Source organism: Clarias gariepinus, chromosome 3 (assembly GCF_024256425.1).
Source record: "Clarias gariepinus isolate MV-2021 ecotype Netherlands chromosome 3, CGAR_prim_01v2, whole genome shotgun sequence".
NCBI lineage: Eukaryota > Metazoa > Chordata > Actinopteri > Siluriformes > Clariidae > Clarias > Clarias gariepinus.
In genome coordinates, this window is record NC_071102.1 from 35,992,119 (window position 1) to 36,136,297 (window position 144,179).

At 39.7% G+C, this 144,179-nt stretch overlaps 8 protein-coding genes and 3 non-coding genes across 16 annotated transcripts in view; 8 read left to right on the forward strand and 3 right to left on the reverse strand.

Annotated features, from left to right (window-relative positions):
• Positions 1-2,943: 2,943 nt before the first annotated feature.
• On the reverse strand, positions 2,944-7,519 carry seh1l (SEH1-like (S. cerevisiae)). Its single transcript, XM_053491402.1, has 9 exons — positions 7,267-7,519; positions 6,192-6,242; positions 5,941-6,087; positions 5,635-5,846; positions 5,302-5,400; positions 5,038-5,178; positions 4,752-4,909; positions 4,427-4,574; positions 2,944-3,296 (listed from the first exon to the last, which is right to left on the reverse strand). Exons 1-9 carry the CDS (start codon positions 7,375-7,377, stop codon positions 3,269-3,271), a joined length of 1,095 nt encoding a protein of 364 aa, XP_053347377.1. The 5' UTR covers positions 7,378-7,519; the 3' UTR covers positions 2,944-3,268.
• A 777-nt stretch (positions 7,520-8,296) lies between these two features.
• On the forward strand, positions 8,297-26,240 carry ptpn2b (protein tyrosine phosphatase non-receptor type 2b). Of its 2 annotated transcripts, none has more exons than XM_053492419.1 (10): positions 8,297-8,554; positions 9,856-9,946; positions 10,123-10,223; positions 13,721-13,819; positions 17,370-17,507; positions 17,591-17,800; positions 17,886-18,047; positions 20,843-21,030; positions 21,133-21,237; positions 22,136-23,982. In XM_053492419.1, exons 1-10 carry the CDS (start codon positions 8,498-8,500, stop codon positions 22,158-22,160), a joined length of 1,176 nt encoding a protein of 391 aa, XP_053348394.1. In that variant the 5' UTR covers positions 8,297-8,497; the 3' UTR covers positions 22,161-23,982. The 2 variants fall into 2 exon arrangements, with proteins under 2 accessions (XP_053348394.1, XP_053348393.1); XM_053492418.1 differs by lacking the exon at positions 22,136-23,982 and adding an exon at positions 25,671-26,240 and having other exon boundaries at positions 8,298-8,554.
• A 1,046-nt stretch (positions 26,241-27,286) lies between these two features.
• Positions 27,287-35,745, reverse strand: psmg2 (proteasome (prosome, macropain) assembly chaperone 2). The gene is made up of 8 exons (XM_053492761.1): positions 35,654-35,745; positions 35,467-35,533; positions 29,403-29,574; positions 29,197-29,255; positions 28,944-29,062; positions 28,573-28,749; positions 27,909-28,029; positions 27,287-27,718 (listed from the first exon to the last, which is right to left on the reverse strand). Exons 2-8 carry the CDS (start codon positions 35,521-35,523, stop codon positions 27,638-27,640), a joined length of 786 nt encoding a protein of 261 aa, XP_053348736.1. The 5' UTR covers positions 35,524-35,533; positions 35,654-35,745; the 3' UTR covers positions 27,287-27,637.
• A 7,661-nt stretch (positions 35,746-43,406) lies between these two features.
• On the forward strand, positions 43,407-62,178 carry ncaldb (neurocalcin delta b). 2 transcript variants are annotated; one of them, XM_053492592.1, is made up of 5 exons: positions 43,407-43,597; positions 46,308-46,427; positions 56,844-57,243; positions 59,401-59,506; positions 60,195-62,178. In XM_053492592.1, the coding sequence occupies exons 2-5, from the start codon at positions 46,333-46,335 to the stop codon at positions 60,287-60,289; spliced, it is 696 nt and encodes a 231-aa protein (XP_053348567.1). In that variant the 5' UTR covers positions 43,407-43,597; positions 46,308-46,332; the 3' UTR covers positions 60,290-62,178. The 2 variants fall into 2 exon arrangements, with proteins under 2 accessions (XP_053348567.1, XP_053348569.1); XM_053492594.1 differs by lacking the exon at positions 46,308-46,427 and having other exon boundaries at positions 43,410-43,597.
• Positions 62,179-65,026: 2,848 nt separating this feature from the next.
• On the reverse strand, positions 65,027-90,730 carry grhl2b (grainyhead-like transcription factor 2b). Of its 3 annotated transcripts, none has more exons than XM_053492508.1 (16): positions 90,605-90,730; positions 83,660-83,783; positions 82,107-82,174; positions 80,946-81,270; positions 80,114-80,169; positions 79,598-79,754; positions 78,854-78,965; positions 74,022-74,116; positions 69,024-69,182; positions 68,761-68,818; positions 68,328-68,467; positions 68,103-68,140; positions 67,620-67,711; positions 67,340-67,425; positions 67,186-67,250; positions 65,027-66,910 (listed from the first exon to the last, which is right to left on the reverse strand). In XM_053492508.1, the coding sequence occupies exons 1-16, from the start codon at positions 90,715-90,717 to the stop codon at positions 66,796-66,798; spliced, it is 1,803 nt and encodes a 600-aa protein (XP_053348483.1). In that variant the 5' UTR covers positions 90,718-90,730; the 3' UTR covers positions 65,027-66,795. The 3 variants fall into 3 exon arrangements, with proteins under 3 accessions (XP_053348483.1, XP_053348482.1, XP_053348481.1); XM_053492507.1 differs by having other exon boundaries at positions 83,660-83,843; XM_053492506.1 differs by having other exon boundaries at positions 83,660-83,846.
• A 16,619-nt stretch (positions 90,731-107,349) lies between these two features.
• On the forward strand, positions 107,350-113,162 carry znf706 (zinc finger protein 706). 2 transcript variants are annotated; one of them, XM_053491451.1, is made up of 3 exons: positions 107,350-107,485; positions 110,262-110,402; positions 112,244-113,162. In XM_053491451.1, exons 2-3 carry the CDS (start codon positions 110,268-110,270, stop codon positions 112,337-112,339), a joined length of 231 nt encoding a protein of 76 aa, XP_053347426.1. In that variant the 5' UTR covers positions 107,350-107,485; positions 110,262-110,267; the 3' UTR covers positions 112,340-113,162. The 2 variants fall into 2 exon arrangements, with proteins under 2 accessions (XP_053347426.1, XP_053347427.1); XM_053491452.1 differs by having other exon boundaries at positions 107,382-107,485; positions 110,267-110,402.
• Positions 113,163-118,603: 5,441 nt separating this feature from the next.
• On the forward strand, positions 118,604-126,392 carry ywhaz (tyrosine 3-monooxygenase/tryptophan 5-monooxygenase activation protein, zeta polypeptide). Its single transcript, XM_053492500.1, has 6 exons — positions 118,604-118,705; positions 119,775-120,083; positions 120,683-120,806; positions 122,775-122,938; positions 124,593-124,688; positions 125,556-126,392. The coding sequence occupies exons 2-6, from the start codon at positions 119,787-119,789 to the stop codon at positions 125,607-125,609; spliced, it is 735 nt and encodes a 244-aa protein (XP_053348475.1). The 5' UTR covers positions 118,604-118,705; positions 119,775-119,786; the 3' UTR covers positions 125,610-126,392.
• Positions 126,393-135,644: 9,252 nt separating this feature from the next.
• The window catches only part of pabpc1b (poly A binding protein, cytoplasmic 1 b), a 9,136-nt gene continuing 601 nt past the window's right edge, over positions 135,645-144,179 (forward strand). Inside the window, exons 1-14 of the mRNA XM_053492129.1 lie at positions 135,645-136,347; positions 137,624-137,817; positions 137,906-138,021; positions 138,232-138,371; positions 138,721-138,815; positions 140,799-140,936; positions 141,173-141,268; positions 141,401-141,673; positions 141,843-141,933; positions 142,173-142,283; positions 142,545-142,693; positions 142,776-142,860; positions 142,975-143,105; positions 144,133-144,179. The exon at positions 144,133-144,179 is cut by the window's right edge and continues 55 nt beyond it. Of these exons, the coding sequence (XP_053348104.1) occupies positions 136,155-136,347; positions 137,624-137,817; positions 137,906-138,021; positions 138,232-138,371; positions 138,721-138,815; positions 140,799-140,936; positions 141,173-141,268; positions 141,401-141,673; positions 141,843-141,933; positions 142,173-142,283; positions 142,545-142,693; positions 142,776-142,860; positions 142,975-143,105; positions 144,133-144,179 (1,859 nt within the window). The 5' untranslated portion in view covers positions 135,645-136,154. The remainder of the gene's footprint in view (positions 136,348-137,623; positions 137,818-137,905; positions 138,022-138,231; positions 138,372-138,720; positions 138,816-140,798; positions 140,937-141,172; positions 141,269-141,400; positions 141,674-141,842; positions 141,934-142,172; positions 142,284-142,544; positions 142,694-142,775; positions 142,861-142,974; positions 143,106-144,132) is intronic.
• LOC128519695 (small nucleolar RNA SNORA5) lies at positions 138,420-138,554 on the forward strand. Its single transcript, XR_008357872.1, has one exon. It is a non-coding gene; the product is annotated as a small nucleolar RNA SNORA5 (small nucleolar RNA).
• Positions 140,972-141,106, forward strand: LOC128519694 (small nucleolar RNA SNORA5). Its single transcript, XR_008357871.1, has one exon. It is a non-coding gene; the product is annotated as a small nucleolar RNA SNORA5 (small nucleolar RNA).
• On the forward strand, positions 143,155-143,254 carry LOC128519698 (small nucleolar RNA SNORD67). Its single transcript, XR_008357874.1, has one exon. It is a non-coding gene; the product is annotated as a small nucleolar RNA SNORD67 (small nucleolar RNA).

The window sequence follows — 144,179 nt, forward strand, 5'->3', positions numbered from 1 at the left end:
TCACTCATCTCTTCTTCAAATTCATCAACCTGTATATTAGATCCTGTACCGACACATTTTCTTAAACAGATGGTACCGGCAATAATAGAACCCCTGTTGAGAATAATTAATTCTTCACTCAGCATTGGATATGTTCCAAAATCTTTTAAATTAGCAGTTATCAAACCAATAATTAAGAAACCTGACCTCGACCCCTGTCAGCTGTCCAGTTACAGACCAATATCAAACCTCCCCTTTATCTCTAAGATTCTGGAAAAGATAGTAGCGGAGCAGCTATGCTCATATATACATAGAAATGGCATACATGAACTGTATCAGTCAGGATTTAGGCCTCATCACAGTACAGAGACAGCGCTCGTTAAAGTAGTAAATGACATTCTATTGGCCTCTGATCAGGGTTGTGTAACTATGCTTGTATTACTTGACCTCAGTGCAGCTTTTGACACTGTTGATCACGCTATTCTTCTTCACAGATTAGAAAATGTAGTGGGAATTAAGGGTACAGCCCTCTCCTGGCTCAGATCCTATCTGACCCATCGTTATCAGTATGTAGACTTAAATGGTGATTATTCTGCATGTTCTCTAGTGGAGTTTGGCGTTCCGCAGGGTTCAGTTTTAGGTCCACTGCTTTTTTCCCTTTACATGCTTCCTCTGGGCAACATAATCCGTAAGCATGGTATTAGTTTTCATTGTTATGCTGACGATACACAGTTATATGTCTCAGCAAAACCTGATGAGAAAAAACAGCTTACTAAAATTGAGCAATGTGTGCAGGACATAAGAAATTGGATGCTAATTAACTTCCTTCTGCTAAATCCGGATAAGACAGAAGTACTAGTCATAGGACCGCATACAGCTAGGAGTAAAATTTTAGATCACACCGTAACTTTAGATAGCCTTTCTGTTCCATCAAATGCAACAGTGAAAGACCTCGGTGTGATTATTGATTCCAGCCTTTCATTTGAAGCACATGTAGATAATATTACCAGGATAGCATTCTTTCACCTCAGAAATATTGCCAGAATAAGAAATTTATTGTCGCTAAACAATGCAGAAAAACTAGTTCATGCTTTTATCACCTCTAGGTTGGACTATTGTAATGCCTTACTGTCTGGTTGTTCAGCTAGATGCATAAATAAGCTTCAGCTTGTCCAGAATGCAGCAGCGAGAGTCCTCACCAGAACCAGAAGATATGAGCACATCACCCCTATCTTATCTTCACTCCATTGGCTCCCTGTGAAATTTCGCATTGATTTTAAAATACTACTCTTGACATATAAAGCATTAAATGGTCTCGCGCCGCAGTACCTGAGCGAACTGCTAGTGTCTTACGATCCGCCACGCCTACTTCGATCAAAGGATGCAGGCTGCCTGTCAGTACCGCGTATTATGAAAAATACAGCTGGGGGCAGAGCTTTTTCTTACAAAGCCCCAAAGTTATGGAATAGTCTTCCAAATAGTGTTCGGGACTCAGACACAGTCTCAGTGTTTAAGTCCAGGCTAAAAACCTATTTATTTAGCCAAGCATTTTTATAAATAGATTTGCCATAGGTAAAGGAGCAGATCTGGGGGACTCATGGACGTAGAGTATTATGGTGAACTGGTATGTTTGGATGCTGTCTTCCTCACTCTCATTGATCACTCAGGTTTGCTGACGGTGAGGTGATTGTTTGCTTTACATGTCAGGAAGCCCTCATGTTTGTGTTTCCTTCTGGCTCTCCCTTTTAGTTATGCTGTCATAGTTAGTCCTGCCGGAGTCTCTGCTTGCACTCTACAGTTAATATACATTCACATTATACATTGTGTGACTGTGACCATACCTAACTGCCATCTCTCCTCTTCTTCTCTTCCCCCCCCCCTCTTTCTTTTTCCTCTCTCCTCCTTTCACTCTTTCTCTCTCTCTCTGTCGAGCTACACATGTCGTTCCTGAGCTGCCAGTGATCCAGACTCCCTCTGCCCTCCGGACCTGTCTGACCCATCCTGGTGCCCCGCTTCTGGCTGAAGATCTCGTCACATGGATGCCCCGTGTGTCTCTCTGGGATGCGTCTGGTGTCTGGGAATGATTCTCTCTACCTAGAAAATGGTTCTGGCCTTGACTGGTGTTGGCAACTGTTTCTCTGGGGACTTGACAGTTCGATAGTTCATGACTGGAACTTCTTACAAGTCTACCTGGGTCTTCAATAACTACCTGGACTCCATATTAACATCAATTAACATCAGCTATTATAGCTGAACTGCCTCCCACCCTACACACTGTATAAATGCAGATCATTTACTGCTTTCTGTTTCACCCAAATGAGGATGGGTTCCCTGTTGAGTCTGGTTCCTCTCAAGGTTTCTTCCCATTACCATCTCAGGGAGTTTTTCCTTGCCACTGTCGCCCTCGGCTTGCTCACCAGGGACAAACTGACCATTTTGATTCATACAAATTCACATTTCATACAAACTTAAATAATTATTTTGACTATGTAAAGCTGCTTTGCGGCAATGAAAATTGCTAAAAGCGCTATACAAATAAAATTGAATTGAATTGAATAGAATATTATTTGGGTGTTTTGGAGGAGTGAGTCCGGAAACGTTTTCCTTCACCAGCATCACGTAGTGACCTGACCACTGTTCTGCAAGAAGAATGGCGCAAAATCCCTCTGGTGACTGTGCAGGACTTGTATCTGTCAGTTCCAAGACCAATTGATGCTGTATTGGCCGCTAAAGGAGGCCCTACACCATACTAAATACTAAAACCAGGCGTTTCAGTTTCATTGTACAACCCCTGTGTGTATATATATATATATATATATATACACACACACAGTATATATATATATATATATAATTATTTATTTTTTAAGGTACCATGACATTTACTTGTCATTTAAATAATTTTCATCCTTAAAAATTATTTAATTAATTCTTCATTATAAGTTGAATGAAGAGATTGAAACCTTTATTTATTGCATTATTTATTTATGTTTTGCACATTTTTTACTAAATTGTAAATTTTTTGTTGGTTACCACAAGTTTTGTTTTTCTTAAGAAAAATTAACAAACAAAATGAACAAGACAAATTATTGTATATATATATTTTTTTTTAACATAAAAACATGACAGGCGGTAAGGGTGTGTATTTATGGTCCATTATTCACACTCAGGAATCACCTCTTTTGTATTAGTAGGATGAGGAGGTGTGACTGAAGGGGAATGAAGACTTCTGTCTCTCTGTGTGTGTGTGTGTGTGTGTGTGTGTCATGCAGCAAACAGCCAATCTCCATTAGCCTGGCATCAGTTGAGTCTTTTTTCTGTTAAAACAAGACAAACACATACACATTAAAGATGGCATGACAGGTTAAAGACACACACACACACACACACACTTCATGAGTCGCTCAGGTTACTGCGAGTCAGCCTTGACTCATCTCCTTCATTCAGGAAGAGTTTAAAGCATGAAGCGTGTTGAGCATAGTGTTTAGTAATAGGTTTCTCCCTGTGTGAGACACACCAGCACATCCCAAATGACCCAATGATGCTTATGAATATGTAGGAGCAAAAACAATGTCTGTACGGATGTCTACAAAATATCTAGAAAATTTTGACACCAAAACAGGTACAACTCTAATTTTATATAGCAAATGAAACAAACAGCAGGACAGCATTGACCAGAAGGACCAGTGTAGAAAACTGGATCTAAAAAAATGCCTTTATAGCTGGAGTTATGGAGCAGGAACTAATGATTAGGTTGATCTGGTGCCAAAGTTTGCTTGATATTTTGCAGACATTCTCACAGACATCATTTTGCTCCTGAATATTCATGAGCATCATTGGCTCATCTGTGTTGTGGTTGTGTGTCACACAGGAATAAACCTATTACAGTACAGTTCCGTTCTGAGAGCTTGTTCATAAGTCTAACAAACACTGTCTAGGACTAGAATACTACAGTAACACAGCTGGCTGGGTATATTACTGTAGAGTCTTCTTTAGAATCGTGCCAAGGGTTAAACGATTCATGTTAAAACAACGAGCAATGTCTGACATTTTCTCACCTTTCACCGTTCCATTCTCTCAATCATTATTACTTTTGTCTCCATCATTATCACGTGGCGCTTCTTAGCAGTAAAAGTTTTATAGCCGCTGCTTTTATGCTTGCTTCCAGACATCGTGGGTTTGTACTGCACTTGCAAAGGGTGCACGCTGCACGCACGTGACAATGTACACTAGACATTACACCCTTGAACATGCACGGATGCCTGTTTGTATTTTTGGAAGTTCGTAACTTAAATGTTCGTAACTCGCATGTTCATATGTAGGAGACTTTCTGTACTGATACTGTGCTCGACGCACTTCACGCTTAAATGTTAGCATGCATCACTTTCAGCATACAAACACACACTTCAGAGACGTAATGCCGATTGGGCTTGAAGCCGGGTCGTACCTGCCAGCTCCTGCTGCTCCTACTCCACTGGTCTGAGCTCCCGAAGGCACGGCAGCGTTCAGACCTGCCACTGAGATGGAGGAGCCGTTCACCGGGCTTCCGTCACCCCGCAGGATCCCTGTACACTTCCAGTTATCCATGTAGTTAGCTAAATCAAACAGGAGTATGGACACAGTACTAGTATTAGTCAATAGATAACATCCAGATGTTTAGCTACTGCACTACCCTAGCAAGCCCAAATGTTTTTGTAATATGCAGGCTAGTTAGCATTACAGCCAGTGTTAAATGCCATTTAAGCGTCTGATTATTGTTTATGACCTCTGACCTTTCCAGAGTCGGACGCAGCCGTCGTCCCCTGACGAGGCAAGCAGTGTGCTGGTAATGTTCCAGCTCACACGCCACACCTGAGAGTTGTGACTGTCGAACTGAGCCATCAGCTGCACCTCGAACTTGGTGGAGCCCGAACTTGTGGAGCTCTCTCTCCTGGGCGGACGCAAACAATTACACACTACGTTAAAGGTTAAAATCACACCTTACAGGTTTCTGACATTCTACAATGGTAAAGTTTGTGTCCCTGCATGGGTATGAGCAGACTCTCTCTTTGCACTCACCGCAGAGGAACCAGCTTGAAGATGCGCACATCTTTAGTTGCTATGGCCAGGACATGGAAGGACCTCCCGAGGTTCGGGGCGAAGGCGATGTCATGGACCGGATCAGTGACGGTCATCAGGGTTTCTGCTTTGGCATACTTCCTGTTCGGAGGAGGAACGACATGAAGATCATGAAGGCTGAAGATGAACGAGACCGAGCTCCTCCTGTGACTCTGTCAGACGATTTCAGGAGTTCTTAAACTAGAAAGAAGAATCGTTTCTCACCTAGTATTTTCGTTGTACTCGTAGATCTGCACTTTGCCGGTGTAGGTCACGTTGCTGTCGTCGCTGCCGACTGCGATCATAGGAGAGTGCGCACGCGAGCTGGAATGTCACCACACACGCGATAAGAAGAATTAAGGATTTGTGGTAAACACATTTTGGAAAGATATATGGGCAACGTGAAGGGGATTTTTGTTTGTTTTTTTAGCTCCACCCACAAGTACTTCTTGCAAAGTATTCATCACATGCTGGTTTTTTCAAATCATACTTTGATGATTGGAAAAAAATGACAAGAGATGTGTTTATCCTATAAATCTGTAACTAACACACACACACCTCGAGGGGTTCCAGGAGATGCAGGAGCAGGAGAGTTTGCAGGAGATCTCATGCTGGAGGCTCCACTGGCTCAGGTTCATCACATCTGGAGCTTCATAGATGCGCACGACACCGTCGGCTGAGCAGGTGGCCAGGACCAGACCCATATGCTTTGGCGCGAACTTCACGTCCGTCACTGACGTCCTGCTGTCCACCAGCGTTGTCCTCTTTATCTACACACACACAAAATATAATCATAATTAAATAATTTAATTTGTGTGTGTGTGTGTGTGTGTGTGTGGTTGGGTGTGAATAACTCTGGCTGACCCAGTGACTGAGGCCACGCTGTTTATCGTTCGACTCGCCAACAATCTCCTCCCACACGGCGGCGGTGCGGTCGAACGAACAGGACGCGAGAACCTGGCCGAACTCAGGGTGAGCCCACGTCACACGCCACACGGATCCACTATGAGTCTGAAATTATCACAGACATACAATTTTAAGACATCCATATCACATAAATAACCATCCCTTCCATGTTCATCTGGTGTAATAAGACAGGGGAACCCATTGCTAACCTTCCAGCTCGCCGTGCAGTGCCACTCGCCGCTCTCGCTCTTGTCCCAAACCTTACATCAAAACAATCACATGGTACGTTTAACACCAACAGTAACGCCACATGTTTACTCAAACTGGTTTACAGAATGAATGTAGTAAGACAGCAATGTTAGTAAGAGACACGGTCACTTTGAATACAGAAACCTTAACCTTGTTGATTAAACCCACGTAACTTAGTATTTAAATGTAATAACAAGCCCTAGTCATGTGACCAAGTACAGAAAGTCCCCGAGTTCTGCTGCCCACGTGTAAAGGCAGCACGGGAAGACGTTGGGAGAGGGACAACGCTACATGGTGTTTACTGCGCGCTTGAATGGACCCCATTTTGTCTCAGAGCTGTATTGGACCGTGAACTCTGTCTCCTTGAGGATTTTTTTAAATTAGGATTATTCACCATCAGGAAAACTTCACAGGACAGACATTTTCTATCATCGTGCTCCCAACTGATTGATCGAAACCAGTGAGGTCGATTAATTTTTCTCATTTATATATGTAAAAAATATTCACAATTACATGTGAATTGGTATCTGGTGCATTGCAGCACCTATTTCTTGTACAATACATGAGCTACTATTGTGATTGATTGAAGGACTGTAGTCTGTTCGTGTCTGCGGAAATCCGTAACTCGGGGACTACCTGTACTTAAATATTATCCTAAACCCTAGTCACGTGACTAAGGATTTACACGTTCGTAATTAACAGTCACGTGACTATTCACTAACCATTAGCACGCGCTTAAGTCACGTGATTTAATTCCTTTGCAAGCTCTAGTAAATTACAGTTTTTTAGATTTATATTAAATGTATACATTTTTGTCAGCAGAATCACAAAAATAGACATAAATGCCCTGATGAAGCTGGTCAACGCGCTTACAAGAGAACTCCATGCGAGTTGAGATAACGGTGATCTAAAATCATTAATAAATAAATAATTTGAGGGCTGTGTTTTAATCTGCAGTGCAGTTCTGATTCTTTATTATACCTCCTATAAACTATGTACCGACTGTACGATACAGAATAATAAAGAATTTAGTACCTTGACGCTCTGGTCGCTGGAGCAGGTCGCCATCCTGCGGCCGTGGAAATCATAAGAAACATCATGTATCAGATCTTTATGATCAGCCGCGATGCTTTTCGCCACAAACATCCTTAATTTTTAAACCTAGAAATGAACTAAAATTAGCCTAGCCTGGAAGCTAATTCAGGTAAACCGGACAAAAACAGGTATATCTGAGGTAACTTTTAAAGGGCGCGTGAATTCAACTGAACTCAAGGCGCCATTTTGCACTTCTGCGGTTTAATCCAAAACTACCCTCCATTAAAAAGATAGTGCACTATGTAGTGGAGTAAGATACTGCACTGTACACCCAGGGTAGTGTAGTGTACAAGTGAAGGGAGCGTGAGGTGATTTAGAGTTCATCTTGTTTCTGTGGCAGTCGAATTGGAAACGTTAAAGTGTTCCTATTGCCACCTATTGGTGTGGCGGCGCAATACCAGGATGCTTTAGCTTGACAAGTAGGGCCTGTAGAGGGCGCTCGCAACATGAAATACACCTTATAAATCAGTGATAACGCTGTTTACACGACTACTGTTAATAATAATAATAATAATAATAATAATAACGTATTGAATTATATATAAATATTACACATTTATCCTGTCAGATGCAGTTATTCGATTCCTATTTTAAAAAATGTACGAAAACAAAGTAACAAATGTATATAAATATACCAACTAATTACATAGCTTGTAAATATAAAAACTAACTAAACATTACTAATGTTTAATACATTTTTGTGTCTGGAATCAGCGGAACTCGCTAATGTTAGGTTAAAAATTAAAATAAACCATGTTCAGCTGTAAATTATAAAATTTTTTTAACGTTGTTTAAGTTTATGTTATTTAACATTTCAGTTTGTTGTCTTTCGTAAGCAGCCCGAAGGACCGCTGCTGCTATTGCGCATGCGCATTCTCTTGTTGTACCACACTTGCGCATGTGCACTGACGATCATCGCGCGCTGATCTACAAATCATTTTATCCAGGAAGTGCATCGCGTTATTATATGCAGATTTGCGCTAAAGTCTGCGTTAGTCAAAACTCCAACGCCGTCGCTTTTTTTCACCACAGATGTCAACTTGGATACGGCTTGTTTTCCACCAAACCCCCCATGGCTGTAACAACGAGTCCGCACTTTATAGAGTAATGCTTATTTTTTACTAAAATCCGATCGAGATAACTGACAGACGTCCTCTGAAAGGAAGAGAAAATGGAGCGCGACTTTAAGGACATGGACTCAGAAGGCCGGTGGCAGAACCTCTACCTGGTGAGTTAGCCGGCTAGGCTAGCTAGTTAGCCTGCTGTAAAACTGTTTGCCAAAACGTCATAAAGCTTTGCTGTTTTGTACTGAGTTGGTTTTGAAGCCTTTTTAACCCATATGTGTTGTATTAGTACTCGCAGCTTAGCCACGGCTTCACTTCTCTCCTTAACCTGACAGTTAGAGCTTTGGAACGGTGTCGAAGTGTACAGTGTACGGGGATCTGCGCATGTGCAAAGACTAATGAGTCCCTATTTGAAAAGGAGTCGATTCCGTCAGTCGACTCCTTGTCCAACTTTTGAACCGAATTGTCTTTGAGCATTTTTTAAATGATAATTTAATTCATTTATTGTGTAGTCTTGCAGTGTCGATTTTACGGCTAGATGGATATGAATCTTTGTAATTAAGCGCATTGGTGTGTGTTCAACAACGAATAAATATTGCTTTGAAAATTATTACAAAATAATTAAAAAAAATGTTTTTGTTTTTAAATTATAAAGAAGAGGATCTCTTGAAACAACTTTAGCTACAGAAGAAACATCACTGGGCAAAACATCGCGAATTATTACCAGGGATTCAAATGAGTCGTTTGGTAGTCGACTCCTGTTGCTGAGATGATTCGAGTGGTCTGATTCATTAAAAAGATTCGAAATACGCGTGCCTCTCAAACTCTGCTCTAAAAAGTCAGTTTATCAAGTTTATCATCTCCAGCACTGATGATAATGATGATTGTAATGATGAAGATTGTAGATATACACACTGACAATGAAATGAAACAGTTAATTTTAGCTTGTTTTTTTTAATCATTCAAAATGAAAGTGTGCAGTTTTAGTTCCTTAAAGCTGTGTGTGTGTGTGTGTGTGTGTGTGTGGTGAACTCATTATCCCCAGTTCCTGCATTGCTGAATCAGTGGAGAAACTAAAAACAATAGGGACACTTGTTGGTACATGCCGCTTCCTGGAAGTGCTGTTAGAGCTTTCTGGGAAAGGCGTCCCTCTGAGCATCTGTGTGGGACGCAGTGCTGATCGTCAGGACTCTCTCTTTCGCTTTCTCGCGCTCTCTTTTCTTTCTCTCCTCTGTCTCCCTCCCTGTCCCTCTCTTCTCTCTCTACCCCCCCCCCCCATCCATCTCCGTCTCTCCTCTGCATGTCACTTGTTATATTATAATTATAGTTATAGTTATCGCTGCCCTAAAGGATCTGAAATGACTCACAGGAGCACTCGGTTAAAGCCGACGGATGAGTGTAACAATGTAACAAACCATGATGATGAAGGTGTGTGAAATGAACCTGTTCTTCTGTTTTTCCCAAGGAAATCCGTAACCAGTCTCAGGAATGTCCTTATAAAGTGGCAAAGTATCCAGAGAACCGCAACCGTAACAGATACAGGGATGTCAGCCCATGTGAGTGCGCGCACACACACACACACACACACACTCACACAGTCATATACACAGCCATACACTCTCGCTCACATCCCTCATGTCTGGTTTTTATTAATTAAACAGCAGCATGTTCTGAGATGTTGTTTTTATCCACTTACAGCTACACTGTCGTGGTGTGTGTGTTTGTGTTTTAGTCGATCACAGCCGGGTCAAGCTTGGGACCTCGGACAATGACTACATCAACGCCAGCCTGGTGCCTGTAGAGGAAGCGCAGAGAAGCTACATACTGACTCAGGTTACTGCACGCGCGCACACACACACACACACACACACACACACACACACACACACACACACACAGATAGATAGATATTTTTATTGATCCTGAATGAAATTCCAGGCGCACACACATGCACACAAATTAATAAGGACATCCAATTTGAGGAGTTAAGGCTGTTGGAGAAGGTTTGCATTCTCTGTGTTTAACAATGACATAATCACAATAATCTAAAGAGGTTTCTGTATTACATAACAGACACAAAAAAACCCTCATATCTGATCTGAAATTTGTTAAATAATATTTTCCCAATAAAAGTTTTTTTTAGTAAAATATAAGAAATAATCTACAGAATTCCGAAATTTTAAATAATGAATAAATAAATAAATAAATAAATGAGGGTGTAAGCATGCACACCCAAGACAGAGAGCGTGTGTGAGAGCGTGAGAGTAAGCGCACATGAGTTCCTGAATGTGCATGTGTGCGAGTCTGCATGTGTGTGTGTGTAAGGTGAACCTGTAGGAGGTGTAAGGCGCCAGTCAGACCACAGATTTGCATGGTGCTGTTTGTGCTTCATGCAGATTTCTCTCTCCAGGTCAGGTTCAGTCCCAATGTGTCTGAATGTTTACTCTCTCTCTCTGACAGACAGTGTAGGTCACACTCGTTTCAATGAATGTTACACTTCTATTGTATGGAGTGATATTTTTCAAAAGGAATTGCAAACTGCATTTGCAATTGTTTTTCCCATATGTGGATGCATAAAGTGTAACATAATTCAAATGCATTTGCAAAATTTGCATTACTGTGTGCTTTTTCATCTTCGCGAACGAACACTGACTACCAAATTTTAAATAAAAAAGCAAAGTCCATTTGCAGTTGCATTTCCCATGTCTTACAAGTCATGAGCCTGCCATATTTAAATAGCAAAATTTATGACCACGTTTGCTTTTTCACTTTCTCTGCGTATGTAGTCTGCCAAAACTCAAACGCTAATCCATTTACAATTGCATTTCCAACGCGTTACACAGAAACCTGTCAATCAGCATCAGGGGCGGGTCTATACTGTGAGACAGGATTGTATGGGGAGTGACATCACTCGCAGTTGACGACTAAGAGGGGGGAAATTTGAGCGATGGAGGTGAACCGAGATTATCACATCTGTTTATCAAGAAATAAACACACAAAATTGACAAATCTGAGTAGACAGAGAAGCTATTACTAATAAATATATTATAGATCTTCTCCTGTTACAGCCTGCTGGAGCTAAATCTGTCAGAAACGATGCTTACCGACCATCTAAAAAGTGCATGACCAGAACCCAACCGTTTATTTTCAGAAGAATACACAAGATTACAGAGAAATACCTCACAGGACATCAAACATATTACACTGTTAGGCTACAGTATGGATTATTTGTTTGTTTATTAGTTCGTTGAATTGATTATTAATTATTTTATAAAAATAAATGATTACACAGACAATTCTTGTGCCAAAAAACAGATAATTTGTTAAATAGGAGTCGGGGTGTTTTTTATTATTTAAAAAAATAATAATAATTGTAAAGGTATGTATGAAAATGAATGCACTTTGATACAGTCTATTATAAGTTGGAAAAAATGACAAATCAACAAAATTTCAAAGGTAAAACCAACTGTACCAACCATCCTTGCTAAAAACTACTAATGGTTATAGTTATTAGCAAGGATATAGTACAGTTGGTTTTACCTTTGAAATTTCTATAGCAAAAAAGTTATTGAATTTTGTTGATTTGTCATTTGTCTATCTGACCATTTTGATTCATACACATTCAAATTCCATACAAACTTAAATAATTCTTTTGATTGTGTAAAGCTGCTTTGGGACAATGCCAATTGTTAAAAGCGCTATACAAATAAAATTGAATTGAACCATTCCCTTCGCAATATTCAGTTTAATAATGTTTTTATTTAAATAAATAAATAAAAATTACAATAGCTTTTTTGTTATGTGGATTACACATGTAAAACCAGTTGAACCATAATTCACTCTCACTGCAAATAACTACAACCATTTCTTTTTCTCTTTCAGTTTGATTTAATTTTACTTTTCTTTGCAAAAAAATAATTAAAAAATTTTACATTTTGATTATTTTATCAAACTGAATATTGCAAAGAGAATAGTTGTAGTTATTAGCAAGGATAGAGTGGATTATAGTACAGTACAATTATAATAATTTTTTTTTTTAATAATAAAAAACACCCTGACTCTCATTTAACACATTATCTGTTTTATTGGCACAATAATTGTCTGTGTAATCATTTATTTTTAAATGTACATAAAAATAATTATTAATCAGTTAAACAAACAAGTGAATAAACTAATAATCCATACTGTGTTATGCGCTAATATGCGTATTTTATATTGCTTATTTTATAATAATCATTTCATGTAATTTTTATTTAGTGTAAACATTTTTGTATTACATGACAAACCCCTGCAAAATAAATGTGCCACAAAATAAACATTATATGTGGAATTTGTATTAATAGTCTTGACGGCTGTCACGTGACTAGGGTTAATTATAATAGTAATATTATATTATTATATGTGTTATGCATTTTAGCTCATAACACCGTGCTTCTGAAAGATTAAGTTTCAGCAGGCTGTAACAGGAGAATTTGTAATTTTTGTGTGCTTATTTCTTAATAAACAGATGAGATAATCTTGAATGTGTGGCGAATGTCCAATATAAAACCAACTTTACTGCGGTTCACCTCCATTGCTTAAATTCCCCTCTCTTGGTCGTCAACTGCGAGTGACGTCACGCCCCCCAGTATAGACCCGCCCCTGACGCTGATTGACAGGTTTCAGTGTAACGCGTTGGAAATGCAATTGCAAATGGATTAGCGATTGCGTTTGAGTTTCGGCAGGCTACATACGCGACGCAGAGAAAGTGAAAAAGCAAACGTGGTCATTGATTTTGCTATTTAAATATGACCGGTTCATGACTTTTAAGACATGGGAAATGCAACTGCAAATGGACTTTGCTTTTTTAATTGAAATTTGACAGTGTTCGTTTGCGAAGGCGAAAAACTGCATTTGAATTATGTCACACTTTTTGCATCCACATATGGGAAACACAATTGCAAATGCAGGTTGCAATTCCTTTTGAAAAATGTCCGGGATATCACTCCATACAATTGAAATGTGTTCTGTATAATACATACAATTGTCCACTGGGGATTGCACTACGATTACTAACACTAAAAACCAGAACACACACAATGTGAAGAGCTCCAGGTGGGAAAACGTGACCCATTTCTAAACCACGTGTGTATTTGTGTGTGAAAATGAGCCTGACTTTGACACATCACCATGACAACATGGGACGGGGAGGGGGACCCGCCAGCAGTGCTGCCTCTGCATTAGACAGACAGGAAATAAATTTAGGAAACGACAGCAGACATGGGGGGGGGGGGTTTATATGTGATGTAATGATGATTAAGATGATAAAGAGGAGTGTTTTTGCTCTACAGGGCCCTCTCAGAAACACTTGCGGTCATTTCTGGCTGATGATCTGGGAACAGAAAACCAAAGCCGTCATCATGCTGAACAGAGTGATTGAGAAAGACTCTGTAAGTCCCGTGCACACACCAACACACACACACACACACACAAACACTTGTCTGGAATAATCCCTAAAGGTTATAGCGATAACTAAAGCAAACCTCTACTTGGAATAATAATAGCCAAAACAGTTTATCCGTGGTGATGGTGTTGAATTGTTGGGTTGATCGGTTGCCATGGCGATAAGTGGCCGTTTAGTTTATTTATTTATTTATTTTTTCCATATTGTCTGCCTTCCTGCGTTCTCAGCTACAGCAGGAAATAAGATGGGTGTGGGAGGTAAGGGGTTCAAGTTTCTGGTCTCACTAACTTTTGCTTTGTGCCAGATTTATGTCAACGTTCTGAACCTCACACATTTGAGCACACAAACACACACACTCACACTAGATCAGGGATCAGCGCTGTTATACAGACATGGTGAGTTTCAGAGTTAGAGTTATTACATATAGTAAAATATCATCATTAACATTTATGATCTGTGTGTGTAGAGCAAATATATAGACTTCATTACACACTGGTGTTTGTGAGAGATTCACTCTGCACACAGTAAAAACAAACAAACACACAGGCTCTGAGCGAGTGTGAAAGGTGTGGGTAATAATATACCTATCTAGCGGATGTCTTGAGCATGGGTGTGTTTTCACACCTCTCACACTTTACACCTCACCGCTAAGGTGTTAAAGCCCCGCTCGTCTCCCTCTGCTCGTCTCAGACTCCGTCCACACGAAGCCGGTGCGTTCCCTATCCGATCATTTTTTCCCGTAAACACGGCGCCGTCTCAAGAAATATCTGCGTACACACGAAACCACTGAAAACGGTGTAGTATATATGCCAGACCAGTATGGGGCGCTGTAATTCTGCCATAGAGATACACTATACACGGAGAAGAAGACTTTGAGCATGCGCATAACCTTGCGCGCTGTATACGAACCAAGATTGTGTTGTCCATTATCGCTTGTTGCTCATAACAGTTGCATAAAAGCAATAGATTTTGCTGTAATAAAGCTAGCAGGCTTTGTAGCAACACGAACACAATCATGTAGTCTGCCATTATTGTTGTTGCTGTTACGTGTGACGCAGCCGACACGTGATGTGATGACATCATCGTTTCACAAAATATACGGATTGGCCGTACACACGAAGACGCAAGGGTGTCGTTTTCAGATTTATCCACTTTGGGACCCGGTTTCAAAAAATAGCGGTTTACAGCGAAACGCGTCTCTGTGTGGACAGGCCCTCAGACTGGGGACATTTTCACATCATGTCCTGATGTGTATGTCCACCTCAACCCAGACATGGACTAATGTTTAGACGCGATGTCTGTCTTCTCCATAGTCTTTGTGTGAGCATGTAGCACTCACCAATCTCATCCTCTGTTCTACACAGCCATAGCTAATGCAGTAGGAAGCAATCGTTTCTGGGCAAGTTACAAATCAATCGTGACTAATGTGAAAGTGTCCCGTCATCTCCAGCTCCTTTAGAAAGCGAAAGAGAAACCCCAGGGTGTAAGCAGATTAGAACTCTGTGCACGCTCACAAGCTCCTGTTTAGCATGTTTGAGTTCTGTATAGTAATAATTTAGAAAACATAGTAGTGAAAGAAACGTAAAACTGAAAGAAAACTCGTTTAGTGTATGTTTTTATTTTTATTTTTTTTTATCGTAATTATTTCCACAGCTTTGACTTGTCAGGCTTTCTTTTAAGCTGAAATGATTTGTATGTTTGTATGTTTACGCATTTATTTTGGAGCAAATATGACCAGCGATTCTGAATTATTCTGTAATAGTTAGGCAATTGGTTAATCAGTCAGTTAGTAGATTAATTAGTTAATATCTTATTAGTTAACAAGATTACTTAAAATTTTGAGTGGTGTTCGAGTCAAAGCGAGACTTTTGAATTTGCAGGATAACAGAACTCTCTTTATTTCACTATATAATCCCCTGCTACATTAATGCACTTATCCCAGTGTTTCATTAGCGCTTGGATGCCATTAAGGTGGAAAGTTTTCTCAGTACGCCGGAGCCATGATCAGACCGCCTGCTGAAGTCTAAAATGCTGGCCTCCCAGGAACTAACGTCCCAAACATGTGGAAATAGCGTGGAGCGGGGTCAGAACTGAACGGTGGATGCGGCGATAACTCTCAGCCGAGTTCCTGTAATGTGCAAGTAGTGCTGGTGAATGATTGTGTGTACGAGTTATCTGTTGATTTTTAAGGATCAGTTGTTCCGTTCACTGAATGTTCAACGGAAACGACTGCAGTGGACTCCGAGCCACCTCGGCTGGGTGTCATCCGTGGATGTACGTCCATCTTTAAAACATTTGCACAATTAAAGTGTTTAACTGCAGCTAAGAGTCTCATCGCTGCAGTGTGCTTGAAGTCTTTGTGTAAAGGTCACACACTTTTATGCTTTTATTCACCAGCAATTTCATCACGGTTTAACTTGAACACCTTTCAGACATTGGTGACTTGCATGTTGAAGATCTTAATAACAACTTAACATTCCTCTTTACCACTTTTTAATATTTAACTTTAAAAAAGATTTTTTAAATGTTTTCCTATAATAGATTTATTTTATTATATCTTTTTAGGGAGAGGTTATACAAGAAGGACTTTTTTTTAAACAAAAGAATTTTTAAAAATGCTTAAATACAAACAAAATAAAAATTCAGATTTCTTATAATGTATTGTTGTTGAAATATATATATATATATATATATATATATATATATTCATGCAGTGTGTCATGTAGCTGTATGTGAACATAAACTATCTGCAAAGTTGTGACGTCGACAGTGTCAATGAAGTTTTTGTCTATTAAAAAAAAAAAGTCGGCTCACATTCACCTAAACGAGTCGTTAGCAATTCGAATCTTTTTCTGTTACGGATCCATATCACTAAGTAACATACTTGCATAATGTCTGCCCACGTTCTACGTCGCGAACAACTTGCCTGCCCACAAAGTACAATTTCCACGGTAGATCATGTCAGGAAGACGCTGTATCCACTGAGAAACATCCTGCTCCAGTCGTGCTTGCGAACAGTTTCTTGTCAATGTGCCACTTTAACCGTTTCATCGTCAGACTCCGGCTCGAATTGATAGGGTAAAATCGAGGCCTTTTTTTTCTATGTATTGACGGGTCTCCAGAGCTGTCATTCAGGTATGGTAATGGATGTTTCGTTTTCCGACACCTGCTGTAGTGGTAAACCAATCATAAAGGACCGCGCCATCCAAATCACAGCAGTGAGGGCTCACGGAAAGAAGGGGTTTAGACAGACTGAATCTTTGAACTGCTTCACACGAGTCATTAACGAATCATTTAGTAATGGGGACATTTAGTAAAACGAATTAATTAGTAAATCTATCTTTGGAGAAAACTAAAGTGTTTTTTGACCTTGCATACATGTAAACCTGTTTTAAGAGACTCATAAAGCAATATTAACAACCTTTAAAATGGCATAATAGGGGCACTTTAACAGATATTTTACACACACACACACACAAGGACAATGTTGAATTTGTTTCTTCTTGAGTAAGAGTTGGTGTGATGTCACCCGGCAGGAGAAGTGTGCCCAGTACTGGCCCACGGCGGAGGAACAGGAGATGACATTTCGGGACACGCGCTTTGTGGTGAAGCTGCTATCAGAGGACATCAAGTCTTACTACACCACACGCTTACTGGAGCTGCAGAACGCCAACGTGAGCTTCTCAGACAGTCCTCCAGTCAGTGTTTAATAATTAATATCAGTTAATGTATGTTAATGAGTGAGTGTGTGTTTTAGACAGGAGAAAAGAGAGAAATCTACCACTTTCATTACACCACATGGCCCGACTTTGGCGTCCCGGATTCCCCAGCGTCCTTCCTCAACTTCCTGTTTAAGGTGCGTGAGTCCGGATCGTTGGGGGCGGAGCACGGACCGGCGGTGGTGCACTGCAGCGCAGGAATTGGCCGATCCGGAACCTTCTCCCTCGTCGACACCTGTCTCGTACTGGTGAGAAGTGTGTTTGTGTTTGTTTGTGTGTGTGTGTGTGTGTGTTGTTGTTGTTGTTATAAACATGACTGTCTTGTCCCCACAGATGGACAAGAGGAAAGATCCGTCATCTGTGGACATTAAGAAGGTGCTGCTAGACATGAGGAGGTACAGGATGGGTCTGATTCAGACTCCGGACCAGCTCCGCTTCTCCTACATGGCCGTGCTGGAGGGGGCCAAGTGCATCATGGGGGATTCATCAGTACAGGTAGAGCAGAAAAGAGATTAACAGACAGACAAACAGACAGGTAAGGGTAACAGAGGACAGGGAAAAGCACAAACTGGCATAAAATTGCAGAAAGACATATAGATGGACAAAGGTGCAGGTGGGCAGACAGACAGGGAAGACAAACTAGAGTGCAGATAGACAGGTGGAAGTGTGGGCGGGCAGATAAAAAATCCACAGTTGTGTAGACAGACAGAAATGGATATAAAATAGAAATAGATGCAAGTAGAAGTACAGACAGACAGGCTGAAGGGCAAGCGAGGAGACACAGACGTACAGGTAGACAGTAAAACAAAGAAGCATGAACAGAGAAGCACAGACAGTGAGACAGAAGTACAGAAAAACAGTGAGATGGAAGGACAGACAGACAGACAGTGAGACGGAAGGAAGGACAGACAGTGAGACGCAAGGACAGACAGACAGTGAGACGGAAGGACGGGCAGACAGACAGTGAGACGGAAGGACGGGCAGACAGACAGTGAGACGGAAGGACGGACAGACAGAACGTGAGACGGAAGGACGGACAGACAGAACGTGAGACGGAAGGACGGACAGACAGACCGTGAGACGGAAGGACGGACGGACAGACCGTGAGACGGAAGGACGGACGGACAGACCGTGAGACGGAAGGACGGACGGACAGACCGTGAGACGGAAGGACGGACGGACAGACAGTGAGACGGAAGGACGGACAGACTGTGAGACGGACGGACGGACGGACAGACCGTGAGACGGAAGGACGGACAGACAGACAGTGAGACGGAAGGACGGACGGACAGACAGACAGTGAGACGGAAGGTAGGACGGACAGACAGACAGTGAGACGGAAGGTAGGACGGACAGACAGACAGTGAGACGGAAGGTAGGACGGACAGACAGACAGTGAGACGGAAGGTAGGACAGACAGACAGTGAGACGGAAGGTAGGACGGACAGACAGTGAGACGGAAGGACGGACGGACAGACAGTGAGACGGAAGGACGGACAGACAGTGAGACGGAGAGAAGGATAGACGGTGAGACGGAAGGAAGGACGGACAAACCGTGAGACGGAAGGACGGACGAACAGACCGTGAGACGGAAGGACGGACGGACAGACCGTGAGACGGAAGGAAGGACAGACAGTGAGACGGAGAGAAGGATAGACGGTGAGACGGAAGGAAGGACGGACAAACCGTGAGACGGAAGGACGGACGAACAGACCGTGAGACGGAAGGACGGACGGACAGACCGTGAGACGGACGGACAGACCGTGAGACGGACGGACGGACAGACCGTGAGACGGACGGACGGACAGACCGTGAGACGGAAGGACGGACGGACAGACCGTGAGACGGAAGGACGGACGGACAGACCGTGAGACGGAAGGACGGACAGACAGACAGTGGGAAGGACAAACAGACAGTCTGACGGAAGGACAGACAGACAGTGAGACGGAAGGACGGACGGACAGACAGACAGTGAGACGGAAGGTAGGACGGACAGACAGACAGTGAGACGGAAGGTAGGACGGACAGACAGACAGTGAGACGGAAGGTAGGACGGACAGACAGACAGTGAGACGGAAGGTAGGACAGACAGACAGTGAGACGGAAGGTAGGACAGACAGACAGTGAGACGGAAGGACGGACAGACAGACAGTGAGACGGAAGGACGGACAGACAGTGAGACGGAAGGAAGGACAGACAGTGAGACGGAGAGAAGGATAGACGGTGAGACGGAAGGAAGGACGGACAAACCGTGAGACGGAAGGACGGACGAACAGACCGTGAGACGGAAGGACGGACGGACAGACCGTGAGACGGAAGGAAGGACAGACAGTGAGACGGAGAGAAGGATAGACGGTGAGACGGAAGGAAGGACGGACAAACCGTGAGACGGAAGGACGGACGAACAGACCGTGAGACGGAAGGACGGACGGACAGACCGTGAGACGGACGGACAGACCGTGAGACGGACGGACGGACAGACCGTGAGACGGACGGACGGACAGACCGTGAGACGGAAGGACGGACGGACAGACCGTGAGACGGAAGGACGGACGGACAGACAGTGGGAAGGACAAACAGACAGTCTGACGGAAGGACAGACAGACAGTGAGACGGAGAGAAGGATAGACGGTGAGACGGAGAGACGGAAGGACGGTGAGACGGAAGGACGGACAGACGGTGAGACGGAAGGACGGACAGACGGTGAGACGGAAGGAAGGACAGACGGTGAGACGGAAGGAAGGACAGACGGTGAGACGGAAGGAAGGACAGACGGTGAGACGGAAGGAAGGACAGACAGACAGACGGTGAGACGGAAGGAAGGACAGACAGACAGACGGTGAGACGGAAGGAAGGACAGACAGACAGACGGTGAGACGGAAGGAAGGACAGACAGACAGACGGTGAGACGGAAGGAAGGACAGACAGACGGTGAGACGGAAGGAAGGACAGACAGACGGTGAGACGGAAGGAAGGACGGACAGACGGTGAGACGAAAGGACGGACGGACAGGCGGTGAGACGAAAGGACGGACGGACAGACGGTGAGACGAAAGGACGGACGGACAGACGGTGAGACGGAAGGACGGACGGACAGACGGTGAGACGGAAGGAAGGAAGGACAGACAGACAGACGGTGAGACGGAAGGAAGGACAGACAGACAGACGGTGAGACGGAAGGAAGGACAGACAGACAGACAGTGAGACGGAAGGAAGGACAGACAGTCAGAAGCTCAGTCAGACAGACGGGTTGATGGATAGACAGACAGTTCATCTGTGTGTTTGTTTCAGAAACAGTGGCAGGAGCTCTCCAGAGAGGATCAGGTCTGTATCCCCGAGTCTCCATCACCACCAAAGTGTCCCTTGGAGCGCTACAACGGCACCCGGAAGCCCCGAGCGGACGACGCAGAAGAGGCGGAGGGAGAGAGGAAAACGACAAAAGATGAAAGAGAAGCGGACGGAGACACGTGCACAGCGAAGTAAGCGGCTGTCCTTCTGTTCACATCGTCTCCCACGGTGGACATGTTGGTTTGGCTTCTATTCTGACACGTCTTAACACCTGTCCACTTCTTGTGTTTCAGCGCACGCAAAAGACAGAGAGACGAGAAGATCACCACATCCACACAGAAAACTCCTCAGAAGCAGCCGAAGCCCAGGACAAACGAGACAGAGAAGAAGAGGAAAAGGTGATGCTCGTAATACATACAGGGACTTGCTTAAGTATCGGCACCAAACACACATTGATAGAGCACTATATATGTTGCTTTATTTAAACGTGAGGTCATTAATTATGGAGGTTAATTACGTTATCGTTTTGGTTGTAAATTTAATGAAGTTTCAGTTCATTTGTATAATCAAGATTTTACATTGTAAATCATTCATCACCCCCTACTGGGCTTGTTATGAACTGTCATAATGAATTTGCTTAAAATGATAGTTAATTCCAACACGACGCTGAACAAGTACGTGAAAAACTGTTCAGGTCTGAAATCACAACTTGATGAAGAGATTTGCTGCTGTTTGCATAAACATGAATCTTTCTCATTACCAGGTTCACCTTAAATATAAACACAGGAATGTCGAGAAAAAGTCATTGAGGTTTGGAAGTAGTTTAGCTCAATACTCTCGAATAATCACGCAGAACATCATGTAGTTCTAGTCCCTGGGTTTGTCAGCTGGGAAACATCTTGTGTGAATACATGAAATAGAGTGAAGACCTCTTTCTAAAGAACTGCTACTCGGATCTGTTTTGTTGATATTGAGTATTCTACAATGTTAGTCATCATCTAGTCTTTTATTTCACGGTGAAAGAAAGTGAGGGAGGATGAAGTTAATTGATGTGAAGGTAAAGCAAAAGTCCAGCGCCTTTCTAACTGACGTGGTTTAATCCAGCAGCAGTAGTGTGATGTGACACGTGTGTCTGTGTGTATAGTTTAGCTTCTCACTCTAGTCCAATTCAGTAGGTGCATATCATTACGAGTCAGGTGTAAACTGGGAACGTTCTGCTGAAGCGTTTAGAGGTTTCCATCCTCCTGTTTTTTCACGCTGTTACAGGACTGACCATGTTGCACCTCTTTCATACAGCCTGGGCTGCATCTGCTGTACGTGACAAAGCGAACCCTGACCCCTGGCCTTCTCCCACCCGAAGCCGAGACAGCGCCAGCCTGGGCTCTCCCGGGCCTCCGTGCACACACACGCACCCTCCCCCAGGCTGGACGTGAGGAAATACAGTAGAACACGTTGTGTTGTGCTGCTCGATGCTAATTCCCTTAACGCTAATCATGGCTTTGAGCTTGGAGTGGTAAGATGCAGCATGGTGTGAGGTTAAAGAGCAACTCCAGCACACACACACCTTCTGTCTCAATGTTTTGTTTGGGGTTTTTTTGTGCTAGGAGAACACACACCATATTGTTCTAGAGGGGTGTGTTCTGGTCATGTTCAAAAGAAGGGGTGAGGTTGGGGATTTGGTTACAGCTCTAGAGGCTTAGTGTCATTTATATGGTGTGTTTGTGTGTATACACACTTAGGGTTCAGAGTGTGTGTGCTTTAAGTATGCGATAGTAAAATCAGAAATCTGACAAGATATCGTGTGTAAAATCACACACACGAAGACACACAAGAAGGATAAGAACACTTATTCAACCCTGACTGTGTGTGTGTGTGAGTGTCGTGAACCTGAATCCCAAAATGTCAGGTTTATGTCTGTCAGATAAACACTAGTCTGTCATAACAGAGTGTGAGGGGAAATTAGCACCTAGTTACCCATAGTGACATTGTAGGTCACCTGCAGTTTTGTGATGACATAAAATAATGGTGTGAAACATGGAGTTGCTTTTTAACAGTTATTGATCAGCTTTCTCTGAACACAAAACAAACATTAGTGAGAGAGGGAGGACAGGGTAGTGTGTTGACAGTGTGTGTGTTATGTGTCTAATCAAACGTGTGGCGTTGCACTTTCACTACTGACCCCTCCAAGGATGATCGCATGCCTGTGTTACTAGCTTAAATAATATTTTTTATTATATGTTTTTGTTTAATTTTGAAGTTTTGAACCATCATGTGAATGGTACACACACGGCTGCCACAGGTTTGGTGATCACATGATTGCGCCTTACACAGTTAATGATATCACACCAGCTGTTTCAGGTTATCATAAGTGGAACATTTATGTTAAGCTCTGAAATATAAGTAGTTCATTAAGAAGTCAATAAAATACTAGTTAATCAGTGTCATACTCGACTGCGGGATCGTGCTGTTGTACTGAATATCAGCTTGATATTAATTGTTCATGATATTCAGCACAACTTAAACCTCGAGTGTGATATTGCCTTTTATGCAATTTTTAGTTCCACAAACACCATTTATTATCAACAGATTATGATTTGTTTCTTTATTTAACTTAAGTTATTCTGCTTCACCAACATGCATCTTTTCGTACTTGATAAAACTCACTAACTGCGACTGCTGAACCGACAGTTAGCGACGGCAGTGAGAGTAATTAGTGGAGATGAGCGTAATTTCAAGGTCTTATAGATACTATGTACACAAAAGGTGAGGAGAATAAAATATGGAAGTGGGGGAGAGTCCTGAGAAACGTACATTTACTTTACAATAAATTTTTTTTCTGCTTTAGAGTACAGTGAAGCCTCAGTATACGAATTTAATCTGTTCTGGAGGCGAGTTCTTTCTTACGCCGAAATTTCGTCTTGCAAACCGCATTTTTCCATAGGAACTAATCTAAATGCAAATGATCTGTTGCGGCCACCCAAAAATATTACAAGGCCGTCAGGTGACCATGTTTAAAGGAAAAGCACACACACCATTGTTTATACGCATATACAGTTTCTTGATTTTTTTTTTTTTTTTTTTATATATACTAGTAAATAGTCATATTTTTTGTACTGCAGTGTCTGGTTTGGGTTTGGTATATTGAGTGTGTGTGTGTGTGGTGTTTTTTTTTTTTTTTTTTGGTTTGTTTTGTTTTTTGGCTACTGAAAGTGTGCAAAACTGAAAGTACGCACGACCAACTTGATCGCCCGCATGCCGAAACCGCTTTGCATGGCGGAGCAAAATTTAGCCAAAATCTTGGTTTGTAATAAAAATATCCTCAAGCCAGGGCGGGGCGTTCGTACGGCAAGGGTCCGCTGTATTGACTCTGTTAATTTCCTGGTTGCTGGGGCTGAATCCCAATTAGGGTTAAATGAAAAGCTATTATGTTATGTAGGGTGTACAGTCCCTTGTACCACACACCAAGTTGTGCCCTTGATTAAGGGTTAGGGGAAAAAAAAAAGCGATTTGGGATTCAGCCTTGTGAGCTTTTGTAGCTCACATTAGACATAAATGAAACAACACAGAAGCGATTCAGAACAACTTAGAACTGATTACTAAAAGGAGATAACGTGTTTAAGATGACATGACATTATCATGTGACTGGTTGTGAATGTGGGTTTTGTCGGGGAGCTGCTTTCCCCTCGGTACAGCGGACCGTACAGACCTACCTTGACCCACACTGCGACTGACAGTTAGTGAAATTAACCACTGTAAAACACCTTGGACCTAAAGTGATACATACAGTTAAACGTCCCAGTGCTGTTACTGTCTATTATTGGCACTCGTAGCACCTCTCGTCCAGTCAGATTGTTCAGTCAGAGCTGACTGTTGAATAAAAATAATTATATTTTCTGTCTATCGGACACAAATACCCGGGATTGTAAAGGAAGCTCTCAAGTGGTGAGTTTGTGACTTGTAGAATGTAGAAGGAGGTTTGTGACTTGTAGGAATGTAGAAGGAGGTTTTACACCCAGGAAGGGAAATGACGCTCGTCCTGCACACTGAACGGAATGTTAAAGTGCTTATGGATCATAGTGTATGAATATAAAACACATCAGTTATTGATCCAGGGTGTGTGTAAAAATAAAAAAGAGAAATAGAGAGAATAGAGCACTTGAGGTACAGGAAAATAGCTGTTTATGTTTTTGTTTCATTAATATGTTTTATTCATCACTTATTGGGGTTGCCTCCATTTTTGCTTATAATAGCACTGTGTGTGTGTATGTTTACGAGCAAGAGCATTACTGTCCTTTTGTATCCTACAGACGGAAGTACAGTGTATGGATGGACTTTATGGGCGTGGTTATAAAAATGATTGACCGGATCGAGCACTCGTTTCCTGAACACCTTTTTCTCAGCCACATCTTATACACTTTAAAAAAAAATAAAATGCTTTGCTCATGTTGTACCTCTCTCAACAGTGTGTGTGTGTGTGTGTGTGTTTTAATTAGAATGTGTTCAGTTAAAGCTTCTGTAGCTGATTCTGGATCTAAGAGCCAAGTTTGCTGTGTGCTTTTTGTAACTATGAGGCTAATGTTGCTAACAAGTTCTGGAAGTGTGTCTCTTCTAGATTAGCACGGTTTCCATAAACAGACTAAATTCCCAAAGCTGAATCCCTTCTCCACTCCAGCGTCACATACTCTGGCAGAGAATGTGATGTGAAGGCGGAACACTGCACCACTGTGTGCTATACGCTTCCATTATCTGTTAGCCACATCAGCCTCAAAACGGCAAAAAACATGTCCCATCGAGAATAAAACTAAAGCTTTGATACGGTTTCTGTTTGCAGAGCGCGAACGACCAGCGACACCTAACAACGCCTCGGCAACCACGGCAGGACTCTCCAGCCCATAATACTCCTCTACACTGTTTACAGCATAGACTCTGAGGAGCGTGTGTGTCCTCATACCAACACACACAGACACCAGCAGTGCAGCGCTGGCTTTGATTTTAGTCTCAGTACTATCTGACATTTTGTTGTTCCATTATTTTTAATATTATTATTATTATTATTTTGCAAAAGCTGATGCTAGAGTTCTATGCATCACTGATTTATATCTTCTGATTTTTTTAGGGTTTTTTTTCTGACCGCCATGTTATTTCTGAAATACTCTATTTTTATATCAGAGACGACTTCGAAGATTCACTCGCATCCGAGATCTGCTTCGCTTTTAAATAAAAGGTACAAGTATTTTTGATAAGACGACACGTTCAATCAGGAGGAAGAACGACAAAAAGTAGGGGGAAAAAAAGTCTTAAGTTTTCTTTGTAGTAAAAGAACAGAATGTTGCATTGTCTAGTTTGTGGATTTGTCAGTTTGCGATCATATGTTCTATTAAAACTCCATTTTTGTAAAGAATCAACGTGTCTGTGTCACTCATTAGGGTGTTGTCAGGTTTTGGAAGCACGTTTCCGCTCACAATACTCCAGTGTATCCCACCATTTATCATACTGAAATAGGGGCGGGGTCATGGGTTTATGGGCATATAATTGACAGGTGGTCAGTATAAACACGAGATAGCGTCCCGGCTCAAGGACTTTGTAAAAGACGTAGAAAGACTCGCTCTCAGGCTTTGGTGAGGGAACGGGTTAAGTTGAAGAGACAGCTGGAGGAGCATGAAATGTTCCTGATGATTTAAAAGTAAAACAGGAAACAAGATGACGATCCAGATGCAGTTGAGCAGAGAGAAAGAGAGATCAGGCAACTGAACTCATTAGAGCTGTAGTGAAGGAAAGGGTTGAGATAATGGAAAAGCTTTTGGAAAAGAAGGAAAGAACGGAGTTTCAGCTTAAGCCTGAGACAAATGAAGATGATGGAGAAGAAGAAACACGATGAGGGATTCAAGTTTGCGTAAGGGGACCAAGAAGAGTGAAAAGCTGATTGTGAAAACTAAATAATGTCATATGGAGGAGCCTGAAAGATTTTTAGAACTTAACTTGAGAAGGAAGCTGAAGTGTTTCCCCCTGCAGTGGTTCTCTTGAAAAGAAGCTCAGGTTTCAGAGTCGATGTTGTAACAGCTGGACGATAAATACCAGACTGGCTTTTACTACTGCTGCATCACACCACGATCAGCCATAACATTAAAACCACCTGACTAATACTGCGAGTGCCCCCTTGTGCCTCTAAAACAGCCCGACCCTATCGAGTCTGGACTCCTTTCAAGGTGTGTGTGGTATCGGTCACCAAGCCGTCAGCAGCAGATCCTTTCAAGGTCCACACTTGTTTCTCTAGCACATCCCACAGATGCTTGATCGGCTTGACTTCTGAAGAATTTGGAGGCGGAGTCAACACCTCAAACTCTTTGTCATGTTCCTCAACTTGTTGCTGAACAATTTGCGTCAGGGTGCATTATCCTGACACCAGGAAACTTCCTCTAGCATGAAAAAAAAAAAAAACTACGGACATTTCTAAAAAGGTTCAGCGTTTAATGAGAATCAGACATTTCACAGGAATAAACATTTGAAAGAAAATGTAAATTTGGCAAAATTTTACAGATATGGTTGTATTTAATTGTTTCACCAATGTCAAGACAAGGTGTGTATGTGTGCATTTGTGTGTGTGCCAAGAGTGCAGAATGAAATCCACACCACTTCCTGTGAGCTGGTTTATGGGACATGTGTGATGAGCCAGCTTCCTGAATGAAATGAAGAGACGGTGGTGTTTGAAAAATTGTCAATATTACAGTGTGTGAGTGATGAGCAACACACACAGACCATATTTTCCTGATGTTTTAGCGTCCTGTGCCTCACTGGACTTCAGAAGATCATGGGAGGAACACCGCTTCCAAACAGCAGCCTCCAGGAGGATGGGATTTTCCAGGGGACAGATCCCTGAGCCTGAGACACCAACCAGAATTTTTCCTCCATCATCATAATTATTGTAACCAGCATCACTATCTTTAATAACCCAACACACAAGCTAAGGAATCAGCATTAGCAATTAAATTTGCAATAGACAAGCAGCTCATAATTGATTAACTGCAACATAATATAGTACTAACACACACAAACACAGTGCATCACTGACCGGTTTGTCCAGCAGGTGGAGCCAGTCATTTAGGTGATTGACAAGTGTAAACGCATCAGGAACGTTGTCTCCCTCAGAGCAGAACAGCAGCAGCGCGGCCATGGACATGTCCTCACTGCAGCTAAACGCCACACACAAACACAGTTTCATTTTTTCAATCGCAACTTTGTCAATATTTAACTTCAAGTACACATAGAATTACGGGATGATAAACAGAGAAAGACCGAGACAAAACACAGAGATTGAGAGAAAGAGGCAGGTAGACAGACACGGAGACAGTCCGAGAGAGATGGACACAGAGCCAGACTGAGAGACAACCCAAAGACAAAGTACAGACTTAGACAAACAAACAGATTAAGAGACAGACAAAAGGACAAAAAAATGTCAGGAGGACATGATTCTTTAGAGACAGAGCAGCTGCTGAATCTAACAACACTAGCTAGTTTTGTCTCTGGATCCAGGCCTCTGTCACGCCGTATGGACACAGAAACAAAGGTAAAGAAAGACAGATGGACCTGCAGCTAGATAAACAGATGGACAGAAAGAGTGGTGAGAAAGAAAGACACAAAGGACGGAGGAATAAACAGGAAGACAATAAAAGCTGTAAATGAGTCAATCTCAGCTGGGAGTAAAGTGCTGCGTCTCCGCTCACGGATCTCAGTACCAGTCGTTATAGAGCGCTTTGGTCACGCCTCCTCCAGGGACGTAAAGACGCCGTCTGTCTGAGTCTGTAACTCCCGGGAAAGCACTCACTCTCTCCATCTCTCTCCATCCCAGGCTCTGCAGTGTCCCCTCCGTGTCCCCCTGCAGAGCCGGAGTAAGCAGGTATCTCAGAGGGGAGCTGCGTCACCACGGCAACCAGGGGGGAAAAAAACACATCATTAAAGGCAGCTCACGATCACTTCTTCACCTCTCTTTACTTAAGATGAATATTTAAAGGTATACGTAGAGTACAAGTCTGTCCTCACACACAAACACACACTTTACACGCATTACTGATTAAGACGTCTGATTAAACCAGACGCCGATCTGTACCCGAGGAGCTGCTGGTCATCTCGCTGGTGGCCGTGGCAGCTGGACAGCAGCACCGTCCTGGCGAATCCACTGGACTTAATCCAGGACACCAGCGTTTTACGGAAATATTTCATCTTGGTCTGTAACGCAACGGTTAAAATAAATTAGTTTTAGAGACGAAGACACCTGTGTACATTATAGCAGCTATATAAGCCATGTTTTAATCTGTGAGTGAGCTGTTACCATGGAAATGATAAGGAGTTATCAGACTGACCTGTATGATGGGTGTTCGAATCTGCAGCACAGCCAGCCGGACATCACTGCGGCAGTAAACTACAGAAGAGCAGAACTTTCATGTGAACATCATTTAATACTTAACGTTAAGCAAGAGAGACCTACCGTCTCTTACCATCAAATACACACCCGATATGTGTCTTTGTGTGATACACTGCGCACTGTGTGTGAGTGATCTAATCTGACCTTCAGCGTTAGTGCTGAGCAAAGCCGCTTCCTCCTCTCCCCGGCTGTATGGGTTGTTCCCCGCCATGGGGATCAAACAGTCCGAATGGAAGTGTCCAACTCTCGCCATGTCCAGTGTGGAGATGATCAGATCTGCAGCCAGCTGTCCCACGTTCCCCACCGACACAGCCGGCTGGAAAACCGTCACACCACCATCAGTCACTGCACCGTCACCACCATTACATCACCATCAGTCACACCCTCACCACCATTACATCACCATCAGTCACACCCTCACCACCATTACTCCACCAGTCACGCCCTCACCACCATTACTCCACCAGTCACGCCCTCACCACCATTACTCCACCAGTCACGCCCTCACCACCATTACATCACCATTACTCCACCAGTCACCACCATTACTCCACCAGTCACACCATCACCACCATTACTCCACCAGTCACACCCCCACCACCATTACTCCACCAGTCACACCCTTACCATCATTACCCCACTAGTCACATCATCACCACCATTACATCACCATTACTCTACCATCACCACCATTACCCCACTAGTCACGCCCTCACCACCATTACCCCACTAGTCACACCATCACCACCATTACTCCACCAGTCACACCATCACCACCATTACATTATCATTACTCCACCATCACCACCATTACATCCTCATTACTCCACCAGTCACACCATCACCACTATTAACCCACGAGTCACACTCTCATCACCATTACTCCACCAGTCACACCATCACCACCATTACTCCACCATTACTCCACCATCACATCACCATTACTCCACCAGTCACACCATCACATCACCATTACTCCACCAGTCACACCATCACATCACCATTACTCCACCAGTCACACTATCACATCACCATTACTCCACCAGTCACACCATCACATCACCATTACTCCACCAGTCACACCATCACATCACCATTACTCCACCAGTCACACCATCACATCACCATTACTCCACCAGTCACACCATTACCACCATTACATCACCATTACTCCACCAGTCACACCATCACGTCACCATTACTCCACCAGTCACACCATTACCACCATTACTCCACCAGTCACACCATTACCACCATTACATCACCATTACTCCACCAGTCACACCATTACTCCACCAGTCACACCATTACTCCACCAGTCACACCATCACATCACCATTACTCCACCAGTCACACCATTACTCCACCAGTCACACCATCACCTCACCATTACTCCACCAGTCACACCATTACCACCATTACTCCACCAGTCACACCATTACCACCATTACTCCACCAGTCACACCATCACATCACCATTACTCCACCAGTCACACCATTACCACCATTACATCACCATTACTCCACCAGTCACACCATCCTGTCACCATTACTCCACCAGTCACACCATTACCACCATTACTCCACCAGTCACACCATTACCACCATTACATCACCATTACTCCACCAGTCACACCATTACTCCACCAGTCACACCATCACGTCACCATTACTCCACCAGTCACACCATTACCACCATTACTCCACCAGTCACACCATTACATCACCATTACTCCACCAGTCACACCATTTCCACCATTACTCCACCAGTCACACCATTACATCACCATTACTCCACCAGTCACACCATTACCACCATTACATCACCATTACCCCACCATCACCACACCATTACCCCACCATCACCACACCATTACCCCACCATCACACCACCATCAGTCACTGCACCGTCACCACCATTACATCACCATCAGTCACACCCTCACCACCATTACATCACCATCAGTCACACCCTCACCACCATTACTCCACCAGTCACGCCCTCACCACCATTACTCCACCAGTCACGCCCTCACCACCATTACTCCACCAGTCACGCCCTCACCACCATTACATCACCATTACTCCACCAGTCACCACCATTACTCCACCAGTCACACCATCACCACCATTACTCCACCAGTCACACCCCCACCACCATTACTCCACCAGTCACACCCTTACCATCATTACCCCACTAGTCACATCATCACCACCATTACATCACCATTACTCTACCATCACCACCATTACCCCACTAGTCACGCCCTCACCACCATTACCCCACTAGTCACACCATCACCACCATTACTCCACCAGTCACACCATCACCACCATTACATTATCATTACTCCACCATCACCACCATTACATCCTCATTACTCCACCAGTCACACCATCACCACTATTAACCCACGAGTCACACTCTCATCACCATTACTCCACCAGTCACACCATCACCACCATTACTCCACCATTACTCCACCATCACATCACCATTACTCCACCAGTCACACCATCACATCACCATTACTCCACCAGTCACACCATCACATCACCATTACTCCACCAGTCACACCATCACATCACCATTACTCCACCAGTCACACCATCACATCACCATTACTCCACCAGTCACACCATCACATCACCATTACTCCACCAGTCACACCATCACATCACCATTACTCCACCAGTCACACCATTACCACCATTACATCACCATTACTCCACCAGTCACACCATCACGTCACCATTACTCCACCAGTCACACCATTACCACCATTACTCCACCAGTCACACCATTACCACCATTACATCACCATTACTCCACCAGTCACACCATTACTCCACCAGTCACACCATTACTCCACCAGTCACACCATCACATCACCATTACTCCACCAGTCACACCATTACTCCACCAGTCACACCATCACCTCACCATTACTCCACCAGTCACACCATTACCACCATTACTCCACCAGTCACACCATTACCACCATTACTCCACCAGTCACACCATCACATCACCATTACTCCACCAGTCACACCATTACCACCATTACATCACCATTACTCCACCAGTCACACCATCCTGTCACCATTACTCCACCAGTCACACCATTACCACCATTACTCCACCAGTCACACCATTACCACCATTACATCACCATTACTCCACCAGTCACACCATTACTCCACCAGTCACACCATCACGTCACCATTACTCCACCAGTCACACCATTACCACCATTACTCCACCAGTCACACCATTACATCACCATTACTCCACCAGTCACACCATTTCCACCATTACTCCACCAGTCACACCATTACATCACCATTACTCCACCAGTCACACCATTACCACCATTACATCACCATTACCCCACCATCACCACACCATTACCCCACCATCACCACACCATTACCCCACCATCACACCACCATCAGTCACTGCACCGTCACCACCATTACATCACCATCAGTCACACCCTCACCACCATTACATCACCATCAGTCACACCCTCACCACCATTACTCCACCAGTCACGCCCTCACCACCATTACTCCACCAGTCACGCCCTCACCACCATTACTCCACCAGTCACGCCCTCACCACCATTACATCACCATTACTCCACCAGTCACCACCATTACTCCACCAGTCACACCATCACCACCATTACTCCACCAGTCACACCCCCACCACCATTACTCCACCAGTCACACCCTTACCATCATTACCCCACTAGTCACATCATCACCACCATTACATCACCATTACTCTACCATCACCACCATTACCCCACTAGTCACGCCCTCACCACCATTACCCCACTAGTCACACCATCACCACCATTACTCCACCAGTCACACCATCACCACCATTACATTATCATTACTCCACCATCACCACCATTACATCCTCATTACTCCACCAGTCACACCATCACCACTATTAACCCACGAGTCACACTCTCATCACCATTACTCCACCAGTCACACCATCACCACCATTACTCCACCATTACTCCACCATCACATCACCATTACTCCACCAGTCACACCATCACATCACCATTACTCCACCAGTCACACCATCACATCACCATTACTCCACCAGTCACACAATCACATCACCATAACTCCACCAGTCACACCATCACATCACCATTACTCCACCAGTCACACCATCACATCACCATTACTCCACCAGTCACACCATCACATCACCATTACTCCACCAGTCACACCATTACCACCATTACATCACCATTACTCCACCAGTCACACCATCACGTCACCATTACTCCACCAGTCACACCATTACCACCATTACTCCACCAGTCACACCATTACCACCATTACATCACCATTACTCCACCAGTCACACCATTACTCCACCAGTCACACCATTACTCCACCAGTCACACCATCACATCACCATTACTCCACCAGTCACACCATTACTCCACCAGTCACACCATCACCTCACCATTACTCCACCAGTCACACCATTACCACCATTACTCCACCAGTCACACCATTACCACCATTACTCCACCAGTCACACCATCACATCACCATTACTCCACCAGTCACACCATTACCACCATTACATCACCATTACTCCACCAGTCACACCATCCTGTCACCATTACTCCACCAGTCACACCATTACCACCATTACTCCACCAGTCACACCATTACCACCATTACATCACCATTACTCCACCAGTCACACCATTACTCCACCAGTCACACCATCACGTCACCATTACTCCACCAGTCACACCATTACCACCATTACTCCACCAGTCACACCATTACATCACCATTACTCCACCAGTCACACCATTTCCACCATTACTCCACCAGTCACACCATTACATCACCATTACTCCACCAGTCACACCATTACCACCATTACATCACCATTACCCCACCATCACCACACCATTACCCCACCATCACCACACCATTACCCCACCATCACCACACCATTACCCCACCATCACCACCATTACATCACCATTACCCCACCATCACCACCATTACATCACCATTACTATATTTACATTCTATTGACGATAGTCAGCTATATGGACGATACAGATGTCGCCATTAAAAACCCACGTTTCAAGAAAAGGAATCCCGTGACTTGCCACGGCTGCGCACGGCAAGCTGTGAAAATGCCCTTCATTACCTGTAGGGGGCAGTCGTGTTTCAGTCTGAAGTATTGTGTGTCTACTGAAGCCGAAAATGTGTTCTCTCTCCTAGTCACCCATTGACAGCAAGCGACAGAGCTCATAAACATGTCGAGCTCAAACTGTAAATACTGATAAGTATTAATTCTTCATTTTCTTCTCTCCTTCAATGATGATACTTCTTCGACGGCGCTTTCTTCATTCAGTATAATTATTAGTAGTAGTACTGCTCCGAATTTATTATTGTGATTTTTCCTTATTATTATTGTAACGCACCTGCGCGTGTGTGCAAAAAAACTACAATGAGGTATGATATGTTAGCCTAAAACAATTGTTTTATTGTGTTTATGCGCCTCTAAATATACACTAAACAATAAACACTGCCTTGTGCAAAGTGAAAGTGAGTTGCGCGTGCAACTTTTTGATCAAAAGGCTGATAAACGCGTGCGCAGATATGAGCAGATTTATCGATAAAACAACAGACATGAAATGAAAAAAATAACCACAAAAATATGTACTACTCTCTGAATACAACGCGACAGCACGCAGAATCCCTGGGCTTTGACTACTATCGTGTATCGGCGATCTTACAGGCTGACGATAGGACGATATGACAATGGGCATTATCGCGCAACCCTACCATTACCCCACCATTACCCAACCATCACCACCATCACATCACCATTACTCCACCATCACCACCATCACATCACCATTACTCCACCAGTCACACCATTACATCACCATCACCCCACCATTACCCAACCATCATCACCATCACATCACCATTACCCAACCATCACCACCATCACATCACCATTACTCCACCAGTCACACCATTACATCACCATCACCCCACCAGTCACACCATTACATCACCATCACCCCACCAGTCACACCCTCACCACCATTACATCACATTACTCCACCAGTCACACCATTACATCACTATTACTCCACCAGTCACACCATTACATCACTATTACTCCACTCACCGTGATTAATGTAAAGCCTTTAAAACACGGAGGTCGCTCTCCCGACGGCACGAACATGGCGGTTTATCTCTCTAGCTCTCTCTCTCTCTAACTCTAACTCTCTCTCTAACTCTAACTCTAACTCTCTCTCTCTCTAACTCTCTCTCTCTCTAACTCTAACTCTAACTCTCTCTCTCTCTAACTCTAACTCTCTCTCTCTCTCTCTCTCTAACTCTAACTCTCTCTCTCTCTTTACTTTTCAGTAACAAACCTCAGAGCAGATACACAGAATCTATTGCAGCTCGCGCGTTTTAGTTTCACATTTAAACCCGGAAGCACTGGTTCTCACAAGACCCACAGAAGGACCCTTACTGGTCAGCCTGCCTTATTATAAATATTGATAAAGAAAAAAAATATTTATATAAGATAAATAAATGTACATATTATAATAGGTGATGCACCTATTTGGTCTATATTGGACTATATGTTTTATTTAATGATTGTAGAAAATGAGTGTAAACGTTAAGGTTACGGATCGATTTAAATTTAGGACCGGCAGAGGGCGCTGTGCTCCAGGAAAACGAACCAGGTTACAAAATAAAAGTCCCCGCTTCATATCAAATTCTTTTCATTTAAATAACGAGTTAAATATAAACATTATTATTACTGCAACAAATAATGGAACAAATTAAGTATTAAGCAAATTACATGTCACACTCAGTCATGTGACCTGACATGTTCTTTTTTTTACTTTGTTTATTTTTGCTTGTATGTACGCATGTATGTATGTATTTATGCATGTTCTGTATGTATGTATGTATGTACTGTATGTGTGTATATTTGTTTGTTTGTTTGTGTATTTGTTTGTTTGTTTGTGGAACCTTGTGCCACAGATTACTGTTTATACATGTTTGTTTATGTATTTTTTGTGTGTGTACCTGTTTTGTTTAAGTAAATATCTGCTTTGGTGTTTAGTTATGTGTTAAGTCGTGTTTGTTTGGGAACTTACCTGTTCATGTAGGCATGTATGTGTATGTTTGTTTACATGTTTATTTGTTTAGGTATGTGATTGTTTGCTTGTTTACATGTTTATTTGTATATATTTTGTTTTTATCCTTTGTTTGTTTGTTTGTGTGACTTTTGGTGTAGGTATGTGTTTGTGTCATCATTGGGTTATTTGCTAATTTGTGTTTGTTTAGTTGTTTTACTGTTTATGTTTGTATGAACGTGTGCACTTGTTTCTTGTTTGTTTGGTATACCTAATACTATTGGTGTGTTTTCTAAAGATATATGCATCCTGTGTGTGTGTGTGTGTGTGTGTGTGTGTGGGTGGATGTGTGTGTACCTCTGTGTGTATGTCTGTGTGTGTGTGTGTGTGTGTGTGTGTGTGTGTGTGTGTGTTAGATAAGCTCTTTGAGCTCATTATTTTATATATTTGTTTCTATTTTTTTTACTCATCCCCTCTTTAAAGGCACACAAAAAATATGTTCAAAGCTGTGAGTCATCCAGTGCAGTTATTGTTATTTCAGAGCGTGTACGCCCACACACACACACACACACACATGTACACGGACTCCATTAATTCTGCTGAGTTGGTCAAATGTTGCATGTGTCTGCTGCCTTCTGACCCTGATGTCATGAAAGAAGAGACTCTTAAAAATGTTGTTCTGCGGATTCTGTGTGTGTGTCAGGGATAAGACAGTGGGTAAAAAACTAATTTATGTGGATGTTTTTGCGTGTTTTGTTTTGTTTTTGGGTAGAGCATGTCCAGACTCGCTCTCATCACCATCCCTAAAACGTGGTGTGTGTGTGTCTGTGTGTGTGTCTGTGTGTGTGAAAGAAAAAGAGTGAGAGAGAGAGACATTTCCTGTCAAGATCTGGAAGGTTTCTTAATCATTCTTATACACTATAATATAAATATAAATATACACCAAACTTTCACATACATCAGCTCACAGACATCCATCACCAGGAGAGCAAGGTAGCATAAATAAGTGCACTCTCAAAGGGCGGGGCAGGCTGATGCATATAGAAGCGGGTTGATAGAGCGTTTATCCAAAGCGATGCAAGACGTTTTATTATCAGATATGAGCACAAACATCAGTAAATTCGTTCTTGCATGAAGAATCACTGACACGCCTCACCAGACACTATAGATTTTCATTCTGTTGTCTGAGCTAAAGCTTAAACCGGTTTAACTTCACAAAGACCAAGCTAGATAGTTTCCCACAGAAATCAGGAGCCCTGAGGACCAAAGACCTGATGAGAATTCCTGCTCTGATTTGTAGAGACTGAATGATAAGGTTTTCCCTCTATTGGTTACATGATAGTGTATGTAGGTTTTAATTTGCTCCTGAAATCCAAATCAGTATTTCAAATGACAAAAAAACACAATCATTTTCAATTTTGTGCTGCAAATTTTTCATTGTGTTAAGTTGTGTCTCCCAGCTGGGGCGTGTCTCACTCTACATCAGGACGTCACTAGTGTCGCGAATTCCCTTTTTCCAACTGCATAAAGTGTATTTGTGTTAAAATGGGTGGAGCTTGTGCGAGTTATTGTACTATTCCAAGGAACTCGTTAAAGGGATAGAACATATTTATATTTATTCTGGCTGCAATCATTATTCAGGTGTGTATACTGTAAGTACATCGGAACACAAGTACAATTTAAGTAATTGTGGCCAAATTCCATAACCCATATTCAGTGACATATACTGTAAAGCTTCTGAAGTCCCACTGAAATAAACAAATTGAAATTAAGGTTTATTTAGTCCAAATTGAACAATGCTTCCAAGGCTAATCAGAGCTAATGTATAACTACCACATACCATATTTACAAAGCATCTTAAGCCTAAAAGTTTTAAGCCTAAAAGTTGCTCCTAGTGAGCTCCTAGTATAAGAAAATTCCTAGGATTATGACATTTTCTTAAGAATTTCCCCTTAAACATCTTTTGTTTGAAAACATCTTAGCCCTAAGAACAGCTCCTAAGGTTAAAATTAAGAGTAGAGCGGAGGACTTTTAAGAGGCATAAGAGTTTATATAGCGGAGGACAAAATGGCGGAAAGAGAAATATTCTTCAAACATTGAAAGTAAAGCTAAAAGTAAACTTTGCTCTTCTGTCCAATTTGGTTTTCTTTGGTTTTCTTTTACTTCCTTCCATCTCTCTTGGATTGTTGGTACATACCATCCTAAAGTGCAACTTAAACAGACTGTCCTGCAATCATGTAAATTGGTAAAATCTGAGCCATTTTGCTCCCATCAATCTGAAATGGATTATTCTAAAAAGTAATAAAATCAGTATAGTAAATAAATGTAAGAACTTTAGTATAATAACTTCTGTAAGAAAATTGGTTGCTTTAAAAGTAGACACATTTTCAACATTTGGTTGTTTTAATTATCTTTAAGATATTTAGTCTATATTGATGTTTAGTCTATATTGATTGACATATTGTCATAGAATATCATATACTGTATTCTATTCTCACAAAAAGTGCATTTCAAGACCTTATCAGAAGTCAGAGGTTATTTTTCATCAACCAATCACAGTCCTTGAATTGCTGCATCATCCCTAGCAACAGGGTCAACCACACCCCCTCACTAATATAAAATGTTTTGTACGTTCCTTACTCAGAGTTGCTCTGAAAAGTTTCCTAAATGACTTTTAGTCTAGGACTCCCAGCTAGGACTTATAGATAGGATCTCTCTGAGAGAATTTCAAGAAGCTTTGTAAATACGGGCCCAGGACTGCACAAGGGTTGGGGCTCCCATTAATTACATTGCCCCATTCCAGGTGACAGACTTCACGCTCTGTATGCAGAGCAAAGTAAGGATTTAAGTAATCAGTATCAACAATGACCTGCAGTAATCACCACAGTAATGATTTGAAACAGACTTGGAAAAAACAAAACTATACCTTTAATTCCATCATTAACCATCAATAAAACTCAGTAATATAATTGTATTTAGTGCACAGACGTGTTCGCTGATGAAGGCTCTGTCTCTGGCTCTAACTCGACTCTGACTGGGGGGGAAGGGGGGTGGTTGGGGTGTTTCCCCATTGCTTTTTATTCTAAAGCATCAGCACTGGCTCCATTAAATTAGCCACATTAAGCAAAGTTCATGTTTTTTGCTGCAGATCACTACACTACACCTGTACCCATTTAAAAGTTTTTTAAGTTTAGTCTCCAGTGTATGTTAGTCACCAGAAACTCAGACTTCAGATTCCATTTGGATGAAAAAACTTATAATGAATAGTTATTAAGTGAATGTGGACTTTTAATCTGTGATTTCACACAGCCGTGAGAGGATTCACTGTCTACATCATCAGACGCGTGTTCTCTCTCTCAGGGAGACCCGGAATGTCCTCACCGCTGAGCTGCTAAGAGGCGCTAACGATTATGTTCTGGTTTTGAATAGCTTCAATCTGTCCACACACACACACACACACACACACACACACAGTCTAATCCTTTAAAGAGTTCTGAGAGCTCCTGGCTCAAGGCCGCACCTCGACTAATCGCCCTGTGCTCATGTCTGTGTTCCTGATTTAATTTTTTTATTTTAGACACATGATAGATAGCGTTAGGTCTCGATAGATTACCAAGAGTAAGCTAATCTATGCTAATGCTAGCTCTATCTTTTAGATGTGGTTAGATCTGAGTACAATTCCAGATTTGTGTTTCAATAATAAACAAGGAAATGTCCAAATTGAATTTATTCAAGTGTTTAGAATTATTACATAACCCTAACCCTTATTCTCCTAACTATTAGCTAATGTTAGAATAAATTAGCATTGGGACTGTAGCTTTGGAAATGTATTTTTTGTGAACTCTCCATTTCTGTAGAATCTCTGTCATATATAATCATGTGGAGCACAGAGTGTTGTTCGGGAACACATCAGATAAATGAGTAAATAAATAAATAAATTCAGTGATGATGAACTGCGGCGGTCTGCGTTCCGTCACGGAAACGTCTGCGGCATTTATTTGATTCATTTGCATTTACACTTTCCCCACTGTCATGCAAACTATCCACCATCAGCATATATATGTGTGTGTGTGTGTGTGTATGTGTGTTTGTGTAAGATTCTGAAGAAAATCTGCATTTCCCTTATTCTGTGCTAGTTATAACATAATTATGAAGTTATAAAAATAACAGTGTAAAGCCCTAAAAGTGATGCAGTAATAGACAAAATAACTCAGGCTGGTGAGCCAGACTTGTGGGTGGTTTATGTTAGTCAGGGTTGAAATAAGCCCTCATTTAATTGTGAAACGCAGAAATGTTTATTTTAGATGATTTTTTTTATTTGTCTTTAATTTAGTTATATAATTGCCTGTTCATTTTCTTTGTTTTTGTTTGTTTATGGTTTTATTTATTTATATTTATTAAAGGTTGTTTGTTTGTTTATCTGCTTTTATGTTTTTATTCATTTACTTGTATTTATTGAAGGTTTTTTTTATTTATTTGCTTTTATTACTTTACATATTTGTTTATAGTTATTTAAAGTTATTGAGTTAACTTTTTATTTGTTTGCTTGTTTGTTTGTTTATATTTTTTATTTACTTTTTATTCACTTTTATGTATTCATGTATTTGTTTATTTATTTATTCATATGTTTATTTGTATTCAATTAGTTACTTTTATTTTAGGTTATTTATTTGTTTGTTTGCTTGCATTTAGTTAGTTAGTTAGTTAGTTAGTTACATAGTTACATAAATAGTAACTTTACCTTTAGCTTTGAATAAACAAAATAATAAACAAGATTTAATTGATGGGCATTTATAATATTAAAAAATGTGAATTACAGAGACAGATTTTAATGAGTTATTTATTACTCTGTTACACACTAAAATAATCAACGAAAGAGAAGAAAAAAGGCCTTAAACCTGGGTGTATACTCTATACTTCCTGTTTATAATATTGTGCATGTGTGTGTGTGTGTGTGTGTGTGTGTGAGAGAGAGAGAGATAAAGAGATAAGGATTATTAATAAAAAAGTTTTTTTTAAATTGTTTTTTAATCATCTGCATAAATGCACTATATCTCGAACTCCTCACGTTACTTGTCACACACACACACACACAGACACACCCTATTACTATATCTCATGTATCTCTCTGCTTAAGTCTTACCTTATATCTTTACCCAGTTACAGGGTTTTTTTCGTCGTTATTCTTTCTTCTTCATTCTTGTCTCTTAAACACAGCCTTGTGTTTGTAACCTTTTCTTGGCTGAGAAGGAACACACAACTGTAAGCACTGAACACTTCTGGATGTCAGTTCCATAGACTGGATCAATATATCACTCTGTCGATAAATCATAAAAACACTATCTAAAGTATGTACACACTTAACTCAGTGATGAAGTACAGTGGTTTATCCAGGATAAGTAATGATGATTAAGTGACGCTGGAAAAGATTATATAACACTAATGTTTCATATCAGTGGTTCATATTTACAGGTTAAACTTTATTTCTTTGCTCTTCTCACTCTGCTGGTGGTGCTGACTTTGCAGATCTGACACGGTAGGTAAATGGAGGCTGAGCGCTACCTGAGATAAGCTCTTAACCTTTTCCTGGGAGCAAATCAAGCAAAGGACAAATAGACATGGAGCGCTGAGTGTTTGCTCTTACCTCTGACTAAAATAGCCAGCTGCCGTGTGCCTGGTCTGCGCTGGACGGACAGTTAGGTAAGAGAGAGCTAAAGCTCAGCTTATCTAACGGCAGGGGCTTATGGATGTGCCTGGACCTGCTGCGCTTTTCTACTCACTGAAGCCATGGCAAGAGTGTGACGATATACCGGTATGACGATTTTCCCCGAAAAAGGGTTTACACATGAAAAAGATCTTTACAACAAGATGTGATATTACAGGTACAGCCACACATCCAGTTTGTCTGTAACGGCTCATCAGAGCAGGCCTGGTCGACGTTTCACACGCACAAGCACTGCTGTTTCATTTGCGTGTAAGGTTTAACAGATAAGTTTATACTGCCTCCAAGTGTGTAGGACGTCCACGCTTTTTTTTTTTTTTTGAGCGGTCTCATCGTGTCCCTGTAAGCTGTTTTTCAGTTGGTTTTTTTTAGGGTTTTTTAAATTGTTTTCAAGTTTTTGTTGTGTTTTCCACACACCCTGGTCTGATTTCATCACATCACCGATTGATTTTGTTCCCACAGCCATATCGTATTAAGCGCTGCATATCCCTGTGCATGCAAAAAATTATGCAAAACACCAGCGTCAGGATCGTATCACACGCCACTGCGTTCACGTCAAGGTCGTGCACTGGTCCGGTGCTGAAGGGTGTCGATGTGTCTGGGGGGGGGGTGATGGGTACTGACACCTATCCTCACACACACACACACACACACACACACTCATTCTATCCACCTGACTCCATGAAGGAGATCAGACACACACAAACACACACACACTTGTGATTTAACACTAATGACATGAGGCTTTGGTGATTTTAATCTGCTTAAATAAAACATGGCTTCCAATGTGAGAGAAATCCTGCTCTTTCCCCTTCCCACAGCCATCTTTAGCGGCTAATCGTGCTAATGCTAGCTCCCATGCTACTATTGTACCTGGTTTGATTTGAACGTAAAGCATCTACAGTGGGAACGGTTGCGTATTTAGACTATTTCCCATAGTGTTGTTGTGCGCTTTGGGGCTGTTTAGTTTACAAACTAGGCACAAAAGAGATGTTTTATGTTAAATATTATGTTTTTTTTTTTATTGACTGACAGGACAAGCAAACTGACAGGAAGTGCGCGCGCCGAAAGAGATCGGCACGCGCCGTGCATGCTGAGTGCCGGTTGCCGGGGCAACGGCGTTGCGGCTCTGATAGGTTCTTTTCAGCCGGGCCACGTGACCCGCGGCTTTGACGTCACTGAGGTTTTCGGAGCTCAGAGCCGGAGCCGAGCGCGCGCCCTGACAGTCTGCGGAGTTTGGAGTGGTGGCTGTCTGTCTCTCTCTCTCCCTCTCTCTCTCTCATTCTCTCTGTCTGTCTGTCTGTCTCTCTCTCTGTTCTCTCTCTCTCTCTTTCTTGTTCTCTCACACACACACGCGTGCGTGTGTGTTCTGTCATCGCGTTTCCAGGTTATGGACGTCTAAAAGATCAGAAAACACCAGCTGTCCATCTATATTTCCTGCGGTGAGTTTTTGTCTCTCACCTACACACCACTCTCTCTCTCTCTCTCTCTCTCTCTCTCTCTCATACACACACACTGCCTGGGTCTTTGTGCAAGACAAAAAAAAAAAAACAGATATGAATCAATAAAAACTAAAAATGATACGGAAACTTCATTGCATCACATAACATCTTTAGGCACGCTATTCAGTGCACTACACTGGACCTGAAATACCAGCGTCATGTTCACTGCTTAGTGCACTCACTACACCTGCTTAATGCACTCTATCAGTAGATCTGCTTCTGGCTCTCAGCTCTCTCTTTACTGTATAAGTGCATTAAGTGGGCGTCTATAGTGAGCTGGAGTGGTGTCAGGTCTGTGCTCACTACTCAGAAGGTTTAGGATAACATGTTCTGTGCGTCTTCATAAATCAGTTTACAGGAGTATATAAGGCTAAAATAACCACTCCCAAAGACATGTTTAGTCCACTGACACTAATGCAGGGGATCATAACTGAGCTGCATCTCTCTGCGTAAATGAAAAATACAGATTGGATTGGATGATGTGGGTTGGAAGGTGTGGATTGAATGATGTGAATTGGACTGTGTACTGGTGTGGATTGGAGGATGTGAATTTGGATGGTGTGGATTGGATGATGTTGATTGGACAGTGTGGACTGGACTGTGTAATGGTGTGGATTCGATGGTATAGATTGGATGAAGTGGATTGGATGGTGTGGATTTGGATGATGTGGATTGGACTGTGTAATGGTGTGGATTGAAGGATTTGAATTTGGATGGTGTGGATTGGACAGTGTGGACTGGCTGTGAAATGGTCTGAATTGGATGGTATAGATTGGATGGTATAGATTGGATGGTGTGGATTTGCATGATGTGGATTGAATGATGTGAATTTGGATGGTGTGGATTGGACAGCGTGGAGTGGAGGGTATGGATTTAGATGATGTGGATTGGACATTGTGGTTTGGACAGTGTTATTTGGTTGATGTGGATTGGATGATGTGAATTGGACTGTGTAGTTTGGACAGACGGGATGGTGTGAATAGTGCGGAGTGGGTTATGTGGTTTGGACAGTGTTGATTGGACGTTGTGGATCTGAGTGATTTGTGTCTATTTGTAAATCACTCCTGAAATAACTCACAAACATTCATAAACGACTCCACCTGTGATTCATTTTCATCAGTCAATGACTTGCCAAGGAATCACAATATGCTTGTAGTTGACTTCTGAAATGATTCCCCTTTTTTTTTTTGGAGGATTTTTTGGGCGACTCCTTAAATCAATCACACTCGTTTGTTAAAGACTCTTTCAGTAATTCAGGTATATTCTAAAATAATAATTATATAAATTTGAAAATGACTCTTCAAGTGACTGAGCTTCATTATTATTTGACTCGTCAGGTGCTGCGTTTGCATTTGTAAGCAATACTTTTCAGGTAATTTTTTAAATACTCCTCCCATGATTCAGTCAAAATTTTTGTATGCTGCTCTTGGAGTGAGTCAGGAACATTTGTATAAGACTCCTCCAGTTTATTATTTACATTAATAATTGACTCCTTGAGGGATTTACTGTGTATGTGCTTGTACACTTCAAGTGACTCATGTTATTTTTTAAACAGCTTCTTCAAATGCTGCGCTTGCGATTGTAATCAACACCTCGAGAAATTCAAGTAATTTGGTTATGATACTTGATCCCCGTAACTTCATCCTCCATCTGTAAGAGATTTAAACGATTCACTTATTATCACTTATTGATTATTGTTTGTAAGCAACTGATTCACGTGTGTTTGTAAACGACTCCTTTGGTGATTCAACGTGGATCACTTAAAGAGACACACACACATTATAAGTGAAGCACAATTCGTTTACAAATGAATATCGATAAATGACTCAGAAATATAAGTAAATCACCAGAGGAGTCATTTACAAACACATGTGAATCAGTTGCTTACAAACAGAGTCAATAAGTGAATCGTTTAAGTTTATTGAAAGGAGAGATTGAAATGATTTGTTATTTTGTAATGAAGGGGGATTGGATGGTGTTGATTGGATGATGTGGATTGGACTCTCAATTCGACTCTCAAGTGATTCGTATCTATTTGTAGGTGACTCCTCAGATGACTTAGACATTTATAAATAACTCATCTAGTAATTCATTTACATCAGTCAATGACTTCCCAATGACTCTACACATGCTTGTACTAGACTCCTCAAGTGTTTCGCTTTCATTTTTAAATGTCTCCTTAGCGGATGCACTTATTTATTAATGACTCTTCAATGATTCCACTGATTCAATTTGTAAGTGATTTGGTAAATACCCAACGCTTACATTCGTAAATGACTCCTAACACTTACTGTATAACACGTGATCATAATAGAACTGTAGGTGAATTACATGGATGTCCAAACCACACCTTGTGGGATTTACATTTGTAAGCGATTCCTCAAGCAATTCAAATTATTCTGTTACTTTTGTAAAAGAATCCGAGGCTGATTTGCATAGATTTGTGTACATGAGTCATTTATGTTTCTTCAAGAGGTTGAAACGAATCACTTAACCTTTGTAAATGATTTCCAAAGTGTTTTGAGTAAATTTCTGGTGCTATATTTTATCTACTTGTCTAATTCATGTCAGGTCAATTTTTTCTTCTCGTCTCGTCCCGCAGAGTGAGACACACTCATGCTGTGTTCGGTGTTTCTTTTCTGCATAACAGGTTCTGTTTAAATTCACTGGAACAGATGATCACTCATCATCACGGCTCGGCTTACAGGAAGTCTCTCAGCCCTGGTCTGTCGTTTCATCACTCTCCTCTTAATTGTGGCACAGGCAAAAGGTTTAATATCCCACACACACGCACACTCGTGGGGATTGGAGCAAGCCCAGCTTCCGCGCTTTGCCGTTAAAGTGGTGGTGGGTAGGGGAGTGGTGGTGAAAGATAAAGATGATAAAAGAGATAGCGAGGTGAGCGGGTGAAGGCGCGAGGGCGTGGTCAAGGCTGCACCAGTTCCTCGTTTGTAATACAGCTGCTAGAAACGTGGAAAGAGTGCTCGGTGTGGTGTGTGTGTACACACACTGCGTACACTGTTTGTGTGTCAAACATAACCGGCTGCAAATGAATAATGGAGAGAAGAAGGACAAAAGAAAATATCAGTGGCTTTATTATTTTTTTATGGAAAAATAATCACAATCCTTTTATTTAGTTCGTTTATGGCGTGGAACCATCGAGAATCTAGCATACGGGCGTTTCAGCCAAAGTCCACAATGGTTATATTTACACATAAATAGAATTTGTGTGGAGAAAGAAAAGAGAGAGAGAGAATGAGAGAGAGAGAGATTAAGAGAGATGCTGTTCTGGTTTTTCTTTCTCGGAGAGAGTGAAAGGACGAGGGGAAAAACCTAAAGAGAGTTAGTACAAGATAAGAGAGAAGAAGTTGTAAAAGATAAACATTAAACTTCATATAACATTAAACAGCACTTTACAGCATTGCTGTGTGTGTGTGTGTGTGTGTGTGTGTGTGTGTGTGTGTGTGTGTGTGTGTGTGTGAAATGAACACAACAGGTGACAGATAGGAAGTCAGTTAACACAGTTGCATAAAAGATTGTGTATAAGGGAAGTGTGTGTGTGTGTGTGTGCGTGTGTGCGCGCATCTGTGTGTGTATGTGGTGCAAGATTAAAGCCTCACATCCTGCACAACTTGTTAACAATAAACTCACAATACGATAAACATATTCTACAGAAACCTCACTGTACCCGGGAGTTCAGCTGTACACACACACTCACACACGCACACATGCACACACAGAGGTTACAGGCGGCTCGCTTTTCCCAGAGTGTGTGTTAATTTTAGCTCCTGGTGGATGCTCAGGCTCTGAGCTTTTGGATTTTAGCTCAGTCTCTAAAATAGCCATGTCTGATTTATTTGTGTGTGTGTGTGTGTGTGTGTGTGAGAGAATGAGAGTAAAAATAGATGATGCTGAAACTCAGTGACTCAAATCTGAAAATATTTTTCATTAATTTATGTATAAAAAAGAACATTTTAGGCAGAACACGGTGCACATCTGAGTCAGGTGTTAACAACGAGTGTTATAATACACGATATGCTGTGTTTAGTGTGTGTGTCGTTAGGAATTCATTAACAATAAGTTTATATATCTGAACATCTCCCTCTGTTCTTATTTTTATTTTTTGTTGTAGTTTCTGTTTTATTTTACACATTTTAAACATTACATCAGACTTGTCACCTGTAAGACAATGTTAGCTGAAGAGTATTAATCATGAAAATAACTGTGATTATTAAAGTGGATGAGATTTACTTTAGTTATCACCATCGACTCGAATAAACAATTCGCTCCAATAATAAGGTTCCACTAGTCTATTCACGATTAACTCGTGTAAGCACAGTCGACTTGAATAATAACTATCAACTCGAAATAATCTCTATGAACACTCGAATATTCAACTTGTCCAGACATGATCAATTGAAATAGATATGATTGCCATGAATTGATCATAAACAACTCGTGATTAGATTGAATAATTATGAACATCTCGTATAAATACATGCCATCCAAATCAAGTCCTACAATCATAATCAATTCAAATAGTTGTGATCAATTCGAGTAAGTCATGCTCAACTTGAGTGAACAACTCAATTAATCACGAACAACCCTTATAGTTATGATCACTTTGAAAAATCGCGAACATCTCATATAATAATGAGTAACTCATATATTCATGATCAACTCATATAATCACAATTGACTCGAATAATCACGACTAATTAGAACTACTTGTATGATCACGATCAAGTCAAATAATCTCGAACGGCGCATGCGGAAGCGATCGACTCAAATAATCACGATCACTTCTGAAAGATCACAATCAAGTCTTTTAACTCCAATCAAATTTTAACTCCAATCACAATCAGCTCGAATAATCATAAACAGCTCGAATGATCTGGATCGACTCGCACAATCCCAATCATCGTCAGGTAAGTCACGTCCAACTCATATAAAAAATGGACAACTCAAATAATCACAATCAACTCATAAAATTAAGGTTCATTTGAATAAACCAGGTTGACTCATGCATTCTCAATCATCACAAATAACTTCCGATCAACTCGCTTATGTGTGGTCGGCATGAATAAATCACAGTTGACTCCAATAATCAAAAGGACTGGTTACGGAATGAGGAACAGCTCGTTTGTTTTAGTCCTGCCCCTGTACTATACTGAGTACTGTATGTGTGTCGGGGGGGCACACGCTATGCTGTAGTTGAACCGATGTCAGTGGAAGTTACACAAGTAATCCTGTAATCGCTGTGGATACAGCAGGTACGGCTCTAAACAGAGGTGAAGAAAACACTCAGGGTTAATCCATCATTAGAGCAGAGTCACAGGCAGGAGGCTGAAACATGAGACATGGAAAAAAACAGTACAATGGTGTAGATTAGGATGAGAACAGGACAGATGGGAAGGGTCGTGTCTCACATTACATCTTCTAAAATAATTTGTTAGTACTAAAGGTTGGTCACTGATCAGGGGTGGAAATTCACCGAGGCAGAAGGTAAAGAAGTCAAACAGCTGCATGTATATCTAGCTGAATATCCTGATACGTTGTGCTCCACTACACCACACATTCCCAAACGGAGCAAGGCTGCTACCCAGTGTGAGACGAGAAAAACCTCGCGGGCCGACCCAAACCTTTAATCACGGCTCTGATCTACACAATGGACGAAGATAATTGAACATGTCAATTTTTGAATCTAATGACAAAATTGAAATTGAAAACTTTTTCTGTATTCCTCAAAAACCACCTTAAGCGCACTACATTCAATTTTTCCGAGGTATCGCTGTCATCACAATACATATCGCACTTTTTATAGCACTCAAATCGGAGGTCAGGGCCAGGGGTAGCTCAGTGGTTAAGGCATTGGACTACGGTTTGGAAGATCCCAGGTTCAAACCCGACAACCACCAAGTTGCCACTGTTGGGTCCTTAAGCAAGGCCCTTAACCCTCAACTGCTCAGATGTGTAATGAGATAAAAATGTAAGTCGCTCTGGATAAGAGCGTCTGCCAAATGCCTAAATGTAAATGTAAATCGAAAGCTGCAAAGCCTCCTAAGTCACAAAAGGTGTAAGTGTATTGTAGGGTACAAGTTTATCTTGTCAACACAAGGCTCACCTTCTGATCACAAAGCCAATTAACTGTGTTAATGTGAATGATATTTACTCCTGCTGTTTCTGTGCTAAAACCTGGCATGCTTTAAATATGTGTAGATAAAAGTATATGTGCTCATGAGATAAAAAAAAAATGACCTTATTATATAAAAGATTTAGATGAATGACTTCATAGAAAGCAGTTGCTTTGATGTTAAAATTTTGATCTTGTGCTTTAAAATTTTTAAAAATGTATTTTGTATTTTATTTTAAAATATATATTAGATTTACTATAATAATAATAATATATTTTATATTTTAGTTATGTATTTTTTTGTAATATAGTGATATTAATAACAATATTATTATATTATAACTATATATCGTGGGCACTTTAGTTTTTCTTTATTTTTGTTTTAAATAAAGGTGAGTTACCAGACCTATATGCTGTTATATCATCACAACAACATCCTTAGGTATTGTGATATGGTGATATGATATTTCTGTCACATCACCCACCCAGAGCGTCGGCCGATCTCATGCTTGTTTCTGGAACGTGCTGAGGTTGGAGATGAACGTGGAGGAAAAAACTCCCACAAGACATCAGATCCTCCTCTGAGGAGTTTCCACACCACACTGCTGTTTTGCTTTCACAATCAATCATTTCAGCTCCTCTGTGTGAGCGCGCTTAAAGAAGCAGTCTAACTTTAGTACCTTAGTCCTTCACTGGAGCTGGAAGTGTCGTGTGTATCCTGGTAACTGTGGTGCAGTTTCATGCAACAAAGCGAACAGATGATTGAAATAAACAAAAAGATGACAAGTCTAATTATAGTTTCTGGTTAGAAATAAAGCAGTTGTTTGGCAAGCCCTGTTATGGAGTGATCTACTGTAGAACAAAATCAAGAACAAATCTCTATTATAAGACAAAAAACGAATGTATATTTGTATTGGATTTTGAATATCAGTACTATCTGAGATTAGCTTCTAGCATGCTAACTTGCTAACAGCCTATGGATTGGAGACGTATCAGAATATTTGTTTAAGACTCCCTTGATTTATTTACATTAGTTTTTGACTTCTTGACGAATTTATAGGGTCTTGTAAATGACTCAGGTTCACTTGTGAATGACTTAGCTGCTGATTCTTGTACATTATTTTGCAAGTGATTCATTCATTGACTCAATTTGCAGGCGACTCCTCAAGTGACTTGTGAACATTTTTATGAGCCTGTTCCAGTGATTCACTTCCATTTGTAATTGATTCGGTAGATTAAAGAATTCTCCTGTATAATTTGTATAAGACTCCTCGGTAATAAGATTTCCCTGGTGATTCATTTGCATTAGTTATTGATTCCTTCAGGGATTTACTGTGTATTGGCTTGTTATTGACTCAGCTTTATTTTTAAGTGACTTCTTACTTTCTGACTCCTATACTCCTATGTTACTTTGCAAATTACTCAAATGATTCTTCTGACTTAAATGTAACCTGTAGAAGACTCCTCATGAACATTTGACTCCTCTGATGATTCACTTTCGTTTGTAAGTGACTCAGTAGATATCTACTGTCGCCACTTTTGAAACGACTCCTTATGTGACTCTTTTCAAAGTGACTCAGGTTTATCTTTAAATGACTCCTTAGATGTTGATTCTTGCAAGACCTAGAGACATATTACGGGACAGATCAGTGTGTGTAAAAACAATTCTTACACCCCTCCTCCAAATCACAGCCATGTCCCAAAGTCTAGCTGCGATTGCTTTTCAGTGTGGCAAGACTGCATCATGGTGAAATCGCATTTACTTCTAATATGATGCAGCACTGAATTCTTTAAAAATACATAAAAATATGAGACACTGGTTAAGTAGGACTACAGAGGTCGACAGAAAAAGGAAGCATTGACCAAATATGGAAAAGGAGGGAAAAGTGCAGGATCAAAGCTTTCACAAGAACATAAAATCAGATGTGAATTTCTCTCTCTCACCTCATCCTGTCCTTCAGATTAGCATGAGGATAAGCCGTGCCTACAGGATAAAAATAAAAGCACATGTGCGTTACATAATGAGCAAAGACGAAGGGACTAATCTTAGCCCGTGTTAACTGTATACTAAACACCTGGGTAAGACCCCTGGATCATGTGACCCTCTGAACTGACATGTAGTGTTAATAGCGTTGTAAATGATTATCTGTTTACAGTCTAAACTGGAATATATCTCTGACTTAGGAACTCAAAAACTACCTGTGTGATTATTTATGCAAGTGGCGAGCACGAGGTTGTGAGTTCGAGTTCCAGGAGATTAATACTGATAATCCTACACAAATGATTCATTTATTAAACAACTGTTTTTTTGATGAACAGAAAAAAAATAGAAGAAATGAAAGAAAGAGAGGAGAAGATTAGACAAACACAGAGATGATTTAAGTATAGGAAAAGAGGAGTGGAATAAAAAAAAAGAGTATGAAAAGTCCAGATGTGCGCGTAAGAGAAATACAGATGTGGACGGAATAAAAAGAAAAACAGAAGCGTGAGGAGGGGAAAACAGAGTAAGATGGAGAAAAAGAGAGAGAGAGAGAACAAAAAACCCCATAAAGAAATGAAAATAAAACGAGACAGAAAATAAAAACATGGAAAACGGTGTAAATGGAATAAATAAAACGAAGCACGTAGATGTCAGTAATGTCTTGTGACGCCAGTGTGCAGGTGGAAACGGTGTTCCGTTATTCGAGGCGAGATGAGAAATAAATAGCGACGGAAAGGTTTTTTTTGTTTGTGATGATGATGACACAGCGCTGTCTGGCCGTCTCTCTCTAAACGTAAACACGACCACACACTTTAACCTTCCATTTACACTCTGATTGATAAACAGAAGCCACAGTGGGCGCCCCCCCCCTGCCTCTGAGACCCCGCCCAGGGGAGGAGCTAACCCTGGTGAAGTGTAAGAACAACAGTCGCTACTGTGTATTGGGATGTTTGTAACGTAGTCGTATCACCTTCTTCCTCTCTTCTGGAGTTTTCACACTGATGTAGCTGATAACAATCTGAGATGATCAAAACATCATCTGCTCTTAGAGCTTAGTGTTACGAGACAGAAATATACAGATGTAGGAAAATATTTATTTGACTTTAAAGAGATGTGTGGCCCTGATCGTGACTGAAAATGTACTTTAATTTAATTACATTTTAATAGAAAAATCTTTTTTTTATTTTTATTTATTGTGTTTTTTTTTTTTTTTTGATTGTGTATTCTGTACAGGGACTTGTCAAAATATCTCCAAAACCATGCCTCAGGGTTTTTTTGTCATTTTTTATGGACAAATATACAGAGAAATAGACAGACAAATGGACTAAGAAATAGAGAGATGGATAGACAAAAAGGTGGACAGATCAAGGGGCAGGCAGGGAAGGACAGAAAAGAAAGGAAAGAAAGACAGCAAGATGAACAGACAGATGGATAGACATGTTGCAAGATTGACAGACAGACAGGTAGCAAAATGGACAGACAGACAGAGGGATGGACAGACTGACAGAAGGATGGACAGACAGACAGAAGGATGGACAGACAGACAGAGGGATGGACAGACAGACAGAGGGATGGACAGACAGAGACAGGTGTTTGACTAGGTTTGAATCATTAAATGCATCAGTGCACCACAGTTCCATCCAGGTGTTTCCAGCAGTTGAGTAGGTCTCTAATTGTGAGGTCCAGTGAGATGACAGTGAGGACAGGGTGATTGCTCCACAGCAGCTGATCTGTCCATTGGTGTGGCGGGGGCAAAGGAGACGAATGCGGGACACGTGGTGAGAAAAAGAAGCAGCAGAAACACAAGCAGGTTCAGGCCTGTACCGCCGCTCACGCCTGAAACACAGCGCCGGGATCCGAGCGACACGAGCAGCACACAGAACCCAAAAGACTTTACAGAGAGAGCATCACACTGAACTCTCTCTCTCTCTCTCTCTCTCCCTATGTCTCACTCACTCTGTCTCTCCCACTCCTACCTGTAGTTTAGTTCTGATAAAGCACTATAAGATGAATAATTCATCTAACAGGACTGTCCTCATCTCTCCAGCAGACTGAGATGTTGATGTGATGAGATCGACTCATAGTTTCATCTGTTCTTTTTTTTTTTTTACACAGCTGTGAGACCAGGAAAGGCTCCAAGTGTGTGTCTCACCGTAGAGGCGTTAAAATGTCCACTCGAACATCTGAACATACTGTATATAGTACAAGAAACATTTACAGCATCCGTCGGTGGTTTTCAGCCGCACCATCACATGTGTGTCCAGGTGACGTGTGGCCCAACGTTACACAACCATGACATCTGCAGGGAGCTAACGAAGGTGCTAAGAGCCTTAGAGTTAATTTGAGATATGACCTTTGGCCTGAGGATCAGAACCCGGCTTTAGGAAGGAGAACTTCTGGGGACGTGAGGCTGAGCGAGGGGGGATCAGGGATGATGTCATCACTGTAAGAGAGCACGAGGAGGGATATGAGAGTGCAGAGAGAGAGAGAGAAAGAGGGACGGAGACAGTCTGGTAGGATAAGGCTGGATCGTTAAGTGGAGTTCAGAGTGAGACAGAAAGAGATGCATGTGTGTGTCCATGATTCTGTAAATTAATGTATTTATTCGGGGAAGTGTTAACAAATTTCACTCTTCCTCTTTATTAATTATAGGCTTTTTATTTATTTTTTAAATCCATCGCCGTGGCAACATCATGCAAATGCGGCCGATCCATTAAGCAATTAAAGTGTCTGGTGTTACATCTCCACAGCGGAAAGAAAGGAAAAAAATAAACAGGACGGATGCAACTAACACACACATACACACACACAATACAATGCTCTGGTCTGTTCTCGAAATGAACATCTTTAATCAAATATTTGGAGTACTCTATATATTCTTTCAGTGAAGGTGATCACAGAAACACATGCACACTGCTGCTCCCTGACTCTTACGTGAACGCCGGTGTGTGTGTGTATATATATACACACATAAATGCAAATATTAATCGTTCTATATAAGCGTGATGAGCAGAAAAGCAGCTCAGAGCATGAGGAAGTCACAAAAACACCTCTACAAACTTCTTCACGCTATATTTCACTCCATCTTGTTCTTGTTCCAGAGTGTTTCCTAAACAAGTGCTTAGGATGTGTGCACAAACATCCAGATTGAAAGAAAGTGTCATTTATGACATCATAAATCTGTTCCTCTGTGATGTAACATGAATAACGGCACTCCAGTGACCAAGCAGACCGAGAGAGAGAGAGAGAGAGAGAAGGTAAGGGATAATGTGGATGATAGAAAGATAAAAAGTGACAGAAAAAATAAAACATGTGGAAGAGAGAGAGAGAGAGAGAGAGACAGATGGAGAACTTTCTGTTTACAGGATGCAATATTTCTTTTCTAATTTTCTTTCTTTTTTCAGTCTTTTGCTTTCTCTGTCTCTCTCTCTCTCTCTCTCTCTTACACACACACTGAGCTTGTGTTCAGGCTGAGAGGAACAGGTTGCGGTGTGTGTGTGTGTGTGTGTGTGTGTGTGTGTGTGTGTGTGTGTGTGTGTGTGTGTGAAAGCCAATTTGCATCAGGAAATGATGCTGCTGCAAATGCTTGTATGTACAAACACACTGTGTGTGTGTGTGTGTGTGTGTGTGTGTGTGTGTGTGTGTGTGTGTGTGTGTGCGTAAGAGAGCAATGGAAAATTCGGTTGATGAGAGGTGAGGGTGGAACGGAGGAAGAGCGCATGAGGCGCAGCATCGGTTTATCACACCGCTGTTCACACCGACATCCTGCACCGCACACACACACACACACACACACACACACACACACACCTAATGGCTTGTTAAAGACCTACATATAGTTTTTCCTCCTCTTTAATCCTGTAACTAGGACATTTGTTGACTGTTAATGTGTTTATTTTATCAAAATAAAGTTTGCGTAACATTCTATAATTCTGTAAAAAAAATCTTTTTAAAAATAAATAAATAAATGAATAAATAATATGTAAATGAGTGACTAAATTACATTCACAAAATCAAATAAACAAATGTTTTTGGTTTTGTCATCACAGTCTCCGGACATGTTTGTGTGTCTGTAAGCACCGGACTTCCAGTAGCATCAATCAGTTAAAGAGTGAGGTAATGTTTGTTAATGAGGGGCGTGGCTTATGTACACTAGGAGTGATGGATAGGTCATTGTCTGATCTTTAAAAGTCATATCCGTGCATCTTGTTGATGACACATATACACGCACACACAGATTAAACACTAACATCTGGTTTTGTTTGTTTACTTAATAATGAGTAATGAATAAATAATGGATTTAATTTGACTGTTTGAAAAGAATCATCAAGGTTTGTCTGTTTGATGTGGAAGTTAGTGATGAAAGTAATTTTTTTTTTCTCTATGTTTAATTAAACATTTTGGTGTTAGGTGTAGTGTGAGAATTTGGGTGTTTGCTGGTAAATTGCTGGTATTAGGAGGGAAAAGAGAAATACTGATGTTTGGTGTTTGATGAAGAATGCTGATCTTTGATGAGGCTTGGGAATGTTGGTGTTTGGGGAATGTTAATGCTTGATGTTGAAGAACTGTTGTTTGGTGAGGAATACTGTTGTGTGATAGTGTTTAATAAAGAACATTGTTCTTGGATGGATGAGATAAAAGTGTTGGCTGTAATGCCTGTCAGTATTGGTGATTGATGGCGTTTATTGAAGAACGTCAATAAAGCAGGAATTATACTGTTTAAGAACTGTGAATGTTGGTGAGGAATACCAGTGATTGATGGTGTTTAATGTAGCATAATGGTGTTTGATTGTTTTAATTTTTTGTTGTTTAATGGTGTTTACCTAAAAGTTGGAGAATATTAATGCTTGATTTTGAGGAATTTTGGCTTTTGTTAGTAAATGCTGGTGTTCCGAGAGGAATACTGGTGTTTAATGATAAATTTTGGTGTTTGATGGTAATATTTTTGTTTTTTATCTAGTGCACATTTTCAAACATTACTTCCCTTAATTGTTAGCACTGATAGAAGTAACAAGTAACCTATAAACATTTGTCCAGTATTGATCTCTTCCTCTCTCTCTCTCTCTCTGCAGCTTAAACAGAATACGCATCGTAATGGGGAAGCAGAACAGCAAGCTCCGTCCCGAAGTGATCCAGGACCTGCTGGACAGCACAGATTTCACAGAGGAAGAGATTCAGGAGTGGTATAAGGGCTTCCTGCGGGACTGTCCCAGCGGCGCTCTCACCATGGAAGAGTTCAAGAAGATCTACGGCAACTTCTTCCCGTACGGAGACGCCTCCAAATTTGCAGAGCACGTCTTCCGAACCTTCGACGCCAACGGGGACGGAACGATAGACTTCCGAGAGTTCATCATCGCGCTGAGCATCACGTCGCGTGGCCAGCTGGATCAGAAACTCAAGTGGGCTTTCAGCATGTACGACCTGGACGGCAACGGCTACATCAGCAAGGCTGAGATGCTGGAGATCGTACAGGTCTGTGTGAAAACCTGATCTTTGGGGAGACGCTAACACGTGATGCTAATAAAGAGCTCTGGAGAATTATTTTTTTTGTTTGTTTTCCAGCAGACAGAGAGATAGTGGGGCGGCTTCATTTCGCACGGGAGCGAGTTTAGGGTTTAGCCAATTAACACGTGCAGAATCGATGAGTCAGATGCGGGAAGGAAAAGCAACACTGCAGCAGCTCTGAAAATAATAGCTCGACACTAATGGACCAATTATCCTCTGCATCCAGAGCGAAAGCACAAACAGCTTGTGTTCATCATCTCTGTCATGCTCGCTGTCACTCTGTGTACACCACTCGGCCAAACACCTCACATCAAAGCACAGCAACAGGAAGTGCGCTGTGGTCTCATGAAATTACACAACAAAAAACAAAAAATTATCCAGAGAAACTGGATAAAAGATGCTTTTACTTTAAAACAAACACCAAATAAGAAACATATTTAAAAACTAAATCCTTTATCACCTTTCAAAAGCACTAACATTTTGTATCAAACACCAACAATTCCTTTAAATGTTATCACACTTTTATTCCTATTTATATTAGTGATAAATATTACAATAATAAATGAATTGTATTAAGTAGTATTACTTAATGCAATTTACTCAGTATGTTGGTATGCATTCACCAACAAACACCAGCAACCACCATCAGAACAAAAACTACCTTAAATGGCAAAAATGATTTTAGATCCTGACCACCACAAACATTTTTGTCATAAAAATAAAAGCAACACCAAATATCACCAAACGCATTCATCATTAAAACAAAATGCTTTTGTGTTTAACATCAAATGCAACAAATACCAACATTTACATCCACCACTACACTCAATACTCACTAATAAACACCTACACTCCAGCATTCACTAATAAACACCAACATTCACTACTAAACACCATCACCCAGTGTGTTCAACACCTGCATTCTTGAATATAAACACCAACATTCTATATTAAACACCAACATACTGTAATAAACACCAGCATTCACACACTACAATATTTTATAAGAAATATTTAACCTTTGAATCATCATGAAAAAACAGCAAATACATAAACTCTGCGCACATTCCCCATCACTTTTGTGTACAGTTTGGTGTTTACCAATGCATTTTAATGAGTATTGATGCAAATGTTGGTGTGTGATTGGCGATATTGCTAAATGCTGGTGTTTATGGTATATGGTTGATTGATGGTGGTTGCTGGTATGTGCTGGTGTTTAATGTAGGATAAATATTTTTAAAGGAGATTGTTGGTGTTTGTTAGTGTTTTTTAAAATGCTGATGAAACTTGCTGATGGACAGTGAAAGGAAGAAAGCAGGTGTTTAGTGGAGAATATGGGATGTGTGGAGAATAAAGAGCGCTAGTGGGTGGTGTTTAATTTAAACCGTTTGTGTTTTAGCATTTGCATTAAAATATGGAATTTGATAATGTTCAAGAAATTACATTTTAGATGGTGGTTTGATTGTAAAATATTGTTTTTATGTTGTTTATTAGGTAGTGTTTATGTTTAACATTTATATTAAAATTGTGGAGTTTGGTAAGGTTTGAGAATGCTGGTGTTTGGTGGTGTTTAATGAAGAATGTTGACATTTAAGGAGTATTTCTGTTTGATGTTTAAGAGCGCTGGTGTTTGTATAATGTTGGTGTTTGATGGTACGGCCCATAATCGAAACTATTGGTATGTGATAGTTTTTGACTGCGTAAGATGGTGGGGCTTGGTGTTAGGAGTATCAGTGTTTTGGTGTTTGGTGGAGAATGATGGTATATGATGAGGTGAACTGTGTGTTAGTGTGCAGCTCAGTGTAGTATTTGTGGCTGAGAAAATAATGGTGTTTATGGGTTGTCTGTTTGTTATTGATTTTGCACTCTTATTGAAACGTCACCGCAGCTATGGACTCTGACACATGAGAGCAGGTTTACGAGAGGGAAATGCAAACACCCTGAGCTAGTTAAACACCTCCCTTATATTTGTCAGCCAGATTACTGACCCAGGTAACAAGCCCTGCAACTTGGTTTTACTGATGCAGTTTTATTCCACAACGCAGCTGATTTCACAGTGTATAATACGGTATTTATGCATTTAGACGTATGTATTTATCGATCTCTCCTTCATCTTTTTTTCAGGCGATATATAGGATGGTGTCGTCGGTAATGAAGATGCCGGAGGACGAATCCACACCTGAGAAGCGAACAGAGAAAATCTTCCGCCAGATGGACACAAACCGTGATGGTGAGGCTGCACACACTAGCCCAACTAGCATGTCCCCTGTGGGTGTGGTCTGTCCAGGTTATTTATTTATTAAATGTTTTTTCGCTGTATACTACATATCGCTACATATAACGCATAAGTATGTGCACCCCTGAGCATCACACCCAATGTTGCTTGTTGAACGTCCAGTTACAATACACTCAAGTCTTCTCTTCTTAGAAGGCTTCCCACTAGATTTTGGAGTGTTTCTGCGGAAATTGTGTTTATTCACACGTTCTAGAACACCCTGTGTGCTGAGTGCTGATGTGAGATCAGTTAAGGAGGCTTGAGTTCCAGTTCAGTTCTCTGTGCAGCACACTCGAGTTCTTTCATGGGTGTGATGATTAGGGTGTACTTACTTTTGACCACATAGTTAAGCCTCCATAAATTAGTGATGGTCTGTCAGTTACATATTGTAGGATTTAATTGTTATAGTTCAAATATTTTTTGTTTGTCTTTGTGCTATGCAGCATGACCTCATGCACACTTATATTGAAACATAATGTAGCTCCACCCACTAACTAAAAGTAGCTCCACCCGCCTACTAAAAAAGCCAGTTTTCTGTTATCGATAGTGAACCTTGTGTTGATACTTTTGCCAATAACAATTATTATTATTTTTTAAGAAGGTCCTAATTTTAAAAGTTTCCATTATTTTATGTCTTTTTCAGGTAAACTGTCTCTGGAGGAATTCGTGGAAGGAGCAAAGAACGACCCGTCTATCGTGCGGCTCTTGCAGTGCGACCCAAGCAGTGTCGGACAGTAAAACATGCGCCCCCTGCTGCACCGTGTTCAACACTGCAGCACTCTTCTTCTCCTTTTAAACTAAACACACAGATTTACACAAAGCTCAGCATGAGAGAGGGAAATGCCCACTGACCAGGAGCTGTGTGCTTAGAAAAGCACTTATACACACACACATAAAAATATATACAGTACATATATATATCCACGCACATACACACACACATGGACTCACGTGGACTTGTGTAAATCCCTCTGTTCGGTGCATACGCGCTGATACAGGAAACAGCACCTTCATACATGAAGTGCCGGAGTGAAATGTATATGTTGTGTAATATAGATACGGAGTTATGGAATTATGGTGGTACAGACCGATCCAGAATTGAACTAGTCATGATGAAGTGACATCAAATGTCACGATGTGAAATATGAAGGGACGTGTATTAACGTGTTTGTGTTCTGTAAAAACGTGTGATCTTAAAGAGGAACTGCTTTATGAGACGAGGTCTGATCAAAAAATTCCTTTTCCACAAACACTCTGCGTGTCGTTGTTACTGTTATATAGAAGGCGAGGGACGCCTCGAGCGATGGCACACTTAGCTAATCTAGCCGATTCACTAACATTAGCCATTAACATTAGCCTTACCGCTTTAGCAGTATTTATTAAGATCTTATTAAGCATCATAAAGGTATGTTTCATTACACTGAAGCTGATTATTTATCTATGACAATGTTTCCCGGAGTGTTTTGAGTGTTTTATTCCTCTGCCACCACAGCAATTTGACTCCGAATACATGAATCTTTAATTTGCTAACAATTAAAAAGTCAGTACTTTTTACTGTTAAAAAAAGCTTCACTGGAGACTGCTTCTATAAACCTAAAAAGACCACATTACAGAAAACTTGGCAAGCTTTTACTATAGAACTGATAACCTGCCATGATAGCATTGATCAGCGTGTTTGCTAACTACCAGGCTAGTTCGAACCCGGGACGTGAATCTGAGTGCTACACTCTCAGGACCTTTCTACTTTTATTCTATTTCACGTTTGGCCCTTTACAGAGTCTTTGATCCAGGTTGAAATAAATATATGTAACGACGATACGTTTGTCTTGTTTTGGAATAAGGTTAGCCTAGCATGTGAACAAGTCTTCTAATAATGTTTCTGGTACGCTATGCTAAACATAATATATTATACTGTGTATTATACAGCCTTGTTTTCTCAATCAGACCTTGTTTTGTCATCTTTAACACCATTGTGAGTGCGTGATGTGAGATTTCTCGGTACAACTAGGAAGTCGATGTGACAGTCTGCAGGTTAAGTACTGTATGTTTCATGCTTCTATATCTACGTCACTTAATTACCATTAATGAGCTGCAGGCGTGTTCTGGCATAAGTTTTTTTTTCTTTCTCTTATACAATGCCATGTAGCAAAAAGCAAGCTTCACTTTTCCTCTAGCATCACTAAGATTATTACCTAGCTACAATTATGGTTACAATTAAGCTTACGATTAAGCTACAATTAAACATGCGATCCTGCGACCTATCATATAACCAACCGCCGTATAGGCACACGCCTGCTTAGCTTAGCATCAAATTCATCAAAATTGATGTTCAGAATCCAACCGTGAACATGTACATTAAAGTAATAGAAAGAAAAAAATATATTTATATTTAAAAGCAGGAAATATTTATTCTTTTTATTTGTACTGCTGGCGCCCTTGTCGCACTACGATATTTGTTAAATTGACCGTTATTTTTTTGTTTGTTTGTTTATTGGATGTGAATTATGTATCAGATGTTGTTTACTGTCCACTGTAATTAATGTGAGACTTCATTCAGTATGAAGAAAGATATTAAAAAAACATTTTATGCACAATACGGTTTTATAAACATTCCAAATGAACTATAACCATATTGAATTTTACTGGCTGCATGTTTCGTTCTTTTGCTGCTTTATTAGCGACTTATGCATTATATATTATTATATAGCATTATATATATAATATAAATACAAAATTGCACAAAGATTGACCACAACTAGCATGATAAAATTGATTTTTTTTTACTTTTCAAACTAAAATGCTAGCAATTTTACAGTATGTTTTCATGTACATTAACATTTAGCGAGTAAAAAAAAATTGAGTATGACTTGGCAACCTACTAGGCTGATTTAGCAACACTTTGCCAGGATGCTTAAAAAAAAACACATGCACAACACGCGTTCTCCAGGACACGCCTACATCACTGCTGAGACATGTAAAGAAGTACATTATGTCATTTATTAAACAGTCTGAGATTTTTTATTGAGACAGGATGTTTTACTTTTAGATATTATTAAGGAGCTTTGACAAACAGAGGGCGCTAGTGTGCACTATGTTAATAAAAATTTGGAGTAATTAAATGTTTTTTTTGTAACAGTTGTTACATGTTAGATGTTATTGAGGATGATCTGTAACATTTAAGTGAGATGTTTTTGCAATAGAGCTGTGTTATGCACTGAAATGCCCCCCTGCCATGGATTGCCCCCCCCCACATAATCGCTATCAAATATTATATTAGAACATAAATTCATAGGTTAATGGTTTACAAATTACGGGCAATCTATGGCAGGGGGGCATTTCAGCGCATAACACGTGTTACAAAATAAAAACACTTAGATGTGTCAGTTTATCTCGATGTGTCAAGCGACGTACGAAGAACGGACCCCTGATAGGGAAAAACAAAACAATACCAAAAACAACAAATACACCAGGGGACGTAACACAGTTGTCTGAAAGTTTTAACTCTTTCAGAAAGCTTTAATTTCCTCATCACTAACCATCCCCAGGTTAATGCTAAGCTATTAAAAAACCAACCACTAGAACGGTATGCTTACATTACAGTTGCTAATGGATAAACCACTAGTCAGAATTGCTAGCAAGTTAGCAATTAACTATTTTAATGGCCAGCTAGCTAACATTATACTATAGTGTGTAAAATGATAGCAAAATCACTAGCAAGTTGGCTATGAGACATAATAATACACACTAGTTAACATTGGACACGTTATCATAATTTGCGAACCAGTAGTAACATTAAAGCATGCTTGCTAACATTAGGGTTACTATAATTTTGTGAAAACCAGTCATAATTTTGCTAGTATGCTAACTGACATTAGGCTCATCAAGACTAGCTGTTAATGTGTAAAGCGGTCGCAAAGTTTATTAGCATTCCACCTAACATTATGATAACTCTTTAAACAGCAACTAAGGTTGCAAACTACTTAACATTTAGCTACTATATTGTATAAGCCAGGAGTAAATCTTGCTAGCATGCAAGCTAATAATAAGCCAAATATGATATTGTGGAAACCAGAAATAAATTCTTCTAGCATTTTAGCAAAATTAGGATCCTGTTATAATGTGTAAATCAGGAGAAATTTTTTGCCAGCGTGCTAGCTAACAATGGGCTAAATATTATATTGTTTAAACCAGTAAACAAGGTGGCCAGCAAACTACTTACTCTATGATAAGTATCTCTATGATATTGTATCTGTGAGATGTAAATCTTGTTAGCATTTTAGCAGACATTAAGCTAACTATTAAACTAGTAAACAAGGTTGTTAGAAAGCTAATTAATGTTAGACTAGCTGTCATAGTGTGTAAACCATAATTACATTGTCTAGCATTCTAGCTAATTATTATACTGTGTAAAAAACACACTTTGCTTGCATGCTATCTAACATTAAGCTAATTATTTTATTGTGTAAAACAGCAATAAAAATTTACTAGCATGCTAACTAACATTAGTCTATTCCATTGTGTGAACCAGTAATAAGCTAATTAGCAAGCTAACATTAGGTTCGTGAGGTTCTTAGTACTGAAACTGATGGTCTGTACGCTCACTAACAAATCTTAGGATAGTATTGTTTTGCACCATTAAAACCAGTAAAATGGGTTGCTAATAAGTATTAGCCCACACTCTTTTAGATCAGTTGAAACTGTGTTCAAAGTAACAGCCCAAATAAAATGGACACAAATATGAAACTCTATTATTCACTTACTTTGATGTAAAACAGTGTTAAGGGAAGATAGTGAGGGGTTTAACTCTGAATGAGATTGTCTGTCACTATGAGATAATTTTACATCTATTTTCATTCAATGGGCGTCACCCACATTGGGAATGAACCTGGTGTTGGTGGCATGCTGAAGTGTGTGTCATACTCCTGAGCTTCATGGAGTCAAGCTGACCCAAAAACAAACCAGAAAGCAACGATATATATATATGAAGACCAAGAGACACATGGTACAACTTCCTCAAGACTGGGTCAATCCGGAAAGAAGTGTCAGGGCTAAGGGTGGCAGTTGATGAGAATCAGGTGTGTTAATTAATCTAATGGGCCAGGCTTTGAGCTTACCAGTGGCTCCATCTGGTGGAAGGAACCCAGACCTGAAGACCTCACACATCTTAATAGTTCTCAAACACAGAACACGTATCAACACTGAATAAAATCTGAATTTCTGATTTTTAATTCACCACTTCCACATTACATGGTGTTGATGATTACAGACATCCCACCCCTCCCTTAAGATCCGTGAGCCTTCTGTGTGTTGAAAGCCGTTTCAGATTCCTGCGTATATGATATCCTGGAAATCAACCCCAGCCACTAAAATTATTTACTCCAAAAGTATTATCACCAAAAAAATTTTCTGACTAAGTGAATGTTAAAGGGGCATGCACATTTCCTAGTGGGCGGACTCCGGGGGAGTTGGGATATCTGCGATTGTGCCTGTATATCTTCAAAAAGATTGACACACATGACACGTTAGACATGTTTCATGGCACAGAAGATGTATTTACAAAAAATATATATATGCTGAGGAGATGAACATCTGCATTAGTGCTAAATTCTTCTAGCATGAAAGACACAACAGGAAATGCTTGGATGTACAAACAAATACACAAAAACATTTAAAACTACAGTAAAGGCACGCTTTTGTACTCTTATAACAAGTGTGGCATTGGTGCCTGACACACATCTTTCACTTCAACGAGTGCATTGACAACAAACAAAGAAAAACTATGTGGATTACAGCTACATCTGAAATCCAAATGTAAAAATTCATTACACAAACATATGAACAAATACAAAAACTGTACATGGCACAAAATAATTATTACAAATATATATTAATGAAGCTCATCAGACTATAGTGTAGTGTATGTGGATGAGGTGAGAGTAAATGTGATCCTCAGGTCAGCAACATTACCACTATTTTTTTTGTTTGTTTGTTTAATATTATTAATTTTCTGAAACAACACAAGTCCTCTCCGAACATCATGATACATTATAGATACATATATTTATTTTTATATCCTGCAGAATTTTTTCACATTATGATCTTTATTTAAGTTAAAAATACTTAAAATACTTAAGGGGGATATTTTGGGGAATTATATTTCCAAACAATAAAATAATAATAATAACAATAATAATTATAATATTAATAATTATAATAATATGCCCTATGGGGCATTCGAGTCAAACCAGGATTTTTGATTGTGCAGAATAACAGAACACAGTTCTGAGAGTAAAAACTCCCTTTCTTTCCCTACATAATTCCCTGCTACACTAGTGCACTTATTCTAGTGTTTCACTAGTGCTTGGATACCATCCAGGTAGAAATTATTTATCATCGGATTGCCTGTGTGATTCACATCTAAGGCGCTGGCCTCCCAAAAACTCCTTTAATGCCCTGAACATGTGGAGATGGCTTGGAGCGAAGTCAGGACTGTATGGACGATGCAGCAAGTGGTGTTGGTGAATGATCGCATGTACACTTCCCACAGACTGATGCGTCTATACTTCAAGTTTGCACTGTCGATTTTCATGAATCAGGCGTTCCACTTCTTGAATGTTCACAGAAACGACTTTAGTGGGCTCCGAGCCACTGGACGTCATTCATGGACGTACAGCCTTCCTTAAAAGATTCACACCATTAAAATTTTTTACTGTGGCTAAGAGTCTCACCATACTGCCTGCTTTCACCAGACATTTCATCACAAGTCCCAGTTTGACTCGAATGTCCCTTATCCAGCTATTTTAGCTGGAAATGAGGCTGTTCATTTGAAATGTATAAGACTACATTTGGACATTTTATGAAATGATACATCACCATAAGAAAATATCAACGTATTTATGATTTATAGAATATAAATGTTCATAAACGTCTGATTTTCTCACCTCCTGAATTTAAGTTTGTAACAAACATTTATAAAGTAGCGTCACATTATTACTGACAGGAGAACGTCCTGCTTGGCTGCTGATTTGAGTTAGGTCTGGAATCACATAACTCGTGTCTGAGTCGACTCTTCATGTTTTGTGTAGAAGGACAACTTTAGAAGAAGCCACTTCGTTTAAACCTGGTTTGTAATCGTACATGGACGTTTCGGCGGCGCAGACACTGAACGCAGCAGCACTGCTTCCTCCATGGCGCTGGCAAGAGAGCGTCTTACGAATAAAGCGTTTTGTGTTCTGACAGAAAAACTAAATTTCTGTCAAAGTGATCTTGAAGGCATCGGCGTAGCTGTCGATGCTCAGAATGAAGGTGTCCTCATTGGAGTAATGCTCGATGATGTTGTCGTCCATGTTCACCAGGATTCTGTAACACAACAACGCACACAAAGTGAAATGTGAAGAAGCAGAGTGACTTGCTGATGTTGATTGTTTTCCTTTGACTGACACTGGAGACTCCTTCCACAACCATCTTCTAACTTATTTCACCATATCAATAATTAAACACTTGTTGTTAACACAGAAACTCTAACACTGTATTATAACGAGCACATTAATATAAACCTGCACTACTATCAGAGCTGTTGTTAAAGAGAATTAATCAACGCAGGATTCAGCAGCAGTAATGAATGAATCTCTCACCCTTTCTTGCTCTTTTTGTAGATTTTAGCGATCCTTTCCACAGGCACGCTGTATTTCTCTGAGATCTGTGTAGGTTTACAGGAATTGTTTAGTTACTCAGATCTGAGGATAGGCAGAAAACAAAAGAGCTCCACCTGGAGGAAGCGTTACTCACTGCGTCCATGAGGCCTCGGAGCGTCGGGGAACGTAGCATAAGGGCATCAAATACCTCGTCACACTCTTTTCGGACGTACAGAAGCACTGAAAACACACACATGCATACCCACATAATTAGTTGGAAGAAAAGATTGCGATAAAATCGCAAAAAATGCAAAAAACAGGAATATAAATATATATTTTATATAAATTTTGTTATGTATAATTAAATGTTACATAATCATATTTCAATTTCTATTAATATGATCATGTGATCAGGTTGTAATGATTTATCTTACCTCTTTTCTGTGGTTCCTCTCTGAGCTGTTTATGAGGCGAAGGGCAGCTATCATCCTCTGCTGACCAGAACATCCTCTTTACTAACACACTCCTTAAAAACACACACATGGTCAGTCCCTCTATTAACAAATCAATTGTTGTTTCGCACTAAATAAAACACTGTATAATAAAGCTTATGATTAAATATTTACAGAGCCAATCGGCTCCATAACTATTGGCACCCTGTCTAAAATTAAAAGAAAGAATGTAATATAAAACGTATCACATAAATTGAGCGATCATTGAAGCCTACACATACACTAATGTTGGCCTTCCTTAAATCAGACCATGGAGCTTCAGTAAGGTTTAAATCCAGACAGTGAGGTATTTATTGCAAAACACTCATTCTACAGGTGAGATTTCAACCCCTGGTAGAGGCAACCTGAAATATCCTGGCAAAAATGCCAATATTTTAAACTTTGCCTGCATGAGGCTGTACTTACCCTTCTCTTTCAACCTCTTCAGTGTTGAAGGCGAAAACCTGCAAGACATTACAACATTATTGTTTCTATAGCAACAGCTTGATCACATTGACCTGGTGGGGGGGAGGGGGCTTCCAGGTAAACACACATTCAAAACATTCATGTGATTCCTATAGAAGGAGTCTCCTGTGTCAGTGCTTTGTAACAGTCAGGGGTGAAGGCATGACCATGTGTTTGTTCTTGTACCTGTGCGGCTCTCTGCAGATTTCCGAAGTGGACGTCGGGGATGAAGAGGACGGGCTGAGCGTCCAGATCCGTCATTGTCCTGAACAGGGTGGCGTCACCCTTTTTGGGCAGAGTGATCGCTCCAGCACCTGCTTCTTTCCCTAATGATGGAGATCAGATCATAACATAATCAGCGACATCATCAACATCAACAGGGAAACAAATACAATTACAACTTTTTAAACTATTCTTCCTTATAATTATTCTTACCTTATGATTTCAAATTCAATATTCAAATACTTAAAGTTATACGTAATTTAAAAAAAGATTATTATATAATAATAATAATAATATAATATAATATTGATATTAATAAACAACAAATAATAAACAATAAAACAGTATACAGATTGTATGTTATTAAAAAGGATTAAATTAATATGTGACATCCGACCTTTAGACTTCTTGCGGTTCTGCTTTCTCTCTTCATCTCGGATCTTCCTCTCTGCTCCCTGTTTCAGACACACACACACACACACACACAAAGTAAGTTAACACTTACTTTCCTGACTAAAGTGCTGCTGTTTTAAACACGGCCACCAGAGGGCACCAGCTCTTTGTGAACCTCAATCACACTGCATTCTCCCTCATTCCCAGTGTACACAATATTAAAGCTAACTAAGACCTCTGTGTGTGTGTGTGTGTGTGTGTGTTAACCTTATCACAGAAAACTTTGATCTGGCAGTAAGCTCTGTGCAGTGGTTTGTTGCTGCGGTTGTTATAGCTGTACGTATCGATCTGGATCATCAGCGGCAGACCCTTCACTCCCTTCTGAGATGAGAAGTCTGTACTCAGGCAGTTCACTGTGATAAAGATCTGAAACACACACACACAAACACACACACATTTAGTTAACCCTTATCCATCTTACATATTCTACATTACCTAAACAGTGTGAGTGTGTGAGTAAAACTTTTCCATGCAGAGTATAGTGGAGCTGTGGTTAGAGCCTGACTAGGACATTTCACTGGACTACTTGTCAGCAGGGGATTAAATATAGTGACATCAGCGTCCAGGACTTTTTAGAGATCTCAGCGTGCTCAAAAAGCGCGCAGGTTGCCCGGTGCGCCCGGGTGACGATGGCACAGGTGCTTGGACCCGCTCATCGTTGCTGGATTTACTATTGTTTTTCAGGTTGAACTATTACTGTATGTCACGGACCAAAACATTGGACAAACAAGTTAGCAAACGGCAATATTTGAGTCTGTTAGAATGGGGGTCAGTGATCATGGAAGGAAGCATTTAGTGGCATTTTTAAGGAGGACTGGACTGGGAAGTCAGCTTTAAGTCAGCTGGAAAGTCAGCTTTACTAGCTACTATATGCTAGCAAGTGACCAACCACGAAGCACAAGTCACCTACAGGCTGGCTACTCAGAGTAGTAGTAGTCAAACCATATCTCCCAGTTTAGTATTTCCCCAGCTATGTATATTCCCAGTGCTCTATGTTCTGGGTCTCATTTTATCTAAAGTCCTATATTTCAAAAAACTAAGTGCTATATTTCCATAACTGTATTCACTTTATCCATAAAAGCCTACAGTCCCTTAAACCTGTATTCCTGTACGTTTACTGTCAGCTTTAATGACCTTCAAACTGTGACGACATTAGGAGTTCATCCATAAATTTCCTGACTTAAATAACAATTCATATTTACTACTGAATCAGTAAACCCCAGCAGTCGTTTCCATGGTTACCTTCAGCCGGCAAATGCAATATGTAACCTGCGACGCATGATTAACCAAGAGCTGACGAGACAGGCGGCTTTCACAAAAACCCAAGCTGAACTCTGTCGTTACTCTCACACACACACACACACACACACACACACACACATCACTGTGTGAAAAACTGAACATGCGTAATTTGCGTAAAACAGCCAGAAGAAGGGCGTCTTTTCTGTAAAAGCTCCACCTGCACAGGCAAAGCAGGTGTGTCTCAACATGTCTGTTTATTGCCAACCGCTCAGAACATGTGCGTGCACACACACACACACACACACACACACACACACACACACACTCATTTACTCACGTACACATTTCTATCCATGCTTATGATGACCAGGGTTGCATTAGTGGATTTTATGTTACACACCTGTGCTGTACCTGGTTCCCGTGAGGTTCCTGTCCTACATCTGTCCTGTTCCTGTCCTCTACCTGTGCAGTTCCTATGCTGTTTCTGCATGGTTCCAATACTGTACCAGTTATGTATCAGTACTTTACCTTGCCTGTACCTGTGAGGTTCCTGTGCTCTACCTGTGCTCTCAGCGCCCAATCCATCAAACTGAATTCATTAATATGTATGAACCTGGTTAGTAATTAACCGTTTGTAATTTAATAAAGCATGAAAGCAGCTGGAGTCTAACTTCTGTAAGTGAGGTATTACAGCCTGCACACTTTTATCACCTGAGCACCTGAATAACACACACTCACACTCATGTCATGATACCTGAGAAAAATCTGCAACATATCACATCTTTTAACATATTTAGGTAAGAGAAAGAGAGAGAGAGAAAGAGAGAGAGAGAGAGAGAAAGAGAGAGACTGAGGGATGGATTACGAATCTCACTCTATCCACAACACACACTAAACGTAATACACTATACATGTGGTAAACATACTACATTAATAAACACACATAGGTTTGTTTTATAACTATGCGCGCGCGCACACACACACACACACACACACACACACATCATTTCCACTTCACAGATCACACCTGAGGAATGTCGACCCCGTAATGAAGTGAAGGGCTTTTAACTCCAGCCTCAGGGGCAAAAGGTCATCTCAGGGCACGAGATGTTTATTGTTACGTCTCGAGACAATTCCTAATGTTCCTGCCTTAGCACAGGCTTCTATATTAGTTAATATAACTGTATGTGTGAAAAATTTGTCACTGAGTAAACATTATACACATTGACAGGTGTCGTGAGTAATGTTGATTATCTCATTACGGTGGCACCTGTCACGGGGTGGGATACGTATATTAGACATTAAGTGACCAACGTGTCTCTGAAGTTGACGTGCTGGAGGTATAAGGATCTGAGTGACTTTAACCAAGACCGAACGATGTCTAGATGACTGGGCCAAAGCCGACCATGTCCAAAACTGCAGCTCTTGGGGGATCTTCCCAGTCTGCAGTGGTCAGGACCTAGCAAAAATAGGAAGGAGAACCGGTGAACCAGTGACAGGGTAATGTGCTGCCAGGGGTTACTGATGCACGTGGGGAGTGAAGATTGGCCTGTGTAGTCCGCTCAGGGAGGCCTTGCTGACCCATATTCTCCATCAAAAGCTCCTACAATAGTCACATGAGCATCAGACCTGGATCACAGAGCAATGGAAGAAGGTGGCCTGTTCTGATGAATCATGATTTTTTTTTTGCTTACATCATCTGGTTGGCTGGGTGTGTACTGTATGTGTTTGTGTGTTGCTTTCCTGGGGAGGGGATGGCACCAGGATGCAATATAAAGAAGGCGGGCCGGTGGGGTGGGGGGGGGCTCTTTCAGTGTGATGCTCTGGGAGATGTTCTGATGGGAAACTTAACTTGGGTCCTGCCATTTATGTGAATGTTAAATTGACACTGACTGAGTTACACCCCTTCAGGACAACAGTGTTCCATGGTATGGCTGATCGGTGTGTATCAGTGTGTGTGTGTGTGTGTTTGTTTTAGACTTAGCAGTATGCGGATACTGGTATTTAACACTGCTGTTTTGTCAAACAGTCAGGGTGGGGACAAGGGGATGATGACATAAGGCCTAACGTCTTACACTCTCTCTCACCTTACATCTCTCTCTCTCTCTCTCTCTCTCTTTCACACACACACACACACACACACAGAATATGATGTACAGTGTGACATTAGAGCTACACAGTGTTTTTGTCCCTCATCACCATCCTGTCTGTGCTTGTCCATGCTGATGTTCCTCCTTTTCTTTAAGATTCCTCATATTACACACACACACACTCACACATACGGTGGGAAATGGGTCAAGTGTGTGTATACTCATCTCATACACACACACACACACACACACACACACCTGCCCTGCCCTCTTATTGTGGCCTTTTCGGTGATAAATCTGAGCTCAAACACACGCACACACACACACACACACAGAGCTAATATTGACCTTTACATCTACAAACACACACTTCAACACATTAGTAGTCTCTCTCTCTCTCTCTAAGCTTAGTCAGAGTCACACTGAAGTAAGTTTGCTCTAACGGCAATTAATTAAAGATTATGATTTTCATTTCAACATCATACTTTTTATCCATTTAAAGCTACAGTGGAATTTTAGAGAAATAAACTCCTGTTGTCTAATAGCCTACAGTATAGCAGCTATAAGCACTCGTCCCCTCACCAGCAGCTCTTGAAACACAGTATAAACTCCTGTGTCCTAAGGACGAGTGAACACTCACAGTTCCAGCTTCACCTCTGACTGCTGACTGTGTATCAGCGCTGACACTGGAGACTCCTTCCATAAATAAACACCTTAAAGAAAAACTTAACTTTCGACTTTCAGAAAAACTACCGTTAGATCAAGACACTGAGCCGAAACTGTACACACGATCTGTAGTTAAGAGTCCTAGCTAGCTTTTCATTTTTAGTCAAATAACGCAAATGCCTGGAGATTACCGAGTGAAGATTTATTAGTAATTAGTTATCAGTTTTAAAAAAAGACACAAATATTTAAAAAAAAGAAAATGCGAATTTAAAAAAACGACTTTTAAAAAAGTAATTATTTGAAAATGATAAAAAATTATTTGAAAATTCTACTTTTAAAAAATCCTACGTGGGAAAAAACTGTCAGAATTTCAACTGGAAAAAATGCCCAAAAATACTATTGGAAATATTAGTGAACTAAACACTACTCAAAAATGCTATTGTAAAGAAATACTAAAATATTACTAAAAAAATGCTAACAGTAAAAAATATATACTTTTAAAAATAAAACAATAAAAAGGTCTACTGAAAAAAGTCAAAAATACAAAAATGCTTCTAAAAAATATTAGTGGAAAAAACACCAGAAAATACTATGGGAAAATACTTATAACTACTACTAAAAACATAAAACATACTACAGGGTAAAATACTTAAAAATAGACCTGCAGAAAAAACACTAAATAATTCTACTGAAAAAAAGACAGTGAAGAATACAAAAAAGCTACTGGAAAAAAATACCCAAAAGTACTAATAGAAAGAATGCTTAAAAAATATTATGGTACATATGCTACTGGAAAAACACTACTCGAAAATATTTTTTGATGTAAAAAAACGTTGTGTAAAAAATGCAAAAATAACATGATCTTAACTAACAATACGGGAAAAAATTCTTGAATGTATACTGAAGTTAAAACCTACTTTAAAATACTTCTGGAAAAAGCTAACTGACAAAATACTGCTGAATACACGATAGAAGATTTTTTGTTCTGGTGGTGACCTGACGTTAATCAGTACACTTTAACGAGGATTGAGTGTTGCTAGTCGATGTTCTGCGTTTTATATTTACTCACAAATCTCAGATCAGCTCGGACTGTGCTTTTGCAAGAACCAAGGCAAAGCTTCTTAAGTACCTTTGTGTGACCCGCCTAGTGGTAAAAAGCAAAGCAACCGAGTGGAGGATCATGGGTAATTTGCTGTACGTTGTGTACCTTAGCCTCCTCGTTGACATCCCACGTGAAAGAAACGGCGTTGTAGGCAATCTCCTCGATGTTCCCAATCGTGTTGAAGCTCTCCTTGTAATCCGCTGTGAAAAAATAAAAAAAACACAATAAACCATCAGCGTGACATTTACACACACAGTCATGGTAGCACAAATGGGGCGCTAGACTACATTACCCATCATCCCCAGCGGGTAACATGTCACTGATCGTTTCCCACTCTGCCTTAGTATGTTGTATTTAGTATGATGATTTAAGTTCCCTTTTTATTTGTCAAACTGTTGTGTGCAGTGTGTGTTGTCTGTGTCATTGCTTAAGCTATAGTCTGTAAGTGTTTGCTTCACTCACATCTGCTTTAGCGCACCAGCCAGGACAAATAAAAAAAAAAGAAATAGAAAATATATATTTTAATAATGTGACAATAATACGAAGTACAAAAATAAGAAAAAAAATCACCAGTTTTAAATTATTTTTAGAATTGTTTTTTTTTTAAGTACTTGTTTTATATAAATATCTTGTACTGAAAGAAATGCATGGATTAATATGTGCAATTTAATGCCAGAATTTCCACTCAAGTATAGTATAGTATGGATGCTAATGTTACACTCATGTACATTTACAAATTTGATCATATGTAAAAGCTACCCAAGGCTTGCATATTTTTTAACTGTAAAAAAAATGGAAATGCATAATGCGATATAATTTATCACAATATTGATATCACTGTATCGCCCAGCCCTAATGTAGTGTCTAAAAATTAGAGAGATTGTAAGAAGTAATAACTAAAATGAACTCAACATAAAAAACATTGTTATAGAATTTACATTTTAGATTTGCATAATATTCCTGAAAGTTTTTTGCGTAAAAGTGTAAAACGGATGCAAAGCTCAAATCAGATTATTGAACTCAATTAAGGGCTGCTTAGCCTCTCCAATAAACAGGCATGCTTCCACCCCTGATAAACCTTATCTGCGTCAGTAAACACAGCGATTATGACTTCAAAGTTTCGGCTTGGGAGAGTTAAAGCTTATCTGTGTTTAATAACCAGCTCATACACACTCGGCCGGAGCCTCACTGTCTGAGTTTGGCTAGCATACGGCTAACACGCTCGGACATTTCCACTACCCTTTATTTACAAATGATCCACTTGTACGTATCATACTATCAGCTTTCTAAAATCCTTTCTACAAGTTCATTAGGCAAAAGTAATTAGCATAAAAAAACATTTTTTATTATTCATAATTATTTAGGTTTATTCAGACTGATTTCAAACAAAACCATACAGTACACTAAAAGACAATACATCTCAAACCGTGTGCTAAAAACCTCTGTTTATCTTGACTTCTTTAGATCGTCACTGCAATCCTCGCTAGCAAATGGCTAAATGCTCATCTGTTAAAGCGCACCAAATCATGCCTTTCAAATCAGTCCTATTTAATTACACATAGTGCTGTAGATTTGTGTAAAAACATACATTTAGTTTCTGCTAGTTTCCACTAAAATCAAATTATTGCTAACATGAACTTAATAATGTAGCATGTAGCCACATTTTTATTAAATGTCTAGTTGATATATTTATATATTTAAGTTAAGCTCTGTAATTTTTTCTTTCTGATTTTTTTACTTCTAATTTATCTCGTAGCTGATGATGTTCAACTCCTCAGCTTTTAAACATGCGATGATGTGGAGTATCCTACAAATCCCTAAAGTTGCTTTAATAAACCTGCTAATATAAGTAGCTTTACTATCACTATTATTATCATCAGAAGTGATAGTAGAAGATGCCATTATGTATTGAAGAATTTAAATAATAAAAAATCTTAACTGCAGAATGATGTATAAGGTAAACATGCTATAAATAAACACACACACACTGTGCTAACATTTAAATGTTAAATTATTTATCAATTTTTTTCTCTTAAATTAATAATAACAGTATTGAAGAGGATATGATAAATTCCAAGTTTCATCCTAGCCGGGTTTTATGTGAGACTTATTCCCTTCCCCCTTTCCCTCCCTCACACACCCCATCTTTGTCCGTTAGCTCGTCCTCCTTTGATAAATAGATCCATTCAAATACAGGATCCTGTGACATGGCCTCGGGCCTGAGGAACAATCAGCTTCAACTGCTATTCAAATCTCAACCGGCCCAGGTGTCGGCTTTCAGCCAGTGTCACTTCAACTTCCACTTCTGTCTGTTTCCAGTGGGAGTCTCTGTTCTCCGCCTCCTGCACCTCCACCTTCACCTCCTTATCCATCTCACCTCCACTCCTTTCAACATGAATCCCTAACTTCCTCCACCCTGACTCCTTCCTGTGTGAGTGAGTCCCTAACCTTCTCTACCTCATCAACCTCTACTCCATGTCTGAGTCCCTAACCTCCTCCACCTCCACCACCTCAACCACCTCTTCCACTGTGAGTCTTTAACCTCCACATTCTCCACCTCCACGTCCTTTTTCTTTAACAAGAATCCGTAATCACCATCTCCACTTCCACTATGAATCCAATAACCACCATCTTCATCTCCACTCCACTCTTTCCAGCCTAAGTTCCTAGCCATCTTCCTTTCCATCTCTTCTCCTCCATCTCTTCCACTATGATCATTGTACTTCCTCCAGCTTGAGTCTTTAAACACTTTTGTCTCTAGCTTTACCTCCATCTTTATCTCTATCTCCAGCTCTACCTCTATATTCACCTCTATCTTCACCTCCATCTGAACTTCAGGATTTCTGTCTTAAAATAATGTTCTATCATTAACTCATTCCTCCACCATCTGCTTCTCTCTGCTTACTTTTAGGCAATAATTACGCCCTGAGAACTCGACCTGCGGGTAACCAAACGTGGCCACTGCCTTTTAAAACCTGACATTTACACAAAAAGTGCTTTTTCATTTAAATGTTTTTTTAATCTGTTGAAATTGTAATTACAAACGTATTATATCAATGGAATTATTACTCTTATTGGATGCAGTTTGACTCACTTTTAGAACTAAGAAGCTAAATTTAATGGCTGTCCTGATTCCTTACTGGTGTAGTATCGCACCATTCATTCATCACAGAGGGAGCGATCTATTAGTATTCACTTAATTAGTAGTCATTAGGAGATGCTGTGTCTTTTTATTAGGCTCATTGTAGTGCTCTGATTGTTTGCAAAAATACACACACTATTACAATGAACAAAAGATTTGGTAGAATTTTAAAGTGGGTTGGGTGGGGGGATGTTAGCTTGTATTTTTCAGCATTTTTCTAAAACTCTTTTGTGTGTTTTGACTCTGAAGCCCCTTGGGGCCTGAAGGAAATTGGTTCCTCTTGATTTGCCACCGTGGTTAAACACACACTCACTTTAACGGAGGTATATTCTTTATTTATTTTGCCTTTAATGCCCAGTTTAGGATTGCTTATTCCTATGCTAAATGTTAACATTGTGCATTTTATTTTTGGCCCGCATCACAGTGACAAGTAATGATATTTTCACTAAGCCACAAACATAATTTTTTTTTTAGATTTAGATTTTCTCTGAAGTTTTCTTGCTAAATTCATTCAGTTTTTCATGTGACATGCCTCAGCCTGTATATGTGTGTGTTTTAGTGTAACAGAGAGAGACAGAAAAGAAAAACGAACAAGGGATGAAAATTTAGGGCTTGTTTGAACAGAGAGAGGAATGTCCCGCAGTGTGTGTGGAGTCATACGAGCGTACGACTGGTTCAACCTGAGCAGCATTTATGCTAACGCCCAGTCCGGGATCCTGAACACACATTAACCCGGGAGTTAGCCTCATGCGCAGGAAAATTCCTGGGATAAGAGGTATAACCACGGGGCATGTTTGTCCCACCATCAGAGCTACAGTTAATCAAAATAAATTGAAACAAGATTTACATTATATTTTCTTAGCATAATGTTTTATCATAATTCGCAATAACAAATTATAACTGCACAAGCTATCCATAGCTAATCCTATTCGATAATATTTTCAAAAAGTACTGAACTACTAGCTCGATAAACTCTCATAGTGAAGCTAGTCTGCTAGTTACACAGTTTATAGACAGTTTATACCTGATTCTGTAAAGTTGCTAGCAACTAGCTAATAATGCTTAAATATAAATTTTAGCACTTCTAAAATAGTAAAATAAGTAAAAATAGAATACTAGTAAAATTAAATATATTCAAATAAATAATATTTTTTACAAATTATTTTAAAGTTAGCATTCTCCATTATTATGCTTTAGCTAGCATGATTAATAGCAAGCTACCACTGTCTAGATAGCTATTTATGCTACTAAATTAACAACCCATCAGTCAAAGTCTGTCTAGCTATAGTACAACTTAATATCTTATTTTATAGAGCTTCAGACATTTCTAGCCTTTTTCTCTGCAGCACATAATTTGCTAACATTTTTCTACACAATCCCCTGGTGGCTAACTTTAGTGAAGTTTTTAACATATTTAATGTAAGTATTTTTTTAAATATATAAATAATTTTTATTAAGGCTTTTTTTGCATTATAGCAATGTGGATAAAAAAATAAAGCTAGAAATTTATCTAATTATTATTATTATTATTATTATTATTATATGTTGAGAATTAACTGCTAACATACCTAAAAAAATATTGCTATATAAATACAATAAAAGCTATCTAACAGAGCCCTCTATATATAACACTAGCTGACTAGCAGTTACAATTCTCTAGTACACATAGCACTACCCAGCTAGTTAACAAATTATTTTGTTAATTTTTGTAATCCTATATAAATAATTTACATTTAACTCCAGTTATGTGAAAAAAAACTAAATAAATAAACAAAAACATATTTTATAACATTACCGATGTCAAGGACCCGCTGCTTAGCCGTATGCTGGCGAGAGTGCCAGTATCTCCAGTATTTCAACTGTTCATCTCGGTTCTTGTCTTCACTAAACACCACCATGATGACACTCTAAAGGGAAGAAGGGATGATGGGTTTGTAATAGAAAGAGAGAAAAGAAAATGGTAGTGTTAATATGAACAAGTTAATCTACAAACAGGAGGAGGAGTTTAAAAATATAGTAGCTTATACAGTTGTTTTAGCTGAACAACTGTACTGTATTATGTAAATCTTGGAAAAAATTTTACCAAGCAAACCAATGCTATGCTAGCTGTTATATAATGCAATCAAAACCAGTTATAAGTTGCTAGCAGGCTAAGTAACACTAACCTTACAATTAGAGAAAGTAATTGAAACCTAGCCAATCTACTTATTATTCTGTTTATAATTAAGTTATTATATTGTGTAATTAACATTTTAGCAACAATGTAGTTTTCTGTTAAACTGTAGGCTTAGACTAAATATTATGTAGTCTAATTAGCATAAATATATAAAGGTTTCAACAAAAATTTAATTCTCGAAAGTATGTGATCATGTCCGTGATTTACTAATCACAAAACTGTCGTTTTCTTGTTCTTTGACTTCAGCCTATGTAAATGTTGCGCATGTATTGGCACCCCTGTTTTAGCCTTTTCCTCTACACCAAAGCTCAGTTAATAATCCCCACGTTGATAATGATAATCATGGATGGTCCTGTTCCTCACCCGCACTTTGCTGATGGGGTGTCTCAGGCGTTTGTTGCTGCTCGTCTCGTTTAGTGTCACAGCGTAAAACTGTCCCTTATTTAGGTAACTCATTGGCCCCTCACCCTGTTTCTGTCTCAGGGACTTTGTGGCGTCCAAAGAGTACTGGAATGTGTCTCTGTCCAAAAGAAACCAGTGTTTTATTTCATGAACAAACATTTTATTATTTTTTATTTGAATCAAAGAAATACATATAGGGAAAACCCTTCTTTCGGAGAAAGCTATGAAATAAATGCAAAATAGCTAAATAAATCAACACAAATAAGGAAATAGTAACATATGCTATTAAGTCAACCATTTCCTGGAGTGAGTCACTGTTGGGTTTTAACATTTGTCTTTAAAAACAACAAACACAATAGGGAATACAGTAACCACTCAGGGACAGTCTATAATAGCCGCCTGCTAGCTAAACCCGACTACAATGTCTTGCTTTAAATCGCTTACTAACTGATATAATATCAGTCAATCAATACTCACATGCTTGACTGGTCGAAGATAAAGTCGCTGGCTCCGAGAGATGAGGGACGATATTTCTGCAGAACATTGTAAGAAAGGTGTTTAATAAATCTGTTTATTGTTAAGAAAAATCATTGCATAGTGGAACTCTTATTGACAGGGAAGCATTAGACCCCTTAAAGATATATTTTGACCATTTAAAATAAGTCCATGGTCAAATTAATAAATTATAGAAAGAGGTAAACTTATTTAGAAAACACTATTAATTTCTTAAAAAGTAAATATATTCTTCACTTGAGAAATTTGACAATTAAAAAAATATATATAGTACATACTTTTTAAAAAATATTCACATGATCTTTATCCTTTATGATTTATACTCTTTAACTTCTAAAAAATAGAATAAATTCTAGGAAAAAGGAAAAAGAAACAAACTCTGAAAAGCTAACTTAAACTTAAAAATTTTAAAAAAAGAAGTACTTAAGTTATGTTATAAAAAGTAAATGAAGAAAAATAAAAAGTATAAGGAAGCAAACATTAATGATCAAAATCAAATAAAAAAATTAATTTAAAAGGCAACTTCTAACATTGTGATAAAAAACTATGTGAGTAAACTAGGAAAAGATGATTAGGTAATTTTTTTTTAAAAAAGGATGAATAAATTCTTATAAAGACAAAGAGAGAGAGTAAAGATCAGCTCTCTGAGTAAAGCCCTGTGAGAATCTTTATGAGAATGTCATAGTGTGTAATATTGTGTAAAGTCGATGTGACAGGGTGTGATGTTTAATTGAAAGGAACATAAAGTGTGTGATACTGATGTGTGTTCCAGAAGTGAATTCCCTGCATGTGTCACCTCGGCACCGTCATCCTTGTCATCATACGTGCTGTCAGGGCTGCTGCGTTGTCCGTCCTTTCCGTACGCAGCGTGATCGCCACTGAGCGTGTGTGTGTTCTGTTCATATGCAACCCTCGCCTGCTCCTCGCCCTCATTACGGTACTGAAGGGTGGAGTTCATGAAAACAGGGGCATACGCCTCAGCCTTTACTGTGGCAACACTGTGGCTGCTCTCGGTAAAACCTTCCCGCTTGGAGTCGTGAGACTCAGTGCTGAGAGACAGATTCACTGGAACCGACTTCAGGACTTGAACGTGATTATCTACTACTGGGGGGTCAGACACACTGCCGCAGCCAACAGAAACACACACACAAACACACACACAAACATATATATAAAAATAATATAAACTCCAGATTTATGGAATAAAATTATTTATTAAATTTATTGCCAGTATAAAACTTATTAAACATATTATCTAAATATTTGTTTTTTCTAATTTTATTATTAGAATAAAATGTGCTAGGAAATTTATTACCAGAATAAAAGTTTCTATTAAATCGATTACCAGAATAAAATAAGCTAATAAATTGAGTATTACAAATTTATAGAAAATTGTGAATCATTCCTAAACAAAAGCCATTAAATTCTTAAAACAAACACTGCTACAAACATTTATTCAATTTCATATAAATTTAAGATTTTTTACAACTGGTTTTTCTCAGTAATTCTTCTAATATTAAAATCTTATAGATCAATTCCACTGGGAAAAAAAAAATTATTTCTAAAACCTATTATATAGAAAGGAATTTTAGTTATCTAATACATTTTAAACTAAAATATATTTAATTCAATCCTGTTAAAAGAGTGCAAATGGGGCAAACTTAAGTAAATTCTTTGTAAATAAAATAAATGTAAATAAAATCATATATACCATATATAAACTCTAAACTTTAAAATAACTAAATTAAAATAGAGCAAGTAAATTTTAAAAATAAATTCTAAAAAAATATTTTATGTAAAACCTCATGAACTTTCTAAAAACATGTTCACGACATGAAGCTCATTTATAAGAACAAACATGGAACTTTTCATACTGTACAGTTCCAGTTTAGTATGAGAGCGACTGCAGTGTGTATGAGCTGTAACTCATGTCATTGATGTATTTCTCCACATTCACCTCTTCTCCTGTTCTTCCACCGCTTCCAGAACTTTAGTAATGGGTAGCACTCTCTTCTCCTTAGGAACCTGCATCAGAGATCAAACAGAAAAATCAGAAAGGAGATCATGGCATAGTGGGAAATCTCTCTAAGCAAAGGATGACTAAACTTGGGTAAATGGGTGTGCTGTATGCGTATCATGGAGCTGGCTTCTCCAGAACAATAAGCTAAACTGGTAGCTATAACTGTTAACGGTTTCAGGACTCGTTAGCTGTGTTTCAGCAACCATGAGATCCGAAATTTTGGTCCAAATCTGTCTCTGGTAGTTTGGACGTACGGGAGATGTGAATGTGTGTGTTGTAAATAAACTCATCTCAGTAAACACTTGCAGCTTGGGTGTCTGTGTGTGCGTGTGTTAGATGTTTATTTTGTTTATGAGCAGATTCTTGGAGTAGATTAGACACTGGGCAGGAAGTAGAACAGAACATGAGGAAGTGTGTGGTGCATAATGAGTTTCCTGAATTAAACTGACTTTTAGACTGTTTTAAATATTCATGTTGTTCCTTTTTTAATATGACAATAATGTCTCAAAATGTCACAAAATAAACAAAGCTGTAATAAAAAACTGAGACACAAGGTGGTGTGATGCATAATTACTGTAAACACACAGACACTGATTAATTTCCTCTAACAGCGCATTGCTCGGTGTTTTATTCCTCTTATACCACAGATACATGAGGATAAGAAAATGTTTTACTTTTATTTTTATTACAGAGTTTTTTCTTCCATATCTACAATTAATATTCTGGAGTTTCCATAAAACAAGTTAGTTCCTGTTCTTACTTATGGTAATAAAGTTTATGAAAAACACAATTCACTTTACTTTAAGAAAGCTTTGCAACAATTTTTTAAATGTAAAAAATAACAGTTTATATTTTTTAAGGTCAGCAACTTGAAAATTTTCTTTTAAAATGTTCTAAAATTGTCACTTTTGAAATTGTGCAATTAATTGTATGTCTTAATTCTAGAAACAATTCTGCAGTTCGATTAATTTCTAATCACAAACTCTAGAATGCAAAATTAATTAAAAAAATTAAACAAACATCAAAGTAAGCAATTTGTTAAAAATGAATAATTTATTTTAAAAAGTAAGTAATACTGAATTCAGTTACCAAACTTTTTTTAAAAGGTGAGAAAGTCAATCGTAAAAACAAAAAAAAAAAGTTGGATTAAAACTCAGTAAACTCTTAAATTTGAGTAGAACATAAATTCTAAGCAAAGCAGTTTAAAACAAAACAAAAATAAACAGTCTTAATTTTTCTATTTTATTGTTACAATTTTTTATGTTTAATTTGAATTTTTCAAATAACAGAATTATGTTCTTGTCTTTTTCTGTAAATTACAGTAGGATACAGCCAGAGTTCTTACAGAATGAGCACTAGTCCAGAAATGCTGCTTACTTTCTGTAGGGAGCCTCCTCAGGCTGATCTCATCTGATCATGATGGAAGTGCATAATCATGGTGATCACGTTAACGTGTGTGTGTGTGTGTGTGTGTGTGTGTGTATCCTGACCTTGTAATACTCATACAGCAGGCCCAGAGCGGCGGCGCTGTCCTCGTCTCCATTGATGCTCATCATAGCTTTAGTAGCAGCGGTGAGCGGGTTCTCCAGGTACGACCTCCACGCCTCATCCTCACTAGTGTACGAGCGACGGTTGTAAAGAGGATCATTAGGGACCACCACCACCAGCCTCTTACTGCTACACAGACACACACATTACAGTCTAACAGACTCTTACTGTAGTACATTGGAGTAAAAATCACTAATGCTGTCAAAGAGGTGATGAACTTGAGTCTTAAAAATGCCAATTAATTAAACCAAAGCAATTAAACCCTAATAATCTGTTATAAAAAAGAACGTTTTATAAATGATTAAATTATAAAACTAGTTAATTAAACTTGGGTAAATTATTTATTTAAAAAGGAACGAATAAGCAAAACATGAAAAATGTTTCAAAAAGGGAATATTTTTTAAATAACTGTTCCAAGAAATACATCAGTTGTAAAAACACAAACGGTTAAAAAAAAAAGACGCCTGAAAGATTTTTTACAAAACAAATCTACAAAATATAAGCAAATTTAAGAAATCTTCATCAAAACCAAGGTCAGTCTCATGTTTTAAAAAAGCATAATGTTTTTAATAGATAGATAGATAGATAGATAGATAGATTTAAAGGTGATAAAATTAATTTAAGTTTTAAAAAGAGTAAATTATAAAGCTTGAAAATTATACAAGCCAAAATAAAGATTTTTTTTTAAATCAGTGCTCTATGATGTAGGTCATTTTTCAAAATTTATACAGCAACAAAAAAAATTACCACGTTTCTAAATTCTATAAAAAGCTAGGTAAGTAATTCAAAGTTTAAGAACTTTAAAAAAGTGGGAAAAACCCAAAGTGGGTAATTTGTTTAAAAAGAAATAGTCATGTGAGAAGTGAGTAAATGTAACAAAAACAAATAGTACACTCTATACAAAGTGTTAAAAATAAACCGTAAAACATGAGTGACTTCTGGAGGGGATCTAGATTTAAAATTTATTTCTAAAAACTACAAACAGAAAAGTTACAATAAAAAAGTGACTGAACTCTAAAAAATGTTAAGCATGAAAAAAATCTAAAAAGGGCTGAAAAAAATATTTTCCAAAAGATCAGATGAGTCGTTCTCTAAATCTAAATCTGTGTACATTCTTTACAAACATGGGAACAGAGAAAATGAGAGTAAAGTTAATTAAACATGAGGATGTGTGACAATATCATGATCAGTTGTGCTGCACGCTTGTTTATTCCACAGTGTCTTCAGGTCAGAAAAGCATTTCATACAAGAAGATGGATGTGTCAAGCTCGTTAACACCTGTCCCTGCCCACCTCCACCAATCACCTGCTACTACCTGTTTATAGCCCCACCCCCTTTATATGATGGACAGAATGCAGATAGAATGGAACATTGTACTGCTCTGAAATACAACAAACAAATAGTAAATGCATAAATAAACATACGTATTCGCTTCTTGTATAGGTACACACACACTCACACACACACACACACACATACAGAAACCATATCTAATCCATCTTTATGTAAATGGAGGGAAAAACTAAACCTATTTAGCTTCCTTACTTCTGTTTTTGCAGTGTATGTCTGTGTTTGTGTGTGTGTGTGTTTGTGTGTGTGTGTGTCTGTGCACATGTACTTAGGTGTTTAATTCTCATTAATATGCTTATCTTATCTGAACCACACTCGCCTTTGATATCACAGCATTTAAACAGCGACAATACACACTACTTAATAATTGTATACATACAGATAGTGTGTGTGTGTGTGTGTGTGTGTGTGTGTGTGTGTGTGTGAGAGAGGTTTTGATTGTAATGTATCATAACACTGATATCACATCACAACAACATTAAGTAAGGGTTCTTATTGTTCAAAACAGGAGTAACCCTGTGCGTTATTGTTCTACGTGGATATGAAAGTGTATGTTTGTGTGTCTCTGAACAAGTTTAGGTTTTGTCTCACTGACGTATAATCTGAGAGTTCGTTTGTTTGTTGTTAATTTGAGGCATTATGTGAGGAGATGGAAGACGGGTGCAGAGGAACTTTCCCCTGAATCCCTGTGGCGTTAGTCGAGATCACAGTGGCTCTGAGACACGTCTGATCTCCAGCAAGATCACTGCAAAGCTTTTTAAAAGCCTGATAATGACACTTAAATCAAAATATAAACACTGTGCCTGGGGTACATAGGAATTTATATATAAGTCATTCACAAGACTTTTATATCATGACATTTATATTCATGATCGTCCCAACGTCTCCTGTTACAAGGTCCCTCTCTGGTCCCGTAGTTTCTGGTCCTCTGGTAGCCCTGCTCTGTGCATTTTAGTGTTTTAGTGCTTTAATTATAGTTTTCTTATACCTGATTTCAATAATTAGTTAATTAACAGCCTAATTAGCTAATTAACAAACCACAATCCTGGGAGACATACGTCCTGTCAAGTTGTCTGCGATGCTGTACATGGCTCACACTGACACTTTTAGATCAATCACATTCCACTTTCCTCTGCATTTACACTAGCTGAGGCGCTGCAGTGGATTACTTTAACACACGCCACACATAGGAGGTGTTTAATAGTCATTTTGTCATTTGCTGTCTTTGCCCTTTTATGGAGATGGGCGTGGCTAAATGAACGCTATGAAGACATGTGACTCATTTATCACCATGCGCGTATCACAAGTAAAACCTTTCATTTCTGTGTTCATTACAAACTCTTTAAAAGTTTTGTGTTTATTTTGATGACATTCTGCTTATTATCAGTCTCACATCAAAAGAGTTATAAATTAACTTCATTAATTATTAATTAACTAACGCTGCATGGTCTTGCTAATGTATTTGTTCGTTTTTTTTACCGCTGAGGTTTGGGGGTTGTTACTCTAACTACCACTGTGAATAATTTGTTACGGATTTTTTGTATTATGATTTTTTAAATAAATATAAAAAAGCCAGTTCGTTTAACTTTAGTCTCATCAAACTGGCAACATTTATCGAATCCACTGATAAAAATTAAGATAATAAAGAATGAATTATTAATTATTATTAGCACACACATATATTGGAACAAAATGAATTGAATGTCCACATGCTTTCAGGTAGAGAGTCAGCCTGTGGGTATTGACTTTGCTTGAACTAATCAGATCTTGAAATCCAGCTAAGTCCCTCCCGTAGTGTTTCACTCCACTGAACCAAAAATGTGAAAAACATAAAGCATTGTTAGTTTTGTTTCTAAACATCGAATTTTTTCTGACCACCGAAAACCATTTTCCAAAGGGTTCTGCTTAGAACCATCCCTGACAGGGAAACACTCTGCTTTAGAACCTTTAAACGCCCTTAAATAGAGGAACAAACAAAAAAGTTTCTAAAAGTCTTGTATTATACCCGCACCGAACAAACAAGGTTAACACAAAGTCAGAATGGTTTATAAAGTTCCCCAGCGCTTTAGATGTGGGCATATAACCCATAAACACACTCCGCATGAGGGCATACGGGCCATTAGTCAACAAACAATCAAGAACCATCAGCTCAATTCACCCCAGAAGCATCTGATAAGAAACTAAGAACAGCCAGTAGAGTACAAGAGTAAACCATTAATAGAAGGAAGAAGCAAAATGTCACTTCACTGAGCTCTAAAAACGTTCTTCCATTCACCGCAGGTCTGTTCAGACTCTGAGAAGTGTCAATTCCCTCACTTGTTCCTAAAGAGTTCTTCACATGTTCCTCTAGAGGGACTCATGACTCTATAAAGAACCCTATCAAAAACATTTTTTTCTGAAAGTTAAGAACAATTCAAGTACAGCTAAACAACTAATTTCTTTTTAAAACCTAAAACTGGTCAGGAGTATAGCATTGGGCTCTTGGTAGTTATCAGTAAGAAATGGTTCTTAGGGGATTCTTAGTAGTTAGAGACGGTTCTGAGGGGGTTCTTTTAGGTTTCATTGAGTAAGTACGAGTTATGTTTGGAAGGTTTGCAGGAGAACCCCGGAGTGTAGGGATCTTTAATAGAAACCTTCTCCCAAACGTTATGGTATTAGTTTGTCATGCAAAGCCATGTACTCTTTGCTGCAAAGGGGTTCTTATGGAACTTTTGCAGTCATGTGACTATGATGACGTCTCTCAGCAGTGGACAATAGAAGCGGCGTTCCCCGACATCAGGCTACTATGTATTTTCATTGATAATTCCGTTCGGCAAAAAAATTATAAGAGAAAGATTACCTGATGATTACATCGTCACCTACCGGATTACCTGGTAAAAATTGCTGTGGATTATTTCCATAGTAGACTTTATAATTGGGCTTATAGAAAATGGATGAACATGGTGATAAAGGTAATAATTTGCAGAAGTTTGGTATGTTATAAAATTATAATGTGATTATCTCAGACACTGTACAAATATGTGATGTGGTGGCATTTGCTAGCATTAGCATTGGCTCATTCAATGGTTCTGTTAGATGATGCTATGGAATATGCTGTGAAGTGAAGCTTCATAAAATGTTCTGCAGATAACATTAACTAATTCTGACATCTCAAGATTTCTAACTAATAGTTAACTAACTGCCCTGGTGTTGAATCACAAATAACTATTAGCTAGTAGTTAGTGCGCTACGTAGGGTGTACGATCCCTTGCTCCACACACCAAATAGTGCCCATGATCACAGGTTAGAAAGGGGATTGGGATTCAGCCTTGTTTTAAAAGTTAGCTAGTTAGCTCATGTTACAATGACACAGACGGTTTAGAGGCAACTCATAACGACTCAGAAGCAATTACTAAGGGGACAGTATGTTGTTAAAGATGATCTAACTGTATCATGTGTTTTCTTGCTGAAAGTGCTTCTGTGATTGGCATTGTTTGCAGGATTTGGTGCTGGCATCTTTTAAGTAATGTCCTTTTTGCCATTCAGAAATGGGCAGGAACAAAACTCCGTGTTTTATACAGTACCTTTAAAGTTTGCACCAAATTGCTAGTTTAAAGAAGGCGTACAGATGATGAAGTTATATATATAAAAAGCATAAAACTAAACCATGTTTTTAAGTGTTTTTAAGGAATCTGGAGTAATTAAGTGTTATAAATTTTATATTTCTGTTCTGACAAAGAACCACTTCACCATAGGGTTCCACTCAGAACCAAAGGAAACAGCCAGAGAACATGTAAAGGTGCGTTTCCAGCCATAAACATGTTATTGGAGCATTCCTTAAAAAATTTCTTAGATAATTAAGGTTCTACTTGGAACCTTTCGTGTTAGAGAAGCATTGTGTATGTACGTTTCTGCACAGAACCTTTGATGAAAGCTTCCCCCAAATTAAAGGACAACCAAGCAAGCTTGAAGAACTCTCATTGAGCTACATAGTTAAGGGTTCCTTGCTCTATAACAGGTTCCACTAAGATCCTTTCACTTTTAAGTGTCTGTTAGATATTCTGTAAAGTTTTATGTAACTCTCTGCTTAAAAGTTTGGTTCAAACGTTTATTAGCTGAATATACAAAAGCAAAAGACAACAAAACAAGTTTTTCTAGTCAGTCGTTATTAAAGTTACAACTGTTACCAAGCATTGACACTGGAGACTCCTTCCATAATCTTTACATAAGCTTTCCTTCTGTTGAACAATATCATAGTAGAACGAGTGCATTATTGTAAACCTATAGAGCTGCTGTTAGAGAGAATTAATCAACACTGTCTGAACAATCAGGATCTCAGCAGCACTGTAGTGTAACGTAATTATCATTTATCATTCTCCATAAACAACAAGAACTTTATATAAATAAATAAACAAAGAGCTTCATTATAAATAATCTCCAGATCCACCGAGTCTCGTTTCCAGCCAGTTAAATCATTAGCGTTTTTCATTTATCCGGCTACATTCTCTTTATTAACACAAATGAACCCCGAGAGCTTTTTAATGCTGAGAGTAAATAAGATTTTGAGGTTCGGGGTGTGATCAGAGGCAGCGTGGACGTGCTGCTCAATGCAGCAAAGTGATTTCTGATCATATTATGGACAGACATTTAAGATATAATATTATAATAATAATAAAAAAGTGAGAGTATAAACAATATTCGTCTTATAAAATTTAATCATCTGATGAAGTGATTTAGAAAAGGAAATATAAAAAACGTTTAAAAGTGTATAAAAGTGTTTATTGATGGATTATTATAATTTGTGAATGTTTCTGCAGGTGAACGCAATCAGAGTGGATTTTTTTTTTTTTTTTGCAATTCATGTTCAAGGCTCGAAATATTGGTATTTTAAAAGAGGGACAGAAACAAATGAAATGCAAAATACTACAATTTAGGTTGATTATGTGGTTTAAAGCATCATAATAGTAGTAATAATAATAACAACGATTAGTATTTTTATTATTAATAATAATAATAATAATAATAATAATAAATACAGTCAGGATTTGTGCACACAGTTAGAAGTCTCTTGCTCTGCCTAACCCGCGAAAACTTCACGGAAATGTTTGAGACAAATAAAAATAGAACGACACAATCCGGCTCCAGTGGGACACACACGGACTGTCTCCGTCCGTCCGCCTTTCTTTCTTTCTGCACTTCTTTTTGTTTTTTGTCTTTTTTTACTTGCACCGATCGCCAAAACAAAAAATGGCGGAGTGTTTGAAACTTTCCCAAGTTTGTTCTCTCTGGGAAAAAAATGGGAGACGAAAACAACAACAGAAAAACAAAAACAAAACAAAACCGACCGTTGATTTAAGTATTTTCCCGGATTAAGGGACACTCATTTTCCTTCTGCATCAATGGAGAAAAGAGAGACAGGAAAATACCGACACACATACACACATAAACCGAGCGCATGTGTGTGTGTGTGTGTGTGAACAGGAGCTGAAAAGTAAAAGTCGGGGTAAAAAGCGGGAATGCGCGCGCGGACTGAAGCGGCTCGAACCCGCGGCACTTACTTGTCTGTGTCCTGTGACATGATAATGTTTTTGGCCTCCTCGGCGATAATTCCTGGAGAAACTGGACTTTCAGGTCGGTGCAGACTCTCTCTCACCCATACACACACACACATACACACACACACATTCACAGAGAGAGAGAGAGAGAAAGGAGCACAAACCTGAGCTACAGGTAAATCCTGCCCTGCCTACCTTACAGCTCTCTCTCACTCACTCACTCACTCACACACACACACACACACACACACACAGATATATAATTATTATAAAATTCATAATATATATATAATTATATAATTCATATTCATATTTATGAATCAAATAATCTCTTTTTTTATATAATTGATATTCAAATATTCAAACCAGCTCAGATTCTGCGCTCCCATTGGTCAAGGTGTGTAAATTGCTCAAGTTCTGATTGGGCGGACGCAGCACAGGTAAGTCCCACCTCCACCTGGGGGTGTGTGTAACAACCCTGTAAAGAAATCAGAGGCTATTTTTAGCTTTGTTTTCTCACAAGTTTGTAGAGTCGGAGAGGGAAAAATACACGGAAAATGATTTTAATCTGTCTCACATTAGCAGAGCTGAGAGAAATTCAACATACAGTACAGAGCCAGGTTTTTCTTTCATTAATAATCCATCAATATGTGATTCCTAAACCAGAGAGTGTTATTATTGATGATGGTGGTAGTAACGATCTTAGAATTATCATAAGGAATTTTTTTAGTTCATTGTTTTCGAATGTTTTTTAGGATTTAAGTTGAATCACTTTTTTTCAACAGTGACAAAACAAGTCATGACAATGGAGACTCCTTCCTCAAACACTACATTAGCTTACGTTCTGTTTCGTTTAAACCTGCACTACCTTCAGAGCTGCTTTTTTAATCAACTTCTCCAATCAGGAAAGATTTGAGATTTAGATGCTACTCTGGGGTTTACCAGATTTGTTCTTTTCTTTTGTTCCTTTTTAGAATTCGCTAACTTTTTTTTTTTAGAATTAGTTATTTACATCTTCACCATTTAAGAGCTTTCTAGTCTTTTAAACATTTTAATTATGATTAATTATAAAAAATTAAGCAAAGCCCATAAAATTCTTCCCATGTGTAAGAATTTTACATTTATTTAATTTTAATTTTTTTTATGGACAGTTGTGGTAAATATTAATATCTATTTATAATAAGTGATTTTTTACAGAAAAGCCAGCATGGTGGCATAGTGGTTAGCACTGTGGCCTCACTCCTCCAGAGTCGAGGGTTCGATTCTCGCCTCGAATCTGGGGTACAGAGTTTGGGTTTCCTCCGGTACTCCTGTTTTCTCCCACAGTCCAAAGACATGAAGAATTAGACTACTTGCTGTTTCCAAATTGCCCGTAGTGTGTGTGTGCATGTGACCTTTAACGGATTGGCACCCTGTCCAGGATGTACCCGCCTCATGCCTGAACTCATGCCTGAAGTCTCCTGGGAAGACTATAGAGAATGAGTAAATAAAAAAAAAGTTCTGCAGATTTTCCTGTTAGCTCTCAACTCCTGTCTCTGATTAACAACTTTAAAAAGAATTTAAAGTAAGATGTCCTGCATCACTCAGTGGGAAACCAGTCTGATGAGCCAGATCTAAAGGACCGTGTGACATCACAGAGTTTATTCCGTTAGTGTTTGTGCAACTCATCGTGATGTGACATGCCCTCGAATTATCAATCCGTGTTACTTCCCAGAAACTGGAAAGAGTCAAGTGCCATCCTCCCACGGCTCAGAGCTGAGATCAGGCATCAACACGCTGCCAGACGTGACCAGTGAGAAGAACGCAGTGCATTCCACACGACATGACCTACACCTCTGGGTTTTACTGATACACACCACACCAATGTTACACTGAACTGAAAAACAAGAAGAAGAATGACTAGCTCGTCTCAGAGAGAACTGAAGGGGCAATCGTTTTTTTATTATTATTCCCACTTGTACAAACAACATGTAAAATATTTCAATATCAAAATCCTGATTAAAGTTGTAACCTAAGGACAGGAGGCTCATCTGATCTTCATGATCCTGGGGGTGGGGCTATGTGAACATGGGCGGGGTTACATACTAAACCATTAAAAAGCTAATCTCTTTACTAATCTCATCTAACATTGATTCAGCTTGGAGCTCGGTTTGTGTGTGTGTGTGTGTGTGTGTGTGTGTGTATGTGCGTGTGTATGTTAGCACATTAGAACTTCCGATTATCACTGGACCTTCGTGTCCCCAGCTCTAACACTCATTTGTGTTTGTGTGTGTGTGTCCTCACTACACAATCATCAGAGTGTAAACACACAGCTGCATTGTGAGCTGCAGGCTGAGAGTCGACACCCTCAGCATCTAAACAAACACCTTTGTCTTCAAGCATCTGAGACAAAGAATTTGGTCAGTGGAGGAGATAATCAGATTTACTGAGATCAGATAAACATCTTAGCATCCTGACCTCACACACACACACACACACACACACACACACACACACACACACACACACACGCACACAGTATAATTAGTTGGATGTTGTAGATGTGATACACAGTGAAGACTTTATTATCTGACTTCTGAGATATTGTTGCAGTTGTGTGTGCCGTTTCATTACCAGATAAAGATTACTTTGATCTCCATTTTTGTGTGTTTTTAAATTTATTTTCTATATTTTTAACGCTGTGTTTAAATATTTTATGTGTTAATTTTCGAATATACAGTGGTGTGAAAAACTATTTGCCCCCTTCCTGATTTCTTATTCTTTTGCATGTTTGTCACACTTAAATGTTTCTGCTCATCAAAAACCGTTAACTATTAGTCAAAGATAACATAATTGAACACAAAATGCAGTTTGTAAATGAAGATTATGTTATTAAGGGAGAAAAAAAACTCCAAATCTACATGGCCCTGTGTGAAAAAGTAATTGCCCCCCCTTGTTAAAAAATAACTTAACTGTGGTTTATCACAGTTAAAAGTTCAATTTCTGTAGTCACCCCCAGGCCTGATTACTGCCACACCTGTTTCAATCAAAAAATCAATTAAATAGGAGCTACCTGACACAGAGAAGTAGACCAAAAGCACCTCAAAAGCTAGACATCATGCCAAGATCCAAAAAAATTCAGGAACAAATGAGAACAAAAGTAATTGAGATCTATCAGTCTGGTAAAGGTTATAAAGCCATTTCTAAAGCTTTGGGACTCCAGCGAACCACAGTGAGAGCCATCATCCACAAATGGCAAAAACATGGAACAGTGGTGAACCTTCCCAGGAGTGGCCAGCCGACCAAAATTACCCCAAGAGCGCAGAGACAACTCATCCGAGAGGCCACAAAAGACCCCAGGACAACATCTAAAGAACTGCAGGCCTCACTTGCCTCAATTAAGGTCAGTGTTCACGACTCCACCAAAAGAAAGAGACTGGGCAAAAACGGCCTGCATGGCAGATTTCCAAGGCGCAAACCACTTAAGCAAAAAGAACATCAAGGCTCGTCTCAATTTTGCTAAAAAACATCTCAATGATTGCCAAGACTTTTGGGAAAATACCTTGTGGACCGACGAGACAAAAGTTTAACTTTTTGGAAGGTGCGTGTCCCGTTACATCTGGCGTAAAAGTAACACAGCATTTCAGAAAAAGAACACCATACCAACAGTAAAATATGGGGGTGGTAGTGTGATGGTCTGGGGTTGTTTTGCTGCTTCAGGACCTGGATGGCTTGCTGTGATAGATGGAACCATGAATTCTACTGTCTACCAAAAAATCCTGAAGGAGAATGTCAGCCCATCTGTTCGTCAACTCAAGCTGAAGCGATCTTGGGTGCTGCAGCAGGACAATGACCCAAAACACACCAGCAAATCCACCTCTGAATGGCTGAAGAAAAACAAAATAAAGACTTTGGAGTGGCCCAGTCAAAGTCCTGACCTGAATCCTATTGAGATGTTGTGGCATGACCTTAAAAAGGCGGTTCATGCTAGAAAACCCTCAAATAAAGCTGAATTACAACAATTCTGCAAAGATGAGTGGGCCAAAATTCCTCCAGAGCTCTGTAAAAGACTCGTTGCAAGTTATCGCAAACACTTGATTGCAGTTATTGCTGCTAAGGGTGGCCCAATCAGTTATTAGGTTCAGGGGGCAATTACTTTTTCACACAGGGCCATGTAAGTTTGGATTTTTTTTCTCCCTAAATAATAAAAACCATCATTTAAAAACTGCATTTTGTGTTTACTTGTGTTATCTTTGACTAATAGTTAAATGTGTTTGATGATCAGAAACATTTAAGTGTGACAAAAATGCAAAAGAATAAGAAATCAGGAAGGGGGCAAATAGTTTTTCACACCACTGTATATTTCATTTAAAACTACATGTTTCGATTTCAAAGATTAAAGAGAAGCAGTTAAATTAATCCAGTTATCGCTCTCTCTCACACACACACACACACACACACACTAGAAAGGTTCTTTACAAGGGGGATGGAATAATGAAAGGCTCTTAGGCATCCTAGGAGTTCCACACACTGGAGCATGAAGAAGAAGATGATGATGATGATGAAGAAAAAAAAAGACGATGATGAGGAAGAAGAAAATGATGATGATGATGATGAAAAAGCCGCAAAACAATATAAAGAAAATTGTGAAGATGAAGATTATGGTAATGATGAAGATGAAGAAGAAGATAATGAAAAACATAAAACTTATAATGAAAAAACATGAAGAAAATGATGATGATGATGATAATGTAGACAATAATAATGAAAAACATGAACAGTATGAGGGTGATGATGAAGTTGATAGTGATGATAAAGATGAAGAAGAAAATGATATTGATGATGCAGATGAAAATGATGATGATGAAGGTGCCACATCTCCCTTCGAGTAAAAGGGGGCGTGGCAGTTTGTGCATACCTATACAAAGCACTTGTCTTTTAAAAGTTCTACCTGGATTCCTAAAGGTTTTCAGGAAGCAGACGGAGAAGGATGAGCAGTAAATCAGAGCGAGTGTGTGTGTGTGTGTGTGTGTGTATAATGCATCCGCTCAGTTATGACACACACTCCAAGGGGGAAAGCCTTGTGTAGGTAAAAGTATCAGAGGTTATTATAGGGTCATTGTGCACTTAATGGTTCTGCTTGGATCACTGCCAGGTTCTGGACATAAGGAGGGAAATACTGAACAAAAATGTGGAATAGTTTTGTACTGCAGCAGCACACTCACTCACTACACACACTGCTGGAGATTGAGTTCTTCAGGGGTTCGGTATATCATTAAGGGTCTCACAGCTTACTAAATGGTCCTGCTTGGACCCCTGCCAGATTCCAGATATTAAGATAGAATCAGTGACCATTAGTTTGGAGTGTGTTTGATGTTCTCATTACACACATTCTTAAAAAAAGAGGTTCTTCACGGCTTCAGTGGAGAACTACAGCTTCTTTTACACTGACAGGTTCTCAATAGTAAGAAGAAAAAAAGGAGCTATTTTGGCATTTATTCCCCAGTCCTATCCTGCCAGTGTGTCATTTAAGGTTCAGAGTTTCCTAAAAAGAGGTCTACATTGAACTCTAAGAAGATCTGGATATTAAAAATAACGACCACTAATTTGTAGCTTGAACTGGAGACATGTCAAGGTAAAACATAAACTCTTGTAAAAAAAAAAAAAAAAAAAAAAAAGAAATCTTACGGGTAAGTGGAAAGTGAAACACTTTGTTGTAGAACCCTTGTGGGTCATCACTCTAGCCCCTGTCAGGAGAACCCATGGAGAACCCATGCTTATTAGGAACGTACAGTGACACTATTTAGAACTTTTTAAAGGATGGTCTGTGGTTCTGAGTTAAGGTTCTCAATTAACTCAGATGATATGTAATCTCAGTGCTGGAGATATGACAGGATGTTAAATGTAGGAATCTCATTAGCTTCTCTCCTCCACTTTGATCTCCAGGTCCGATCTGTCTATAGAACACTGTTTGAATAAGTTTAGCTCTCAGGATGATTCTGTACAAAGCGTATGTTGATATTTTTCCCCAGAGCCACATTTATCCATTATGTGTGAGCTTTCTCTGTCTGTGTGTGCTTTCTGTGTGTGTGTACAATAGGGTTTAATAATGCTAACTAAAGAGCTTTTACAGAACACACCTGCACTTTTTAGTGCTTTGTGTAGATGTGGTTGCTGAATAAATACAGGTGGGGTGTGTGAGCGCACTGTCAGGGCCTGTCGGATTAGCCCTAATGCAGCGCGGCCGCAGCCTTTAGCAAGAAGCTCATGCACAAACCCAGCCGAGTCATTTGATCCTCAGTCTTCATATTCATGCATAGTTCATGCATTCAGTCATATTCATGCATAGTTAATATCACTCTACTTCATACGTCGTTAATATCGCTCTACTGTAGCGGGAACATCATGGCGAAGTAGAAAGCATTAAATCTGAACCGAAGGTGTGTTTATAGGAAATACTTCACCGTATGGATGTTTTAAAGGAGCCTGAACAGATGTGCGTCATCATCCGAAAGCTATTAAATCGAAACAATGCAGCTTTTACGTTTGTTTGTTCAACAAGCCGAGGCTCCCGCGCTGCAACAATTTCTTCTCTTACAGAGCTTTTTATACCGCGACTTTGTTTCGGTCGATTCTGATTGGTCAGGAAAGTGCTGGTTAATTTTCCATAACAGCAGCTCTGAGAGTAGTGCAGCAGGTCGTCGCAGCTATAGTCATGCTTATATTCTGTATTAAATGTAACTATATATAAGTGGATAAAACATACATCATTATTTAAAAAAATAAAATAAATAAAACTTCATAATCATGGATAAAGTGCCATAGTCCACTGTTACTTTATGACAAGAAATGAGCGGGATAAACATACCAAAGGCAGAAAGAAGGCGGAGCCAAGTCTAATTAGAACAATAAACCCCGCCCACTTGTAGCCAATCTCTAATGTGAATTGTTTCATTCTGATTTAAAGTGAACTCGTCTCCACACATTTAGACCTGCGTTTGTACTTTGACACCCTGACCTCAGTGTTTCATGCTTTAACTCTCTCTGAGCCTTTGAGAGGTAAAAGACCTGACAGGTATGGACATGACACATGTGCTTGTGTATGTGTGTGTAGCTGCCATGTCCACACATTGCATTCCTTTATAACAGTGCAGAGGTGGAGAGGTGCTGCATGCCTGAGATTTCTGAGAGGAGAGGGAAGGAAGCCTGTCAGGACCTGCCTGGCCTGATCCTGCGTACCTGTTGGACAGGTAAAGCCCGCCGCTGGGGGAATGAGCCATGTAGAACTGGAATTCAGGGATGAGGTGCTTATCTAGGGATTTAAAGGAATAGATAGTTATTTTTGCACAAAACACTGATAAAGACCAGACTTTACAGAAGAGTGAAAGTCTTTTCTTTGATATTAGGAAGCCGGGGTCATGGCACAGGGTTCAGCCATGATACACCGTCCCCTGGAGCACAGAGGGTTTAGGCTCTTACTCAAGTCCCGAACAGTGACAGCTTGGTGGTGCTGGAGCTTGAAACCCTGACCTTCTGATAATTAACTCAGAGCCTTAACTGTATAAGCCATCACTGCCCAAAGTTAGGGTGGAGCACAAATGCAGCCTCCGCTACTAGAACTGATGGAGCCACCTTCTTCATTATGGTATATTACCTGCCAGGTGTCTAGAAGATTGAAATCAGTAGATTGAAATTTAAACAAACTTACAGTATGTAGCGAATACTATAGGGAATTAAGCAATTAATCAGGAAATGAAATGTCCATAAAGTCTTCTTCTTATGGCTAAGGTAGCTTATCTTCACAGCAGTAGATATTTCACTTTATTAGCTAGCCAGGTTTAATAACAAGCTGGCTAACATTCCCGATTAACGTAAGGCTCGCTAACATACATCACTAGCCATGATAACCAGGAAGTTACCTAACATTATGCTAACTATTATAGTATGATGACTAAAGCATACGATACATTTTATGATGCACTATATGTAATATTTAATTCAATTCAATTTTATTTGTATAGCGCTTTTACCAATTTTCATTGTCGCAAAGCAGCTTTACACAATCAAAAGAATTATTTAAGGTTGTATGGAATGTGAATGTGCATGAACCAAAATGGTCAGATAGTCCCTGATGAGCAAGCCGAGGGCGACAGTGGCAAGCAAAAACTCCCTGAGATGGCAATAGGAAGAAACCTTGAGAGAACCCAGACTCAACAGGGAACCCATCCTCATTTGGCTGAAACAGAGAGCAGGAATTGATCTGCATTCATTCCAGGTAGTTATTGGAGACTCAGGTAGACTCGTAGGAAATTCCAGTCCTGAACTATCGAGCGACTGCAGCCAAGTCAAGTCCTCAGAGAAACAGCTGTCAACATCAGTCGAGGCCAGAACCATCTTCATGGTAGAGTGAAACCGTCCCCAGATACCAGACGCATCCCAAAGCAACACACGGGCATCCATGTGCCGAGATCTCCAACCAGAAGCGGGGCACCAGGATGAGTCAGACAGGTCCGGAAGGCAGAGAGAGTCTGGATTACTGGCAGCTCAGGAACGACATGTGTAGCTCGAGAGAGAGAGAGAGAGGGAAAAAGAGAGAGGGAGAGAGAGGACAGCAGATGAATAGAGATAACAGTGAGGTATGGTCACAGTCACATAATGTATAAAGTGAATGTATATTTAGTGTTGAGTGCAAGCAGGGACTCCGGCAGGACTAACTATAACAGCATAACTAAAAGGAAGAGCCAGAAGGAAACACAGGCATGAGGGCTCCCTGAGATGTAAAGCAACCAATCACCTCACTGTCAACAAACCTGAGTGATCAATGAGAGTGGGGAAGACAGCATCTAAACATACCAGCTCACCATAATACTCTACGTCCATGAGTCCCCCAGATCTGCTCCTTAACCTAAGGCGAATCTATTTACAAAAATATCATGTACTATATTTCAGTATATGATATTACATATATAATAGTATATATGCAGTATATACTATTATATATGTATATGCAGTATATATAATGCATATGTATATATAATGCCGTATACTGTATTGTACAATATATACACTATATATCGCTATCCTATTTATTATACGTTAACTATATTATGCATTATCAATCCGATTGAATGAAAGGCAAAGAGTGATAATGGACGGTAACAGCACTGTCACGTTTAACTATATGTTACATCCCAGGTGTTCTATAGTTGTTAATTACATGAACTGTCGTTTGCAGCATGGGTGAAAGCAGGTCTGTATGGTCTACATCTAGACATGTGGCAGACGCCCTAATCCAAAGCAACTTACAGTTTTATCTTATTACATAGTTGAGCAATTGAGGGTTAAGGGCTGTGCTTAACAGTGGCAACTTGGTGGTTGTGGGGTTTGAACGTGGGATGTTTTGAACCATAGTCAAATGCCTTAAGCACTGAGCTACCACTACCCTACTAAGTCTGCAGTACTGTGAAGAGAGCAGCTGCCTGCCAAAACCCACATTCAAAACCAGTCACAGAAGCACTTTCAGCAAGAACAGACTATCTTATCTAATTTATGTGCTAACTATACACTTTTTCATTTGCTATACTACTATCCTGAATGTATCATTCTATTGTAGCGTTTTTCACCGCTAGAAAGAAACTTGGAAAGACGAGTGAGCTTGCTTGTTGCCCAATGCAAATGGCTGGGAGTACTTTATTTAGCACACAGTTATACAACAGCATGAGCAGCACATTCACATGATAACCATCAATTCGATTCAGCCTACACATGAACCAGAGCACATTCAACAGGTCACACACACCTAACACACACACATGTGTGTAACATGGGCAAAGCCACTAACCCAAACACCTTTCCCCAACAGGGTGATCACACAGCAACCCCTCCCGCAAAGCATGATGGTCGCCAGCCGAAACCCCATCTACACCACACTGCCTCCACCCAAGCTGTAACCGTCCCCAGTCACCATGATGAACTCAGTCTCTGAGGCGTTCGGTGGTCGGCGCTGGCGTTGTGAACGCCGGAGTCCTTTTGCGAGGAAGTGAGTAGCGCAACCATTTCCCTGAGGTGAACCGGCCTCCACAGAGTTCGATGTTTCACTGGCGTGGGGCTGATAGGGAGCGAGACAGTCTCGGTGGAGCACGACCACTCGCGCCCGCCCCGCCTACCGCACCCGGTAGACAACTTGCTGCTTAGGCGAGAGCCCCCTTTTCCTTCCGGGGGATACACCCAAACCTGCTCTCCAATAGCAAAATCTCTCTGCTTAACACCGGCGTTGGCCAAGTGTTTACGCGCCAACTCGTAAAAACACGGAACAGTTTGTCTTTTAAAGAACAAAAATAATCCAACCCAGGCTTCGTGGTTAAATCCGGTTGGGGAGGTGGTCCGAACACAAGGTCCACGGGAGTGCGCAACTCACGGCCGAACATTAAAAAAACTGGCATCAGCTGTGAGGACTCCTACACTGGTAAGCATGGCGAGTTGTGTGGTGGCGTCCGATTGAACCGTTCCATGAGGCCTTCACTTTGCGGATGAAGGGGCGTGGTGCGGGTCTTTTTCACCCCGTGGCGCTCGTACACCGCCGCAAACACCTCCGCCTCGAAGTTGCGCCCCTGATCACTGTGTAACTGCTCCGGGGTGCCGAATCGGCTGAACACCTCATCCACCAGCACTCGAGCCGTGGTGGAAGCGCTCTGGTCAGGAACAGCAAAAGCCTTCAGTTCGCTATCAGTATGACAGCCCGGCCAGTAGAAGCGAGTGCGCAAACGCCGCAAAGTTTTAGTTACTCCGAAGTGTCCCGAACCTGCATGCCCATGAACCATCCCCAGCACACATGCCTGCAAAGTCCGCGGTACCAGCAGCTGAAAACATTTGCCAGCGCCGCATGACCGTTCCCAGTGGCGGTAGAGTAAACCTTCCCGCAACGCTAGGCGGGTAAACTGTGAGTGGAGAGCTTTTACCCCTAGCCCCAGATGAGTGACCACGGTATAATCCGGTCTCAGGCCTGCTTTAACGCAACCTAGTACCTGCTGCAGAGCCGGATCCTTCTTCTGCTCGGCAATTAGCTGATCACGGTCCAGCTATGGCACAGGCGAAACGACTACAGACGATGGTCTAGACGACACAGTAAGTCGGCTGCATGCTGGCTCGGACGGCTGAATACCGACGGGGGATCCGAAGGACTGCGCAGGGAGAATGTTCTGAGTCAAGGGTTTCGGAGAGTGTTCGACGTGGCAACCACCCACGCGCTCCTAAACCCGCTCGCAGTACCGAGCACATTTAACAGGTCCCACACACCTAACACACACACAACATGGCCGAAGCCACTAACCCAAACACCCTTCCCCAACAGGGTGAACACACAGCAACCCCTCCCGCAAGGCATGATGGTCACCAGTCGACCCCGCCTACGCCACAGTATTATAGCCCGTAAGGCACGGTGTAATACTCTATATGATGTTCTAAACTATACAGTACATAAGGTACTATACTACACTCATTATCATACAATTTAATACAATAAGCATATGATGTGATGGTGTGTGATATAAGATTACATGGTTTTTACATTTGCTTGTAAAAGCAGCAGGAAGTAAGTCATGGATCATCTGATTAACTTCCTCATGCTCTGGAATGTATTTCTCACTGTGAGCGGTTTTATATGTCACATTTAGAATAGCGTGTGCGTATTACCGTACAGTCCTTTCAGGGAATTAGTGAGTAACAAGCTAAACAAGACGGAGCTGAGGAGGTGAAGCTGATCAATCCAGTCAAGCAGGTCCGACTGTAATCTGCAGGATTTACACACACTGTGTGACTCTGTAATACCAGGAATACTTTAATGTGAACATATTACACACACACACGCAAAAAATAACTGTGTGTGTGTAGGAGTGTGTGTATGCAACAAATAACTGTGTGTAGGTGTGTTTGTGTGTGTGTTTACACACACAGTTATTTATGCCCTCTGGACTGTTGTTTAATGTGTGTATGTGTGTGTGGTGTGTGTGTGTGTTTGCGTGCTCACATGCTCTACGACACGCCTTGACATGCAAACACACCTTCTCATTCAAGCCGCTCTCCTCCTCGGACAAACAGACTAAAATCACTCCATGTGCAGTTTCATACAGTTTAGCTGCACCCATAGGTTAGCTTTCTTTTCCTCTCAAAAGTATTGGCGCCCTTTACATGGTTAAAATGATTTAAAAGCCAAAGGCAATTTTTCTTTTAATTAACCATACGGGTAATTCACATCTTTTGATGTTAGAATGTTGTTTTATGTTGTACGTTTTTCTGTATAAACTGTGGTTGCAAAAGTATTGGCACCCCTAAACATTTATTATTTGTTGATACTATCTGGCTGGCTGGCTGGTTGGCTGGCTGGCTTGCTGCTCCAATAAATCGATATGAACATCATGTTAGCTCTGAATTTACTTGCTGGATCTCAACATTAATAAGAGGAATGTTCCTAAGAAGGAATGCAAAACAAGAGGATCCATTTTACTGTTAGCAGGTGAGCTGACTGGACAAGAAGGAAAAAGGTACAAGGTGTCTTAAGCATAGGTCTCGTGCTGCCACTTTTTTTTCCATGTAAGAATAGACACATAATCTGGTTGACATTCATATACATTTTTCTCACCCATTCTCGACTGCACTTATCTTGTGCAATGTATCACGGGAGTCTGAGGGGGGGTACACCCTGGTACCAGTTCATCACCGAGCACACACACTCACCATGGGTATGTCTTGGAGGAAAACCGCCTAACATAGGGAGAACATGCAAACTTCTCACAGACCTGAAGTGGGAATCAAACCCTGAACCTGGAGGTGCAACACCACAGTGCTAACCGCTACTCCACCGTGCACCTGTATTAATGCTTTATTCATTAAACAGATGCTCTTTTTGTCTCGCTCTCTTTCACTCTCCCTCTGTCTCACTATCTTTCCCTTTATTTCTCTTTCATTCTCTCTTTCTCTCTCTCTCCCCCTGTCTCTGTGTCTCTCGGCCCCGCCTTACATTGTAGCAGGAAATGTTAGCGTTGTGAGAAACGTGGTGAACTTGGTGTTGTGTTTCGTTTCTCTGCGTATCATAAAAGAAAAAACAAATCCACACGCTGCATTGTTACGCCTTTAATCTGTCTCCAGAGAAGTGATCAAAAAGCTGTTTAGGTCACACACCCACTACACACAAACACCCCCCCCCACACACACACACACGGACAAGTGTGGTTCAGTCTTACACCTGCTTCTTTTTGTTTCTTTCATTGTTGTGTATTGTGTATGTGTTTGTGTGTGTGTGTGTTTGATTATTTAATGTCATCTGTCATTATCAGGCATTGTGTATTTGATTAATTAGGGTGTATTGTTAGTTGTAGCATGTGTGTTTGTGTGTGTGTGTTAACCACTATTAGGCCATGTCTCACTTGTGTTGGTCTCAGGTGTAAAAAAAACCTTTTTGTTTTTGGCTGTGTATGTGTGTGTGTGTGTGCTGAAAGCCACTGCTGACAAAAAAAACACAAAGTCATCTCACATTTGCCAAAAAACATCTTAATTATCCCGAAGTATTAAAGTATTAATTATACTTTTAGGCCAATATTCCGTGGACTAATGAAAAAAAATCAAAATTAAAATAACGTTTCATAAAAAGAACATCATACCAACAGTCAAACATGGTGGTGGTAGTGTGATTATCTGGGACTGCTTTCTAGCTTCAGGACCTGGACGACTTGCCATAATTGATAGAAACATGAATTCTGCTCTCTACCAGAAAATCCCGAAGGAGAATGTCCGCGCATCAATTTGCGACCTCAAACTCAAGCGCACTTGGGTTATGCAGCAAGACAATCGAGTTTTGGAGCAGGCTAGTCAATGTCCAGACTGAGAGGTTGTGGAATGACCTTAAACAGATAGTTTATGCTCGAAACCACTCAGTTCTGCAAAGAAGATTGGGCCAAAATTCCTCTACAGCGATTTGAAAGACTCATTACTAGTACAAATGCTTGATTGCACAACAAGTCCTTGGGTTGAGGGTTACTTTTTCCACAAAGGACCAGATAGGGTTGGACAACTTTTTTTCCCATAATAAATGAAATAATTAAAAATAATTTATTAACTGCATTTTGTATTTACTCAGGTTATCGTTGTGTAATATACATTTTTTTTTGATGATCTGAATCATTCAATTGTGACAAATATTTAAAAAAAGGAAAAACAATCAGGAAGGGGGAAAATACTTTCAAATACTTTGAAAGTATATACACATATAATAACAATTTTATTCCTTGTTATTAAGTTATTTGTTTTATTTATTACACTGGTAATGCTGTGATTGTGTGTGTGTGTGTGTGTGTGTGTGTGTGTGTGTGTGTGCGCGCGCGCATGCGCGTGTGAAAGAGAGCGAGAGAGACAGCACGCAAGAAGTTTGGACAAAGGTTCAAAGCATCACAACGTCATCTAGTGGTGGAGAACAGCACACACACACACACACACACACACACATACTGTACACACGTTTAATTCAATGTTTCATAGCAGGAGTATTGTAATAATTAGTATTGGTAATATTAGTAGTGTTAGTCGCAGTAGTACAGTCAGTCTGGGATAGCAGTATGGCAATACTTTTTAGCTTTTATTTTGCTTTCACTGATATCAAGCACTTTTTCCTCAACTACACACTGGGTGCATTAGTTAATTAGCAACAAGCCAAAATACTTAACTAGCAAAAGGCCAAAATGCTTACTAATAGCACTAGTTGGAGCCTTTTACTAGTTAACTAGTGAGCTTCGAAAAGCTTTACAAGTTAATTAGTAAGGCCAAAATCACCAATGTTTGACTTGCCAAATATTAATGATAGTATTAAATTGAAATTCAAATTTTATTTGTCTCATACACAGTCATACACAGTACGATATGCAGTGAAATGCTTACACGATCGACAGTGACCTTAAAAAGAGAATTAAAGCTTATAATAAGAAATAAATATGAATAAAAGTAATACAGTAGAAAATAATAAAATAAAAGTAGTAAAATAAATTTAACTAGGGTAAAAATAAAAGTAAAATAGAAATAGAAATATACTGTACAGTCGAACATTTAAAAAAATTTGAAATTTGGTGGAAGAAATATGGTGTGCAAATATGCATAAAAAATTTCTTATTAAGGTGCTTTATTAAAGTGTCTTTGTGCAATGGTCCAGAACGTAAACATAAACATGTAAGTGTAGATGTGCATGAATGTGTCCATAGTGTCCATTGATGTTAAAAGATTGTATTAGTTCTGTATTAGTAGCAGTAGTAGTTGTATTAGTAGTGATACTGTAAATCTAGTAGTAGTAGTAGTAGGGGTATAGTAGTAATAATAGCAGCACTAGTAGTAGTTCTTACATCTTATTGTTTCACAGCTACTCAGATCTCACTTATGGAAATAGATAATTTGCACATTGTATAATAATAATTAACATCGGTGTCAGACTAATGACCTCCTAACAAGAAAATCATAAGTGTAGATAAAGCAGGAGGAATTTCAAATTCAAATTCAAATTTTATGTCACATACACAGTCATACACAGTACGAAATGTAGTGAAATGCTTATACGACTGCCAGTGACCTTAAAAAATGAAAGCTTATAATAAGAAATAAATATGAATAAATGAAATACGATAGAAAAATTAAATAGAAAAATTAAATTGAACTAGGAAAAATAGAACTAAAAATAGAAATATGCTGTACTATAAAAATAGAAATATACTGTACAAATAGAAATATACTGTACTGTACAAGAACATTTAAGAAATTGAGAAATCTTGATATTTTGGAAGAAAAAAAATTTCATTGCAATAATAATGGTAATAGTAGATGGTAATGCTAGAAGAATTAGTACCATTACTAATTACCATTCATTCAATTCAGTTTTATTAAAATTTATTGAGTTCAGATTTAACACTTTTAACAATGTTCATTGTCACAAAGCAGCTTTATAGAATCAAAAAGAAATTTATGCAAATGACAGATGAAAGAAAATATTTATTAATCAAAATGATCAGATCATCCCTGATGAGCAAGCCGAGGGCGACGGTGTCAGGGAGAAACTACCTGAGATGGCAATAGTAAGAAACCTAGCGGAACCAGACTCAACACACTAGTGATATTAGATGGCAGGGATTGATCTACAGTCATACTGAGTGTTAGGCAGCTAGAAGTTCGGTATAACATGAGAGGTGTTTAAAAGTTTATTAGTAGTCCACTTTCATTATTGGGTACTCAGGAGTCCTGAGCTATTAAGGTACTGCAGTCACAAGTCATCAGAGAACAGCTGTCTGCAAGACGGCAGCCAAGAGTAGACCTAGCCGAAATAGTGGTGAAGGGGAGGAGGAGGAGCATAGCAGTAATAGGTGTAGTAGTAATAGTAGCATGGGTATAATAGTACTACAGTAGAGTAAGGGACTGTGTAGTGTAGGGGCACTTAGTGTGTATCTCAGTGAAGTGAGTGAGTGTGTAGGGGAAGTGAGTGAGTGTGTAGGGGAAGTGAGTGAGTGTGTAGGGAAAGTGAGTGAGTGTGTAGAGTAAGTGTTGGTGTGTCTATAAAGTAAGTGTGTATGTAAAGTGAGTGTGTAGAGTAAGTGTTTAGGATGTGTAAAAAGAAGTGTGTAAGTGCGTACAGTAAGTGTGTGTGAGTGAGTGTGTATAGTAAGTATAAGAATCAGTGAGTGTGTAGAATCAGTGTGTGTGTGTGTGTGTGTGTATAGTTGGTTGTGTGCGCGCGTGCGTGTGTGTGTAAAGTGTGTAGAGTAAGTGAGCAGACTGTGATTTGGAACGCGCCCCGGGCAGATCTCCGCTCGCGCGCGCGCGTGTGAGAGTAACACAGCTGTAAACTTCTCCCTGCGCGTTGAGTCGCCGCTCCGTGTATCAGTAAGTCAGGACTGCGTGTTTAGATTAAACGTTATAAACTGATTGTAACTTTATATTCGCTTCTATTACACGGATTACGGCTTTTCTAATTACTCGAACGTCAACGAAATGTTTTACTTTAACACGCGAGCTCGGTGTTCCCTCGCTCGCGAAGCGGCTAACGCTAAGTAAGCTAGCTAACAGCTGTCAGGAACAAATCTCGGTCTTTAATGAGGCTGTGATATTTTTACAGAGAAGATGTGATTAAACGTGTTTTTTGGTAAAACGTTAGAAAGTTCTCTAAAGCATAGGTGTGTTTTTCATAGCGAATATGGATTAGTCGGGGCATGGTGGTGTTATTGTTACGCTCTCTAATTTTCCTAACCGTTTTCGGTAAGGATCTTTGCAATTGGTCAGTTGGTCTAACAGACAACCGGGATGGTGTATCATTAGCCAATCATCATTTCAGACGGTGTTTTTGCTAGCCAATCAGAGGCGAGAAGGCGGGGTTTGCCGCAGTACGGGTGGAACACGGTGTGTGCTGTGTAGGAAATGTTATGTATAGGAAAAATTATATTTCATGGAGGATCATCAGAAAGTGTTTGCGCGAAATTTGAAGGATTTAATGTGTCTAGTTATATTAATTATTCAGTAAAAACTGATTTCTCTCTCAATTCATTTCTATCAAATAAAACTGTAAAGTTGGCGTGTATGTTCATGGAATATATTTTGGGGGGGACGTAATAGAACACATCAAGATGGTCTTTGGAATTTTTGTCTGTTTGTTTGTTTGTGCACGCATCATGTAAAAACTACTGAATGAATTTTAATGGGGTTTTATGGGTGTATTTGGCTGAGCTCAAGGTAACATATAGGCTTTGTTTCATTACAATCGGCCCATGGGCAGAGAAGATGTGCTACTTTGATATTAAAATTGAAAATGCCTTTAGTTGAAGAAAAATTTGTGTACTTTTAATCCCACAGATGGTGCTGGATAAAAAAAAAAAATCATTAGTGCAGCTCAAAATTCAACAGATGGCATTGTATTTTTTTTTTTAACCCACTTATGAATGTTGAAATCCACTTAATAAACGCAATCTTGCGCTTTTACTCCAAATTCTCTATAGGAAGAAATAAATACAACGTTCAGACATGAGCTTTACTTAATTGACTTGGCTTGCAAAAATCAGATCTATAAAATTTGCTTTGTGACTAGGCCTAAAATGCACATTTTTATGGAATTCGCTTTGTGACTTCGTTGTGATATCGTTAACTGGAAATCTTCGTGTTACTATACCTACTTTATTATTTGACTATTTGGCTTGCAAATATGGATTTTGAGTACCTATTTCCGTTTGTGATTTGGCTGTTTCTTTGTGTAAGACAGTGTCTTCAAGAAACTGATCAAGTCCTTCTCAGGATTATAGAAAGGGTAAAAAATGAGGGCGATCCAATCCCCTCTTTAAGATTGTGAGACTTTTTTTATTGTTTGAAAGGGAGAGAATAGATGAAATGCGGCAGACGGAGAATGCAGAACAGCGCCAAGCTCTCTTAGAGGCCGATTGACTTTACTCTTTTGATCAATAAGAACTCCTTGGATCAATAAGGTAAAGAGTGGATTTGCTTATGCCCCTAGGATCATAGGATTCATGGATTGTTCAGCCAGTTCATTGCCGTGTTTTTAATCATCAAAGAAGTGGCAGAGCTGCGAGTGCTGAGCCCGACATTTTTAAAGAACACGTTTTTAGAAGAGTATACACAGTGCATCCAAATAATGCAGGATGCTGTTACTTGCCCTTGCTTTCAGGAAAACTCTTGGCATCACGAAATGGCTATTTTAGCAATCAACACTGATATATTAGCAGGTGTTGACGAAGAAAATATAGAATATTAATATAAACATGTTGGAGAGTCTTTATAAAAATTCAGCGTCAGTGTAATGCATCTGTAACGTCTGCATGAAGACTACACACTGTATTTGACACCGTATTGAAATTTTTGCATTAAATAAGAGAAACAGGTTTAAGATTATGGACCCGACATCACATCAAAACGTTTAAAATACTGCATTATAAAATCTGTTCATTTTACAGTTAAAAACAGGTGGGGAAACTACACAAATGCTCTACTTGATTATTAACATGATAATGGAACAAGTAGATGATGCTATAGACTATCCAGTTGAATTTTTTTATTCACTAAGCGCGCCTGTACTTCCATCACACAAAATTGATTTTAAAAAGCAGGTCACCAATAATTCTGCTGTAATATTTAAGCCCACCAAAGCTATGCAACAGTACCCGACTTAAAGCGACGCCTCTTCAATGAAACCTAATGTTTTTATACCCAGAATTCCATTTATCCTTAATAACTTTCCATTCTTTTTTAAAAAGTTATGCCGTGGAAAGGCCAGACGCTACGTGTGGACGACTTCTCTTAGGGTGGATAAAACCAATAGAACTTGTTTGTGGTAAATAAGGTGCTCATGAGATTTTACCAGAGTTCCAGAGTTTGTTTCATAAATAATCGCCCACAGTGTGTCAGCTCTCCTGCAAGGGCAGAGAGCAAGGGACCACGCCCGTCACCCTCTCGCCCTGCAGTCCTGGAATCTAAGCCTGATCGGGCAGGTTCTTAGTACCACTGTTTCACAGAGGACGTGATACAACTGCTCAAACAAGTGTGGCGAGGGAAACCCAGGGCGTCACCTGCTACCTGAATATATCACAGTATAAACACACAATGAGGCTATACATATATCAGACCTCTTTCTCTCTCCCTTTTTTCCCCCTTCTCTCAGAGCAGCATGGCTCGAGGACACCAGAAGATCCAATCCCAACAGAAGAACGCCAAGAAGCAGGCCGAGGCCAAGAAGTCGAAGGGCCACGACCAGAAGACGGCGGCAAAGGCTGCACTTGTGTACACGTGTGGAGTTTGCAGGGTGGGTTACAACACGTACAGACGAACGCACACAAAACGAGAGGTAGAGAGATGTATAAATTGACAGAGAGAGTGAGTCTGAGACTGAGCATGCTGAGGCGAGTGTGAGGATGGAGAGAGCTTACAGTCGCAGTATAAACAGGCACGGAATGGGTCTCTGGGGTCACTGTAGTTGCACCTTTACCTCGGGTTCGAGACGAGATCTGTGTGTGTGACACTCTACAACCTCAAAAACACCTAGGAGCCTAGTATAAACAGAGAGAGTAAGATGCGTTGTGATTACAGGTTACAGGAAGTCAGTCAGGGGGGCGGGACTTTAACTCTGCGATTGTAATCCTGATGTGTGTGTGTGTGTCTGTCAAAAGGGGATGTGAGAGGTTTTTAAACCTAAGGCACGGAGAGTAACAGGACACTCAGCCTCAGTGCTCACTGAGCCTCTAAAACAGCACACAGTGACTGGAGGCACAAGGTGTGTTTGGCTGAGGCAGCTAGATAGGTGTGGTGTGTAAGGAGAGTGGTAAAAACTACACAACCTGAGGTTTATAATATTTTTTTGTAAAGTAAAGGAATTGAACTGGGGGGAAAAAAATTTAAGTTTCCCTTGTGTAAATTAGTTTGGGCAGATCAGAAAAAATGGACAGCACTACCTCCAGGGGGCGCTGCAGTGCCAGACATTAATAATATAAAACTCTTCATTTTTCATAATGGTTTATGTATTTTAATTATCTATGTAAATTTTAATTATATAGAATTATATAAAATATTAATGTTATTTTTATAATTAAAAAACCTTTTTAATTCTAAATAACTTCCACTGACCACTTTAGATTTTTATAAATATAATTAATATTTAAAATTCTGAAATTTGTTCAGAATAATAAAGTTTATTATTTTTCCATTACATTTCCAACATCATTTAAATGCAATAAAAAATCTAAATGGTAAAAAAAGGACTTGATACCAAATAGAATATTATAATAAACATGTTGGAGAGTCTCTATAAAAATTCAGCGTCATTGTAATGTATCTGTCACGGTTGCATGAAGACTACATACTGTATTTGACATGTGACTGACATGATTTTATAAATTTTTGCGTTAAATAAGAGAAACAGGTTCAGGATTATGGACCCACATCAAAACGTTTAAAGTACTAGAAAAATTATAAAATCTGGTAATTAAAAACAGGTAGGTAAATGACACAAATGCTCTACTTGAGTAAAAGTAAAGATTCCTGAGAGCAAATATTACTTAAGTAAAAGTAGAAGTCCTCCATTTACATGTGTACTTGAGTAAAAGTAAAGAAGTGCTCACCTTCAAACATCAAAAGTACAGGGCTTGTATTAGATCACAAAAGCCTTTTTTATAGTAAATAAATAAAATTCTCTCACATATGCTTTTTCATGATTGTTTGCTTACTGTTTTTGTCACTGTAAGCAACAAGCTCTGGTTCTGATTTCAAATGCCTGTTATGTAAAGACGCGTTTCTTAAAGGAAGCCACGTCCATCATGTGGTGAAATTCCTGCTTCAAATACTACACACCACTGTGGTTAGGTAACACAACGCCATGCAGAAATGTAGCCAAGTAAAAGTACATGTATTTGCTATACTTTGGAGCATAAAAAAAGTAATAGGTGTTCTTTAATAAAATTACTTGAGTAAAGTACAGATACGTGAAATATGTACTTAAGTACATTAACAAAGTACACATTCTTATACAATAAATACTAAAGAGGAAATAAACTTAATACAAACAATATGAACAGGTCCATCAAGCTACAGTATCTGTGTTCGTATAATGCTTTCTGAACTGTTCTGTTCTCTCTCTCTCTCTCTCTATAGTCGCAGATGCCGGATCCAAAAACGTTCAAGCAGCATTTCGAGAGCAAACATCCCAAAAGTCCTCTTCCTCCAGAGCTGGTGGACGTGGAGGCCTGAGCGTCATGGCTCGGCCCTGAGCTGCGGATTCATGATCAAAGACTGTTAATGGTGTCTACTGTTTCCCCAATGGCAAAAAAAAAACACTCGCAGACGTCTGCCCGTCTGTCTGTCTGTCCATCTATCTATCTATCTGTCTGTCTGATACACACTGGTTTGCTGTGGTGTTTAATCCGGCTAACATGCTGCGCGGCTGGTTTACACTGTTGATGATAAACGGGGGACGTCTGTGTGTACATCACGTAATTATAGAGATACTGTATTTTCCGGATTGTAGAGACTAATCTGTAAGTATTGTTGACTTTGCTATCCTAATGTCACATCTGGTCATTTTTCAGCCCCATCTCCATTTTTACCCTTTTAAAGCAAAGCATTATTTAATAATTCTTATCTTTGAAAGTGTCTGTACTGAGAACAGAACAGAACCTATACTGTATTCTCGTGTTAATTACGCACCAGAGGGAATTTAGAGAGTATTTCTGAATTACGTTTCCCTTAAGAGACAGATGCAATTTTAATAATTGGATCTTCTACTCTGGAAAATACGGTATTTGAAACCAAGGTTTGGTGGATTTTTATGTGAGACGTAGATAAGTCATAATTGTAATTTTGGTTTCTAATTCCTTGGAGATTACTGGATTTAGGTAAGATTGATTACCACTACTTTAATTTCTTTAATTATTCATCACTGGAACGGTGTTGGGAGATCTGTCTGTTTGTGTATGTGTGCGCATGCGTGCGTGAAAGAGAGAGCATGTTCATGCTTCAGTGACCTGCTTCTTGTAATATAACATTCTAATAAAGTTTAATTTTGCTTACAAAAGTGTCATGCCTTTTTTTTTTTTTACTTTTATCATGAAGGAGGCGTGGCCCAAGGTATGTTCGTGGTCTATGTTCACAATGACTTTTTCACTGTATCCGCAGCAACAGCTGGCAGGCTAATGGTCGGCTAGCTAGCTAAGTGCTGCTAAGTGTTTTCTTGAGCGTTGATGTGTTTAGGTAATATCCTACACATGTTTACTTTTAAAATATATATACTATAATACAGAATAGAAGATATATATACTATAATATCTTAAGCAAGATATTGAAATGATAAGATTACACCAATAAATTTAATACTATTCAATTTTATTTATAAAGTGCTTTTAACAATGTCATTGTCTCAAAGCAGCTTCACAAAAATGAAAGAATCTTTTAGAAAAGAAAATATTTGGAAGTGTGTATATGTGAGAAAATGTGTCTAGATAATAATGAGATGAATGAATGAATGAAATGTCTCTGATGAGCAAGCCAAGGGTGACGGCGACGGTGGCAAGGAAAAACTCCCTGAGATGGCAATAGGAAGAAACCTTGAGAGGAACCAGACTCAACAGGGAACACTTCCTCATTTGGGTGATAACAGATAGAGATGATATAACATCATGTGTGTTATGCAGCTGAAAGTACAATATAACAGAAATTCTTTAAATTAACATAAAGTCCAGTTCAGCATAGGGAGTCAGTAGGTGCAGAGGGCAGATGGGGTCTGGATCACTTGGAGCACAGGGGCAGGATGTGTAGCTCCAATCATAATAAGGCAGAATCCAGCTGGAGTTGGTCCTTCTCTGGATGCCTTAGGATCCTCACAGGGTTGGCCTTTGTCTACTGAAGCTGGTACAATCTCCAGATGCCTCGGGATGGGTAGAAAAGTACAGGACAGATGGAGAGAATTAGCGTAGTTGCCATTCAGGATAGATGTACTGAAGTATCAAGTTATGGGATGAGTTACGCGTATGCCAGATTAAAGAGATGCGTCTTTTTTTTTTTTCCTTCCCTTTTTTTCTCTTTTTTTCCCATCAAGAAATGCGTCTTTAGTCTACATTTAAACTGGGAAACTGTGTCTGAGCCCCGAACACTGTTTGGAAGGCTCTTCCAAAGCTTTGGAGCTAAATATGAAAAAGCCCTACCCCCTTTTGTAGATTTTGAAATTCTGGGAATTACCAGAAGTCCAGAGTTTTGTGATCTTAAGGAGCGTGGTGGATTATAGCGTATCAGAAGACTGGTTAGGTATGTGGGAGCTAAACCATTTAAGGCCTTGTATGTCAGTAATACTATTTTGTAATTAATTCTAAACTGAACAGGTAGCCAGTGCAGTGATGATAAAATTTTTAGTAACGAATCAAACATGGCTGCCTAACATTAGCTAGGCTGCTAGAATGCAATCTAACAATAAAGCAGTTCACCTCATTTTATTTAGCTTGCTAGTAAACTTTGCTAGTGGCAGAGTGGAGTGTGTTTGATTAAATGCTAGTTTATTTATTTTTGATTAAAAAAAAGGTTTTATACTGAGCTTAAAAAATTTAGCCCGACCCTGTGTTTTTTTTTTTTTTTTGGTTCTTTTCAAGACATTGAATAAAAAAAAAAAAATCAAAATCACCCAGAATCCTTAGAGATACAAACTTTTTTTTCCTGTTTCTCAAATTAAAAGTTAAAAGCAGTTTATTTGAAGACGGCCCTTTTCTTCTCCGACACCTCAGACTAGATTATATAATCCATATTTTTTGCGCTTCATACCCCTTGGCTACACTTTGTTCTAGCGATGTTATCTCTCTGTGAAACCAGCCAGCAGTTCTGGGTGTGTGTGTTTTAATAAATACCTGAGATGGAGGTGAGCCACGCCCTGAGTGAACCTGAGCAAAGGGTTGAAAATGGTTCAATACATGAGAAAGTTCTGCTTTTACAAAAGTTAAATACACAAATCAAATGTGAACTTTATTACAATTAAACGTAAAATAAAAACGGTTATGCTGCTAATTTTTAAGCCACGCCCATTAACCTGGTTTACATGTTCAATGTAAAGCTAAATTCTGTATAGTTTCAATGAGATTAGCTTTATTGTGTTTACACCGCGGTGAAAAAGGAACATTCTGAACAACAAAACTATTGTTTAGATACGTTTGATTCGAATGAAGTTAAAATCAGCACGAAGTCCAGCCTCTGGATGACAAAGCGAAGGATTTTAGGAAACCCCCTTTTGGAAAGCAGTTGAATTTAAACAGTTTGGTTCACATGGTGGAATGTGCTTGCAGTGTGAGCGTCTGTATGAAGTGGGTTACTCCATCAAACGCTCACGTCCTTAGAGGAAACACGTGACGGTTGAAAAATAGATCACTCCATAGATCCGGAAGGTTATGGGAACGAGGCTTTTATTAGAATGTCCCAGCGTCCTTTGCTCCAGTTCTTAAAGCACAGATGGAGCTAAAGTTTTGCTTTTAAAGAAAAAGGCTCATTTACAGTCAAAGAGATTCTTACACACATCGCAGGGAAGCCTGAGTTATCATAAAAATACGTAATTGTTAGAAATGGGTAATGTTTTATTATTGTTTTACTTTTTAAAGAAAGTACATCTATAAGATAATAATAGGGGACGCGTAGCCTCAGTGTCCTCGATCGTGATTTTCATGTCCTGACTTGTCCAAACCTATTTTGTTCCTTTAACCTGACAGGAAGTGGTTGCGTTGAATGCAGTAGAACCTCCTGTCAGGTAAACTGTGGGTAGGTGTGACAGATTTACCACTCACTAGCTTGTTAGGGTTAGTAGCTTTTTAAGTATTCTTCTTAAATTACAACAAGCCATATGATTAAACCATATGTTTGGTAATTCCCACAACAAGCTAACCTAAGAGTCACAGTGACTAGTGTATCTATCGTATTTTCCATCAGCGTTATCCCACTGCTTTTTTAGATCAGAGTGGTTTTCTCAACGTTAAAGTTCTGGCGAATTTTTGGTTGAAGGGTTTTCTAATGGTTTTAACATTCATCTGTAACATTGCTGCAGATCTTTAAAGTCTTAACATTAACAGAACTTTATGGGACGCTATGCGAACATGGTTGTGTTTTTTTTTTTGTTTTAATCATCATTTCAGACATCACAATTATTTTCTGACAGCTCTAAAATCTATAGTGTCATCCATTCAAGTTCAGATCGTCACCTTAAACCTAAGAGGAATGTTCCAAAGAAAATTGATGTTACATTTAGCTATTTTATCTTAGTTATTTAGCATTGTGACCTCACGAATCCACGGTCGAGGGTTCAATTCCCGCCTCCCATCTGTGTGTGGATGTTCTCCACATGCTTGGTGGGTTTCCTACGGATACTCTGGTTTCCTCCCACAGTACAAAGACATGCATCTTAGGCTGATTGGTGTTGGTTGTCCTGTATGTCCCCTTGTGCTCGAAGACTCCTGGGATAGACTTAAGATCTCCTGCGACCTTGTACAGAATAAGCTCTATAGAAAATTTATTAATGATTGAATATTAGGTGTTTATGTCGCACAGTTGCCTAGGTGTTATCACCTGCAGAAGTTTAATTTCCCCATAACATATTAATTCACTGTCAATAGGAAGTGTTTGAATGAGGGCAGAAATCTTTAAAATTGTGAATTAGCTTAGCTTATTCTGATTATTAGCATGGGTCTAGACCTGAACTTACACACTTTTGTGCTGAAATCGTTTAATATACTTTTATTTATTTAGTAATTTCTTTTGTAAAAAGTAACATAAACACTTAAACACATATTTACTAAACTGAATAAATGACTACGTCATTCTTCCTTTTTTCCTTGCCCACTATCTGACCCCCCACAGAATCCTCCACATTCTGCACTCAACACGTGTGTAAAATCTGCTTTTATGGAAACACCAACAGACTTCCCAGCCCAGTCTCAGAAACCAGCCTGTCTCCGCAGCCTGTTCCAGCTGTGCTGGTTACATCCTCAGCCGACGACTCATTCAGCAACAGGATCTCCGTTCTTCTGTGTGTGACCTGTAGAGGATATGAGCTGTGAGGAAGGATCAGTCCACACAACATCCTTATGAAAGGAAAACAGGCATGCTACCGTTTCAGCCGTGTTCGAGTCGTTTTCCTCTGCAGACCCACGCCTTCCTTCCTGCACATCGCTCGCTTCTCAGGATGCAGAGCTACAACCATCCGTTTCTCACATCTCCAATTTTGGAATTAATATGTTTCCGAAAACATTCAGGATCTTATTGTATAATATTGTATTTACTGAAATATATCCAAAACCCAATATACACAAAAAAATTAAAGTCTTATGAATTATGAATCATCTTAAATCTGTCTGTACCACACAATCGTTTTTTTTTTCTTACAGATATACAGTTTACCATATATGAATGATGAAATAATTTGATTGTAATTGAATTTTGCAGTCTCACCCTGTATCAAGATAAACTTTCTGTGATGTCCCTCTACAGATTTCTATGCAGAAAAGAATACATTTTGTGTTCGCATCCACAAATTTAGTATTGAAAAATCTATTACTGAACATTTGTTGCCATCCATACACATACATGACTATGTTTTTTCGTATTTATTAGAAAGATTTGTGTATCAGTATTATATCAAATAAATCTCTGAGGAAAGATTATGATCCAGACTAAAAGTATGTGTTTCTTGTTAAATAATTTATTAGCCTTTTAAATATATAATATTATAATATGATTTTGTAAAACACTTTATAAATAAACTTTATTGGTAGTATACATTATTATATAGATTTTACTTGTTTTTGCAATGTTATTAAAAGAAAAAAAAAAGCACACTGGTTAGCACTGTCGCCATGCATCTCCAGGGACCGGGTTCGATTCCCGTCTCTGTGTGCATGGAGTTTGCATATTCTGCCTGTGAATGTTTTTTCACACAAACCAAAGGCACTGGTGTTCCCAGAGTGTCAGTGTGTGCCATGTGATGGATTGCATGATTGTACACCCATCCAGGGTGTATCCCACCTAAGTCTCCTGGGATAGGCTCTAGCCCCCCTGTGTAAAGTGAAAGAGTGAGCTTATTTCTATATTTCTCTCTCTCACACACACACACTCAATATCTATCGAATCAAATATGTATATAAATGATAAGGTTATATATTATGCACTTTATAAATAAAAAGAAAAAAAGATGATTTTGATTGATATTTAATAATGATTGTTTTTTATGCAGTAAACTTAAAATAGAACATTTGTTGGGTTAAAACTAGAAAACAGTTAACAATACTGTACATATTTTAACTGTATAATGTAAAGCATTGAACTTGAAATGGCTGCCTTAAGGAGGTGTCTGAGGATTGTAGTGGGCGTGGCGTACTGAAACCGCACGCCGATGTTCTTCTTCAAGTGTCGACCAATCAGATAAGCACGGCATTCCCGAGATCTGGGTTGCCATGGCATCGTTTGACGTCAGCGCTACTCAGCCCCTGCCCCTGCTCCAGGGAAGCTGTGAGTGGGTGGGAGACCCCGTGGATGCGTCCGGGAAGAGCGCGCGGATTGTGAGTGTGAGCTGTGCAGCAGGAAGATCACCGGCCTGAGGTAAAGATTCGCCTCCATTTTGTTTTATAATCATTTATCTTGTTTTAGTTTTTTTTTTTTTGTTATGTTACTTCTGGATTTTTAGACGTATTTGGTATTCTTGTTGTCTTTTTAGGGCGTTTTTAGCAAAGCTTATTGTGTGAATCTGCCTGTCAGCCATCAGGAGCAAACAAACAAAATAATATTAAATATAACAACGCTTTACTATCTATATATGTATATAGAATACTTTTTGTTAACATTGTTAACATTTTGAGCATGCATGCACTAGGTCTGACTGTGCATTTTACTAATCAGATTTCATTCAGGTCTAATTTAAGGTAAGGTGTGTCTCTCAGTAATTACACTGACACTATTACAAACATTTTGCATATAAATACTCATTTTATACATTTAATTCTTCCGAAGTTAACACTTTAACGTATTTTATATGTTGGTTATCTTTAATACGTTAATATGTTCTAATAATATACATGTCTCTATAGACCTGATCAGGGAAATCACTTTAATTTAATTACTAAAATATAAAAAATATATTCTGTTATTTTTTTTCAAATTGTAAAAATAAAATGTTAAGCATTTTAATTTATTTAAAAAAAGAAGATAAAACTTGTCATTAAAGTAGTTGCCATAAAGTGAATGCATTTGTGACTAAATGTGTTGATTTAAAAAATTAATAGAAAAGTTTTAAAGTATTTAAGAAAAAAATCTCAATCTGTTATTTTTATAACTTTTAATTAAAGATCGGATCTGCAATTGATGCCAGCTATTTTTGATTTTTAACAAAATTCAGTTTCACACCATTTAAAAAATTTTTTTTTACCGTTTGGCTCCGCCCACTGTGCTGTGATCAGTTATGCAACTTTACAGCTTTTCCGAGCTTGAAGATCCTGTTAGCATTGCTATACCAGCTATAAACAATCGCCCCCTCACTGTAGATGAACCTTACCTTTTTTTTTTTTTTTTTTTTTTAAATCTATACAAGTTTCAATAACAGAAACCTAATCGACACCCTCTGACCTGTCACATCATCTCATCACTGCTCTTATTTCTGGTGTCTCCTCCATAGAAAGCGATCATCATGAATAAGGGCGAGCTTGTGCAGAAGGCCAAACTGGCCGAGCAGGCCGAGCGTTACGACGACATGGCTACCGTGATGAAGCTGGTGACGGAGAAGGGAGAGGAGCTGACAGACGAGGAGAGGAACCTGCTCTCGGTGGCGTACAAGAACGTGGTTGGGGCATGCCGCTCGGCGTGGAGGGTGGTCTCCAGCATCGAGTCGAAGATGAAGACGGAGGCCAGCGATAAGGAGCCGATCGCCAAAGAGTACCGGGAGAAGATCGAGTCCGAGTTGCAGTCCATCTGCAACGACGTGCTGGTGAGAGTCACTCAGGGATTACAAGTGCACTGAAATACATTGACGTAGGGTGCCAATACTTACTAACAGCAATATTATACTATTTTACAACAATACCAAAACTTATCTGTGCGTTTTGTTGTTGTTTTTCCTTTCTTTTAAATATCTATCATTCATGCTAAATCCACACACATAGCCAATGAACCTGGCCGCGGCTGGAGGCAATGCACATGGTGTGAAAATGTCGTACGGATCTAAAACGCTGATAACACGTTACTGTGGTGCGAATCTGTTGGCACTGACAGGTCTGCATGCTCGCACAAGCACTTTCAAAAATGCACACAGGCCCAGACTCAGCCAAGCATTCGCTACGGAACACACTCTAGCGCACAATAAAAAAATTAAAATCAGCCACCGCAATAGTGAAGCCAAACATAACCATAATTGTTTTACATTGAGAGAGGAAGGTCAGTGCGAGTGTCCTCTCTGAGACAGTTCCCTTCCTCACTGCGGCTTCCCCCTCACCTGTTTCTGTTTAAAACCTGCACTACACCACCATCTGACCTATCAGTGTCTCAGCATGTGTTTTCTTTTTTTAATTGTGTGTGCGTGTTTTTCAGCATCTCCTGGACAAGTTCCTAATCCGGACCTCGTCCCCCGCCGAGAGTCAGGTGTTCTACCTGAAGATGAAAGGAGATTATTATCGCTACCTGGCTGAGGTCGCCACGGGAGATACCAAAACCAGTAAGGATTTATTTTTACACCACACACACACACAGAAAACAAGGCGTACGGATATGCAGATGAATAGAGAGATAAACGGGTGGACGTATTAGGAAAATAAACAGATGTACGAGTAGATGCGTACGTAAGTAGACAGATGAATGAAGAGTAGAGAGACAGGGAAAATGTTACATGAACAAATATAAAGCAGTACTGCTAGAGAGGTTTAGAGACAGACAGAAGGATTAGGTAGAGGTAAGTGTGCGGACAGACAGACAGACTGAGTTGAGCAGACACAGCTGGGTGGACAAATGTGCGCACCTAGACGGACAGACAATGCAGCTGTATGGATGGACACAGATATACTCATCTGGATGCACGGGCAGACTGGCACAACTATATGGACGGGTAGACCGACTCAGTTAAGCAGACAGAAAGTCAGACACAGCAGGACAGACAGATCGATGCAGCTGGATGGACAGACAGACACACGGGAAAATGTTCAAATGAAAGATGAACAGACAGATGGTTGGTAAGATGGCTAGACAGACCGGCAGAGAGACATGAGGGAATGACTGATCTTTTTTTTTTTTTTTTTATTAATAAATTGTGTAATTTCTTTTCTTCAAGACACTTCTTAGCATTTCCTAACTTTCATACACCTGAATATTCCACCCATCTGTGTGACACACCTACACACACAAACGCACACGTACGTGCACTGACTCGCTGAGTTTGACGGTTTCCTGCCCACTGAATAGGAACTTCAGGAGCAGGTCTCGGCTTGTGCTCCACACCCAGCAGGGGATGAGAGCGAGGGAGAAAAATCTGAAACTCTCACAGTTTTACAAACAGCAAAACTCTCATACACTACTGCTACTACACACCAAGTGTGAGTGTGATTACATCACTAATCAAGCACAGCTTGATATTTATAAAGCCATGAACTGCTCGAGCATAAAACCTAAAAAATGGGATAAACTCATGTTTAAAGCTGTGAATCATGGGCAGACTGTTGATTCTGTCCATTTTAGGGCATTGTGATATTCTGGGTTGTGTTTTTTTTTCTGTTAATTTTCTGTTTTACAGTCTAATCCAGTAGGTGGCGGTATTGTACCAACCACCCATAAAATTGAAAGGAACATCATGTGATACTTCTATAAATTGCGAGTATTTGTGAAAGATAAAAGCGCTACATATTTTCTGAGGAAGCCGCAAGATATAATAATTTTGGACTGTTCATGTAAATCATTTTATAAAGTGTGACTTGCTAACTAAAAAACAAATGGTCGATTAAGCTACACAGCTCTAATAATTCATAATTAGGGATGCACCGATACCGGTATGTGGTATCGGCCTCTATACCACATTTTCTAAAGTACTCGTTAAAAGTCCCCCAATACAGAGGACCGATACCACGGTCTGAGAAATGTCTGTTTGAGTGGCGTGTAAGGGGTTAATCACTGGCGCCGAGTGCCCGCCCCCAAGGCCCTTGGCTGCAGCTCAGAGCGGGGAGAAGGCGCGGCAAGACATGTCAGCCGTGTGGAACTATTACAAAGTAAATGAAGACGACAAAACAAAGGCGGACTGCAAATTGTGCTCAGCGAAATTGTCCAGAGGATGCTCAAAAAGTTGCGCATTTAACACAAGTGATTTAATCAAGCACCTAAAATCCCAACACGACAACGAGTACAAAGAGTTTACCCACGCTACTAAACCAACACAACCCACCCTGCAGCAAACTCTTGCAAGACGAGAGAAAATGTCCAGAGACAAACTAGGCCCTTGTTTTTTTTTATTAAATTATATGACTAACGCTGTTACCTGTAAATTTAAATCATGTTTTTATTAAGTACTCGGTATCGGCGAGTATTGAAATGCAAGTACTCGTTTTCCCAAAAAGTGGTATCGTTGCATCCCTATTTATAATCACTTGTTTCTTTTCTCTCGTGTTTTCTAAGCTTGTTCTGTCTGGATGTTTCTCTTTAGGCATCGTCGAGAAGTCCAAGGAGGCGTATCAGGCCGCTTTCGACATCAGCACAAAGAACATGCAGCCCACTCACCCCATCCGACTCGGCCTGGCGCTCAACTTCTCCGTCTTTTACTACGAGATCATGGGCTCGCGTGAGCAGGCCTGCGAACTCGCCAAGAAGGTAAAATAAAAACTGTCTTTGCTTTGTGTTACACCCACACACGGACACACAGGGTGCCTGTGCTGGACAAGGTTATGGTCTAATCGCTGTTGCTATAGTTACCGTGCAAGCCATTATTCTTCTGCTATCATTCCATTATTGTTAGCTCTGTAGCTGTTTAGATGTCAATGGAAGTCGGTAGCGCTGTGTCCTGTTTTCCAAGGAGGTGAAAATCAGGGAAGTGTGTCATGTGATCTCTGAGGAACAAGAGCGGGACAAGTTTGAGCACACCTCTGAGCTTCGTGCCAGTTTGGTGTGTTGGAGTGGCGCCTGTTCGGCAACTAGTGCTGAGATGATACATTGGTGTCTATAACCAGTGTGTGTCTGTGCACGAGTGTGTTACTGTTTATTCTTTTCTCATAACGGCACATCACTCAGTGAGCACAATGAAACAGCATGCAGAGATCTCATGAAATCTAGTTATGTTAGAGCTTTATCGCTGACACTGGAGACTCCTTTCATAAAGGTTTATGTGTAGAATCCGCTGGATGAGAGAATGAGCATTAATATAAACCTTTCTACTGTTGGCGAGAGTTAAAGCTTTTTTTTTTTTTTTTATTCTTAGAGCTCTCAAATTTGTGTATGTTGATGTTCCTCCTTTGTAAAACACACAGTCTCAGTCGTGGTTTTAAATTGACCATGTTTGAATGGAACGACCCCTTTGCTGACGGGCATTTTTCAAGCCAATCAGAACGCAGAACCTGGAAATGGGTGGGAAAATATTTTTTTGATCGCACCAACAATTTATAGTGTACATGTTTAAGAATTTGATTAGCGATGACATCAGTGTTCAGAGCGTATAAGTTAAAACACAGTTAAGAGCTAAAGAAGGCTAACTATTAGCAGTAAGCAGCTAACTTGCCTTTTTATCTCTATCACCACACAATAATGGATCTGTTGCTATGTAGTTTCACAGCATGCCTCAATTCAGTACACCACTTAACAAACAATAATTTTTTAAATAGTAACACTGACAGCTTCAGGATCCATACCTGCGCTGTAGTATTTTGGAAAAAAAAGAGTTGGAATTATAAAAACCTTCCTGCTTAAAACATGGCGACCCCTAGGTGGAGCTGCGACAGCTTTTTGTGTTACCTAACAGGAAAGACATAGCTGATGAGCAGGTTTTTTTTTTTTTTTTTTTTTTAAGCGAAAGCAGAAAAAAGCCATTTTAAAGGAGAGAAAAGGTGTGTTCTTATCATGATTGCATGCACACACACATGCAACAGAGACCCGTGCGACTTTCCAAAGTGATCACAAAGAATGTGACTCACTATGTGACTGATCACTATCCATAATTTTCCGCACAATGCACTGAGGTGTAACTGCAATGACTGACTGGGTTGTGTATGTTTATCATAAAAACCTGTGTGGTCTGATGTAGGAAATGTGCTCTTCGTGACATGAGGGTCGTGGTCTATTGAGAGAGAGACCTGGCCTGTTGTGTGTTTGTGGTCTGGTCTGTTGTCCTTTTAAATATTTTCTAAAAACACAATGTGTATGTTATTGAGTGATTATAACCGCATCAACATTTTAATTATTTTTTTCCCCTCTCTCATTTTCTCTCTCTCTCTTTTGCTCTCTGTCTTTCTCTCATTCTCTCCCTTTATCTCAGGCATTTGATGACGCGATCGCTGAGCTTGACCAGCTGACGGAGGATTCATACAAAGACAGCACACTGATCATGCAGCTTCTCCGAGACAACCTGACAGTGAGTGTCCTGTTCTGTCCTAGTGTTTCAGCTCGCTCTCTGTTCACGACCTGAATCTGAGAAATCTGATGAGGTCATTCTCTTGATAGTTTGGTTAAATCATAACGTAACTGGATAATAAGTCTGGTATGAGTGTATTAGCCACAGAGACACTACACTTAACAATGGTATTATAGCTTTTATTATTAATTTTTATGTACAAAATCATTAGTTACAACAGACACCAATGTCTACGAGGGCTGTTCGAGTCAATGCGGAACTTGATGTAACCGTCTTCTACACTAATACACTGATCCCAGCGGTTTACCAGTGCTTGGATACCATTAACGTAGAAAGTTGCCTATCGGACTTCAATTCCTAAACGCTGGCTTCCCAGGAAGTCCTTGTGGAAATGGCTTGGAGCGAGGTCAGAGCTGTACGGGGCATGTGGCGGTCACTCCCAGCCGAGTTCCTGTAATGTGCAAGTGGTGTTTTGAATGATTGTGTGTATAGTTCCTACAGACACACACGATGTTCCCGACTGCACTGGTCTCCGAGCCACCTCGGCCGGGAGCGTCATTCACAGACACACAGGCTTCTTTAAAACGTTTGCATCGTTCAAATATTTTACTGCAGCCAAGAGTCTCGCCACCGTACTCTGCAAAGTTCTTCTGTAAAGTTTTCCATAAAGATATTAAAAATAAAGATCAGTAATGTTAGAAGGAAGAATCCACATTTTTTAAAAAAGGCCTTTATTAAGGCCTATATCTTCACACCGGTGCTGTGGAGTAAAATAACTGGATCAAATACCTTAGGAATTGCTTATGATGTTTTTTTAAAAGATTGTGACTGTGTTTTGTTTTTTCTCCCCCCCCTCTTTTTCTTCAGCTGTGGACTTCAGACACTCAGGAGGAGACGGAGGAGGGACGGGAAAACAACTAAAGAGCAAGCAGACGAGCAAAAGAAAAGCAAAGCAAAAAAAAAAAAACGCTGAGAGCCTAAAACACACACTCTGCTCCTCCGCACCAGCCTCTCCTGTTTGTGTGTATATATGTGTGTGCACATGTTTGTGTGTGTGCGTGCGAGTGTGTGTTGAGAAGGGTGCGGTTGATGTAGAGTTTTGATTATTCCTTGGGGCACAAACTAGAGGGAGGTATCATTTTTATTAAACTGGACGTGTGTGTGCGTGCGCGCTTTATACCTACATGTAAATGTTTGTGTGTGTGAGAGAGAAAGTTTGCCTTGATGTGAGATGAAACTGAATCCCTGACTCCAGTCTGTACTGATGTAACGATGTTAAACCCCTGAATCATGAGAACTGCTGAACTTTGTATCGGTTTGTGATAATACCTGGTGTGTGTGTGAGTGAGTGATGTGTGGAGGAGAAACTTGTCGCTTTATCACATGAGAACCGTTTAATCACACACCAGCTTTTTAAATATCTACATTCGATTTCTACTTGAATTTGAAAACACTCCCATGTTGTGTTTAGCGTGTGTGAAGTCACACACTCCTTAAAGTTGTTCTCTATGTGCTACTGTTAGGAGTTTCTTTGCACTGTCGTTTTCTATCTGTCTGTCTGTCTCAGGTCAGTTAATCAGGGTTAATGAACATCTCCTGCATTAGTTACAGTGTGTGTGTGTGTCAGTGTGTTAGCGTCGTTGTCAGCGTTAATAATGTGGGAACTGTTCATTTCAGCCAAATAAAGAAAATCACAAACCAAAACGTCTCCTGGTTCATTTTTTCTGCTGCATGTCTGTTTCTTTGTCTCTCTCTTGCATCCCTCGATTAATCTAGTCAGTGTCTGTCTGTCCTGGTTAGCTGTCTACGAAGTGGATGTTTGTCTATTTTGGCTGTCTGTCCATTCTCTCTACAGAGTGTCTGGCTCATTTCTCTCTTTTTTTATGTTCAGGTTGCTGCCTGTCTGTCTCTCATTTCTATCATTTTGTCTGTCGTTCTATTAATTGTTTTGGTCTATCTGTCTTGTGTCTGGATATATGTCTTTCTTTTTGTGTTTCTCTTTCTGCTCTGTTTTATTTGTCTGTCTGCATTTCTGTCATCTGCAGATCAGGTTCTATATCTCTGTTTGCTAATTTGTCCTATTTTTAAATAATTTATAAGACTGTACAGTGTATGTTTGTGCTCTTGTCTCTCTGTTTTAGCTGTTGTCCGTTCATTCATCGGTTCTCTCAGTCTCTATTTATATCGCTATGTCCGTCCCGTTATTTTAGGTGTTGGTGTTGTCTGTGAATGTGCAGTAAACAAGATGAGTAAATCACTGAGTGTCGGAGCGGATTGTTTCTAGAATGTTCCATCTCCGGGTTTGGGCGTGTCTCTGTGTCTGTGCCTTAGAGACGAATAAGCTTCAGCTAATAACGCAGGAATGCTTCACATGGCTGTGTGTGAGATAGAGCTGTGAATGAGAGCACTGTTCCAGTTTCCGGTGTGATTCACTATGGTGTCATGGTGCTCCACCACACTGGGACTTGTCTCATCAGGAACTCTGGGAGGAAGTGGAGACGTGAACGAGTGTGTCTCAGTCTACAGCGTTCTCATTCCTTTATCATCCGCTGTGTGTTTGTATGTTTAAATTCTCTCACTTTACATTACATTTTCCCCGGTTTGCATTTTTTAGCCATGGTCTAGTGTGTGTGTTTGTGTGAGAGAGAGAGTATAAAGCCGATGCTCAAAAGGCTCCAGTGTGATGTGCTGTTTCTCAGAGATCAAACTGAAGCCTAGGTGTGTGTGTGTGGGACTGAGATGAGGGATTTAATCCTCTGCATGTGGATCTTAGATGATCCACTGCAGCAGCTCTAACACCAGCAGCTTCCATGAAAAAAACACTGCAGAGACATTTACATGAACACACTGCTCTGATCCTCCTGCCATCCAAACTGCTGTCTGATCTGTCTCTAATCTGTCTGTTTTATTTGTCAGTTTAATCAATCTAACCTTCTTTATCTGTTGTCTAATTCGTCCAATCTTCCTGTCTGTCTAATTTGTCCCTAATCTGTTTGTTTTGTCCATTTTATGTTTCTATCTAATCTGCCTGTCTGTCTAAAATGTATAATCCGTTTTATCTGCCTGTCTGTTTGTCTTTCTAATTTGTCTCTATTATCTGTTTTATGTCTCAGATCTGACCAATCTGTCTGTCTAATGGCAGTCTAATCTATTTTAGATGTCTTATTTGTCTGATTTCTCATGATTGTCTAATCTGTCTGTTTTAACGGTCAGGTCTGTGTAATCTGTCTGCCTTATTTGACTATCTAATCTAACCGTCTTCTAGTCCATCCATCCATCCATCCATCTATCTATCCATCTATCCAAATCAACGGTCTGATCCGTCTGTCTTTATTAGTCTAATTGTCATTCACCTGTTTTCTCAATTTGAGTTTTATCTGTCCATCTTATCAGTCTGTCTGTCTGATCCACTGTATCTGTCAATCATTTGTCTCTCTCTCTCTCTCTTTGTCAGACTATTTCACACACTGTGGTCACCTGACCACACATGTTAAGAGTGTGTTACGAGTGTTTCCTTCAAGTGACCCTGCCACCTCCCTTTATCGTTCCAGCTGTTTTTTTCTTCTTGCCTCCTCTGTGAGACATTCACACAAACATGCTAGTCCTGGGTGTGTGAACATGCAGAGACACCAAACATTACCAACACATTAACACAGGCAGAATAGTGTGTTAAAGGGTTTAGACTGGGGTTTATTGAAAAAAATATATATATAAAGGGAAACTAGCAAGTTTGTGCTCTTTCTTTCACTAAGCTTGTGTCTCCCCCTGGTGGTGGTCGAGTGTCATCTCTCATTCACTGTAAAAAAATAAAATCTGTTCACACTGATATTAATGATCATGTCTTGTAAGTCTAAAAACCATGTTTAAATCTCAGTAGGAAAGCTGATGTTTGTGTGTGTGTGTGTGTGATCTAATCTAAAAAAACATTATCCCTTTGCGTAAATCTTTCACACTTTGATCAGTGATCAGTCCCTCCCTCGTTTGTGTGTGTGTGTGTGTGTGTCTGTGAAAGAGAGAGAGATCCTATCAGAGAACTTCTGCTAAGTGGATCAGAAAGAAATCTCGTAAGCTCATTTAACTTCATGATGAAGCAGAATTATGGGTTTATCCTAAAATGAATAGTTTTTTTCATAAAATCATGTTGCCTCAAGTTTTATTCCAATTATACAACAATGATTAGTGGTTTATTATTTCTTAATCACAAATTTTGCCTGTTTAAAAGATTCGTTCTTCTTTTTACATTGTGGAATGTCTTTAAAACAGGGGAAGTTCCTGTTCTCACTTATGTTACAGCAACAATAATCACTCCTTCCCCTGCCAGCTTCCCTTTATTCTCACTTAAATGTAACAATCCCCTCTGGGCATGGTACAAGTCAATCATGGCTACTGTGAGAACACCCTTAAACTCATCTGAATGTTAAAGAGCACTGACACTGGAGACATCACCTTCTATCCCTGTGCAATGATAACCAGGGATGCCCTGATCCGATATTAGTATCAGATATCTATAACTGATGTTGGCTAAAAAGCTAGATCGGGTATCAGATAATGGGGCTGATCAATTCCCTTCTATCGTCATGCATCAGCAGTGTGTGTAGCGTTCCGGAGGTGTTTCACGTTTGCTACGCCAACAGGTCAGATATCTCGTGCAATATGTGCAAAGAAAACGTTGTGAGGTGTGCGCAACAAACACTTCCAAAAGCATCATGTATTGTCAAAGAAGGCGACAATAAAATTAATCAAGCAGTTAACTCCGGCGGATGCACTGCAAAAACGATGTAAAAAACTTCCAGGCAACATTGTGAAAGTGTCAGAAATAAATGAGAATGTACTTCAACAATTTTCTCAGGGTACTCCGGTTTCCTCCCACGGTCCAAAGACAAAAATATAGTGTTTATGTACACCGTGAATTAATCATACAAATGTAAAGAATGCATGAAGAAATGCAAGAAATACAGATAAAACACTTATAAAGTACAGTGAAATACAAGAAATGCTACAAATAATATAATGCATGCTTTAAAGTTTAACGAATGGCATAGAAACATATAATAAATATCTAATCATGTACTGTACTTCTGTTTTCCCCAGGATCATCTGGGTTCAAGAGAGGTCTGGTGTGTGATGGAAGCATTTCCTTGTGATTTGGAGAAACCAGAAATGGCTGCCAAATTTTCCTATTAAGAAGACAACAATCCTATAAGAGAGATGCTTGTGCTCTTTTTTTGCCTTCCCTTGTTGAGTGTAGCTTTTCAAACTTAGCTGATGTGCTAAACCTATTGAACCTGAAACCTTACTATGCATCAATGTTTTGTGTGCAGTATGTTTATAGTGTATTTTTGAAAATAAATGTATACTGTAAAATCTATGATGTGTGGATGATTTAGATGAGAGACAAAATACTCGTTAGAGTGCAAAATGTTTTATTAAAAATTATTTGAGTAAAATATAATTCAAGCAAGTGTTGTAACAGAAAAGTAGCTGTCAAAAATTAGAAACATTTATTTTTAATATATATATGTATTCTTAATATATATGTGTGTGTTTTATACATATATATATATATATATAAATGTATAAAATTAATTTAAAACATTAAAATGTATCAGAATTTCTTTTTTTTTTTCAAACTTTTATTTTTGATTCGTTTTAACATGACGGAACAAACAGATCACCAGAGGCATCACATAAAACTATTACATTTTTCTTATACAGTCGTTTTTATAGAACAGGTTACTCTCCCATTATCCCCCCACCCGCAAAGGGTACTGTATAATAGGCATAAACACCAACATAGGTTCCTTCAAGTCCATATGATTCAGTCTTTTAAAATCTGTAATGTCCAAAATCTGTCCAACCAAAATATTTCACACATACAGTGGTGTGAAAAACTATTTGCCCCCTTCCTGATTTCTTATTCTTTTGCATTTTTGTCACACAAAATGTTTTTGATCATCAAACACATTTAACTATTAGTCAAAGATAACACAAGTAAACACAAAATGCAGTTTTTAAATGATGGTTTTTATTATTTAGGGAGAAAAAAATCCAAACCTACATGGCCCTGTGTGAAAAAGTAATTGCCCCCTGAACCTAATAACTGGTTGGGCCACCCTTAGCAGCAATAACTGCAATCAAGTGTTTGCGATAACTTGCAACGAGTCTTTTACAGCGCTCTGGAGGAATTTTGGCCCACTCATCTTCGCAGAATTGTTGTAATTCAGCTTTATTTAAGGGGTTTCTAGCATGAACCGCCTTTTTAAGGTCATGCCACAACATCTCAATAGGATTCAGGTCAGGACTTTGACTAGGCCACTCCAAAGTCTTCATTTTGTTTTTCTTCAGCCATTCAGAGGTGGATTTGCTGGTGTGTTTTGGGTCATTGTCCTGCTGCAGCACCCAAGATCACTTCAGCTTGAGTTGACGAACAGATGGCTAGATATTCTCCTTCAGGATTTTTTGGTAGACAGTAGAATTCATGGTTCCATCTATCACAGCAAGCCTTTCAGGTCCTAAAGCAGCAAAACAACCCCAGACCATCACACTACCACCACCATATTTTACTGTTGGTATGATGTTCTTTTTCGGAAATGCTGTGTTACTTTTACGCCAGATGTAACGGGACACGCACCTTCCAAAAAGTTCAACTTTTGTCTCGTCGGTCCACAAGGTATTTTCCCGAAAGTCTTGGCAATCATTGAGATGTTTTTTAGCAAAATTGAGACGAGCCTTAATGTTCTTTTTGCTTAAAAGTGGTTTGCGCCTTGGAAATCTGCCATGCAGGCCGTTTTTGCCCAGTCTCTTTCTTATGGTGGAGTCGTGAACACTGACCTTAATTGAGGCAAGTGAGGCCTGCAGTTCTTTAGATGTTGTCCTGGGGTCTTTTGTGGCCTCTCGGATGAGTTGTCTCTGCGCTCTTGGGGTAATTTTGGTCGGCCGGCCACTCCTGGGAAGGTTCACCACTGTTCCATGTTTTTGCCATTTGTGGATAATGGCTCTCACTGTGGTTCGCTGGAGTCCCAAAGCTTTAGAAATGGTTTTATAACCTTTACCAGACTGATAGATCTCAATTACTTTTGTTCTCATTTTTTCCTGAATTTCTTTGGATCTCGGCATGATGTCTAGCTTTTGAGGTGCTTTTGGTCTACTTCTCTGTGTCAGGTAGCTCCTATTTAAGTGATTTCTTGATTGAAACAGGTGTGGCAGTAATCAGGCCTGGGGGTGACTACAGAAATTGAACTCAGGTGTGATAAACCACAGTTAAGTTATTTTTTAACAAGGGGGGCAATCACTTTTTCACACAGGGCCATGTAGATTTGGAGTTTTTTTCTCCCTTAATAACGTAAACCTTCATTTAAAAACTGCATTTTGTGTTCAATTATGTTATTTTTGACTAATAGTTAACATTTTTTGATGAGCAGAAACATTTAAGTGTGACAAACATGCAAAAGAATAAGAAATCAGGAAGAGGGCAAATAGTTTTTCACACCACTGTAAATTGAAAAAAGAATACAAAAAAAGTAAATATAAATAAGGGAAGGGGAGTTCGCACTCATTGCAAAACATTTCCTAGCAAAATATCTATTATCTGTTTTCTTATATATAAACCATTTTGACCAATTTTTATAAAATTTATCCATGTTTAGTCTTAAGGGAAAAGTGAGTTTCTCCATTTTAAACATATTATCTACAATTGCTATCCACTCATCCTTTGTTGGTGGAATCTCTTCTAACCATTTCTTGGTTATTGCTATTTTACTAGTAAATTAATAGTATTTTGAGAAGATATTTGTCTTGTGCATTAAAATCTGTTTGTATGTTTCCTAAATATATAGTACCAAAGCTATGATCAATCTTAAAACCCAGTATTGATTCAATTTCGGTGATCACCATTAACCAGTAAGCTTGGATTGCTGGGCAATTCCAGAATATATTATAATAATCAGCCATAGAATTGTTACATCGTCTCCAACAACGTGCAGAATCTAAGTTACCATTTTGTGAGTATATGCTTTTTAGAGTAATAAAGAATCTAATCATATTTTTCCATGGGAATTCTCTCCATTGACCAGAACTGGAGGTAGTATGTTGTGTTTTTTTGGCAGACCACAGGCAGTAAGGATGGGCGGACATGTCTCAGCCTCCATCACTCTCAGTACTGGAGCCCCCCAGGGTTGTGTTCTGAGCCCCCTGCTGTACTTTCTGTACACCTATGACTGCGTGGCCACTACCAACTTCACCACCGTCATCAAGTTTGCTGACGACACTGTCGTGGTGGGCCTGATCACCAACAACGATGAGACGGCCTACCTGGAGGAGGTTGGAAATCTGGAGAACTGGTGCCAGAGAAACAATCTCCTCCTGAACGTCAGCAAGACAAAGGAGCTGATAGTAGACTTCAGTACAAAGCAGGTGAGGAACTACCAGACCCCCATCATCAACAGGAGCCCAGTGGAGAGAGTGGACAGCTTCAGATACCTCGGTGTTCACATCACGCAGGACCTGGCATGGTCCTGTCACATCAACACCATGGTAAAAAAAGCCCGGCAGCGTCTGTACCACCTCAGACGCTTGAGAGACTTTAGACTGCCCTCCAAGGTGCTCAGGAATTTCTACACCTGCACCATAGAGAGCATCCTGACGGGAAACATCACGACCTGGTTCGGGAACAGCACCATGCAGGACAGACGAGCTCCACAGAGGGTGGTGCGATCAGCTGAGCGCATCATCTGCACCGAGCTCCCTGACCTGCACTCAATCTACACCAAGCGGTGCTGGACCAAGGCCAGGAAGGTTGTGAAGGACCTCAGCCACCCCAACAATGGACTGTTCTCTCTGTTGCGGTCTGGGAAGCGATTCCGCTCCCTGAGGGCCAACACAGAGAGACTAAGGAGGAGCTTCTTCCCGCAGGCGATAAGGTCTCTCAACCACACCACTATGCAGAATTAACACAATATTTTCACAATTTTCACAATCAATCAATCAATCTTTATACATCCATGGACACTATGGACAACTCCACGCACATCTACACTACATGTTTACGTTTACATTCTGGACCATTGCACAAAGACACTTTAATAACCTTTGCACAAAGTCACTTTTTCTATGCATATTTGCACACCATTATATTTCTATTTGTACAATACATTTCTATTTTTAGTTTCTATTTTACCTAGTTAAATGTTATTTTATTTATTTTATTTTTTATTCAAATTTTCTATTGTATTTATTTTATTCATATTTATAACTATTATTAATTCTCTTTTTAAGGTCACTGGCGGTCGTGTAAGCATTTCACTACATTTCGTACTGTGTATGACTGTGTATGTGACAAATAAAATTTGAATTTTATTTGATTTTACAAATATTTGTCCAATCTTCTTCTGACAGAGATATATTCGCCTCCTTCTCCCATTTCTCTTTAACATAAAATGTATAATAATTTCTATATTACTTGTACTTGCATTAGGAAGAGGATGTGTTACTGAAATTAAATGGTATTAAATCTTGATGTTCCTTCCTCTGTATCTGTATAAAATTCCATCTAAATTTGAGATTTCATCCAGGCAACAAGAGCCTCCTGCTCTTGCATGTCAGGTTTTTCCTCTTCCTTCTGTTGTTACCTGGTCTTGTTCTACTGTCGGAGGTCTCAGTCTCTGTTTTCTCCAGTACCTGTCTGCAAGAAAGTGTAAAAGCAAGAAATTACCTGAAGGTTGCAACCATAACAGCTTGTAATTTTTCCAACATCCAAATTTTGTCACAGAAATCACAAAACAATCACAGATAACCTGAAATTGTGTGTGGAGCTTATGTGGATCATCAGCACCTCATTTTCTTATAAGTGACTCTAAGATGTGCTGGAGTACAGTATATACGTTAAAATGAGTAAGTATCTGTAACTCTAATAGCTACAAAAGCACAGGACTTAAGTTCATTACATTTAATTTGTTTTAATTAGTTTTCTATTTTTATTTTTTATTAAATTGTAATTAGTTAAAAAGTTTTATTGCAAACTGTTTTCATTTTTATTTTAAATCAAATTTAAAAGTTTTCTTCAAAAAAAGTTTTATTGCTATTATTTTCTATTTCATTTTAAGATTATTTTCTTTTCTTTAATGTAAAGAACTTTGAATTATCATTGTGTATGAAATGTGCTATACAAAAAAAACTTGCCTTGCCCTACATTCTACTGTTTTGGACAGGGAATTTTTTCTGGGGCCTTAAAGTACTGTAGGCAGTGAGAAAACGCCTCCTGGGATAGGGCTCCTACGACCCTTTATACAGGGGAAGAGGTATAGAAGATAAGAGCGAGTGATGCAATCTTTTACATATGTTGTAAAAGTCTATTGGAATGTGCTTTTACTTAACAAAAGATGATGTATTAAAATGGGAACAACAATGTTTACTTTGAATTCTGGATCAATTAATTATTTATCTATCTAGTATTTCATTGTGAAGCATAGAGCTGCAGCTTGTTAGATTGAAAAGTTATGTTTATTTCAGTATGTTACATTTTTGTTAAACATTCTGTCATTTATATAAAACCTTTTGTATGTAAGTCTTAACATCCTACACAATGCACTCACTGTAAACACCAGACTATAATCTGTAATTCACACACTGACCCTAAACACCCCACTGTGTAATTTTAAAAGGGGCCATGTTTAACATGCATATGATGAACAGTACTTGTGGAACCGAACAACATGGCGGCAGGGGTGTGAAGCTCGAACGAGATAAACCCTGCCGCGTTTAAATCGTCCTGTAGTTAAATAAAGCACACTTATCAAAGACAGTGCACTGGTTATTATGGGATGTTTGTTGCTTTGACACTGCGTGGTCACGTGCGCGTTAAAGAAACGGGTCGTTTTGATGACTCATACCCTCCCATGAGCACGCATGGAACGTTCCGGATGACGTCAGGCGAAGTATAAAGATACCAGCTCGAGCAGCTGATAACTCCCCGAAACCCCCCGGCTGTTAGTGCGGAGTGAGTGCGTGTGTGCTCCGGAGCTAGCCTCGGCACACATTCTATAAAAAATAAAAATCCAAAAAAAACTTAAAAACCTTAAAAACTCTTAAAAAATTATTTTTTTTTGTAATAAGAAAGAAAATCGGTGAAGCAGTAGGTACATCACGAAGGAAAAAGTTAGAACTCGGAACTGACGCGTTTAGCCTAGCTTAGCTGACTGAAAAGGCCCCGCTTTAATCGCAACTAAACAGGAATTTTGAAACAAAACCATATTTTAAAACATAAACGTTGAAGAATTTGAACTTATTTCCAAATTTTAAACATTTTAAAGTCGAAACTTTTTAAAGTCGAAATTTATATTTTCTCAATTCTCGGCTAAGCTAACTAACTAAAACTCGTCGAAAAGAGGTCGCGTGCGCGTCGTTTCAAGCTAACCATCAGTTACGTCACTTAACTCGCGCCAGACGCAGATTTAAACTCGAGGGAACAGGATGAACCCCAGCGCTCCCAGTTACCCCATGGCCTCCCTGTATGTCGGAGATCTTCACCAGGATGTGACCGAGGCCATGCTGTATGAGAAGTTCAGTCCGGCCGGCGCCATTCTATCCATTCGTGTGTGCAGGGACATGATCACGCGCCGCTCGCTTGGATACGCCTACGTAAACTTCCAGCAACCCGCAGACGGTGAGTGAGTGGAGAGATCTAGGGGGGAAAACGGGGACATGATGATAATTCTAGTGCGCACGCGTTCCCCTGGGCCTACCTGTGCTAATTGCTAACAGCGTTAGCAAGTGCGTAGAGATCAGAAATCCGGATCTAAATCGATCTCCTAACACCGGAAGTAAACATTTACCCCTTTATATTTCACATCACATTTCCCTTTAGTTGGTTTAACTTTAAACTTCAGTATATTTAGTCTTGGGCACATGCTTCAAATTTAAATCCCGTGCTAATTTTGCTAACCATGGACACGAGGCACTGGTGCGTTCACTCCTAACCTGGGGGGGGTTTGGAATGCAGGTCAGTGGAAGGCATGCAGATGTTTGCTTCATCATGATGAAGAAACGTTTCATCACTTGATTGGGTTTGGACCTTAACCTGTGGGGTTTTGGGGGTGTTTTGTCAGATGCCTGGCGTTATGAGTCGTGTCCTGGCTGAAAGCTGCTCCTGAGCTTTGTCCCAAAACTGGTCATGGAAGCGTGAAAATAAAGCAAATCCATGCGTGAGAATGAAGCAAATCCAACATGGAGTGTAAATTATATTGGTCGAGTTCTCGGCGAGTTTTGATTGAATTTGTTGGAAGACCATTCGCGTTCTAAGGATCATAAATCAGCATGACATTTCAATAAGGATAAAGAAAATTCTTTGCATATCCCAGGTTTTTTTTTTTCAGGAGCTTGGGGTCTGGGCACACGGTTCCTGGGGAACAGACAGGAGCTTTTGGAGCAGGGGCTTGAATCGCAGATCTTCCTGTTGATAGCGCTGACCCTCTACACACTGAGCCACTATCCTTTATAGTTTATTTTGAAATCCTTAATAGTTTGTTGAATTTTATTTTTTCAACTTGAGTAACCTGATGTGCCCAAAGGTTTAAATGTAAGGGTGTTGCTCAGGGATTGGATTTGAACTCATAACCTTATGATCAGGTTATCTACTGAGCCACTGCTTCATCTATGTGGTGGTGGTGGCGGCAGCATGGTTTATGATTAACAATAATTGGAAACACCATTTGATGGTTTTGGCTGTACAAGATTAGTTTGCTCTTTAATCTCATCAGGTAACAGGAGTGATGTTAGTACACTTGTAGCTAAAAACTCAAATTGTTAATCTTTTAGCAATAAACACAGTGGCAGAGCACATTGTTGAAATTTTGCACAGGATAACATGTAAAGTTGTTTTCTTACACTCTTTAAATACACATTGTCAGTGAATGAAACTTTGTTTTTTTCTCCCCCTCCAGCTGAGCGTGCTCTCGACACGATGAACTTTGACGTGATCAAAGGCAGACCAGTGCGCATCATGTGGTCCCAGCGTGACCCATCACTGAGAAAAAGTGGAGTTGGTAACATTTTTATAAAGAACTTGGACAAGTCGATCGATAACAAGGCTCTGTACGACACCTTCTCTGCGTTTGGCAACATCCTGTCGTGCAAGGTAACCACATGTCTCTGAACTTATGTTTGTATGTGCACTATGCATGGCTGGTTTGTGCATGAATTTGCTCCTGTTTGTTGTCTTTAAGGTGGTTTGTGATGAAAACGGCTCAAAGGGGTACGGTTTTGTGCACTTTGAGACCCAGGAGGCGGCCGAAAGAGCCATCGAGAAAATGAACGGCATGTTGCTGAACGACAGAAAAGTGTGAGTTGAACATGTGCTTGTTTTGAAACTAACAAGCAAGTCTTTAATCTGTGCGTTAATGCAGCAAAGTGTGGTTTACTATACTTCACGGTAGTGAAATTAACATTTGTAGGTGAATCCTGTTCTCTGATTTCTGAATGGGAAATGAGCTCCGCGTTTGTCTTGTTATAAGTAGTGTTCAATGCTGATTTGCTGTTTTGCTTCGTACAGGTTTGTGGGTCGCTTCAAATCTCGCAAAGAGCGCGAGGCTGAGCTCGGAGCCCGAGCCAAGGAGTTCACAAACGTTTATATCAAGAACTTTGGAGAAGACATGAGTGATGACAAACTGAAAGACGTCTTCAGCAAATACGGTGTGTCCTCTCATTGACCTACATGCGAAGTATCTTAATACATGAGGTAGCAGCCTAGTCAAATTCAGTGCGTCCTTCTCAGTGGGCTGTACTGGCCACACGGCTGCCACAGTCACCTCATAGTCCATGGGCCCCGGGTTTAACCGAGTGGATACTGGGGATAAATAACGGCTATGTACAATCACCAGTGAGCTGAAGGCTGTGTGGGTGGTGTGCTCAATGGAGCCCAGAGATAAGCACACATGCATGCGGTAGATAACTGGTTAAGATGCAAAATTAAAGCTGTAAACTGCATCTTTATTATAATATGGGTCAGGTCAAATAAAGTTAACTTTTCTTCCATTTATAGGGACTGCCATGAGTATCCGTGTCATGACTGATGACGGCGGAAAATCCAGAGGCTTTGGCTTTGTAAGCTTCGAAAGGCATGAGGACGCTCAAAAGGTATGCAACCTTCTGCAGTTTAAACATCCAGGTTAGAACTTTTCCAGTAAAGGAGCTTTAAAACGGTATTGGACTGTGAAGCTCTGGATTTTCAGAATCTTGCAGCAAAATCTTCACTTGTGCCATCAAATCAGAGACTTCCACTCTTTGTCCTTGCGTTCACGCACATCTTTTCACCTGCTGTTTGTGATCTTGGCTATCAAGCTCTTAAAACGCATGGCTTTAAAAAAAAAACAACCTTTTTTTAAATTTGTTTAAATACCAGTATAAATGAACAGTCTTCTTGGCCAATTCAGTAACCATGGTTGTTTCATTATCAGTTCAGTTTGGTCCTCTTCTCTCAGTAAACGTACTAGAACTCCTGTGGTTCTGTTACATTTTATTATTAAATTAATTTATTCCTTTGTCCAGTGCGCATATGAAAGTAAGGGCAGAACGAACTATGGTCTTTCAGAGCACCTGATGCAGTGTCGCACTTTTACACATGTGTTCATATAAAAGCTTGTGTGCTTTATCCTTGTTTAATTTTGCTTACTAATTTCTCACAAATTTTCTTTTTTTTTTTTCAAATATTTTTTATTGAAAAAAGGAAAACAATACAGCACTTGCAGTTACAGACATACAATTTACCTTTCTTCATTTTTCTAAATAAATTTATTTATATATCATAAAAATAACAACACAACCACCAAACATATTACATAAATATAACAGTAAGTTATACATTTAATCAGGCGATACCTCCGGGCTAGTAAAATAAGAAATAAAAGGTTGCCAATTGTGGTAAAATTTGGTTGTACATCCTCTTAATGTATATTTAATTTTTTCAAGTTTTAAAAAAAAAACATGACATCCGTAAGCCACTGGGAGATAGTAGGATGTTTAGCAGACTTCCAGTGCAACAATAATAGCCGTCTCGCTAATAAGGATGTGAAAGCTATGATATCCATTTGTGTAGAATTAAGTGCAAGTGAGCGATCAGGAATCCCAAATATAGCAATTAGAGGACAAGGTTGGAGAGTTACCCCAAGAACAGTTGACATAATAGCAAAATAACCCGTCCAAAAATCTTCTAGCTCAGGACATAAAAAAAAAAACATGTGGCTAAGGTGACAGGGTAAGCCATGACATTTATTACATTCGTTTTCCACATCCGGATACATTTCAGAAAGTCTAGACTTAGAGAAATGTACCCTGTGTATGACTTTAAATTGAATAAGTCCAAGACAAGCGCAAGAGGTGGAAGACCGTACCCTCGCTATAGCCTGTTCCCAGGACTCCTCATGTATTTGAATTCCCAGTTCCCCCTCCCATGTAGACTTAAGCTTAACATTTGAGTGGATACTAAGAGACAGGATAGAATCATAGAGTTTAGAAATGGTTCCTCTATGATGAGGAATAAATGATATTATAGTTTCCCACTGCTGTTCTGGAGGTAAAGAGGGGAAATTAGGAAAACACTTGGCAACAAAATTTCGAATTTGAAAATAGCAAAACAGGTGGGTAATGGGGAGACCATAACGAGATGACAAATTGGCAAAACTATCGAAGACACCATCCACATAAAAATATTTAAATTGTTTCATACCCTTTTCACTCCACACTGAGAATGTCGAGTCCAAGAGTGATGGTGGAAACAAATAATTATCGTTTAGAGGACCTGAGGAAGATGCCCTTACAAATTTATAGTGCCGTCTAAACTGAAACCAGATCTTAAGTGTGTTAAGAACCACCTGATTATCAGTTTACATAGAGGGTTTTATAGGTAAAGAGGAATAGAGGAGAGCCGGTATAGAAGATCCCTTACAGGATGATAGCTCCAATTTACACCAAGAGGATCTAGAAAATTTTATTCTCAAACATTTTCCGTTAGAAATATGAAATGTACATGTCTCTATTTGCCTGCCTAACACCTGAAGTGTTCATTTTTATACCCCCCCCCCCCCCCCCCACAAATGTCTTGACCTTGCACGTTTTCTCCAGGCTGTGGATGAGATGAATGGGAAGGAGTTGAATGGCAAGCTGATCTACGTAGGCCGTGCTCAGAAGAAAGTGGAACGTCAGACCGAGCTCAAGCGCAAGTTTGAACAGATGAAACAGGACCGGATGACACGCTACCAAGTATGTCTGAACTCCTGTCCCAAACGTTGCAGTAGTGCAGTCTAGTCAAATTCAGTGCGTCCTTATCAATGGGCTGTACTGGCCACACGGCTGCCACAGTCACCTCATAGTCCATGAGCCCCGGGTTTAACTGAGTGGACACTGGGGATAAATAACGACTATGTACAATCTTATAACATTTAGGCAGAGTATACCTGTTAACGTTCAAGTCTAACATGATAATTTGAAACGTGTAGGGCGTCAATCTGTACGTGAAAAACCTGGATGACGGCATTGACGACGAGCGCCTGCGCAAGGAGTTTTCTCCCTTTGGAACCATCACGAGTGCTAAGGTGCGTCTCTGCTTTAGTCCTTTCATACATTGCATAATTCTAAGTTATAATTTAACGTAGTGAGTGGTCTGATTTAACACCGGTGTGGACTTTAAGCCCTTTTGTAATAGTAGACTGTGTCTTGGTTTTCAGGTCATGATGGACGGAGGACGCAGCAAAGGTTTTGGCTTTGTCTGCTTCTCCTCCCCTGAGGAGGCCACTAAAGCTGTGACCGAGATGAATGGTCGTATAGTAGCCACCAAACCGCTGTACGTGGCGCTGGCTCAGCGCAAAGAGGAACGCCAAGCACATCTGACCAATCAGTACATGCAGAGAATGGCCAGCGTTCACACTGTACCAAATACCGTGCTGAACCCATACCAGCCCACGCCGCCGTCTGGATATTTTATGGCTGCCATTCCTCAGGTCTGAACTTTTAATACGGATTAGGAATGTATACTGCATGTTTTGATTTAGGGCGCTCTGAGAAAAAGCGTGTTTTTTTTTTTGTTTTGTTTTTTTTTGTTTTTTTTTTTAGACATGATTATTTGAAGCCGTGTTTTATGATTAACCTTTTTGTTTTTGTAATCCTCAGGCCCAAAACAGAGCTGCGTATTACCCCACAAGCCAGCTTGCGCAACTTCGACCCAGTCCTCGCTGGACTGCACAGGGTGTCCGACCTCAGCGTAAGTGCCTGCATAAACTTTAACATTCTGTGGGCTGCTTTCCTACAGTAAATGAGGTTCAATGACCTGCTGAAAAATTAGTTCTTAGGACTGTTTACTTTTGAGAGCTGTAGATTGTGCATTGAACCCAGGTCTGCACTGTGTAAATACAGATTTAAAGTAGCATTTCATTTGGTTCAATTGCCCCAGAGGCACTTAATTTGTGTGTATGTGTAAAAATAAAAAATTTTAACCGCCAGATTTCCAGAACATGCAGGCCACCATGAGGCCCTCAGCTCCAAGGCCACAGGGCTTCAACGCTATGAGACCTGCTTCTCAGGTTCCCCGTGTGATGTCTGCTCAGCGTGTTGGTGAGTTTGTACCACTTAAGTATATGCAAATTTAGTTTTGTTTAGTTTTTGTTCCTTGGGTTGTGGAGCAAATCTACTTCATTTGATTTATCCATGCTTTACTTTTAGAAATTAAACACTCTGGTTTCGTTATTAAAGGTCTTAAGTTTTGTACTGTAAAGCTCTTGGGGTGTTTCTCTTTAATGTAGTATTATCATGAAGAACTTTAAATTTAATGAGCTGAGTTTTAGGAGAATCTCAACATTTATTTCTGTCCTCCAGCTGCGCAGACGGTGGGTCCGAGGCCTGCAACGGCTGCAGGTGCGGCAACTGTGCCCCCGGTGCGCACCATCCCACAGTACAAATACACGGCTAGCGTGCGCAACCCTCAGCAGCACATTAACACACAGCCTCAGGTCTCCATGCAGCAGGTCAGACTTGAGTCTTCTGTATTATGCTCCAGCAGATTACTGTGAATTCTTTGCTCTAAAATACTGTTTCCTGTTTCCCCAGCCTGCAGTGCATGTGCAGGGTCAGGAGCCTCTGACGGCATCTATGCTGGCTGCAGCTCCTCCTCAGGAGCAGAAGCAGATGCTGGGTCAGTTTTTTTTTTTACCTTTTTTTTTTTTTTTTTTTTTTTAGGAAATCTGCTTTTGAGCTGTAGTGTGAATGATTTTTTTATTATTTTTTTTCTTCTCCCTGACCCTTCCAGGTGAGCGTCTCTTCCCTCTGATCCAGAACATGCACTCCAACCTGGCAGGAAAGATAACGGGTATGCTGCTAGAGATCGACAATTCTGAGCTGCTGCACATGCTTGAGTCTCCTGAGTCTCTGCGCTCCAAGGTGATTAAGTAATAAGCACAATCATAACATGTCTCATCTAGAAACTGTCTGGGGTGATGATGCAGTCCTGTTTGGTGTGGGAGCTCCTGCAGTGGCGGGAACCTGCACTCAGACTCCTGACGACATGCACAGGGGCCATCTGACCAGCACTGATCTCTTGCACATCCTATTTCCCATTATTCTAACATCACATGCTTGGACTTCCTTAATCTGTGAAATGTGCATGTGACACAGTAGCATTTCTTTATGTAAATCTCATTTTTACAACAAAAAAAATCATTTAAACTTTTATGTGTTTATTTCAGGTGTTTTTACAGTTTTTGTGCTGAATTTGATTGGTTAGGAGGTGTTTGCTTTCAGAGCTGCTTGTTATAAACATGAGAGTAGTGAGTGGGGGGGAATTGATTCAATTTTGTTACTCCTGTGTGGAAATTCTTAGAGCCACACTGCCTTTTTAAAAAAAATAATAAATTATGTAAAAAAAATAAATTGAATTGTAGTGTTAATGTTGCCATTCCTATATAATCCTGCTGGTGAGGCAACTGTTGACACAGCATGCCATTCTGAGTAGTAGCTTATTTGCAAAGTTTGTTCTAGACTTGATAACCTAGGTGGGTGGGGAGATGGAAGTTGGGAGAAATTATAAAATTGTGATACAGGATTGCAATACAAATTGAATCACGATCATATGATTCATATGTATGATGTTGTATTGGGATGTCATTGGTGATTCCCATTCCTAATAGTTTGTGCAGGTTTATTAAAGCACTTAATCTTTGATGGTAACTGAATAGGAATTTAAATAGAGCCTCAAGTCTTTAAACCTCATACTGACTAGTAAAGGAACAGCGTATTGCTAATAAGTGACGACAAACTTGTTAAACCAACTAGATAAAGTTTGTTACTGTATTGTCATTGAATAAAACATTCAGAGGAAGTGATGCAGTAAAGGGAAAATTATGGTGCCCTGTTCTAAATACAAGTGTTTGAATATATGATGTATAAGGGTGTCTGTGTTGTGTTTCAGGTTGAGGAGGCTGTCGCTGTGCTTCAGGCTCACCAGGCTAAAGAAGC

What these genes read in the sequence shown, in the direction of transcription:
- ncaldb (XM_053492592.1), top strand. Translation starts at nt 46,333, where the DNA reads ATGATCACTCATCATCACGGCTCGGCTTACAGGAAGTCTCTCAGCCCT. An exon ending in AATTGTGGCACAGGCAAAAG is followed by an intron (nt 46,428 to 56,843) that starts GTTTAATATCCC and finishes CTCTCTCTGCAG; the next exon opens with CTTAAACAGAATACGCATCG. An exon ending in GATGGACACAAACCGTGATG is followed by an intron (nt 59,507 to 60,194) that starts GTGAGGCTGCAC and finishes TGTCTTTTTCAG; the next exon opens with GTAAACTGTCTCTGGAGGAA.
- psmg2 (XM_053492761.1), bottom strand. Translation starts at nt 35,523, where the DNA reads ATGTTCGTGCCGTCGGGAGAGCGACCTCCGTGTTTTAAAGGCTTTACA. An exon ending in GCTCAGCACTAACGCTGAAG is followed by an intron (nt 29,256 to 29,402) that starts GTCAGATTAGAT and finishes GCTCTTCTGTAG; the next exon opens with TTTACTGCCGCAGTGATGTC. An exon ending in TTCGAACACCCATCATACAG is followed by an intron (nt 29,063 to 29,196) that starts GTCAGTCTGATA and finishes GTTGCGTTACAG; the next exon opens with ACCAAGATGAAATATTTCCG.
- znf706 (XM_053491451.1), top strand. Translation starts at nt 110,268, where the DNA reads ATGGCTCGAGGACACCAGAAGATCCAATCCCAACAGAAGAACGCCAAG. An exon ending in ACACGTGTGGAGTTTGCAGG is followed by an intron (nt 110,403 to 112,243) that starts GTGGGTTACAAC and finishes CTCTCTCTATAG; the next exon opens with TCGCAGATGCCGGATCCAAA.
- ywhaz (XM_053492500.1), top strand. Translation starts at nt 119,787, where the DNA reads ATGAATAAGGGCGAGCTTGTGCAGAAGGCCAAACTGGCCGAGCAGGCC. An exon ending in CACGGGAGATACCAAAACCA is followed by an intron (nt 120,807 to 122,774) that starts GTAAGGATTTAT and finishes GTTTCTCTTTAG; the next exon opens with GCATCGTCGAGAAGTCCAAG. An exon ending in CCTGCGAACTCGCCAAGAAG is followed by an intron (nt 122,939 to 124,592) that starts GTAAAATAAAAA and finishes CCTTTATCTCAG; the next exon opens with GCATTTGATGACGCGATCGC.
- ptpn2b (XM_053492419.1), top strand. Translation starts at nt 8,498, where the DNA reads ATGGAGCGCGACTTTAAGGACATGGACTCAGAAGGCCGGTGGCAGAAC. An exon ending in GAGTGATTGAGAAAGACTCT is followed by an intron (nt 13,820 to 17,369) that starts GTAAGTCCCGTG and finishes GTCACCCGGCAG; the next exon opens with GAGAAGTGTGCCCAGTACTG. An exon ending in TGGGGGATTCATCAGTACAG is followed by an intron (nt 18,048 to 20,842) that starts GTAGAGCAGAAA and finishes TGTTTGTTTCAG; the next exon opens with AAACAGTGGCAGGAGCTCTC.
- grhl2b (XM_053492506.1), bottom strand. Translation starts at nt 90,717, where the DNA reads ATGTGTGTGTGTGTATGGGTGAGAGAGAGTCTGCACCGACCTGAAAGT. An exon ending in ATCTGCAGAGAGCCGCACAG is followed by an intron (nt 68,141 to 68,327) that starts GTACAAGAACAA and finishes AATGTCTTGCAG; the next exon opens with GTTTTCGCCTTCAACACTGA. An exon ending in TCCGAGGCCTCATGGACGCA is followed by an intron (nt 67,251 to 67,339) that starts GTGAGTAACGCT and finishes AAACCTACACAG; the next exon opens with ATCTCAGAGAAATACAGCGT.
- seh1l (XM_053491402.1), bottom strand. Translation starts at nt 7,377, where the DNA reads ATGTTTGTGGCGAAAAGCATCGCGGCTGATCATAAAGATCTGATACAT. An exon ending in ATCTCCTGGAACCCCTCGAG is followed by an intron (nt 5,401 to 5,634) that starts GTGTGTGTGTGT and finishes GTGACATTCCAG; the next exon opens with CTCGCGTGCGCACTCTCCTA. An exon ending in GAGTACAACGAAAATACTAG is followed by an intron (nt 5,179 to 5,301) that starts GTGAGAAACGAT and finishes TCCTCCGAACAG; the next exon opens with GAAGTATGCCAAAGCAGAAA.